Genomic DNA, 142117 nt, shown 5'->3' with positions numbered 1-142117 from the left:
TTTCATGGGTGTTGTGAGTACTGAAATTTCTAAGGGACTTGTGAAAGTCCTATGTACCTTGATCCAGTAAAACATGATTATGTAGCCCTTCCTTTGTAACATGAGTTCTTCCTCTTAAGGGAAGCCAGATAAATGAAGAAGAAGCTATTGTTTGTTGTTGTTACAAAAGGCTCTTGAGCTAAATGGGGCTCTGGCACCAACCTCTAACTGCGTAATTTCAGGAGTGTAACTGAAATGGCTGGAAATCTGTTTTTGCTGCTAATGAGTGCCATGAATAATTGCTGCTTTCAGTTCTTTTTCAAGGCAGTATTAGCTTGCTGGTTTAGACAATATAATAGAGAATGCATGTGTCAGTGACTGATTAAGTATAAGTATATGTGGATTAACTGATCCCCCCAAAACATGGTTACAGAAAATTCAGTGCAACATCAAATGCTAGCTGTTGCAGGTTGTTGATAGCAGAAGTCATCTGTGTGTATTATATGAGGGATGGGAAAAAAAATGGAAAATTTGGGGTGTAAAACGATGTCTTCACAATGTTTGTACAAAACCAGTGGTCTCCTTGAGACCAGTGTTATAAACGTGGCATATCAATGTCAGATGATAAGGTAGTGAAGCATGGCTGACCCTCCAGCCAGGTATCAAGCAGGCCATAGCAGCTTTCAGAATATGTCCCCTGTTATTAAAACACCCCTGAGCATCTCTGAGTGTCATTTTTCCTCTCTGTGTCTTAGACACAGAGTTGACTTCCCATGCTATCCCATGAGTAACCTGTTCATTTGTGCTGCTTCTGCTTGCAGGAGAACCTGCTGTTGCCTTCCCTGTGTGGAAGATATAGTTTGTGTAACTCCATCTGCAGCTGTACCTGATGCTCTGTGGCTGCATGTTCTTGCTGGAGAAAGAAATGTTATTTGGACTTTGGAAGGTGAGTTGGATCTGCTCCAATTGTCTTTGTCTCTGCTATTCTTGCTTTTTTTGAAGTTCTTGTTTCATTTTGCAAGTACCTACGTGGTACCAGTTGGGACCTGAGGGAGGCAGGATGTTTGGGATGGGAACTTCAGGGCTTGAGATCAATTTCAAAGGACAGATGAAAGCAACTTTAATGAATTTTAATGTCCACAATGTGGATTGCCAAAGAGGCACTTGAGACCCCAGAAGGGCCCTTATTCTGGGGCAGCAGGTCTTGGGCAAGAGGCAGAGGCAGAAAAGGTGTCAGCAAACACCAGACTCTCCCTGCCAGCTCAACCTCTTCCCTTTTTCTGTGGCAGTAGAAGATTGTCCCCATGTTTTCATCTTCTCAGCAGCACTTTCCAATGTTTCCTGTGCAGTTTGAAAACAAGAACCAGAGGTGTTTCCCAGCTGTAGAGAAGCTCTGGGCTGGTGGTCGTGTTCTGGAGAGATGTGCAAAGAGGATTCTACATGGAACTTCCCTCCTGCTGAGGTGACTCACTCTAGCAAGCAACTTTTGCCAGTTGCATTGCACAATCTGCAGCCCCTAATGGCCGTGAGTCATCAGCCATACAGCTGACCTGTGCCCTCACAGATCATATACATCTGGCTTTTTCATGTGGATGGAAAGACAGAAGACCCTTGGGCCTGAAGATGGGTTCCTAACATTCTTTGTAGTGGTTAATTTCTGGAAATTTAGGCTGTGGTTCATCTGTTTTGACATATATGTATCGGTGCCCCTGAGCTACTCATTCTGAATTCTTTGTGCTGCTGATGAAGAGAATGAGCCAGTGCTGGTGTGCTGCTTGACAGGTCTATTTTAGATATCTTCATTCACTTAAGAGGAAGGACACTGGCTACTCCTTTTTTCTGCATATGGAAACAATCTAGATTATCCACAGAGATGTGCACTTCTTCATACTGGCCATGCAGTTAGTGGAAGAACTCACCTCCTCAGAACTTGGATAGTCTGATGACTTAAGCACTGGACAAAAACTCTGGACTATCCAGATGGGCCAGGTGGAATCCAGGCAAGTAGACATCTGGAGTCAGTTGGACCTGGCTATAGGGCCCTCTCCCCTGGCTTGTTTGTCTGATGGATATCTATCAGGTTGTGATCACCAACCCGCTGAATAAAAAGCTAATGCAGGGTTTTGTTTTCTACTTGTTTTGTTTGTGCCAAGGAGGTAAGAAGAGCTCTCAGAAAATGAATTTGAATCTCTGGACAAGTTTTCTGTTCACTGAACTGGGCTCTCCTGCTGACTTTTTTCTGATTGCTGAGGTCTTGGGTATGCCCTTTCAGGAGTTATGAAGATATGCATTTTCTATTATCCATTCAACTCTGCCTGATTCCCCATCTCCCATAACCCTCAGCATCTTTTCTGCTCCATGTCCTCATCCCTCGTTACCTGTGTCACTATCTTGCTTTTTCATATTCTCTCTGTGCTCTTGTCTGGTTTCATTTGCTCTCTGCTGCCTGTGCTTTGTTTCACTGATTGCCAAGGCATGTGACCTGCAAGGTCTCTCAGTAGTCTGAATTTGCCTTTCAAAATGAGGCCCACAATCTCAGCAACCTACCCAAAGGGCTAAAAAAACAAACCACCCCAAACAAGACAGACAGGAAAATATACAGTGGATCTTTCTGTGTGCTCATAAATAAAAGTCAGACAATCACATGCTTTTCTAAAAATAACACCCATAGCAAGTGTTTTGGTAGGAATAATACTGACCTACTTTGCATGTTGCCCACATGCAAAAAAAAAAAAAAAAAAAGTTGGTGAGGAAAACCCATTGCCTGACAGAGTATTTGCATTTGCTGAACCAGATCTGAATTGAGAGGTGGTCAAACAACTCTTTCAGTCTTTTCTTTGGACAATACTCTTGGGCACATGGTATGACTCTTAGGGATGTCCAGTGCAGTGCCAGGAGCTGGATTCCTTGGAGGATGATCCTTGTGGGTCCTTCCCAACTCAGCATATTCCATGATTCTGTGATTCTTGGTGTCCCCTCTGGACATTTCAGAGGAGAAGGGCTGGGGAAAGCTCACTGGCTGCATGGCACACAGCAGTAACTTCTGAAGCAGCCTTCTGTGTGGGCTGGATGTGTAAGTTGCACCCCTGTGATACAGTCAGTGAGGGCCACATGAGCAGAAATCCTCTTTTGCAGCCTCAGTCTGGGATGTTCATGTCTGAAGAACAGGCAGGATATCCCTGTGATCTGTGGAACCTGAATTTATGTATGTTAGTTTAGCTTTCTGTCTTCATCTATGGCACAGATTGAAACATTTTGGTGTTGAAGGAAATGACCCTTGACTGCCCAGCTCCTACCCACCCCACAGACTCTGTCCTCCTGTCCTTGTCCCTGTGGCCAGGGCTGCAGTACAGCCCTAGGGCAGGATCTGTACCTTGGGGCATATGAGAGAATCACCCCTGTCTGCCAGCTCCTTCTCGTCCCTTCTGATGAATATTGTTCAGAACTGGACCTGAAACTGTTCTCTGTGGGCAGCTTATTTAGCATCAGTGACAACAGTGACAGGTGCCATCAAGGGCTGGTATCAAGTGGTGGACCCCTTGGATTTCCTGGAAATCACCCTTGGAGGTCACTGGTTGTTTGAGCATTATTGGTTAATATGAAAGATTATTGAGATGGACATATGGAGGGGCCTGATAGGAACTCAGGGGGATGAAGGCAAAGTGGATCAGCAGCAGAGGCTGGGTGAAAAAGTTCTTTCCCCAGGGCTGACACATCTTTCTGCTCCCTCGAGCCTACCAATATCTTTACACTATTGAGTGCCACAGGGTGTGCTCACCATGTGCTGGAGAGCTGGCAGAAGGAGCAGTGCTCTGCATGGCTCACCAGCAGGACATGGCATTGCCTTATTGATCTTCCCAGGGGTGATGGATGTGCTGAGCCTGCAGCTGGATCCCAGCAGGACAGTGTAGGGCTCAGCAGCCCTCCCTGGCTGCTTTCCTCGTGGCAGGATGTGAAGCAGCAGCCCTTGGTCCAGCCCAGCCTCGCTGCCTCCGAGCTCTGGAAAGCTGCAGGTGGCTCTGGAGCAGCAGGCTGCCCACCCTGCTGTGCAGCCCTGTCTTCCACAGCCTTGGCACAGCTCAGCCTCTCCACACAGCCCTGCCTGCCCTGCCACGTGTGCTGCAAGGAGGGCTGCAGCCCTTGCCAGAGTCCCAAAATAGAGCAGCAGTGTGTGGGGAACGCTCTGTGGGAATATGGATAAAGTTTTTATGCAAATGGATGCCATAACTTTCCCTTAAGATTATATCCTCTTCCTTATTTTTCCTGTCTCTCATGATGAGCTATACATGAATTTCTGACTCTGAGCAGCCTTGCTCTCATTCAAGCAGAGAATCTAGGTCAGCTGCTCATAAGAATAGAGCAAGCCTTCATTGAATGCACTGGACAGACCTTCAGTGGGATGGGTTTTTCCCTGGCTTGTTTTGTTCATAGTGAGCTCCAGAAGTTGACAGGCCTTTTGTGGACAGCAGCTATGACATCCTGCCAGCAGGTTTGATGCAAGCATTACTGAATTAGGGCATCACAGGGGAAAATCAATATGATGAGGTACTAATTGTGATTTTTAATTTTTTTAACCTAAGATAGGGCGCTCAGTAATGAAGTATCTATGGTCAAAAGAATCTGATTTGTGAGAATATTGTATTATATTATGTTACATTATATTATAAAAATGGAGTTTGAACTTTTCCTCTGATTTCGCACCTATAAATAACTGCTCTTACATATGGCATCTAATTATTTAATTGTATATGCAGATTAGATAGTCATTTACATGCTGTCATCAATGAAGCAACTAATAGCACTGGCAATTATTTCCAGGAACATATGGTAATGCCAAAGGGTTTAAATATTAGTCAGTACTTGCCGTACATATCAATATCTCTCCCCATCTCTTCCTTTCAAAAATGTTAGAGTAGATTAATAATCACAAGGTACATCTGCTTCTTCTTGGAACTAGTTGCACCACAGAAGACCTTTCATATTTTATATAAAAGTACTGTGCAGCTTGGAGTTCCTGATTTATCTGGGTGTGATGGCTCTTAAGACTGGGAAGGAAGAGGAAAGAAAATGTTAATCTACATTTTCTCCATTTTATTTACATATGCAGAAGGTGGGGGAAGGCAGTTGCAGACATGAAGGACTCAGTTCCCTCTAGTACAAAGTGTGATCCATAGACATTTTTATCCAGAGGATATTTTACAGCTCTTTGGCCTCACTTTTGTGTAGACTAAATTGTTACATGTGGTAAGGTTAATAGGAACCAGGGATAGGGAGTGCCCAATTCATCTTCCTGTCCTCATCAACAAAGTCAGTGCAGTCATATTTTTCCTGATGTAAAACAGGCTTTGAGCATGAAAGCTCATTTTTGCTGCCATTTTACATGTTTTGCCCACATGTGTAAGGCATATTGAACTGTGAAGAGTGGGGTAACAGCCAATGAGATCTCAGTGAACATAAAACCATTATCAAGCTTGGACGCTGCATATTAAAACCTTGTTCAGAAAATACCAATATTGACCCATTTATTGAAACAGACAAGCTCCAAGGCAGCTGCCTGAAAATCCAGCAATTCTGTGCTGTGTCAAGATCAGCTGTGTTAACTTGGTTTGCAGTTTGTGTGATTTTCAGAGGTTATTGACTCCAAGGCATTTGTTGTCATGTAGTCATGGAGCACACAAACACCACTCTGCACCACTACTTCCTGCTCACTGAGCAGATGTGTACTGTTAAGAGGCTGAATATTCTCTTTGAAATAAAAGGAAATTATCAGTTACTGAAATTCTTCACTGCAATGTGGCCTTAATGCTCTTTTTAAATTAATTTTCAGGAGTCTAGGCTCTTGACAGCCAGTAAATAATATGTGCAGGAAATCTAAGGTCATAACAGTGCAGATAACGTGCTTGTTCATGATGGGAAAAAAAATAGCAATTCCTTTTAAAATTCACTTGATAATTTAAAAACATCTTTACAAGCCACCTAATTTTGGTTCCTCGAGGACCACATCTTCCTCCTTTGCAGGGAGAATCTTTCTGTGAGCAATGAGGGTGGCACAGTGGCTGTGAAGGAGGCGGCAGGGGAACGCTGCCAGCGTGCTGGCATTTGGTGCTGTGCAGCTCCCAGGAGCTGGGGAAGTGTCTCTGGATCTTTATATAGCACTCCCTCCACTCTGCTGAGATGTGGGAAGTGATGGAAAGATGAGATACATCCTGATACTGACAGCAGATGCATGCATTACAGATACTCTTCCCTTTCCTTTACCTTGCCTGTTCCCCATTTTTTGCCCAGGTTTTGCCCACCCCAGGTTTTTCCCATCTCTTGTTTCCTCAATGTTTCTTTCATTCCTGCAAGACAGGAACAGGTCTGAAAATGCTGAAGACCCTCGGGCAGCTTCCACATGAAACAGTGCTGAATTTTCTAAGTGCCATTTCTCTTCTAAATGCTTTTCTGCCTTTGGAAGATAACCCAGTGATGTAGTGTAAATGTTTTATCACCATGTCTTTGGGAAGCCTGCTTTATTCAGCCTGAACTGATGCTAATAAAAATTTAATGCTTCTCTTTGTGTTCATGAAGAGTTCCTCCCCAGGGTATTTTTCTGAAGTAGTTTCAGAGGACGATTGTCTCTCTCCTAGGACCCTTTTGGGTGCCTCTTGCTGCAGCAAACCTCTCACTGTAGCAAGCTCCAGTACTGACATTGCAAAAATCTTTCAAAATGGACCTTTTAACAGTGTGATTTGGCATCTTGGATATTCTGAGCTTTACCAGGGCTAGTGGCTAACCCAGGTTGCTGCTCACTGTGGGGTGGGAGTGGAGTTCTTGCTCAGGTTGTCCAGAAGTGACAACAGGAGGAACTTGGTGCTGAGCATTTCTGAAGATCAAGTGTCTGTACAAAAGCTGATCTCTTTTCTTCTACCTCCTCTCCCAAATAACCTGTTCAGCCACAAGGATGAGGGCCCTGAGTCGTGTTGTTGATATATCCCATCCCCTACTAATAAATATATCAATATATTGATATATTAATACATTATATGTTATAATGTTGATGTGATAATACAAGAATATATATTTATTTAAATGTATTAATATATCAATATGACCCATCCAATAGCTCCTTTGGCAGTGCAGGTGCATGGGGCATTCCTGCCTTAGTTCATAGTCAGACACTTGCAGTGAATGTTGAGGGGAGAAACAGTTGAGTTTTGATGTTTTGTTGATATTGAAAGGTGCCTGGTTCCCATCAGAAGTCTCGGGGTGTCCTGGCAGCTGATCTGTAGTTATAATTTTTAGCCTCCAGATGGTGTCTGGCAGATATGGCTCTGGAGCCATGTCAGTGAGGGTGAAACACTGAAGACTGGGATTTACACAATCACTGGCCTCTTGTGGCAGCAGAAAAAGCATGTAAATGATGTCATGTGGATTTTCAGTCCCAAATCTCTGCATGTGTGCTCTGTGTTGGGCTGTGTTTTCAGATGTGTGCAGGAAGTTTCCTCTGAAGTTGAACCTGAAGTTTTTGCTACTGGAAAGAATTGATGTAAAAACATACAGAGGAATCCTATTGATCTAAGGCAAATGAAGGGACTCAAAATTTTAGGCTCGTCTGTCCAAATGTAGATAGAATATTCATAATACAAACTTTCCCAAAAAGCCCCCTCTGGATCAAATAATGGATCATCTTGAAACGAGACATGGTAGTGGTTGAGGTAATGCATTCTTCACCATACTTGCAAACAATATCCATGATTAATTTTTTTTAAAAGCTCTTTTTATTCCTAGGAGACCAAGCAGCATTCAAGTTGTAGATTTCCTCTGGCAAAGCTGCCCTTGGAACCTTACTTGGATAACTTTAGATAACTCATAAGATTAGAAACCAAGCTGCTGGTGACTGCTCTGTGACATGACCAGACTGGCATCCTGCAGTGCTATGGTGTTTTATGTGGCAGAAAATTTCACTGAAGACTGAGTTGCTACTCCATAAAGTATTGTTTCAGTCTTCTCTGTGGATTAAAAAATTCTCAATGCAATGATTTTTAGGGCCACTTCAGACACCTCTATTGCTTGATTCTCCAAAGTTCATGTTCAAAATTCTGGGGATTGTGTATTTAATTTATTATTACTACTATTGTCATTTTTGTCAAAAGAGGAAGCGTCTTCCTTAAAGCAATGCTTGTTTCATTCTGAAAAGAAAAAACAGAATTAGGCAAAATCCCCAGGAATTAGCTAAAAATATTTTAAAGGAACAGCAAAGTAGGTTACTAATTAAGTGAAAATTGAGGTCAGTTCAAAACAGGGTCCTCACAATCAGAGAGAAAATAGAGGCAGTGCAAAATTTTATATCACATCCAATGTTTTGTTTCAGAGTTCAGGGCAGGGGAAGGAACAGCATCCAACTCTTTGGGGGACTTGTCCTTAGGACTTCAGTGTAGCTGCTGAAAGTGCTGGGACCACGTAGCACCTCTGACAATCCATCTGCCTGTTCTCTCCTCATAAACTCATACAAATCCTGAGAAGAAGTCTCAGATTAACTCTTTCAAAATGAGATAAAAATCAGTGGCTGAGGTCAAGCAAATACAGTCAGCAAGAGAAAAGAAGAAGGTTTCTTCTTTCCCTTTTGCTCCAAAACCTGTGGTACATTCAGGGTAGTACAGACCTTAGGCAGAGAGAGATTGCAGCCTGGTGCCAGGAGTCACTGTAGGAAAGCAATTTTGTTTTATCTGTTGCTATAGGAGAGGCTGCCTGTATTAAATATTTGTGCTGCTTTATTTGCTCTTGCACACACACATGGGTAATCTGGAGAGTACAGGGGGATTTGGTGAGCACCAGAGGCAGGGAAACCGTGTTTGTGTACCTTCAGACTGAGCTGCTGGGCAGCAGTTTCTGCTGGTAAATACAGGCTGAGCTCATGCTGTGTTCCCTTCCTCAGCAGGAAATACTATTTTGTGTGAACCATGTTCTGTCTGTTTGGTTGAAACTGGCTTTAAAATTGATTAAAACTGACTTAAAATCCACTCTTGTGCATTAGGGCAGGGGATCACATGAACACAGAGATACACTCTACCTCTGGCTGTGTTGTCTTATTTCCTTAGGAAATGGACTTATCCTTAGGAAATAAGAATTAATGTATGTTTTCCTCAGTATAATAAAAATCTGACTGTGCACAATAGACAAAGTCACCTCTTGCATGTGACTATGATGGTAATGCCAGCTGCAATGACAAATGTGATGGGAGGGTGCTTTTCTTTTGTTTCTTTGTGGGTTTCTTTGTTTCGTCTCTCTCCACAAAAAAAAAAACAAAACCTACCTGGTTTGGAATAGAGACTTGCTCTTCTTTGATTGCTGATGAAATCAAGGGTGCTGTGTGTGTGGAGGAACACAGTCAGATTGCAGCATGGCTTCACAGAGTGGTTTTGGATGGATTTATAACCCAGGAAGCCAAGATCTTTCTGTGCCATACCCTGTGTGTTTAATCACCATAATTGATATTCCTTTCTGCTATGTTTTATGCCTTTGGTTCAAAGGGGTGGAAGGTACCAGCATGTTCTGGAAACAAAAGAGGGAGGTGAAAAACCTCTCTCTCTCCAGATACTGCAATCAGCCTGCCTTAGGACCAAGTGTATTTCATACAACAGATGCTACTGAACACAAAGTTTCCATTGTCTGTGCCTGACTGTGTTCATGTAGTGTCCCTGCAAAGCAAGCAGGGGCATCACTGCTTAGCTGGAATTGGAATATTAATGTAATTGGACTCCTGCAAAGTCATTTAATTTGTAGTGCTAATAGTCTGACTTCATCCGATTAGCATCAAGACCAAGCAGCTATTGTTTAAGTCAGGCACACAATCCACTTGTTATGAAGAGATTTTATCTATACAGGGAGAAGAATTAGGAAACAGCAAGATAAAGAGTTAAGTCAACAGAGCAACAATATAAAAAATTATCCAAGGTATTCACTTTTTTAATGGAAAGTCCCAAAGACAAAGGAGTTACAGTTTTTCTGAGATAGGAAGAAAGAGTCTCAGTGATGTGGGAAGGCTGTGGACTTTTCCAGGAGCTCCAGGAGATGAGGGAAAGTCCTGAATGCTGGGGATGTTCCTAGGAGACAAATTACTTCTTTTTCACAGTAAGCATAGCAAGGGTCATGGCAGGGAGAATGACCCTGCTAGAGAAATCCCACTGTGAATAAATGGAGGCATTGAAACACCAGGAAGAGGGAGAGGGCTGGCATCCAAAAAGTGGCTTTGGAGGAAGAAGGAAGTCATTTGCTACACCTGACAAAGGAGTTTGTTCAGAAGCACAACTGTCCTTGTTCTTGGTCCTGTGCCCTTGTGGTTTCCTATTGCCCTTCTTTCCTTGGAATGGCTCCCCTTGGGTGAGCACCCCAGGAGCCCATGGAAAGAGCAGATAAAACATGGCTGTGCCCTAGTTCCTTTGCCCAAAACAACGGATTTGGACAGCAAACCATCACCTTTGCATTATTTAAACTCTTAGTGAAAAACCTCTGTTGTAGTTTGGTCTCAACACTTTTATGTAAAGGTGTAGCTTCCCTGTGAGATTTGCCTGTTTCAGCATAACATCATCCATGGGAGCACTTGGCACATGATGTTCCTAGAAACTCAAATCATCCCCATGTTTTACCTGCAGAATTTTAGCCTGAGCAGTAACATAGCATTAGTAACAGAGGGGAGAGACCTGTACTCCCTGCACGTGCTGTTAAGGCACACAGGCCCAGAAAAGCAGGCTGCTGCTGGCCTCTGGGCAGCTCCTCTGTGCCATGTCCCCTCCTGCAAGAGTGCATGCCCCTTGGACACAGCATCCTTCAACCCACAGCAATTGTGGGCAGGGGGTGCAGAGTGGGTGACAAGGGGTTGCTGGGCTCAGCATCCTGGTCAGACTGACCATCCCCCTCCTGTCCTGTGCTGGGTGCTCCTGGCTGCCTGCTGCCAGAGGCCTGGCCTGCTCTGCCTCTGCTTGTCCTGGTTTGTGAGCCAGGGGAAGGCAGCACACAGGAGCCATGGTGCTGGTGCTGCAGTGCTGGGCTGGACTGTGCCCTGAGGACACTCTCATCTTGGGGACTGTCTGACATTCTCTTGGTTGAGTGGGTCAAGTGGTCCATGGAGTAAGAGCTGATCCTAACCTCAGGATGTCAGTCCATCTCTGCTGTCACACCCTGCTTTCCACAGGCTTCTATTGTATTCCCTTGAAAGAAGCTTTCTGGGAAAACACAGCAATTCCCACACATCATGCTGCCACAGTTCAGGGCATGATCTGCAATTATGTGTTCAAAATCTGTGTACTGCAGAGAGTCTTGCCTTCAGGACTGGCACTTTGACATCTAATTTTCTTCCACAGAGAAGTCTAGGGAAATGGTTTTTGTTAGAGACAGGCTTGTTGGAAAAATGCTGATGAAGTGAAACATAAACATATTGTGTTGGAGTTTTCATGGGAAAATGTTGTTAAAGGGTTTCAGCAAGCCTGGAATGCTTCTCTCAGTACTGACCGTCTTACATCTTGTATTCATATACTGTGCAGCTGTAACATTCCAAATGAAGCATTTTAACTTTAACTTATTTAAAATTAAGGTAAAAATGGAATGTGTATAAAGCCTCTCAATTTTCAACTTTATTCACAAGCTGGGAAAACACCGTGTTTTGCAACCTCAGTATTTCCTACTGGCAGCAGCTCAAATGTGTGACCACTGCTGGAATTTCTGTTTCTCTTTCCAAATGAAATGTGTTTATTTCCTCCTCCCTATTGTTACTAATGAATCAAACAGCTTTGTGATAACATGCTGGTGGAATTAAGCACCTAAAAGAGCCAGAACAACATAACATTTACTTGGTTTCCAAGTAGGAAATTAGTGGAATTTTACTATCATGAAAATGTAGAAAATCTTGGAAGAAACTGCAGGCATTAAACCCAGAAATATGAATTAACATATTTGAAACAATCTAAATGATATGTGGAAAAATCACCCCTTAAATTCATACCCCCAAAATAATTGTTGCATAGTGTATGGTTACGAAACAGTACAGCTTGTAATGATTAATACAAACTGTCTTCAGCTGATAAAAATCCTCAGATTTTTGATTTAATATTTATAATAATGGAATGGAGAATTAAACACAGTTTGTAATTCTCTTGCAACAAGGGTGTGGTAAGGGCAGCATTTCAACTCCTCTCCAAGTTCTCAAAGCAGTGTAGAGATTTAAGAAAAAAAGATCTATTTTAAATGCAAGCTCCTGGATTTAAAGGATACTTTCAGTGGAGGATTTTTTTCTGTGGTTTGTGGTCAGAACCTTTAGCAGCCCAATACAGACATACTCCTCTTTTTATTTCACTATTGGATATTGGTTGGTGAACTGATCCATGTGTGTGCATACGTGTCTGGACACACACACACATACACACACACATATATATGGTGGATTGCTGCAATGTTATGCCATTTATATCCCTGTGTGTATATAAATTTAAAATAATACATAATAGCATACATAGTTGCTGGAATATTGCACATTCCAGAAGGCTGAGATCACTCTTATCTCCTCTGGGTGGTGTTGCTAAAACATGGAAACCAACACCCATTCTCTGGGCCTGTACATCCCTGTGGCTAGCACTAGGCTTGCTGGGAGGTGAGGCAAAACTTGGCTCCAAACCCAGATGTGATTTCCCTGCCAAAGAAAAACTCAGGTGCAGCCTGGGCATGCGGAGTGGGTGGAAAAGGATGTGTGCTTCATAGAAATTGTTACTAATCAACTCCATTAAACTGATAGGACTGTCATCAAAATAACCAGCAGTGCAGGGATATTTTAATCATTTAGAAAACGCCCAAAATGCTCCTGGCTTTCCCCGAGTGGTTGTGGTTAGATTATGTATGAGGTTTTTGACATTATTTACCCAGAAGAGGGAAGGATTACATAAGAGGGCTGGAAGCCTATAAAAGTGTCCTCACTTGGCACAGCCAGGAACCAGGTTAGACTTTTTCAAAGGCAGCTGAAGCCTGTAGCTGCACAGAAAAAAAAAAAAAATTAGAAGAAGAGAGAACTTCCCTGGGAGATAGACACTAAAATCACTTTGCATAGAAGTGTTTCTCATGTTTTATTCTGATATTATTCCCAGTTGGACAGAAAGCATCTGAATCTGCTTGGATCATGAAGAAGACAAAGCCCTCCTGGGCAGCCTTTGTGGGAGAAGGAAACAAGAGGAGAGAGAAAATGATTGAGGAAAATGAAAGAATACTGCCCAAGGCCACACATGAGGAGAGAAAGAAGCAGGAGGTGAAGAGGAAAGGGAAATTGAAAACCTTGGCAGGCAAATTGCTGAAGACTGTGGTTGGTGGGAAGCAGACAGTGGAGAAGGCTGGTACTGAAGATGTGGCAGGGAATTTGCTGAAGAGGCCAACCAGTAGGAAAGGAGTGGAGAGAGAGACGCCTGCAGGTAACCTTGAAGTTATCTCTGGGTCCAGACCTGGATCTTCTCTGCCCCTCCCATCCTGCAGGCTTCTGTTTTTCATCAGCTTCTGGATTAGGTGTTTTGCACTCTCCTCCTCCCCATCCTTCACCTGAATTCTTGTCCCTTCTGAACCCTACACTTGCTACTCTGGACAGTTCTGTATTTCTATTTGCCTCACAAATGTTTCTCTTCACTTTTCTTATTTTTATCTCTGCAAAGACTCCTGATGTGTCTTGTGAGAAAGATGATGTACTTGTGACTGACACCCATCCATGTGACTGTGCTGTTCCTCCACAGATGGGAGGGGGAGGTGGGGTGCCTGGTTGTGCCAATTAAACATTTCCCATGTGTTCCATGTATTGAGGCAGCATAGGTGCAGCTTGTAGACCCCTCCTGAATAACTTGCCAATTGCTTTGCTGAACATCCTTGCATCAACCCTTTTCTATTTCATGTCATGTTCCTCCTTCCAGTCCTGTTTGATTTAATTCTTACTTCATGTATGAGATCATTTCATAGAGAAAAGTAGGAAGGATATAGGCAAAACATAGTGGAAGTTCATACTCCTTTCATTCTTCACTCTACATCCAAAGTTGTATCCTGAATTATTTAAGTCCCACTGCTTCTGACTTTACTTAACTTTCCCTGCATTCTCATCAAGCTCTATTTGTCCTCTGGGCTCTGCTCCAGATACCTTTGGACAAACCTTAACACTTCATTGCTCAACCTTGTAATCTATAAAACACACGGAAAAACTCTGCAGCTCTTGTGCATCTGTTGTGAGAGTACATTAACTCTGTTGGTTGCTGGATGTGCTAGGTAAGATACACTGGACACAAGCAGCACTGAAAATCTTCCTTCCAATGGAGCTTGCAGTGCTTTAGTCTTGCCAGGGTTTCTGTAGAGGAGCAGAGAATTCCTTCCAGGCTTGACTTTCAGCTAGTGGCTTGTTCATTAATGTCCTTCCTTTAATACTTTTCTTCTGGACAGAGGGCACATTTCTTAAGGAAAGATTGTAATTAATGAACCTTCATTGCTCACATGAGGTGGTCTCTGGAACGATGACAGAAAGCTGCAGACTAATCTGCAGGCTTGGTTAACCTAGAGGAGAAAGGATGAAAGAAATTTAGCAACAAAAAAGGAAACATGCTTGCCCTGAGGAAATGGAGAGATGCTAGTGGTAGACTTTAAGTGGGATGATCTTGAGTAGATTCTGAGGAATTTTGGAATACTTACAAACTAGATACTTCATTACTTGAATATTAATGTGATGGTTCTGTAGACAAGTGAACAAACAGCAAGTTGTGTTCTTATCCTGTTGCAGAGGAAACCATTCGCAGATTCATTGAGCAAGGAAAATTTTTGGAAGCCTGTGATCAAATCCATCATCTGGAGCATTCTGGAAATGATAGTTTGGGAAAGTCTGAATCACTTTATGCACTGCTGGCTGAACGAATGTGGACTATAGTGGGAGAAGCACTCAGTGGAAGTGATAGGAGGCTCCTGGAGCCATTGCAGTCAGTGGGGGAATCACTGAAGTGGGAGAAGCAGAAGGAAGCAGAGTGGCTTGGCAACAGCCTAGAGACAGAGTCTGTTTCCACCTGGAGCCCAAACTTCTGGAGAAAAGATCTGGAGGAAAAGCTAATGCAGTACATGACTGCCCAGATTCCCCTGTTTGGTTCCTCTACTAACACAGATGAGACTGCACTAAAACAGCACCTGAGTCACCTGGAAACAGCATTTCTCCCCAGCCTGGAGCACAGAAGTGATGTCTTCAAGGAAGCAGGATTGCTTGTCACCTATGCCCGCTGCTGTCATGCCTCTCTGTGCTCCCACCTTGCCTCACTTTGTGACAGTAATTGTTTCAGCTTCAGCCAAACTCTTTTAATTTATGAATGGATCATTAAAATGTACAAAAGGTATGTCTGAAGGACCTTTTTCCTACATTTTTTCTGTATCTCTGTTTTTTGTTTCTGAGAATAGTCCCTGTTTCCTGATAACACAGTGATGATCAGGACCCTTGCTGAGTATAGGTTTGCTCATTGCCTCTTTTATCTTCTGTGCTATCAGAACAAGAGCCTTTTTTCATTGCAGTACTGTCTCTTTCTAAACCCTTAATACCAGATTCAGGGGTTTACCTGAGGTGGGCAGGTATTTTTCTGCTGGCCTCCTGTTGGACATGCACAATTCTCTGCTTTATTGATCAATATCTTTCCTCTCATCAAGCCTTTTTTAACAAGGTCCATAATATTCCAATTACCCCATAGTAATTTTCCCTGACCTTTATGTCAGCATGGTGCTCTATGGATTTCTCTTGTTCTGCCCTTGGTTCTCCTGCTGCTTTATCTGGCTTGTAGTTTTCCCACTTGTTTCTGTATTTTCTTCATTAGTGTTCAGATCACAGGAAAAATATGCTACAGATCATTAAATTCCTGCCTAAATTTGGGGAAACAGATATGGCTTTCCCTCTGAAGAGTGGCACATCTGGGACCCTTTCACCCAATGTGAATTCAAAGCCTATGGGTGTCATCAAAGACTGGAACTTTGTTGTGATTTCTTTTTTTATTGTGGATGAGGCATTTGATTCTGTGTGTCCATGGTTTAATGCTGCTTGGGAACTCCAATCTACTTATGCCCTAATAGTTCTCAGATTTTTTGGATTATTTGATTGCTTTCATCCGAGCCTAAAGCTTCTCTGTTCCCTGTATTAATTACTCTTATAAACCCTTGATTAGCTCATTAGCAGTTCATCAGGTGGGCTCTTCCCCCAGCCAGTTCCTGAAGGAGGGAAGCAGTGTGGTGGGTGCACACTGGCCATCATCAGGCACATGGCAGATGTGGTCAGGAGGAATCCCTTTTACTGCTGCTTTTGAAATGGTAAAACTTTGGAGTAATAGATTGATGAAATACTGAAAACTTCAATAAAATTGGAGGTGAAAAATTAAGTAATTTAATTATATAAAGAAAGGTCAAATATAGGAAAAAATGTATTATATGAATGCAGAATTCCTTGAAGAAAAAAACCCAAACAACTAAGACTAGTGACTGTATTAGTAGATGATAGTGGAAATGAGAAGAGCAGAGATGCCATACTTCAGCATTTGATTTTTCCTCTCTAAATACAGTTGCAACCTCTGTGAAAGTTCATGCATAGATGCAGTTGTCTTGGTATGTAGCTGCTTCCCATTTCATTCAGAAAGAATATGTGACACTTGCAAAATTGTGCATTCATGCAAGTGAGCTTGGGAGACTCTCCCCAGGCTTAAGAAGGAATTGAGCAGCAGCAATGAGGGGAGAGGGGAACAACAAGCCAAAACCTTAACTTGGGCAGCAAGTGTAGGAAGAAGGAAAAGAAACAGCACAAAAGACAAGCTGGCAAAAGGCCATTGAATAGATCATCTGCTGTGCTGTGGCTGCCCAAGCATGGCAAGCGCTGCTGGGTTCTTGCAGGGCACCCTGTCTCTGAGTGTGAGGCTGTGGGCTCCCCTCTGGCTGAGCTCTTGTTTCTGCTCACAGTGGCAGCCAGGCGTGTGTGAGAGCCGGGCACAGCCCCCAGCACAGCCTTTCCCTTGGTGCACAGTGCCTCGTGTGGATTCTTTTGAGGACTGAGGAAAAGCTCCTTGCAATCGCACGGGTAAGAACTCAGGAGTTTTACCCCGATCTGCCGGTTTTACTCCCGTGGTTTTAAATTAAGGGGTGCCCTTGTTAAACAGCCAGCTCTGCTCATGCATGTGTGAGTCCCAAGATCTCCATCTTGACCGAGTTTCATTGCAGAGCCCAGGTGTGAAGACCCAGGATTGTCTGCTGCCAAAGGGAGGCTGCCCTGTCCTTGTTCCTTAGCAAGGAAATGCTGGAACATCTGCAAATCTCTCTTCATTCCACTGTATATTCAGAGAGCTGCAATCTGCTCTGCTCAAAAGCCCATTTATCTGGAGGAAAGGGACACCATGGGTGAAACCCACTTCCTTATTGAAGGGGTTTTTTTACAGCCCCTTTGCCTCAGCTGTGCAGGATATTGAGGCTGCTACATTTGTTTGCGTGTGGACCCCTCACAATCCTCTTCAGCCTGTCAGATTGACACTGCTGATGTTAGAGCAAAGATTATTTCCAGAGCTCAGCACAAGAAAATGTGCAGCTGGTGCCCACCCAGCAGCTCTCCACAGAGAATCCTGCCTTATGATCCCACAGGTGACCCCAGCCCTGCAGCTGCAGCATCTCTTCCTTTTCTCAGCAAAGCTCCCCCTTTGAAGAACTCTGTTGAGACATGTGGAATACAAATGAAGCAAGGAAGATGTGCTGTAGCTACAGGGAGTTCCAGAGGAAACCACGTTATTTGGAAACCTCAGTGGGGCTTCTTTTATTCAGCTAAAGCTGAAATGCAACAGCAGGAGTTACCACACTCAGCTCTCTTTCTTTCCATTTCCACCAGCCCCTGGGGTGCAGAGGAGGGGAAATTCCATGGCAAACTGCTGAATCATCCCAGGGAAAGTACTCTAAATTGCAGGGATTTTCCTCAAGAAGTACTCCCTGAAGGAGAACACAAAGGTAGTCACAAGCATGGGAGTAGAAGTGCCAGCTGGTGACAATATGCTTAAAGCCTACTGGTTTCAGTATCTTTATGGGCTGTTTTTAATCATTACACTGGGGAAGACCATGTGCTCTTAAGCTTCTTTTTTAGCATTTGTTTCAATGAAGGAGGTGACTTTACCCAGGGAAGTGCCACTGAGATTATCCTAGAGCAAGTCACTGAGTCATTGACAAGCCTTTAAAGATGCTGACTAACACTGATGGGAAATTGAACTCTTTTTTTAGCTCCCTCTAATGTAATAGCTGAAGAATGTTTTTGCTTAACCATGGGCTTTCTGTTTTCCTGATATACCATGTGCTGAGCAGGCTCACCTCAATCTGGCAGTGGTTATGAGCTTTTATGCCATGCTGCCCTGAGTTTTCATGCCACCTTGGATCCTGAAGCATCACAGCTCTATGTGGTGCTGAGTTGTACAGAAAGAACAGAGCTGGAAGTACTGGACAGTGTAGCACAGCATTGCTCCAGCTTGCTTCAAACCTGCCAGCTTGGGAACAGCTCCAGATTCAAGCTAATGAGCTTAAGTGGACATAAGCTGGCTCCATATGGAAAAATTATGGATGTCTCTTCAGCTCAGTGGCACAGCTTATGAAACCTGCTTTATCCCTCTATTTCTGCTTCTAGGTTAATTCAGCCCTTCATTATGCTAATACACAGGAAGTTGTTATTGAGCAAATATCTTACTGTTATCTCTTAACTATTGTCATATATTATTGTGACTAAATCACATGGTGTGTTATTTGCCACTTCAATGGATGACTAAATTTTTCAGAATGAGAAGATCCTGCCCGGAATAAGCCATGGCCTACTTTGCTTATCAGTACCTGGCTTATCATTGAGTTTGGCAGCCTGATACCTGTGCAAACCAAAAGTTCTTTAAACAGAAATGAGTGGTGAGAACTGAGAGCATATCTGAAAGTGCTGAGAGCCCAGATACCACGTGGAGTTCAAAACCACTTCAAAACTCCAACATGGGGAACTTGTTCAGCTTTGCATGCAGGCAGTATTCCCCTTAGTCTGGGTTGAGGGAGCTTTGTGCCTTTGAGGTTATGGAGTTGGTGAACTGGAAATGCTGATGCCACCGATTGGGTTGCCAGTCTGTCACTTCTGCCCTTGCTGTACTGGGGGGTTTGACAAAAGTGCAAGGCAGACCTTCCATCATGATGCCAGGGCTCATTCTCATACTCACACTGACTTGCAAAGGATCACTTGGGTCTGTATCTTCTCTCCACCACCCCTTTATTTTTTCAAATGGATAAAAAGAGGGACTGAGAATTCATGTTCTGCAGTCAGAACAGGTGTACTGACCATCCACAGATCTGAAGCCTTGCAACATTTTGATCAGACAGGAAGAAACAAGAAGTAAACTGGGCCTGTTTATTCCAGTAGAAGTTTTGGTCCTTTCCACATTGGAGTTTTGGTGCCTGATGTGCTGGTATCAATACGGGCTACAGACAAGCTGTTTCTAATTCAGACACATCATCTGATCCAAAACAACTAAGTGCTGTCCTCAACAAGTTATTAATTGCTTTCCAGTTCCTCACTAAGCCATGCTTTGTCCCACTGTGGGGGGCAGGCTTGAAGTGTTTGTGCAGCTCTGCTGGGATGTGCTATCTCAGCACATAGTGTTCACACATTTGCTCACAGTCAGGTGATGGCTCTTGTGAGGAATGAAATTTTTCTGGGTTGTTTACAACTGCTTATTTGTCTTTGATTAACACTTTTCAGTGAATGTGGGAGAGCAGTTGTTTTGAATATACTTTTGATGAAATTCTTCAGCTGACAGCCACAAATTTCCTAATTCATCAGCCAGAAAAGAACAAACACCAAAATGGGAGATCAGACTTTACATTCCTTGGAGGAAGATTCAGTAATGAAAGAATAAATAAGCAAACCAGACTTTTGAGTTTAAAGCTTCTATAAAGGTCACATCATGTTTTAAGCAACAAGCCCTTTCTCTGCAGTGCTAGTTTTGTGCTAGTTTTTGTTTTTTCAAACTAGCATAAGCCAGCCAAGTCTTGGGAAATTTCCCATCGTGCAGCCTCATGGGGCCCATCTCACCATGACAGTAGCTCTAAACACTAACCCAGCTCCTCTTTGCACTCACCCTGGCTCAAGCAAGGGAATGGTTTTAATTAATGCTGGCTGGTTTCTGCTGGTTGGAGAGAGGAAGGGTGGAAAATCTCGGCTGCAGTAGCTGGCAGCATGGAGATGTGTCTAAGCATTGTTTTGCTGTGTGGGCGCCTTCATTTGAGCTAAGCTAACTAGGGAAGACTGTAGATAACCCAAGCTGACACTGGGATGAAAGAAAGCTGCAAATCATTTAAACTCAAACAAACAATGTAGAACAAAACAGAACAATGTTATTAGGTCAGCTGGAAAGTAGCCAGGCTTTGGGCTAAATGAGACAGTCAAAAAGATGGAGGTAGAAATTCATCTAGTCCAAATGGATAATGAAAGGCTCATTATGAATGCCATTGTGTCTTAACTGTATTTTTAAATTTTCTTTTATCATTTAGAAGGAAGTAGGGAAAGCACTGAAAGAAGCCTTTGATATTGGGAAACCACCTCGTGCAGATGCTGCAGTCATTGAGGTAAATGGTGGGGAACTGAAAATCTCCCTTTGGGGCAGCCCTGTTTGTGCACACAAGTATGTGGAGATTTGGCAAGACTCAGTTTTGCATGTCTCAGTCTAAGCTCAATGTGTTAAAAGCCTGCAAGCTGGCTGCCATACTTAAGCTATGCCTGTTTGCTCCCAAACCTGTTTTTGTCCTGGGCATACATAAAGAAAGAAAGAAAAAAATCCCGTACTAAGCTGCATTTTCATGCATGCTCCTGGATCTTTATGTAACCATTTGGAAAGTTGTGGTGTGTGTTACCCAGTCTGCTCTGTGTGAGCTCTGCAGAGCACTTTTACAAAAGCAGGGAGAGCTGCTGAGCTGTGGCAGGGCAGTGTCTGGCAGTGCAAACTGCAGGCAGGCTCTCCCTGCTCGTCCCTGCTCATCCCTGCTGCCCTGGAGGGTCAGACAGTGTGGGGGTTCTGCAGAGCCCAGCACAGCTCCAAGGGCACTGCAGGAGCACACCCTGCTGACTTGGGAGCAGCACGTACTGTGGGCAGAGGGTGCTTGGATCAAGACCTGCAGAAGGATTAAAATAAATCCTGGGCTCAAGTGAGGCTGGAGATCAGGGGTAGGCTGTGGGCTGTCATGACTGTATCTTTCTTCTCTGCCTTCCACCACCCCAATGGCAGTCTCATTTCAGGTCATGAGGGAGGGAAGTAGCTCCATGGTCCTTTGGGATGGCAGACAACCTCAGGCATTGGAAGCATTGCAGATCAACAGCAGCTGGTTTTCTGTGTGAGGACAAACTCTGAGAGAGCCAGGCAAACTCTGGCTTTTCTGGCTCATCTCAGACCCAGGCACCAAATGCAGAGCTCACAACAGGGACTGTTTTCTCCTTGCCTTGCCCTGCACCTGCTGAAGCAATGGAATATACCCAGTGATATGCCCAGTGGTGTATCTGTGCTAGGGTGACTTTTAGATACCAAGATGGTTTTTTTCCCTGCTCCTGGCTCACAGTGGAAAGTTTTCTAACAGGAACTAGGACAAAGCATGGTTTGAATCCCATAGTCCTCATATCTGTAACATCTGGCCATGCTTCAGCATGAGTGGATTCACTCTGTTGTGTATGCAACTGACAGGTTTGAATGCTCTGGGGTGGGTGATGGATTAATAGGAAAGCCTTATGAAATTACCACCTCCTCAATTTTCTCAGGCTGACACTTAAACTTCAGATGGAAAATGAACAAGGTGTCATGGAAACTCATCAGCTGTGGTTTTCTGACACTTTGGGGTGGCGTATTTTATCCTGTCCCTTTGGGTGAGCTTTTGCATCTGTTATGAGCAGTGGAAAAACCCATTCATGATGTGAGTCACCCTTTGTCTCTGGCTGACGAGCACTGTGAGGGCACAGCATATGGGTCCATCTGTCTCCTTTTATCCATCTGGCTCTCCTCCCCTAGCAAGCTTTTGTTTCCACAGAGCAACTAATGGGCAGCATTAAGTTGCCACCTGCTCAAGCCTGCCCGATATGGGGTGAATTTTGAGCTGTCTGGCACAGCCCACCTCCTGCAGACACCTGGGCTCGGTGGGGCAGGACATGTGCTGTAGGGTTTGACACACAGAGAGGTGTCAGGTGTGAGTGGTGGTGGTTGGAAGGTGCCACTTGCCCTCTTTGGGCATCCATAGAGACCCTGACAGAAGGGCTGTGCACACAGGTCTGCATAACCTTCCTTTCAGTGGCTGCACCCAAATTCATCTGTGAGGGTGAGTCAGGTAGAAGCACAGGTGCTCCTGCAGATGGCAGGTCTGTGTATGAGCTGATCTGTCAGGCTGGATGTGGCCAGCAGAGAAGCAGGGATAAGCTTTTACCCTAGCACAGGCCTGCTGACCACAAACAATGGTAGCAAAGGTGTAGGTCAGGCATTTCAATCAGGCTGATGAAAAATACATTTATTTCCACAAGGTCTCTGAAAACTGAGCAGAAGTTGGTGCTTAGAGGGCAGAGGGATTTGCTGCAGGGTGAGCAGTGGGATGTATTCCTGTTCACTGCATAGGGCACAAATGGCTTTGGCCATTCTCTTCTCACACATTGAAATCCACAGATACTAACAGAGAAGACAGAGGCTGCCAGGCGAGTCAGCGAGAGCCTGAGCGAGAAGGTGGAAGCTGAGTGCCTGGAGGAGTGCCTGAGGTTCCTGGAGAGGTAGGAAGGATGTTGTTTTCCTCTTTGGTAATGTTCTTAATGCTCAGAAGTAAGAAATCCTGGTGAAGCAGCTGGTAATGCTGTGTTCACCTGGATCTTGATGGCTGTTTCTCATCAAGCTGTTATTGGACAGACAGCACTTCACTGCTGTTTGTGTGCTTAGTATTTGTTGTTGGGCTAAAGCTGAGGGAACAAAGTGCATCTGGAGTAGCTGGGACAGGATAAAGCCTTGGGGGGAGTTCTGGAGAGGCTCAGATTTTAAACACACCTGGGAAAAGGGGCAGCCACTGTCCAGTGCCCAGGCCTGGCCCTTCCTGCCCTGGCTGTGCATCCCAGGCACAGTGCTTTCTGCTGGCTCTGTGGGAGGGTGGGGAGCTCTGCCCTGTCCTGGTTCTCATGGGAGAATGAATGTCTTCTCATCTGGCCTCTCATCACTTCCTCTGACTCTCTTTATCTGTTTTTTGTTCTTGGGTATTTCTCTCCCCATATATCCCCCACAGCAGAAAATGTCAGGACTACTTGGTAGTATTTGGTAGTATTGTACTTGGTAGTATTTTGGATGGAGATTTGATTTAAGATCATTGGCCCTCCACATGACGAGAGGAAAGAAATCCCTATAAAATGGAGTTGTGCAGAAGCCCTTTGTGAGACTGAGACTGACAAAGCAGTTCAGAGACCTTGTGGGTTGTTAATTCACACTGAGACACTGCTCTGCAGCTTTATCAGCTAAGCCTGAGTTACTTCCCAGAAGGAAGTGTAGCAAATCAACCTCCTGCCTCCTGGTCCCTGGCAGAGGTCCCCAGGCAGCTCAAGGGCTCTCCCTGCTGTTCCTGTGTTTTTCTTCCTCAGCAGCTGGGCAGGACAGAGACTATCTTTGTCATGCTGTAAATCCCACCTGGGGAATTGAAACAGTGAGATAAAAAGACAAATAATCACTGAATATTTCTTCAGTTTGCTATTGCTGTTAGATGTGTTATGGAGCACACCAGATTAAAGGTATTTTTCCTGTTTTAATTTAGCTATGAAGATGAAATAAGAAGCTTTCTCCAGCTTGATGATGGCCCGCAGATCTGCAGCAGCTTACAAATCCTGGAGAACTGCTGCATTCTCAGGTTAGAAAACAGAGCCTCATGACATGAGGAGCAAAATGAGTTTTCTGCTGGTCTGATCTCCTTCTGACTCTGGTAGAGGCCAACTTCGCCTCCAGCTGGATATGGTCATCCAACCCTGTGCACACCAGCCTTTAAGCGTGGGGGAAGCCAGCTGCTGTCAGCAAGACCCTTCCAGAGCTGCCCTGGCAGATGGGGGCTGTGACCAGGGCCACAGGGCTGTACTGCCACTTTTTGCCAGCTCCCAGGCCTGCAGGTGCAGGGGCTGTAGCCATCTCCCCCTTCCTGCCCTGAGCAGGAGGCAGGCAGCAGTGCTATGTGTGGGGACACTGTCTCAGCTAACCCCTCCCTGGCTTGTGATGTTGCTCCTTTCCCTGGCCTGATCATCCTCCAGCAGGAAAGCCTCATGAAGGTTATGATGAGATGTGTGTGCTAGTGCTCTTGGGAGGTGGAATCTTAAATGCTCTGCTGAATGAAACCCCATGGAATATGCCAGGCTCTCCCTGGGGTTGCTAGGAAGGAGGGAAGCAATAAAGCACAGAAGGGTGGAGGAGGATGTTTGCACCTACGAGCTAATTTCAGAAGCATTTGCAGCAACGAAGAAAACAAGGTTGCTTCTCTTCTTCCTGTGTAAAGTTATCCAGGGATCTCTGGAGTCAGCAAAATGCCAAAATCCAACATATACACAGTGATTACTTGACATCAGAACCTTGTGTTGAGCCTAGGTAGCTGCTTTGTTGGTTGTATTTGCATGTTGCTGATGTTGGATCCTAGACTGAATACTTATGAGTCTCTTTTATGTAATCCTTTACAGCTTTGCTGAGAATGAAGTTGCACACTGAGCCTTTCCAGAATGTAAAATGTCTAGTTTCAAGCTGGTGATAATTTTAACCAGGATTTGCTGACTGGAAGACTATTCTGATGGAAGACAATTGTTTGTCTTGTATTTGTAGGTTGTCAAAGGCACATAGGAGGCTCACCCAGACTCTGTTTGTTGAGTCTGCTTCATGCTTACTCATTTTTGAGAATACTAGAACTTTTTTACTGATCTGATCTCACTAGTGATGGGTACAAGTGGAAAGTGCACGGGGCTTTCATGCCCTTGTGGCAGTGGGCACAAATGTGGGTCACTGAGCTAGTTTTGGACCTCAGCATGTGTCCATTCAATTACCCAGGCAGCTGTGTGGGTACAATAGAAAGAGTTTTGATCTGAGAGAATAGCATGACTTGATCTGATCAATACTTTCCATATTTATTTTTTTTAACAGAACTGTCTGGCGTAAGTTAACATACATTTGTAGTGTCAGCACTGAGCAGAATGTTAAGGTAAATGGATTCCTACACAGGATGGAAGATGACATTATGGAGCATTTTCTGCAGACCACCACTTCTAAAGTCAAGGTATGGAAGGCCCATTTAAATCTCACTATTTGCAGACCATACAGATGGCATGCACTTCCCTCTCATGTCCTGATTTGGAAAAGCTGAAACCATAGTTTGGCCTTCAAGCCTAGCACTCTCCACTGCCTTGGCAGAATCTGTATATGGACAGCTTCACCTTTTCCAGTTTTGGGACCCCAGTTTCACTCTTTGTAGTGTTTGCTGAAGTGCTGCCCAGGCTCCAAAAGTTGAATTTCACCTGGTACCTCCTCATTCCCAGCAGCTGAGCATCTTCCCAGGACAGTGATACCTCACATAACCCAGGGCTGTGCTGGGGAGTCAGGATGAAGAGAAGGCTGACCAGAACTGTGTCCCTCCCTTGAGATAAGGTCCACTCCCTTCACACTTCCTCATATCTTCCTATTGGCCCAGACACCCTTCATCCTTGTGTCTGGAAAACAGAATTCAAGGCTCCTAACAGTGTGTGATACTATTAATTTCCCTGGGAATCTCCCTTGGACATCTTCAGCCTCATTGCTCAGGCTCCCTTGGGCAAGCTGGAGGCAGAAAAAGGAAAATGACAAGAGAACCTCTGGCTGCACTGTGCAGTTTTGGTCTCCAGAGCTTATTGCCAGCCTGTCCCATGGGCCTACATGGGAACTGGGGGTGGCTCTGACAGAGCACAGGCAACCCTGGGGGGGAACAGGAGGCCTAGGGCTCAGGTTTTATTCTTCTAGGTTTGGGCTTGAGAAATTAGTACATCCTTCCTGAGTTGGAATTATTTTTCTTTCATGTTTTGATTTTCTTTGAAATGAAGGCACAGGATACTGCAGTTTGTGGAGAAGTCTGTTTCTAAGAGCAAAAAGAGCAAAGGCATAATAATCTGTGTCTGTTGTTTGTGTGGTGTCCCTACATGTGCACCCTTTGACCCTGTCTGTATCTTTTCTTCAGGGAACACTGAATGCCTACTTCAAAAAGTTTGACAGTGATTTTGGCCACATCCTTGAATCCTTAAAGCAAAGCTTTTTGACCTTTAGGAAGAAAAAAACAGCTATATATGAGGTAAGAAATAAGTAAGAAAGTGAGAACAAGATGTTATTCAGGAAATCATCTGACAAGAAAGATGGAGAGGGATTTTTTTCAAGGGCATGTAGTGACAGGACAAGGGGTAATGGATTCAAACTAAAAGACAGTAGGTTTAGATTAGATTTTTGAAGGCAGTTCTTTGGTGTGAGAGTGGTGAGATGCTGGGAGAAGTTGCCCAGAGAAGCTGTGGATGCCCCATCTCTTGAAGTGTTCAAGACCATGTTGGATGGGGTACTGAGCAATCTGTTCTGGTGGAAAGTGTTCCTGCCCATGGCAGGGGAGTTTGAACTAGATGATCTTTAAAGTCTCTTCCAATCCAAACCATTCTATTCCATGAAGCCACTAAAACTAGAAATTGAACCTTTGGATGGCACAGGATTAGAATGTTAATCCAAACTGCAGTATTCTCTGTTGTCAAATGGGATTTAAATGTCTAGTGATCTCAGTCTAGTACCTCTATCCACCAGGGTTGGGTAGTGACAGCTGGGACCTTTCTGAATTTCAGCAGAGAAAACAACAAGTGAAGAAATGTGGAAACTGAATGTGTCTCTAAAATACAAAGGGGAATGTTGAACTCCCTCCTCTCCTACCATTATATGGTACCAATACCATTATATTGGAAATCTCAGCTTCTAACGTGCTTCAACCTTATTTTTAAGGATTATTGATCCCTTTGATGTAGAGTGGACACAGAAGAGTAAAAAAGTCCAGATTCTTAAAGGGCATAGTGTCTCATTCAGAATATTGGCAAACAACCTTACAAAGTACCCACATTTTTTCACCTTTACAGTAGCCTAAACAACTTGTCTAGGATCTTACAGCACCCTTGAGTTTATCTCTTCAGCAAAGAGGTTGGAACCTGGGGAGCCCTCTTTGATGCAGGCTGGATTTACCTCTGCTACATGTGCCACATGTTCTCCTAAGCACGGGACTCCCAGGTCTGCAGTCTGTCAGTGATGATTTTAATTAACATTTTGCAATTTGGAAAAAGGTAATGGAAGAGAAAAAAGTAGGATTTATTCTGTTGTTGTTCAAAGCCTGTCACCGGGCATTATGTCATATTAGTGCTGGGGCAAGCAGCAGTTCAGTGGTGAAATGCTGTGGCAGAGCTCTCTGTCTCTTGCTTTGTCTGTTTTGGACATAGCTAGGGATTTCCTGTACCTTTGGACTGCAGCCTAACCCTGCTCTGATTTCAATTGCTAACAAAATGTAGTTTCTGTTCAGCAACCCACCCCCTGTTAGAAACACTTACTGTCCCTGTTGAGCACTGCACAGCCTCTGCACTGGGGTTCTCAGCAGATAGTGGGAGCTAAGAGGGAGCTGCCCAGGTACAACTGTGTGCCCAAGGGCCCTGTGGCAAGTGTGGATGCTTGAGGGAGGCTGCATCTGGCTTTGTCTGTAGCCCAAGATCTCCCCAGGTGATATATTTGTTAGCTAAGCAAATGTCACTGCAGCTCTGGAGTGTGAGTGACCTCTGGCTCACCTAACTGGTCCCATTGCTTTTGATTTGATATCTCCTCTTATCATCAAGGTTTATGTCATCCACATGCAGCTTAGAGGTAGTCCAAGTGTTAGATCAAACATTTTAAATTAAACTTAAACAAAGAAATTGGACAGCCATCTGCATGGGCAGCATATCTGCTGTCTGCCCTGGTATAGGTGTGGTCTGAACCTTGATCAGTGCAGGGAAGTTAATCTGGGTATCTTTGCTCTGCAACAGGCCCTGGTCGAGGCTGTCAATGCCATCATCATTACAGAATATATGCAGGCCCTCCTGACCACTCCCAGGAAACCATCTGCTATGCAGAGGAGGAGGATTGTCAACAAAATAGAAGAAGATCATCGGATGATGCAAACCATCTTTAAAGAGTGCTTAGTAAGTCTTTGATATGGTTACAGCTTTATGCTCTGTCATCAAGAACAATACCAGCAGAGGAAAAGCTCTGAAAGCTACAGAAAAGCTAAAGAGTTTTTACCACAGGGGTATCAAGCTTCACCAAAATGACAGTCAGATGTGCTGACAGCCCTTCTGATCTGTCAGAAGCTGTTAGTTCATGGTTTTGAAATGTGTGACTGGAGGAGGCAAGTTTTGCACAGTTGCCACTGACACAAGAACGAGGTGTGCTCCTCTGAGCTGGTGAGAGCTCCAAAGCTGCCAGCTCCCCCATCAGACCTCAGGTACATGGCAGGGGTGGCACTGCTTTCCCCTGAGCCTCTGGAGTGATGAAGCAAACAGGCTGCTCCACAGCTCCACCTGCTCCGGATTGCCCTGTAAGGCTGCTCCTCCCCGGGTGCATTGCTCCCCCTCTGTCCAGCCTCCTCCCTCCCCACAGCCCCTTCCAGCCCCTCAGAGCTGGGGTGAGGGCTGCCTGAGCCATTTCCCTGTGCTCTGGCGTTTCCTCATGACAAAACTGTGCTGATGCTGTTGTGCTTGCTGACGGCTGTGGGGAGGAACGAGTCTTCCTGCAGGGGTGAACACCTCACACCATCAGGAGGTGAAGGCATGTTGCTGAAGGCTGGGTGGAAGAGCCACACCTCTGAAGAAAACTTGTGCGGGAGTGCTGGCTCTGATTCGCAGAATCAATTTCCGAAGTTTTAAAAAGCCTGAACTCATAATATGGTGTAATTGGCAGTGCTGCACACAGCAGCTTCAGATGGCACCAGGCTGTCACATAATTGCCCAAGGGCAAGGGCTGTCCTGGCAGCAGTGTCCCCTCCTTCAGCTGGTCCAGTTGGAGAGTCACTGCCGTGCAATGTCCCTGACATGGCTCATTAGCAGATGCAGGCTGAGAGTGGTGCTTCATAAGGGGCTGGACTGAGCAGCACAGCAGTGCTTGCAAAGTCAATCTGGTAACAGGACTCAGATGTGACAGCATATAAACTCCCTTGGCTACGCTGGTTTTAATAATTTCACAAATGCTGAGTCATTCTCACAACTTGCCTATTTAAATGGTAGGCACTGAAATTCTATTTTCTCACAGATGAGTCTCTTGCAAGACATATGTCAGCAATTCTTACCTTGTCCAATGAATAAAATGAAATAAAAACCGTCATCTGTAGGCCTCTTTAAAGTCCTCTCAGACCCATTATAATTAATGCATTAGTTTCATGGTGGAAAGCTGGAAGTTGTCAATGCTTTTAGCTGAAGACCCACCTCTCTTGGTGTGATCAGTCACAGATGAATTAATGCTTTCAGCAATTGAGACACAGGGAATAGCAGGAAGGTTCTCTAATCTTAACTCTGAAGTTTACCAGTAGTGCTGTGCTCTGCATTGGCTTTGGATGTAAAGTGCATGGAAGTGTGCAAAGGAGATACAGGAAATCTAATCATCTATTAAAACCCTACATTAAGCTTGGGTGGAAAAGGGCTGCATCTGGTTAGAACTGTTTCCCCAGTGTCCCCAGTGTGTGCATGTTCTTACTTGATGTGAGAGCACTGAAAGCCTTGGAGGTGAAATGCACAAGTGATTTGCAGGGGACAGCCTGCTCCTTAGTCATGAGGCTCATGGTTATGCATGTGAAATATGAACTCTGCTGCAGACTGAATTTATCATGCAGTTGCTGCACAGGCTACACCTGCTCCTTGCCCTGTTCTGCCCTCTTTTTGGGCTCTTCCTTCCCCTCTGTTCTTAAAACACATTAGGAAATACCTTGCTTCTCTCCTAAGAGCAGTACATGTCAAAGGCACTTAAACACTGACAAAACACCTCTTTTTTTCCCCCTTTAGACTGCAGGCTGTTTACCTCTGACCTTGCCTGCCTATGTAGTGCTTAACTAAATCTGACACCTTCAAATTAATTAGCATTTTGTAATAGTGAGCTTGCCAAGTATGAAGCTGTATAGTACCAGTGCCCCAGGAGCTGAGTACAGCTTGTACACTGAGCAGAGCTAGATGTGCTGTGTGCCTGCAGTGCAGGGGGAGAGGGGTAAGGCTGTCTTCAACTATTTTATTATTATTATTATTATTGTTACTATTATTATGTTCAATGCAGAGGTACCACATGGAGAGTGTGACCTGCTGTTTCTAATGCCCCCTGGAGATCAGGGGGATCTGGGCTTCTGCCCCAGTTTGGCAGCCCGTTCTCCAGGTTTGCTTTGTCACAGAGTCTCTGTTGATGTGGTGGCATCAATAATTCAGGGAAGCAATTTAATTGCATTACTGCACTGATGAAATATGTGAGCAAGACCTGAAGCTTTCTCTCACTGGTTTATCTGCATTCTACTTCTCCAGCTCTGCTAAAAATGCTGGGTTTTTTAATGACACTTTTTTCTCCTGTGTGCTCCATATTAGAGGGAGTTGATCATATGCAGCATCCACCAATTATTCATGTTTTTCACTGTCCCTGTTTCCCACTTTTTTTTCTATTAGAGGATCTGTGTCCCCTCATCCTCTCCCTAAGGTTGCTTTTCTGTCCCTGGGCTTGCTTCGGGGCAGCAGAAATGCCAGCTTGTTTTCACATAGGTCAAGTACAGGGCTGTGCTTACCTCCAGAAGCAAACCACCTCCCACATGGTGAAATGGACAGGCAATTTAGGGAAAAATGAGGTACATTTGTCAGCTTTGCCAAATTAAGTGCAGGAGGGTATTGTGCATTTCTGAAGATGGTTGCCCAGCCACTCTGGAAGCAGTCTGTGACTACTCCCCAGGCCCTTTTTTTGCTACCCTGGGGGGAAATCAGACTTCTAGACATGCACAGAGACTCATGGAAAGCTCCTAACTCATCCAGAGAGATCCCCAGTCTGGCACAAGTCCAGCTCTTAACACGCTGTGCTGTTTCCCCTGCCCTGAACACAACACTGCTTCTCTCCCCAGGGTCCTGCAGCTGCTTCTCTCAAGGATCCCATAAAAGCAATTTTAGAACTTATTCAAACTTCTGATCCTGAGGGGATGAAAATAGCACTTCTGCCCATTCTAAAAGAATTTCCTGACCTCAGGTAATGTCTTTATTGGTTTGACTTCTGTACTTTCTTACGTGATTATTTGACACCAGAAGACCCACAGCAATATTAGTCCTGTGATACTTTTGCAGTGTGTTGGGCCAGGCACAGAGACCCTTTGAGTACTCACTGGTGCCTGGTTTATATCTTTGCCAGACATGAACTGGTGAAGTTGAGATGTCCTTCTGTAAAGGTAGAGGATGGATGAAATTGCTGTCAACAAAGAATAAATGCTGTGGAAAAGTACTACCTTAATGCAGAATTTACAGGCACAAATGTGTCAAATGTAGGTTTCAAGAACCTCCTTAACTTGGGCATTTTATAACCTCCAAACACTTGTCTTTGGGCTTTGACACTTCAACAAACCTTGTATAACTATTTTCACAAGTTTCTAAGTGAATTCAGCAAGAATATACACTTATATTTCTTACAGAAAACTGAACTGAATTAAAACACAGCTTTTACTAGGAAGGATAGATTTAGCTAACTGCATTTTTTCCAAAGCCTGTGGTTTACTGCATCTATCTTTTGTTCTGATGTGCTATGCCTGTGTTTTCCCAACTTAACACAATTGCAGTGTAGAGCTCTCTGTCACAGGATGCTGTGAGGGCCAAAAGTGTGAATACCTTCAAATGTGGGACAGAACATTGATAATTACTTCAGTTGATAATTACTTCAGTGCCTATTCAACATGACAGTCATGATATAAACCTGCAGCAAGAGAAGTCTCTAGACTTCTTAGGAAGGACTGCCGCGAATAAAGAAAAAAAATAAAAAGAAAGACAAAGAGATTATGTTATGCTTCATCTAGTTTCTTACTTCTTTTTGATTTTACTGCTTTTGAAGGTGCTATTGAGCTAAAAAGATGCTTATCTGATACAGCAGAGCAATTATATATATCTGTATGTATGTATATATATATAGTATGGGAAGTGGGCATAGAAAGTTCTCAGAGGAGGTTATCCTGGTGTGAGTGGATGCACTGTTCTTGATTGCAACAGATTTTTCTGTTTCAAACCTTGGCTTGGATACATTTGCCTTATATTCAACATGATATTTCCTCACTCAGCAGAACAATACTCTGTATTGTAACCTTCCAGAAAAACAAGAATTAGCTCAATTTGAGAAAAGATATGAAAAATGCTTCCAAATGGTTAAATGTAGAGTTATCTGAAACTTATTATGATAGATATAGGTCTGTTTGTAGGAATAACCTGAGCTGAACATTTTCAATATTCACAGGGATGCTGTGTGCCCTGGGCTTGGGACCTGTGAGCTCAGCCCTGTCCCACACAGCTCTTGGGACATGGCCTTCCCCTTAGGTAGCCAGAGGGTGTCAAAAATCAGCTGCCAATCTTTGGTCTGGTCCAGCAAAACGGAGGGATAGGAAACAAGTTTTTTGTTTGTTTCTTTTCTTTTCTTTTCTCATTCAATTACCTGTCCTCTTGTCCTTTTGGAAAGGAAGGAACATCTGAGTGCAGTGCTGGACATCAAAGATTCACTCAGCCGAGAAGACAGAGCTGCTCTCTTGAAGGTATTTCAGGATAATTGCAGGGAATCGGAAACAGAAGCAAACTTGCTCTTTGCAGATATAGAAGTAAAACCTAGGAAATATGGACTCTGTGGGTGCCTCTGCTGTTAGCAAAGGTGGGTGTGTGTGATGTGTACCTGCACAGTAGGAACCCAGCTTACAGGGAGATGGAACTGTAGTTTCACCTCCCCAGAGTCCTCACTGCTCTATACACTGGCTCTACTTCCCTCTCTCTGCCTGCAGACTTCTACACCCTGGAGGATTGTGTTGTAGGCAGCGTAGAGTGCTGAATGCTTAGATGAGTGATTCAGATTACAGCAGGCACAAAGGAGAAGACAGGGCTCTTCCCCGCCATCTTTCACTCCCTGTGTGTCCCTGCAGCAAGGTCTCTCTGCAGCATCTCCTCCCTCCCTGCTCTTACCCTCTGCATGGGCACAGTCTCCCAGACAAGTTGCTGTTGCCTCCTAGCAGGACAAGCCAAGGAGGATCCTCTCAGTGATCTTCCTGCTTCTCTGGTGCCAAGGGAAGGGATATGTGAGCCCCACCACTGCCTCCTCCATGACAGCTGCATTAATTAAACCAGGTTCGGCCCCATTTAGGTGACTGTGCTGTGCTGTGAGGCAAGTGTGCCCACTGTGTACTGGCAGCAGCTGAAGGCAGAAGGGAGGAGGGTTTAAATCAGAGGGATGACTGTCACTGCAAGGAGTTAAATCCAATGGTGAGAATTGCCAAGGCTCATGTGGGGAGCTTGCAATCACCTTTCAGTCTCCCAAGGGACTCCTTTGTAGTTGCAAATGGGCATTTTTATTTTTGGGGGGACTAAGTTGCAGCAAATTTCAAAGTTAAGCAGTTCCTCCTGGTTTTAAAATACTGCTTAGTGGAGAACATGACGCTATTTTCTTCATCTTAAATAATTGACAATTTCTTGTTAGTCCAAAGTTATCCAGCTCCAGCTCAGAGGCAGAGCATTTTGTTTTATGTTGGCCAGGTCAGAGCCCTCAGCTATCAGGAATAGTCCCTCAGTTAATAACTGCAGATTGTCAGCAGTTACCTTCTGTTGCATAAGCCGACTAGTCTGAGGTTGAGAAGCACAGTCCCTTTCCTCCTCCACTCTCAGGTGTCACCATTTATTTATAGTTACCCGTGTTAGCAGATCAGGGATGAGGTATGCAGGACTCTGCCCTCCAGGCATAGGCAGACAGGAGGCTGCCCTGGTAGCAGGGAAAGAAAGCAATTAGAGAAACAGTAAGAACAAAAGCCTCCCCTCCTAATGAAAACTGATTCTGAAATAATGAACTGGCTGTCAGCCACCCATGTTTATATCCTGCTTTAAAGAAATTACCCATAATGTCACCTTTGCTTTACTAAAGATATCGAGGAATGTGTTTTTAGAGCATTGCAAGTCACTTAGTCTCCTATTTGGTGAAATTCCCTGGGTAAATAGGTTCCCAAATCCCAGCAGACCCACTGCACTGAGTCTGCAGTGTGGTGGGCGAACATTCCTAGCAAGGTTTGATCACCTCATCTGAGTTCAGGGGTATCAGTAAAGGTGAAATCAGTTATGGGATGTGCCACTTTCCTCCTTCCACCGCAGCCCTGTGATTTTGCTGCCATGCTCTGGGGTGTGACCTGCAGGCTCTCTGGGAAACAGCTGCTTCCTCCTGGCCAGGAGCACATTTATCCCTCCTGTACATGGCAGTGGCAGGACTTTAGAAAAGCACTGAGTTTAGTTGTTTCATGTTAGCACAAAATGTCCTTCCAGAAGAGGAGTGAGAAGGTTTGGCTGGGGAGGGAAGGCAGCAGTGGGGGTGCTGCCCATGGCTGTGGGCCCATGGATTGTGTATCCCAGGAAGTGGAGGATTTCAGCAGCTAAGTGTAGATACAGCTTCATGCAAGAGTGTGCACAGGAGGGATGTTTCAGCTGTTTGACTCTCTCACATGTTCTGACGAGTGCTATTTAATTACCCAGCTTTTTTCTTGCCTTCCCTCAGGCCTGCTGCAAAAAACATGAGGCCTTGCTCCCCTGTGCCAGCGTCTGCAAACACAACTCCTTGAAAGCTTCACATGCAGCTGGATACGTGGAGAAGCCTGTCAGCCATGGAAGAAAACATTCCTGCACTTTTGCAGGAAACCCATGTGGCTCAAATCCTAATCTTATATGTAAAGTCCAGGAGGAAGATGAATGGGATATGGTAGAAAGACATTTCTTCAAAATTTCCTAGTCAGCTGAATCCTGGTGGTTATTCCCAGGATGTGGCAAGTGTAGAGGAAGAAGGTTTCCCCTCACTGAATTCCTCTCTGTATAGATCCCTTGTTTTGTGAAGTCTCTAATGAAACCAGGGACTGCTGCACCACATGGTGTCCAAGCATTGCAAGCTCCTGAGGGATCCAAGACCTCTGTTAGGGAATACTGCCTGGCTGATTGTGCTGGCAATTCCTGCAGGTCTGGGCACCTCCACTGACCCCTCAAAGCCTGACCTCCACCAGGAGGGTGCAGACAGGGCTGCCTCTTCCCTCTCTCATGAAGGCTGTGACCTACTTTGGGGGCAGCCTGCCATAATGAGGTGTGGGATGGGGAGCTCTTCCTGTATGAGTTTTACAGCTGGCTCAGGAGCATAGTCTTGCATTAATTTTTATACCTCAGTTACTGGAAACTTCCTCTTGGACAGGGAGGGGAAGCCTCATGGGAAGCAGGCAGTAAAAGGAGCTGTTTGTCCCAGACTCTGGGCAAGAACTCTGCTAGTTTTTAGATGTAAATAGGCAGTTCCAAAGGAAAACCACTGACTTTTCTTCCTGGTTATCTAGGGACTGGTCACAGCACCCAAGCTGGATGTGATTCAAGGCCCTCCTTTGCTATTGTGTGAATATAGGCCATTACTGCTCCTCTCTGATACCAAAAACAAGCAAAAAATTCTACTTCAGATGTGCCAATGCTTTTCTGAGCAGCCACTCCCCCCTCAAGTCTACTTCCCTAGCAAGAAGAGGAAAAATTTGTGCATAACCTGTCAATGAGTGTAGCAGTGGACATGTCATGCCCTGGTATCCTGAGAAATGCTGACCCAGTTGGGTGCTGCCACATTCTGTAGTGCTGTGTCATCACCCTAGGGACACAGGTGCCCCATCCCAGAGCCCTGTGTGCAGATGGGGTCCTGTGAGTTGGGAAGGAGCCAGGGCAGGCTTGTAATTGTCATTAGCTTTGTTCCTGGTGCAGTGCTGAGCATGGGATGAGTGTCAGAGGAGAAGGAAGAAACAGGTTGCTCCATCTCCTGGGCGTCCTCTGTGTGCTTTTAGGGCATCAGGAGACCTTGGCACTGTTATACTTCATCCCTCATGTCACTGAAAGGCAGTGAGAGCATCCCATGGCCTGCCTGCCCTTCCTGAATGCATGGCTGCTCAAAAGGCCAGTGCTGGTGTCCCTAACATTTCACAGCTGTCCATTGTAGCTTCAGCGAGACCTTCCCTGGGAGGTGGGAAGGCTGGGGAATCTGGGGGAGCTGCAGCCTGGCTGGGTGGGCACAGGTTGGGCTGTGGGGCTGGAGGAGTACCTGCCTTCTGAAGGCTGTCACCCCTGCCAGGCACTCTGGGCCAGTCACCCTCCCCTCCTGCTGAATTGCACATTTTTTTCAAGGGTGGGAAGGGATGTCAGACCTGGGTGGCAGATCCTATTGTGGCAGCAGGGTCAGGGTCAGCATCTGCCAATGGGGATTTCAAGCAACAAGCCTTCCAGAGAAAATAAATAAAACCCTCTCTGACATTTCCATCACTGTCAGGCAAAAAATAATCCTTCAGCATGCAGACAGCTCTGGCCATGCACACATCCATGTCTGTGTGTGTCTGTGCTGTTTGACATCTGCAGCCAGACAAGGGTGGGTTCTGCTTGGAAACAGCATCTGGGAGCCCTGAGGGACACCAGGCTTGCCATTGCTGCATGCAGATTTTGTAGCAGCAAGTTTTTGTACCATGTGTGAAGCACTCACTCATGGAGAGACCAAATAAAGACTTGAGTTTTTCCATGAGGTTTAGTGAAGTTTTCCAGAGCCAGAGAGCCCAAGTGTGTTGGCTGGGGGTGATGGGGAGAGGCAGCCTGGTATGGAGGAAGATGGTGTGGGAGGGATGTCCTCAGGCACCCACAGGTCACCTGCAGAGAGCAGATGGTGTGTGGGGACACTCCTGGCAGCTCCCCGGGGGGGAGGCAGTGGCAGGGGAATGTTGGGTCACTCCCTAGGATTGTCTGAGGTCATCAGGGAGGGGAGAGGAGGCTGCAGGGAAGGAGGATGAGGGATTTTCCCCGTTTGATGGAATGGATGAGGGATTTTAACCCACTCTGTTATGTGACCTGAACTTCCCAAGTGATCCAGCCTCCTCCTTTCTAGCTTTCACCCTAACCTGAGGTTAAAGCGCTTGTGTGGGATTTGTGACACTCTGCAGAGGGCTGGGAAGCAGGGTCACACTCAGGATCCTCCTACAGGATTACCTTGTGGACTTAGGATGTGGTCAGGGACAGCCCTACTGTTGCCACCAGGAATCTGTGCTATGCAGCATCTCCCATTTGGCCTTTCTTCCAGTGACTCCACCGCTGTGAGCAGGACAGGATCACTCAGAAGCTCCCTGCTCAAAATCCCTCTCCCACTCCCACACCCCAGGTTTCACAGGGTTCCCCTTGGCACAAAGGCTGTGCCACTGCCATGCACACCCATCACCCAGACACACCAGAATTGGGATGTGGGCAGGAAGGAGTGACAAGCTGCTCTGGCTCTTCTGAAAGCTGTTCTCCATCACCTCTCCATCTCTGCTCTGGGCAGAAGGGTGGTGTGGTGAGCAATGATTTGTCACCTGAGTCCCCCACACTGCTCGGGGCCAGGGTTTGGCTGGCTGCTTTGAAGTGTTGCTGCAGGGGCTTGCCTGTCAGCCCACTCATTTGAGCTGCTGTCTCTGAGGGTCACCTTCAGGGTGGTCAGTGGAAAGCAGATGCTCCTTAATTATGCTGCAAGGTCTGAGGAAAGACCTGACATTTGCTGAGATGCTCCCTATGCTTCCCTGGTTTATTTAGTGGCTTTGCCAAGAATGTGACAGGGAATGGAAGATTTGATAGGGAAAAACACAGGTAATACTCTGAGACATGCTGAGCTCTGTTGGATATCAAATGTGCATGAGGAGAATCAATCCCTACAACTGTGAGACCTCAGAGAAGGCAAACCTTCTGATTGTAAAATTATATAGTAAATTGTGTTTTATTCCTGTCCCTCCCAAGAGGAGCCTGTCGATGATGGGAAACACATACATTAATCCCAATATTAATCAGAATAACTTGCACCCACCTTTGAGGCTTTCCTCTCCAGCACCCAGCTGGAGACATCCACAGGTGGGGAAAGGGAGGTGTATGTGACAGACAACACGGCAAAAGCCACCACAGGCTGTTCCCCCAGCACATCACTGAAGGTTGGATTTAAAGGCTGAAATGCACTGGCGTGTGCCGGGGTCTCTGGCTCTGTGGCAAGGAAGGGCTGGGCTGGGTTCCCCCAGTTCCCCCAGTGGCCCCGGGAACACCCGGGCTGGAAGGGTACACTCCTGGTGCCATCTAGTGGCACTGTGACATGGAAAGGGCCGTGCCTCTTCCACGTTTGTTATTTGCGTTATTATTATAGGGCATTACAGGGAAATGCGTCTACATTGCGTATCAATTGTGTGGGCTGTGAGTGGCCCCTTAGCAATGTGAGACTTGCAGAACAACAAAACTCTGTATCTCAACTCTGGTGTATAGGATGCACAGAGCACTTAAATGTGCCTGCCTGCCAAATAAGCAGCAGGTTTATGGGAAGATTGTGAAAGACAGTGATGAGCAGGATAGGTGGGATGTGCTTTAGAGAAAGAGCTGGAGCTTGTGAGTGCGGAGAGGAGAAGTTGAGAGGCAGTGCTGCAGATCCACAATCCATGGAACTGATTTCTTCCCATTCCACAGCAACTGGGCTTCCTGCTGTGGTAAAGGGCTTTGGGATATGGTTTTAGTCGGCTTAATCTGACCTAAAGCCATATGGCACCTGAAGATGGGTTTCTGCCCTCACCCCTGGGTGCCTCCCCACCACCTCATCATATGGCTCCACTGATAGCAAATTAGCAGCCAAAATGAATAATCCTGCATGAGTTTGCCTCTCCTATTTGCTTTTCAGGAGCCCTGGTTCCATCTCTCTGAGCTCCAGCTGCCAGTTTCACACCTGCTAACTCTCCTGTTCCTACTGCTATCCTGTTTTTCAGCTGGTCCCAGCTGTCCTGCCCAAGCTGCCCCCTTGCATGCTCCAGGGGCTGTGGCTGCCTGTCCTGTCCAACCTGGCTCACACAGCCTGTATGGGATTATGGCATGCTGCCTCAATGGGCAGTCCTAAAAGGGGTGCCAGTCTGCCAGCAGTTAAAAGAAATGGTCTGAGTTTAAAGCAGCTGCTGGGAAAACCCCGGTATTTCAGTTTCTGCAAGAGTAGACTGTCTGGAGCTGTTTGTTATATACCCTTGCAGGGTTTTGGAAAAATTGTTAAGCCAGTCTTAGTTCACAGATGAGTATTAGATTTCTTTCTTCACTGGATTCTACCCTCTGAACTTCTCCACAGTGATCTTTTGTGCCTAACAAAATGAGCTTGTGCTGTGAGGAATGATGTAATTTTATTCCCTTCCAGGCTGCCCAGTGCTGAGAAAGTTTCACATTTTCATTCCCGGATGCATTTTCATTCCTTTGCTGCAGCTCCTGCTGATGGTGCCGTGATCCATGGCCCATTTTGCCCGTGTCTGCTGGGGTTTCACCCAGCATGATCCAAACTTTGGAGAGAGAGGAGGGTCTGGCAAAGGGAAGGAGAAACCCAAACGGAGGTGTCGCAGCCCGGGAAGAAGCTGGGGTAGATGTTAAACAGGAGTTTTTCACGGAGGGAGCCCTGCAGAGCACAGGCTGAGGGTGACCCCCGGCCGTGCAGGTCCCTGGCAGAGGGCCGCGCTCAGGGCAGCGCCAGCCCTGCCCTGCCTGTGTCACCTCGTCCCTGCACTGCGAGGGTCTGAGCGCCCCGGCCCCGCCGAGCTGCGGACCCCGCGGTGCCGTGTCCTGGCTGCCGAGCCCCGTGCGGAGCCGGGATCCGCCACTAGATGGGAGCAAAACCTGCGGGAACAGCCGGGCCCGCGCGTGGGCCGCGGGCGGGGATGCCCCGGCTGAGGGCCGGCACCGAGCGCTTCTCCTGCCGACACGGGCACCTGGTGTCCTGAGCCTGTCCCACCGACTTCCAGCTTAACAACTCGGCACAGCGGGGCTGGGCTGACTTGCAGAGACAAATCTGCCTCCTCTTAGACCATCGTGAGTCCTGTCCTGACACCCAGCTGGGCCCTGGGGTGGCTCCCCGGCCCCTCAGCCTGGGCGGGTTCCTTCTCCTATCGTGTTTACACTTTCCTACCAATTTACCTGTCTTTCCTCCCGGCATGTCAGCCCCGGCAAAAGTGCTGTGCCCATCCCTGCTTTGCCTCCATCCCTGCCACGGGGAGAGCCGTGCCCTGAGCCAGCTCCCCTGCCCCAAAGGGGTTTGCTCGCCCCGGGTGCTGCAGCTGTCCAGGCTGTCCCTGGCTCAGCCCTGTGCCCGGAGCACAGCTGGAGTCCTGGGGAGCCCTGTGGCAGGAGTTTGTGCTGCAAGGGGAGAATGCCATGAGGAACAGCGTGCACTGTGTCATAGCTCAGGCCTGGGGTGGTTTCTTTATAAAGGTTGCCCTGGGCTAGTGGGATGAGCCTCTTGCTGTTTCATGTCCTGCATGGTTGTTGATAACTGCCCTGTTGGCAGCACTTTCTTGGCTCCTTCTTAAACCAAACAAGCCCAGACTGGTGGAGCTGAGGCCACAGGACCATAATCAAAAATAGTCATGCCTGAAATGTTTTCCCCAAGAGTGCCTGATAGCCACACGGACAGGGATTACTGTGGCACAGTGGGAAATGTCTCTGCACACCCAACACTTGCTGCAGGGAGGGAGGAGCATCGACTGCAGGAGCCAAGGGCCCATGTCCTGTGAGGTAGAGTGAGGCTCAAAAAGCAGAGCTCTGGCATCAACTTCCCTACAGCTTACCTAGAAACCAGGACCCTGGAGGAATGTGGAGTTGCCAGCAAGCCTTGGGCATTCCCAGCCTATGGGGAAGAGTTGAGTGAGTGGTTTCCTGAGGCTGATTAGGGAAGAATTGCAATCACATGATGAGGGCCTGGTATCAAAACCATGTGGAGCTGAATTTCCCTGAAGACTGCTTTGCCTTCCCTACTTTGTCTACCCTGCTCTGCTTTGCCTTCTCACTACTGCATTTCTTTATAGAAACAATTTTTATTTCTTTGAGGGCCAACATCTTGTTTAGGCCTTCTTTCTTTTCTAAATTAAACTGTTGCTTACTTCAGTGCTTTCTCAGACTTCACATTTCTAGTCTGTCAGTATTCTACCTTTTGCCTTTTGGACTCTGGAATGCCAAGAGTGGACACTGCACACTAGCCAAGCTCTGGCAATAATGGCTGGAGCAGGGATGTTTCTTTCTGTGTTGTACTGGTATCACTCCTTTTTGCATTTCCCAGCTGGAGGCTTCCCTTTTCACAGCAATGTGCTGACACAACCCATTCATGACCTGTCATTACTTTGGAGTGTTTGAATTTTTAGCAGAGTTATTACTGAATGGGCAATTTCCTCCCTGTGTTTGTACAGTTGTTTACTTCTGTTGCATTGCTATATGCTGTTCTTGTGTTTGAACTGCATCTGATTGTTTTTTTTAATGTTCCTGCGTAATTCTGAGACCAGATTCTGTCCCCTATTCCTGGTGACTGTGCTTGTGGTTCTCTTGTAAGCATTCTCTGCATTTCAGCATTCAAATCATTAATGAGTCTGGCTCAGAAGAGGCTTCTGTGGACTTGCACTCAATACCCCCTGCAGTTTTGCTCTCTTGGATCTCTATTTTGTGTCTTCTTCCCAGAAGCTTTGCAAGAGCAGGCCCCCAGCCCGAGTTCTGTGTGCCCAGAGGTGTGGTGCCTCCCAAACTGTGCCAAGCCACCATCAGCCCTCACTTATTTACATGAATGGTACTTGTGACAGTGTTAAAAATCTTATTAAAGTCAACAGTCCCAATCATCCCACCTGACCATGAGCAAGAACTTCTTTACTCTGAGGGTGACTAAGCAGTTTTCAAAGGGAGCTTGGACACAATCCTGATTAAGGTGGCCCAGGGGATCCTGCTTGAACAGGCAGATTGGACTGGATGATCTTCATGGTACCCTCCAATATTACCCATTCCATAATTCTGCAATCCACAGCTGCTGTGCTTTCAGGGAAATGAAACTCCTGCCCTGGAGGGAAAGCAAATAGATTTAGGCAGAACAAATTTGATATAAAACAGACTTGGTGTATTATCTTGGTATGATTCTTATGCTGAAAACTCTTTAATTGTACTGCTTTTTTCTAGGAAATTTCTTTTAAGATCAGCACTGCTTGCTCTTGCCCAGGGAACCACCTCCCTCTTGGCCATTGAGGATAGCTGCAGGAGGGTTTTTCCAAATATACTATGCTGGGATGAGTTGGGTGGATGAAATCCACCTCTGGAAACCTCTGGTTTATTTAGGCTGCAATGGGTGCACATTTTGTTAGTGTTATCTTATTTCATTTATTTTTGGCAGCATCATAGGCATAAGCAGCTCCCTCTGCATATGTGACCTCCCCTGTGCTAGTGCAGCTCCTGGGGGCTGGGCAAGTGTGAGGGGGATGACAGAGGTTGCTTAAGCCAAGGCTGCTGCTGGAGCAGATGCACCTATGAGCACTTGAAATTGTGTTCCTGGGGTGTTTCTCATGCCTCAGTACTGACATCTGTGCTTCAGATCTCCAGTTGCTCCCCAGATGCTTGTGCTATGGTTTTACATTAATCTCTTGGAATTTGAATAGCTTGCTTTCTTTATGTAATTCCTTCTTGAATTTCAAGGGATTAAGGAATTTATGATTCAGCTGAATTCCCAACATGCTGCACATCCTCCTACTGCACTGGGAGGTTTCTTCATGCCTTTAATATTACATCCTGAGGAGCTGCCTGCTCCTCTAAATTCCTCTTTCCTCTTAGACCAACCTGCCCCAAGGTCTTCCCTGTTTTATCTGTGTCTGTAATCTGCTCTCAATTACTTAATTTTTTCAGTTTCTTCTGTCCTGGGAATTGACATTTCTCTGGTCTTCCCGTACCTGGTCCTGTCTTCCTCTGCCCAGAGTTGGATCCTTTCTCCCACCATGAAGAGGGGGATCAGAAAAGCAGTACTGAGCCTTGTGTACTCAGTGCAGGGGTGGGGAGCACTTCCCAGGGTATCCTGGAGGCTCAGGCTCACAAGGGGCATCCTTAGAGTTGAAGCAGGGCAGCCCCCAGGTACAGCTAAACTGAGTTTCTCTGGAAGGAGTAGGGGGAACAACAGCAGAGCAGGGGACTCTGGCAGGGAAGTGTGGTCTCTCCAAGGGATAGAAGAGGTCTGAGGAGGAGGATAGCACAGAGGCTGAGGGCAGCCATGCCTCACCCACACGGGTCCCTCCAGTGCTGACAGGCTTTGCCCAGCACAGGAATGTTTTGGGAATGGGAACTATCCTGAATGGGTGAATTCCAGATAAACCACATCTGCAGCTGAGCTTCAGGCTGAAAGCTCTTCAGGATCCCTGGAGACACTAAGGCACATGGGCCTGGGCATAGCTGTCACACATCAATGCTGTGCCTCAGTTTCCATTCTAAAGCTGCAGTGCTGCTGCTGCATGTCCTGCCATGTTTTGTCAGGTGTCCCCACAGTGGGAAAGTGCAGGGGTTTGTCTGTCCTGTCTCACTGCAAGGCCCTGCTGGCACACCTGAGCTGGTGTCTGGCTCATTTGTGTCCTGGCCTTCAGCAGTCTGAGCTGCCAAATCCCTGGGGCTAGGGTGTTTGTTTTGAGCTGTCCCTCTCCAATACCAGCAGAATGCTGGGGCTTTACTGCAGGGCTGTAAGGATGCAGGAAAAGAAGCAATTCTGGTAAATCACGTGTCTCAAGGATTTTGAAACTGTCCAGGCTGCCAGACATGACACAAGCTCAGATTTCAGCATGCTTTAAGCACCATGCCAAAGCAGGGCTGTAGCTACCAACAAGGGCAGAGCATGGCCTGAGTCATTTAGTCGGAAAATCCAGATCCCAGTTCTTTCATTTGTGGACAAATGACAGAACACTGCACTGGAGGAACAGCACTCTGGGTTCATTTAGTTGCCATCTGATTTCTATTTTCATGAAAGCAAAGATGTTTATGTTTTGCACAATGCTGGGCTGCTAAGGTTTCAGCACTGATGAAATTTCCATTTCACCTTAGGCAGGATACAGATGGGTGCCTCTCTCCTGGCCATAAGTGGGGGCTGGGGGCAATTGCTGTGCTGGCCAGGTTCTCCTGGGACTGCCAGGCTCTGCCAGCAGGCAGGGTAGCACTGCTGAGCCACTGAGGTGCTGAGACTGATACCAAGAGTATCTGTTCCCCAGCCTGGGCTGACACCTCCAGCATCTCCCTCAGGGCTGTGCTTGGAGCTGATGTCAGGGGGCTTGGCCACAAGGCCTGTCCTCTGATAGCCACTGGTTTTGGAAAGACACTGTTGTTGGCCAGGAGCATCTCCACTGAAGTCTCCACTCCATGCCTGCATGCAGGAGAGACATGTCCCAGTATTGGGTATGTGGTTAGTAGAGGGTTCAGTGGATGGGCCAGGACCATGAATAGAGGTTTCAGAAGCTGGAATTGCTTAACCTGGCAAAAGGGAAGATAAAGGACTGTTTGACAGCAACCCACATGAAGGATGGTTATGATGGTGACAGAATCAAAATTTTCTCAGTATCACCAGGGAAAATGGGCACAGGTTGTAGTTTGGAAAGTTCAGGTTCAACAGCAAGGAAAACTTCTTCCCTAGGAGAGGATTCAGCCCAGAGAGGCGGCAGACTTTCTGCCTGAAGGTTGTTCAAGACTTCTCCAGGCAAAACCACAGGATGACCTGAGCTAGTACTGGCAATGGTCCTGCTTTGAATGGGAAGAGTGATTGGAGCCTTCAGAGCCCCCTTCCAGCAATGCTATCATCCTGTGAGTCCCATGGCCAGGCCAAACTGACTTACAGCTTGTATGAGTGCTTATGTGTAATGGACCATCACTTCTCACCTGCCTGGAAATAAACAGCAGGTGAGGCTGTGTGGGCTGTGGCAAGTTTCTTTCCAAGCACTGTGCAACAAGGAGGGTTGGGGTGAAGGATACATCTGTATTTTTGTAACATTGACCTCTTGTACTAAGAGAAAGAGAAAACAAGGAGAGGGAAAACATAATAGACTAGAGGGGTTTGCATTTCCTTAAAGGCAGGAATCTTTCTCTTCACTCCACACCATGTGACACAAAGTCCCTACCAGGGACCAGGTAAGAGCAGAATAGAAGGACAGGAATTTCCTTGAGTCACTGAATGGTCCTTCCCAGTCTGAAGCATGCTAGCATCAAGGACCTACATTTTTGTATTGCTTCCTGGAAAGCAAGGCCTCTCAAGAGGCTGTGGCAAGGCTGGAATTTCCCACAAGGCCCTGTTTCCTCAAGTCATTGAACCAAGAAGTGGTGCTTGCTTGGGATGTTTGTTCTTGTTGACATGACTGAAGAATAAACACATGTCCCAGCTGCATGCAAGGATATTAGGCAGAGCTCCAGGCTTCCATTAGTCCAGGGTGAAAAGATTTGGGAGGGTTTTATGAAGCAAAGTTGACTGGAATTAATAAATGCAATTTATGGAATTTATAAAGGGTCTCTTGTAAAGACATTTTCTCTATTTAATATAGTATCATCTGTGTTTTGTTTTTCTACTGGGTGGCAAGAAGAAGAGAACAGAAGACCATTTTTGTGAATAAATATGAGAAGACAGATTTACTAATGTGACTTCTAATACTGCTTATGGAATTGAAAATGAGATTTGGCAATGAGGGTGACCTTTCTCAATGTCACTCACTGTTTCTCTTGAATCTCTGGGCACTACACCAAAATTATTAAAGTAAACACAAATTTGAGGTAGTATGGAGCCAAATGACCCCATCTGCAAATCTCAAACATCTGGGGCATCTGGGAGGGGGTGCAGGATGGCAGCATGGCTCAAGTCAAGCATCTCTCCAGCCCAGCATCCTCTCCATGCCAGTGTCAGGAATAGATGCCCAGAGGTAGCTGGAGAGGTGGGACAGGCACAATCTACCCTCTTATATTCTCCCATACCCCAACATTTTCCAGCTTACACATTTCCTGAGCCAGAGCAGGCTGTCTTGAGAACCCTCAATGGTATTTTATTCCTCCTGTCCTTTCTTCATCCCTGGCTGTTTCCTGTTTCCAACTGAGCTTTTAGTAACCACAGCATCCTGCAGCAGGAGCTGCTGCAGCCTAATTACACCTTGTGCAAAAAAAAAAGCTTCAGTTTTATGTTTTTGGGTTATGAATGTACTATCTTCATCTGATACCTCTTGTGTGGGAAGTGAGAGTTTTCCTCTTTCCATCCTGTTTAGTCTTCCACTATTCAGCAGACTCCCATCCTCAGCCGGCCCATTTCCAGCCTGAAGACCCCTGTCCTGCTCATCCAGAAGCTCTGCCATGTCTCTGCTCTTGATCTTCTTTGCTATCACCTCTATCTCTCTCACTCTGCTATCTTCAAGGTGGAGGGACCCAAAGAGCACAGTTTTTGAGCTGGGGCTGCCATGAGTTTTTGTTATGACATGATTTCCTGCTCCAGATTTGGTCACTTCACCCCCTCCCCACCCTTCCCTTAGTTACTCCTCACATTTCATTTGATGTTTCTTCTCTCTTCCTTGCATTAGGTAACATTACAGAGCTAGAATTGTTACCTAATGCCCAGGGTCTCATTTGGCTCCTCTGTTTTGTATGTAAAACAAGAATTTGCTTCCTTTTACATATTTTCCTCTGCCAGTTGAACACCTGTTTGCTAAGCATTATAAGGTCACCTTTACTGCCATGAGCCATTTGGTGTCATCTGCAACAGCTGTCACCTGCCTGTCTACCTTGCCCAGGTTTCTGCAGACATCCCTACACAACTGTTTGGAAGAACAGCCCTCCAATATGAAAATTGTGCCTTATTTCCCGTTTTTGCTCTGCTACTTGTCCTTCTGAGAGCCTCTTACTCACCTATTGCTTGCCAGTTTCTCTCTGAGCCTGTGGTTAAGAGAGAACTTTCCAAATGCCTCTGGGAACCCTCAGTAGGCTGCAGCCTCTTCCCTGTGCTCCCTTGCTGCCCCCACAGAACCCCTGGGGGTTGCTGAGGTGCCAAACTGGGCTGGTTCTTCCCTGGTGAATCACCATGAGACAGGCCAGAAAGGTATCTGCCAGGTGCTGGTGACACCTGACACAGGGCCCCAGACTCTGGGGGTGTCTTCCAGGTTATTTGAAAGCATCCAAGGGCTGCCCTTGCTGAGGGGTCTGTGCCCTGCAGACTCTGATCTGGAGGGAGCTTGCTGGTCCCTGCTCCAGTGAAGGACACTTCCTGGGCATGGAGGCACACTGCAAAGGGATACTGATGCTTTGTGCTTCTCCAAGGCTCACCCAACAGGTTAATGCCCTTCCCACTTGAATCTGCTGCAAAAGGAGATAGATCTGCCAAGCTTCCTAAGTCTTTGACACCTGTCTGTCCAAGCATATTACAGCCCTGCTCTTTCTCCTTGCACACATTACATTTGAGCTTTGCATTTCAGACCTCTTTGTCATCCCCAGTGTTTTGAATTTTGTTTCATGAGAATCACACAGTGGCAGATGGGGGCTTGCTGGTGAGTCTGCTGCCTTACATCAGGGATTTCCCAGATGTGGTCTGGAGGACAGCCCACGGGGAGAACCCACAACACTCATGACAATGGCATTCTTCCTTCCTTCTGATGGTCCTGGAGGTTTTTCACTCAGTTTCAAGCAGATAGGCTTTGAAGCTAAAGCTGTGAATACAGAGAGGGCCCCCAGCTTTAGATCCTGTATATGGGTTTTTTTTTCAAATTCAGAAATCAATATATGAGGGGAACATCGTGGCAGAGAGTAAGTGTGCCTGTGGAAATGACACACGGATGATAGCTGAGAAAACAGATGGTTTTCTGGGGTTACTTAATGGTTAAAACAGTAATTTTTATTATGGTGGGGAAATGACCCATTTGTGAGTGGGAGGGATGTTTGGGGCTGCTGTTCATGTGACAGTCACCCTCTCTTGATGTGCCCTGTGTGGGGCTGGCCCCTGCTGTTGGTTTACAACAGTGCAAAGCCCACAGGCTCCAGGGAGGCCTTCCAGAGTGACATGCAGACAACTTTGAGTATAGGAATGTGATTTAAATTGCCAGATTTCAAGGAGCCCCCAGAAACAAAATTGTTCCAAAGCTGTAGAGTTTCTTTATGTGGGTCCTGAGGCCCTGAGCCAGAATGGAGGTGGCCAGCTGACTGGGGCATGAGGTGGAATTTGGGTTATTTTGTCCAGCCTGGCTTGGCTGGGTTGTTCTCCTTGGCCAAGGACACAATGACCTTTCTACATCCCTTCCTTTCTGTAAGGTAGTTAAAAACTTGCTTGTTGCAGTCTGCAAAAGCTAATTTAGAAATGAAGTAAAATCTCTAGGGCTGGGACAACCAGCCTTCAGCAAGACCAACCCCTTTCTGGAATACACCAAGGAGCTCTGGGAAGAAAATTCTACCTCAAAGCATTGACTTCCTGGACCTAACCTTCTGTAGAAAAACACAGTGTTTCAAAACCTAATGGCCTTCCATATCCTGGTATTTTCCCAGCACAAATAGTTGCCCCTTGTTTTCTGGCCAATTTACCTGTGTCAATTGAGATTCAGCTTCAGCTAGTCTCTGGCAGCCCAGGGAGTACCATAACCATCCTGGCTCAACATGAACAGACACGGTCAGGGAGAATGGAAAATTTGATGTTAAATCCTGTAAGAATTCACTGACTTTGTTGGAGGTTGAAAACTTTCAGATAGAGAAATTAAACTGGACTGAATGAAACTTATTTCAGTGAAACCGAAGCAAAGAGAAAAATTGGAGTTATCCACTGAGCAACAGGGAAAGTATGGGGAAAGAAACTTGTTGTGGAAAACTTGTAGTCTTGCTGCACCAACAAGATATTACAGGGTCTTCACATCTTCTCTGATTCCTGTGACCATAACTTCTGTTATTCCCTGGATATGATTTTTTTAAAGGTGAAAATTGACACCAGGTAGGCAGCAGAGACATGTGGGGCAGGAAGAGCAGAAGGCAAATATTATCTCTAGGTCCTTCTACAAGAGTGGTGAGGTGTGTTTCATCATGCTGGAGCAAGAATGGCTCTTCCAGGTTGACTGTTCATTTTTCACACAGATTCCATCATGCATCTGGTCAGGGATGATGATAGAGGTGCTGAGAGGAGAGGAGCTGAGCAAGAATGGTGGCAATGTATGGTGACAGCATTGTCTGATGAGAGTCCTGGAGTGGCTGTGGTCCAGAACAACTGAAACCATCCTTGAAATGTGATTAGAGTGGTTTGCACTCATGAGCTGTCCATTCCTCATGTGCACTGCTGTCCCTGCCACATCAGTTCTGCAAGGGTTGAAGAAAAAAAGCAAACAAAACCCAGCCATTTATAGTGGTCCAGGAAGGAATGTGTGACCCAGAATTCCTGCAGGGATGCTCTCTGCCATGCTCCAGCAACATGCAACACTGGGATTTTCCAAGTCACATCTTGCATTTCCTCGCTGGTGCCTTTTGTATCACAATGCCCCAAGTGTTGCTCAGCAGATGTCAGAAGGGAGGGAGGTGGGAGAGTTTGCTCCATTTCCAAACTTGTTGCTTTAGTCTGATTGAAAATCTAAGCTGGTCTGGTGGCCAAAGAGTGTCCAGGAACCTTTGGGCCTGGGCTTAAAAACCAGCTGTGGCACCACAACATGTTCTAGGGCTGGCCATCTGTGTTTCATGTCCTGGTCTGTGAAATGCAGAACAGCCCCTTTTCCCAGCTCAGAGAGAGAATAAGCACTCATCACTGAGCTCTGATCAGGGCACAAGGGGCCATCTAAATTAAATAGATGGTTGGTCCAAGGAGGGATGAGGTCAAGAACCTCTTCTCCCACTGTGGGGCCTGAGTTGGTAGGAACAGAGTGTGATTTCTGCAGGGCTATTACTGTGCATCTGTTCTGAAAAAAATGTGTAGTCCACTTCTTGAAGAATTTTTTGGCTTGGCTTGATTCCATTTATGTTGGAGCTGAAGCATGTTTTAGTGGTACCAGGCAAATGCTTTGCACTGGAGTTACAAAGCAGGCAGTACCTTTTAGCAAAGATTTTTAAGGCCAGTCCTGTCCAGATTATCTATGTGCTTAAATCTATGCAGAAAAAAAGTGACTCAAAATCACTTGTGTAGCTAAAACCAAGTATAGATATAGAAATATGGACTATATTATATTGAGCCAGCTTGCAGGTTTTAGACTGAACTATATAAGCTTTTGCATCTGATTTCTCCCAGCCATTGTTAAGGAGACTTGAGATTGCTCAGAGTCCTCTTGCCAATGTTTTCTTGTAATGAGAGCTAAGTTAAAGCAAACAAACTCACAGTGAAGCAAACACAATTCAACTGTGTGGAGGAAAGCCAATAAAAATAATGCTTATGTCGTTAATTTTGGCTTGATGTGGGCTGACCCACTGGACACACATTGTGATGTCAGCTGGACTGGGACACAATGGTATATGTGTGCATTGCTCTGCCAGACACACTGGACAGCTCTGCTTGTGCTAAGAAAGGTAGCTTGGCTGGGGACCAAAATGGCCTCTTCCCCACAGAGATACAGGCTAGAGAGAGTGTTGGACAGGAAAGGAAAGTGAGAGAGCACAGGAAACATGAGACCAAGGGCTGAGAGGGCATGTGCATTCCTGGGCTGATGAAATTGCCATCTGTCTTGGTTCTCTGCAGGGTAAACACAGCGCCCACAATGCCAAGGAGGCTGAGGACAGCAATTGTGCAGCTGCTGGTCTGGGGGATGTTCAGCTGCCATGGGCTCCCTGTGCACCTCTGAACTCTGTTTGGCTATCATCATCTCTCTGGGTAGCTCTTGGGAGGAGTTTTTAGACAAATGTGTAATTGCTACCTGGGCTCCTCCTCTTCACAGCTGAACAGCCACAACAAGGATTTCTAAACTTCACACCACTGATGAATTATCTGTTTCCTCCATGTGAAAAATGCTTTGTTTGCTTTCCTGAACTACCAAGCCCTCTCTAGGACCAACATTGTGTCCCTGTCACTGGCTTCAAGAGGCAGCTTGGTGCTCACATCTTTTTGTAGTGAGCCCTAGACCTCAAGAGGGCAGTTTCCAAGGTTCCCATGACCAGCTCTCCACTCTGCACAAACACAATTAATTCCTCTGTTTCTTTTCCTTCTTGACTTAGGTGGGTTGTTGTCAGAGTTAAGCAAGGTAGAAACATCTGTCAGGACCCTGTGGAGATGGAGGCTGCTGATCCCCATGATCTCCAGTCCATCTGCTGATCCTGTGCCAGCAGGACCAGTGCCCCCTAGGAGTGTTTTCTTGAGCAGACACAGCTCAGCATATTTCTGGCTTGGTGTAAATCTGGACGTTTTTCCCAGGCATTGTGCAGTGCATGTGAACCCTCTCTGGTTCTGTGGTCATCTCATTCCTGCTCCCCCCTCAACTGATTTTCATAATGTGCAGCATTTAGACTGTTTAGTCTGGCTATAAGAGGCAATAAGTGATGCTTGATGACCTTCATTAGTGGCATTCTTTCAACTGCATGAAGGACAGATGGGAGAGCAGTACTATGCTGAGAAACACATGTCTCTGCTTTAAAGAAATTGCTTTGATCTGGGTTGATGGCAGCTAAAATCAGGGCTAGGAAAGAGTTCTGGCCAAGCAGGTCAAGAAGGGCCTGTGTTTTCTGTATGCTATGACTAAAGGCAGGCCTGAGTTTAGGACAAGATGCTGTTTGTGGGACTGATCACTTACAGATTGGTGAAGGTGTATCTGCAGAGCAGTTCCTGTGGCAGAGGAGGACAGGGCAGGGCACTCCTTACTCCATGTTCTCCTGCTATGTAGCTCAATTTTGGCTTGTCACACACTGTTACCTGAATCTTCACCCTCAGTAGAATTCTGGCCCCAGACTCGCTTCTGTGTGCAGCACAGCTGTGGCTGACAGCACTGAAGCTTTGCAGGTTGATGAAGAAATCCTTTCTGGAAAAACAAACCTCTGCCTCACATTGTGGATACACCACACCATTCCCTGCCATGCTTGGTACTATATAGGGGGAGGAAATAACCCATTCTCCACTTGTGTTTTTCCAAGAGAAACAAAAAATGCATTAAAGAGAACAGAAACACACGAGAGTCAGATGGTCTGAACATTGACAACATCTCATCTGTCACTGACGTGCTCGTGAGCTCTGGCAGCCGTTGCCTTGCCTACGGTTCAAGGGAAAATGAGTTTATGCTTCCAGTGATTGCATCACTGCCAAATATAGACCCACATGTCCAAGGCTGGTCATCATCTGACCTTGAAGACTGTGTCTCCCTGGCTTTCACTCACAGTTCTGATGTCCCTCCTGTGGCTCTGCCTGTGTCCAGACATGGAGCCCACATCCAGGCCCCTAGGAGACACATTTGCTGACCTCATGCGTCATGCCCTTTGCTAGGAGTATCTGGGGGAGCTGGGCCACTGTTACAGTGCTTCAGCCCCTGAGTGTGGTTTTGTTGTGTCTTTGGACATGGAATGTAATCTGTTTGGGATAGCCCATTGCTACCCAGTCACCTCATGCTGTAGTCACCCAAGCCAGGTGAAAGTCAGAACACAAGCACAGCCAGGTGTTCATAATCTGTAGTTGCACCTGAGAATTCCATGGCTTGTACTCATAAGAGATGGAACTGAAGCTTCAAAAGGGATGCCAGAGTCACAATCTGCATGAATACTCCACCAGAGACTTCCTGCCTCTTCCTGATCCTGTGCTGTGATTTGTGTCCATTGGGAACCTCTGAGAGAGGCAGAGCTTTGCTCAGATACCAGTTTTGGGTTCCCTTCCTGGTGCTGGTGCTAGGTCACCCTTCCCTTCCACAGCACAGCCATCCTCCCTGATGTCCTCCCAGGATGTCCAGACATGCGTCACCTTTCTCCTGGGAATTCTTCCTGTTCCCTCCTTATCGAGGAGATGGACAAACCTTGATTGCAGTGCTGGTTGTTTCCCATTTTACACAAGTAGGCAGAGACTTCCCTCCTGCAGCATGTCTGACAAACAGCTCTGCTGCAAGGAGAGGTGACATTGCCCCTGGCCCTGGTGACTTCTCAGCCTGTCCTAAAGAAGAACACCTCTTGCACCAGACCTCACAGGCTGCCCCAATGACACACAGGTGAAACACCTGAAAAACTGACCACGTAGCTCATCACTGGCTCAAGAGAGCAGCCACCTCAGCCTCTGAGTGACCAACATCCACCTTGCCCATTTGGGCATACTCTGCATATATTTGTACAGCAAAAGCTTCAGAATGCAGAGAATTCTGAATTTCAGGATGCCCATTTGACAGTCCTGAATATTGGAAGTAGTGATAGTAGAGATTGTAAGACAGTAGATTGTTTTCTGTTTTTTGAGTAATTTTTAACATTAGGCAGGAGCTGCACATCAGGAACACTGAGGTTGTTGATGGCTCATGGACCTGGACAAGACAGAAAAGTCTTCTGCATGTTGTTTGCATTTCTGTCATAGTAAGTTAAAACTCCTACAACACTGTGAGCTCTATGGCCTGAATTTTCTGTTATTTTCCTTGCAGAGAAAGTTAGCAGAAGGAATATGACCAAAACCCATGCTGGGACTCATCTAAGCCCACGTTGTGTCAGAGCATGGGAAGAGAAAGGGGATTTCACACATCAGCACAACCAGCTCTTGGGTCCCAGACTTCACAGTTTGAGTTGCCAAATAAAATATCCTGATTTGCCCATTTTCTGTGGAGGAAAAGTGTTGAATTTCCAGAAAACTCTTCTTTGAAGGGCTGAAACTGGGCAGAAGGCTGGATAGAGTGTCTGCAAGAAAAACAGTTGTTATGGCAGTAGTATCTGTGTGGGGGGCACTGTGTGCATGTGTGATGCACAAGCCTTTGACTAAGATATCATTTATGTATTCATCACAACTACAGTTATCTGCTCTCAAAAACATATAGACTGTATTGCTTTCATTTCTGACTGGAAAGTACCCCTACAGAGGATATTTCTGTGTCTGGAGAGGTAAACAGATTGCAGAAATCTGCAGTGTGTTGATTCTCTTCATGATAATTTGCACACATTAACATGGAAGCATTGCTCATGTACTACCGAAAGCAGAAATTTGCTTTTCAATTCAAGCTATATTGAAATGTATGAAAATGGGCAATTTATAATTTTGAATAATAAGCTGAAGCTTGCACTATAGAGTTGTTCATATGAGATAGTAGAAAATTACACTGGAAAGAATAACATCATATCTGCATAGATGCAGTGTTATTTTGTACAGAAATAGGCTTTTATACAAAGATAATGTTACATGGGGAGATGGGGTTCTGCCTTTGGTCTACAGGGAACACTGAGGAGAGGGTTTTTGAGGTAGGTGGAAGGAAGGTAGAACTTGTCCTTTTCTTAAGTGTGGTTTCCACCCAAGAAAAGTTGGCTGAAAAGGTTGTTCTGGACAATGTATGAATCTGGTCTTTCTTCAAAAGCTGCTATTGATTTCATGCTGTACGTGCTGATCTGACAAAATATTCCCCAAGTAAACGCAATCTGAGCCCTTTGAGAGAAGCTTCGTAGAGAAATCAAATCAAACAAAAATGGGAGCTTGGGCAGTTCATGCATTCCACAGTAATACTTTAGTCTTGGTGATATTTTTAATGGATCTGAATGGGATGCTGAGCTGGACAGTTAAACAAAGACCTACAGAAGATTTTTGAACATAGCCAGAGGCGTGGCAGATACTTGAAGGCTGCTCTCCCACCTCAGTCTCTGCTTTCCACTGCCTCCTATGTTTCCCTCACTGACATACAACTAAGGTTATCTGGATTACTACTCGTGCTGGGTTGGTTTTTTTTTGCCAGCTCCAGGACTAACCTGAGGATCTTACCTGTGATATCTTCATACACTGCCAAAGCTGCTCCAGCAGCAAGTTTACTCACACACCATTGCCAAGAGTTTCCTCCCCACTTTTCAGTAACCCTTTTCCAGTAAATATTGCATCCTGGAGAAGAGACACGCTGCTGCTCAGAGCTGCTTTCTGCAAACCACCCATGTCCAGGCAGGACAGCAGTGACACCTCTGAATGCAGCATGACCTCTTCAGGTGACATTCCCCTCACACCCACTTGCCTCAAAGCTGGTGTGGTCCAGGAGTGTCTGCACAAGTTTGTCACAAGCAGGTGGCTGCCAAAATCCTGCTGGGCTGGATGCCTCTCTAGGGGCATTGGAAATACCTCTGGCACTCCCCACATGTCGAACAGGGGGAGTGGGTACCTTCAGCCAAGGTTTTTGGTTCTGTATAGCCCCATGCAGTGAAGGGGCTGTGTCACAATTAGTGAAGTTGAGGATGGGACCTTGGCTAAGACAAGGGGTCTGATGTGCAGCAGTATGAAGATGGCCAGCCCTGTCCCACAGCTCAGATGGCTTTCACCCCTTCTTACAGCTTTGGTGTAAGAAATCAGAGAACAGAAACAGCCCTCTCTTAACTAGGACATAGCACTGTTAACTTTATCCTGCTATTTCCTCTAGACTGTGCACTTGGTTGAGCTCTCTGCTACACAGCTCTTGCCAGTGGGACTTGGGGATTGGCCTCATGCCTTTGGGATAGGGCTCAAAATCTCTTGAAGACTCCAGGACCAATATTGTTCTACCTAAGGGCTTGTTATAACCTCCTCCCATTTGAGAGGAGTACTTTTGAGAGCTCAGCTTTTCTGCTAAATAATGAGTTTTCTTCTTTTGTTAGTCCATTATGAGAGTTATTACAGCTCAAGTGCTCTGTCCTATTTGGATAAAAACTATTGGATAAATAGCACTGAATTCCTCGACCTCAAATGATGGTTTTTCTGGGCACTGGTACATGATTTGCCCTGGTGTGTCCCATTTGCTGGAAGGTTGAGAGAATTGGGAGAGTGTGGTCCCAGGGCCTCACTGGGTAGTGCTGAGACACATCAGGAGACTTGTGGAGAGGTGAAAGAAGGAACTGAATACCTGACGAAACAATCTAAAGAAGAGATGAAAAATGTCTCTGTAGGGAAGCTTACAAGCTGGTCAGTTCAAAAGAGGTTTTTAAAACCTTATTTCTGGAGGAGAAGGCCCCTGGTAGAAAGGAGAAGTGGTGTCCAGCAGGTGTGAACGTTCACTTCACAGTGACTTTAAAAACTTCATACTGCTTTAAAAAAATAGTTAACTTTTCTTCTGTAACAAGCCCCTGAACAGCCTAATGTGTGTGCCTGCTCCATTCCATTTCCTCTGGTTTCCCCCTGGGAAGTGGGATTCACCTCTCTTCCCATCACCATGGATTTGTTTCTTTGCTAGGGTGGAAATCCATGTTTCCTGCATTGATGAGTAATTCTTGAAATCCCCCAACATTAGTTGCCATCTCTATTATTGTCTACAGGAAAGCTATTTTGTGTTTTAAGGATATCAGTGTAGTGGTGTGGCCACATCCTCTTCTAAGTCATGCAGGAAGACAGCAATTATCTTTGTGGGCTTCAATCTACAGCACAGGAAAGCATGATTTTGCTAGAGCCACACTCAAACTCACTTACCTCTAGCCCATTCCCAAAACATCCTTCCTTCCTGGTCCTCCTGCCTGTTTGGTCCCCAGTACTGGCTTTTGACCCAAGCAGGAGGCAGGTGATGGAGCAGCAAGTGAAACCATCCTGGGAGATGCAGAACTTGCAGCCTGTGTGCCCTAATTCCTGTTGGGAAGGAGGCTCTGCTGTCTCACTTACTCCAGGTGCATTTCTTCTGGGATGCTCCATGCCCTGCCAGGCTTTAGGTCTCTTCCCTTGGATCAGGGTTTCCAGGTTTTCTTCTATTAAAGTTCATATTAGCTATGCTAAATGCAGGATTTCAAAATGGATGTTGGCAAATTGTTGCCACATCCTTGGTGAAGATGTAGCTGCAGACACATTTCCTGCTTTACAGCAGTTAGTAGGTGAGGAATGTGTCACCCAGGCACATCACTGAGACCAGAACTGTCCACATGGAAAAGCCCACCTACCAAACCTCTTTGCTCTAGTGTGTCTCTCTCTTAAAATCAGCACATCAGTAAATCCTGTGGCATTTAGTCCAGTGCTGTCATTTCTCTGTGGATTTTAAAGAGAGGATCGAGGCTCAAAGGGAAGGAATTACTGGCATTCTGGCTTCTTAACCCTTCATTTCCAGGTCAGCAGTTCCCAAAGTTTTTAAGCAGGCTCTAACAAAACATTCCTGTTTTTTTTTTTTATTTTTTTTATTTTTTCTCTATCACACTCACACTTACAGAGTCTATGAGCTCTCTGGAGGTTTTGGCTTCTACTGCAGAAAGGGCAGAGGCTCCCCAGGTGTCCCTGAGGACTTGGCACACCACAGGGGCAGAAGAGGGAGTAATGCCTCAGACCACCTCCTGCTATGTGGTTTTGTCCATGCAGCTTTTGCACTGCAAATTGCAAGTCTTCTGTCAAATGATGGAAATGCCAGGTGGGATGGATGGGTAGGGAGCCAGGAGTGTGTGTGAGTGGATGCCTGAGCTCAGCCTGTGCCCAGTGTGGTGGCTGTTGTGTGCTGATGTGCTGGGGACACTGATGATAGCAAACAGGGAAAGCTCCTAATGCCACAGCAGCTGTGCTCAGGAACCAGCTTTCCTAATTGTTCTGTAAAATTGATCTTATTAAATCTTGGTATCTGCTCTGCCTCCAAGGAGGGGCAGGCATCAGCATCAGCAGAGGTTGCATGATAAAGAAAGTTGAACCACACTGACCTCAGAAAATTTTATTTACTTAGTTTTTAGAAGAGCTATTTATCATATTGAACTAACACTGTTATTAGAAGACATTTGTGCAACCTCCTGAAACTACCTGGCTATGTGTAATATGCCACCTATAAATAAATGCCATTGTAAATGTCGAGTCATACGGGAAGATAAATAAATTAGTTTCCTGGGCTCATTAGAGATGAAAGCTGGGGTTTTATAGCAGGATGAAGAGAATTGCACAATGCACTTCCATATGGCTTATGAAATGTGTATGAAAACGATTTTCTCCTACCCATGCTAATTATGATATATAAATAGATACTGCTTCCCTTTGGGCACTTACTTTGCTGGATTTTTTTTTTTAAAGATCAGTGCAATCACTTGTATGATGCATTTCCGTAGGCCTTTAACAGATCTCTAAATCAAAATACGTATTTTTATAGCAATAAAATGACCTTTCACTAATTGGGAAAGAAAATGTTACCCAATAGGTGACAGTTGTCATGAGTACTCAGCACAGTCAGAAGTCATTTTGGCATTTAGCTTTAAACTGTAGCTGAGTGTTTAAATAATAATTTTTAACCCATGTGTCTATATGAGTTTTGTGTGAGTGTGCTCAAGGAAGGACAGGGTGATTTGTGCTGCCTGTGGCCAGGCAGCAGACTAAAACCAAAGCCCTGTTTTTCACTTAGGGCACAATTTTACCACAGGATCTGTTGGTAGAAGACCCCTCTGAGCGTGTGCCACTGGCCACTGCTAGTGAGCAGCCCACTGTGCTCAGTGAATGTCTTACAGGGGCAGCAGCAATGCTCTTCCAACCCGTCTATAGTCCAGCAAAACCCCCTACTTGGAACCAGTAGGTGATGTTCATCAGAGCAGGTTGGGAGAAATGGCCCTTTGGAGGAGGACATAGCTGTGGCAACACAGTAAACAACAGCCAGAGACAGAATAAATGAGTTACTTCTCTAACATATTTGAATACTGTTTATTATAAACATTGCAAATTAGTATCTCTAACTGAGAAAAAATAAGATTGGGTGCAAAAATACACCGGTGATATACTGCATATACATATAAATACATCATAGAGTTTGCACAATCATCAGGCATCTTCCTTCCCAACTGACTTTTCACAGACTGAATGCAAAAGTAGACATAGAGGAAAACAGAAGGGAAAAATCTCCAAATATACACAGTGCTGTTTTGGTAACTGATTAGGTTCCCAAAAAAACTGTGCTGTAAGAAACAAAACACAGTTTCACAAGAGACCCATTTTTATTTTCACATCCTATCTACCTCACAGCAAGAGGGGAAAGAGCGAGCAAGAGAATGGTGACACATACAGGGTACTCAGTATCTACTGATGATATTTGAGACCTGTTCCACACCCCATTCAAAGCCTGTGCTGTTAATGGGGTCTGGGGTCCTCTCTTTGATAAGGAGGACCTTGGTAATATCCCAAGTGCTTTACCAGATGCTGGCTTAGCCCACACAATCATTGTAATAGGCAGCTTGCTCCCAGCCTCTGTTTGAGGGGTCCCTCTGTGCAGATGCCCTGGATGGGGTCACTGCAGAGGGGCTGCCAGGGGCCCAGGTGCTCCCACCTCACAGAGGTGAAGGAAGCACATGTTCTCCAGGGCCAGTTCTCCATGGGAAACCCCAAGGCCCTGGGCAGTGCTGGGCAGTGCTGCCCTGGGTCAGAGCCTGAAGCTTCTGCCACAGCTGAGCTCCTCACCACAAACCTTGTGCCTCTCCCACCAGCCCAACACAGCTGCCCTGCCTGACTCTGAGGAAGGCAGATGGATTGCAAGCATGCTCACATGGGATTTCTCCAGTATATCTGAATGTTGGTTTCAGTCTTTGTTTCCCTTCCTTTCCTTAGAAGACAAAACGCTACACAGGTGGTGCCTCTTGGTCTGTGATGTGGCTTCTGTGGCACCCTGAGAGGCAGAAGGAGTTCAGAGCACCAGGACAGTGTCCAGGCTGAGAATGTGGTGGCACCAAGGAGACCTCAGGGGGAATCCATGACTGGTGTGAGGAGCAGCCCCAGCCCTTGCAGGCACTGCACCTCTCATGGGTGCACCCTGTGCCCAGCCCCGCATGGAGGATGATTCCCACAGAGATGCTGAGCACCAGACTGGGACAAAGCACTTTCCACAGGAAAAGGTGGCAGTGTGTGCTGTGCATTGCTCCAGGAGATGGTCTCCATCCCCAGCTCACCCCACAGTCCAGCACTGGGCAGTGCCAAGGCATGCCTTGGTCTAGGACACGTTTATATTGGAGAAGAGCGGGGCCCTGGGCTGTGTGGATGCTGTGCTGTCCGCCAAGTAGCCCAGGATGCTTTTGACTTCATGACGTGACAAATTGCCTTTGATGTGCAGGAATGCTTCCAGGTGCTTTTTGCTGTGGAAGAGAAAGGGGCAGGTGTTATTTCTGCCCACACACCTCCACATGGCAGGGCCATTGCAGCAGGATGTGGCTCCTGCCCTGTGGCTTGTGCTGATGTGCCCTGTGGGTGCCAGCTCAGCATCTGGCAGTCCTACACAAGACCCTGCACTGTCCTGGGGTGTTTGGGGTAGGCAAGGGAATCTCCAAGGTAAAGGAGAAGATCAGGCCAGAATTTGGAATATACCAGCAGGCTTTTATTCATATCTTCCTTTGCTTTTTGATAGCACTGGGATTGCCACAGCCTGGAAGGCTGCCCCCACCCAGGTTTATAGGCTCAGGCTATATGAACCTCACCTATACTCATATTTGACTGCTCTCTGGCTCAATTAAAATTCCATATGAGTATTAGCAAATCTGTTTCAGCATCTCTTACCGGATGTCTGGGTATGTTTTGGCAAGTGTTGCAACTTCAATTTTAATAGCACCTAAATCCTGAAGTCGGATTATTTCAGCCATTTTGGGCAGTGCTGAATTCAGCCACATGGCTTGAGATCCCTGTGGGAAGAGAAAGTGGTTAGAAGGACATTATGGGGGTGCAAACCTCCCTCACCCTGGGAGCTGGCTCCTGAGGCTGTTTCCTGGCAAGGGGAAAAGATACATCAGTGATTTTAGGTGCTTTGTGGTTTTCACCTGAGGCAGTCTTGGAAAAATCTGAGTAGTTTTGTGATGGTTTTTAATCCTCTTACACAAGCAGTGTGTGGTTTGCCATAACACTGAGACTTCCACATCCACCTCAGCAGATTCTCTTGGCTCATTTCCCTTTTTCTGAGTTTCTGAACTGCCTGGTGTGTGTAAAGTCTGATGGGCCAGGTAAGTCACTACCACGTGCTGCTCTGCCCCAGCTCCAAACACAACCCTGCCTTTAGAATCTCCAGGTATTGCCAAAACTGGATAGATGCCCCAGACAGAGCTTTTTACTGATTATTGGAATTTCCAAGGTGCAGCTGCCTGACCTCCCACCCACACTGTGTGAAACCCAGGCTTGCTCCTTCTCCAGTCAAACATGCATGGGGTGATGGAGGACAGGTTTTGTCTTAGCTGTTAGCTTTTTTTGAAGGCAAAATTAGAGGCATGGAAGGAGGGAGACAATCTCAAAGCACAGAGAGGGGTGTTCCAGCTGTGGGTCTCATGGAGAAATTCCTTGCATACCACAGACCCCACAATGCCTGCTTTAGCCCCTGGCTGACCTAAAAGCTGCAGCATGGAGGAAATCAAGGGTGAAAGGAAACCCAGACTCCATGGATGCTGTACTGAAACCGGAAAAGATTATCTAAGTCTTCTGGCCCTATTCATATAAACCTTCAAAAGGAAACTGCCTGTGGGACAAAGGAGGATGAAATCATGTCTCTCTAAACAAGGAGGGGCAGACTGCTGATAGGGGAGCCTTTCTGCCTATGAGTACTTAGAGACCTCTTTCTGCCTAAGGTCCTGCCTTCCAGGAAATTAGGCTGAGTTGCAAAGGTTAACAAAAGTTCCCAGAATTATTTTCCTGTTTTTCAGTCTGTGCACTCACGTACATTGCTGGTGCAGAAGGCTTCCAGGTCAGCAGCATTCTTGGAGATGTGTTGGGCCAGAGCTTGCTGCTGTGCTGGAGTTTTCAGGCTGACTTTCCTCTTCAGCAGCCTCACAATGTATTCTTTAACCAAACGAGCATGGATCTTCTCAACAATAGCCTGGTGGGATGGAAAGGAGGGAATCATCATCCATCTCTCTTTTTCTTGGGGACAGAACAAACTGTGTGTGTGGATGGAGGACAAAACCATCGTGGTTGCTGTAAGACTTGCCCCACCAATACCTTCTGTTGATTACACAGCAGCAACAGCCCTGGTTGCCAACTGCCCAAGTCTGGTTACGACACATCCTAGCTGCTGAGAATTTCTTTGTGCTCTAATAAGTATGGGAATTTCCAAATGTTGTTTCCTTCTGGGAAGAGTTAAAAGTGCAGAAAATATCTCCATGGGCTAGAGGAGTAACACTATTCCAGAGAAACAGGAATTCATGCTGCTCTTCCTGTTCTTCTCTTAACACATAAAACATTATTATTTGTCTCAGCTACTAAAAAGACAAAGACAGGAATCAAATATTATTTTATCTGATGATATTTCATATATAGTCCAGCACCACTGAGGATGTGGCTCTGGCTCAGTTCTCTGGGATTTGTCCCAGTTGCATCCACCTCCTCCAGTCCTTAGGGCAATCAAAGCAGCAATGAGACTAAACCATGCAACTGCATCTGTGTTTCAAAATTGCTAAACCAAATCTGTAAATAAAGCCATGTGTTGGGTGGTCTCTAAAGCACTTTCTCTACATCAGGGGTGGTTTGCTCTGTAAACAGTGCAGCAGAGCTGCAGGAGTCTGCTTCTGTCAGAGGAGGGTAAGATTTATGTGCCTAATCTGGGTAAACTGCATGATGGTGGAAACCCTGCCCGAGAGGCTTCCTGATGTCAGGCCAGCTCACCAGCTTACCCAGAGGTCAAGGCAACTCAGGCCACAGAGGGTCAGAGCTGAAAATGCAACCTCAGCACCCCAGAATCCCTCCAATATTTCTCTTGGACTTACATGGTAAAATGGGTCCTTTAAGGTCCGGAAGTCTGAAATATGTTTGCTGGTGGTTTTAATGATTTCATTCATAATTTCACTGCTGGAATCCCACTTATTCTCTGTAAACTTCTTGTACATTGGCTGAAAAAAAAAAAAATCTGCTAAGTTTCGCCAAACAAATTTTATGCACGTGCATATTTGTCATTTCTACACGTAGAGTATCTCATGTAGTGAGAGCATGGCGTGTACTCCTGTGCAGGGGTGTGTGGTGATGCCTTACAGGAACAGGGGAAGAAGGGCTATGTCTCCTTCTTGGTTCCTCATGGTGAAGAAGACCAATGACTTGAAAGGTTCATATTGCAGGTGTTTCTATTATTTCTGCTTTTTTTTTTTTTCTCACTGTCTTGTCTGGTTGAAGAATTATGGAACCATCAGGGGAAAAATATAATCCTTATGAGATGTTTTCAATCAAATTTTTTCTCAGCCACAGCAAATAAATACAAAAATGAAAAAAAAAAAATGCACCCCCGTTCTATTGTGCCTTCCAAAAGGCTCTACGGAGAAAGCAGGAGAGATTTGTGGCTGAACATTCCTGACTCCTACGCTTCCTTTCCCTCCACCAAAATTGCTTAACTTGAAAAGACTGTGTTATATATATATATAAACAAACTAAAACAACAAAAAAAAAAATTTAAAAAGTAAGCCAAAAGTACAAAAATAATGCCCTTCAGGTCACCTTTATGGGAAAGCCAAAAGTTGCATAATTGCAGTTTATGCCATTAGTGATGGCTTCCTACAGTGTGGAGAGCAAACAGCTGCTGGCTGAGACTCTCCCTGCTGAAGCTATTGTCTCAGATGCAATCAGCAGATTTTATGTTCACCTGCACAGTCATGCCTATGTCACTGCACCCACTTTGCCTGCAGGCTTGAGCAGCAGCTCAAGGACACCTTAGAGAGAGTTTTCCGGCAGCAGTGTGGGTTAGGACCGATCCTGTCCCTTCTGAGCTTGGCTGATTTGAATCAGAGATCTGAGCAACAGATAGCACAGCAGGAGAACATGCCCTGCCCTGGTATCAGCTGAGCCATGGGGCAGGAGGGTGTGGGGCACAGATATGGTACCTTCAGCTTGGCAAAGAGCTGTTGAAGCAGCACATCAAAGCCACTGTTTTCAATATCAGAGAGAGTGCTGAGGATATCAGCTTTACTGTCGTCCTTCTCTGCCATGTATTTCTCCGTGTATTCTCTGCAAGAAAATACCAGCCAGGTCAGAATAGTCTATCCCCAGAGGAGAGACAGAGAGAAATTCAGAGGTCTCCAAAGCTTCTGCAGGCAGATAGACCTACCTCTGCTCACCCTGGAGTACCTCCCTTCTATCTCACTATTATATGTTGCCTGCAGAGGAAGGAGCAAAACCTTTTCTTTTGAACCCTTACCTAAAATTCCAGCAGTTGTTAATATTTGCAATCAGAATAGGCTTGTAGTATGTGTGCTTCTTGCTTTTCTCCTTGAAGTCTTCAAAGGCATCCCTGTAGCTGGAGGGGAGATGGGCAGAGGAGAAGGTGGGTGAGTGATTGCCCAGGTGCTGTGCTGGCCCTGCTGCCAGAGCCCTTCCCCACCTCACCTCCTCAGGAAGGCTGGCAGCTCCTTCAGCAGCCGGCGGGACAGCTCCTCACCCACGGCCTTGCTGATGTCCTCAGCTCGCTTCTGGCTGCTGTAGATACTCTAATAAACAAGAGAGATCCATTTCAAATGTCACCTGCTCCAAAAAGGCCGGGTTTGCTGGTAAAGATGCTGCAGATCCTTTACTGAGGTAACTGCACCCAGCTCTCCTGTATCCCCCCTCCAAATGAGCCAGGGACCATGTAAAGCAGTTATACTTAGTTGAGAGGTGCAAAAGGAGCATGAAGAGAATCTAGAAAACAGCTGAGAAAGTAGGCAATTTGACACTTGGTTTCTATTTTTTTCTTTTTTTTTTCTTTTTAAAAAAATGTTATTAGATTGCATTTAAATAACAATCACAACAACCTCAACATATGAGGAGTTTGTTTGTTAAAAAATCCACTCAACTAATCTTCTGCAGCCAAAGGAGGGACAGGGGCAGCTCTGCCTGTGGCACTCTCCCTGGGAGGAAGAAAGAGACTCCCCATTTCTCAATCAGCTGTGCCTGTCTCCTGTCTCTCTGCTGCTGGGGATGCAGAAGAAATTGCACAGTGAGAATGAAGGCAGTTTTAACTCTTGTTTTGCTTATAGAGGCATTTGCCTCCATCACATGGTACACCAGGCCCAAGACAGACCATGGTTTTGAGCCTCCCTGTACCACTCACCTTTGCTACTACTCTATACAATGACTTGGCTTTTTCTGCATTGAGCATTTCAAATCCTAAGCAGGTAAAGAATGCAATTGTTTATTTTTAATATAGCTCTGTATTACCTGGATAACAAATATTCCTAGTAGTTCACTCTGATAATGCCCATTTAGCTTCTCTGGTTCCTTGTCTTCTTTCCATCTTTGGATTTCTTTATCTAAACATCTGCTCAGTGAATTTTTGACAGTGACCTTTAGGGAAGGAAGAACAAAAGTATTTACTGTAACATGGATGCAACAGCTCCTGCCTTAGGCAGGTTTTACTTGCCCACCCACCTTTTGCCCAGCTCAGCAGACTTTTTCCTCAGCCCCAGCTGGGAAATAAAGGCTCCTTGTTAGGGCATGCTTGACCCATGACTTCACAGCAACAAGGACAACCCCATCATGATATCCAGCTATGCAATAGTGAGTTGAATATCTTGAGGTAGAAGTGAAGATCCCCTCACACCTCCAGGGGGATCAGGAGAGCAGGGAGGGGAGCAGTGGGTAGGAAGGTTGCAGCAGCCACATGTGCCAGAGCCCAAATTCCCCCAGCCACACACTGTGCACATGTCACACTCAGAGCTACCTGCCTTTGCAATCTTTTTTTTCATGAGCCCTTCTGACAACACACAAGTGCTGGAGAGGGAAACAAAGTGCTCTCAGGCTTTCTCTGCTCTGACCCCTCTGTGCTGCAGTGAGGCTTTGGAAATGGTCTGTGCAGTGTCTGGCACATATTGCTGATCCCCCAGTGCCCTGTTCATGAGCTTTGCAGACCTCACACCAGATCTCCCATATGCAAACCATCACGGACTACATCTAAACTTGGAACTCATCCTCTCATTTTCTGGGAATTCCAGCCCCAAATGCCAAAAGCACTAAGCTATGGGAGTACTGTAAAAGTGGCTTCTTGTTTCCATTAAGGGAAGGGTGATACAAAAACCAGAGCAACTTTTATTTTCTGTAGACCAGGCGCTTCTGCATCAAAGAAACAGATTAGTCAAAACCAGATCTCCACACTTTATGCTTACCCAAGTCTGGCACCTCTGCAGTGACCAGAAGTAATCCAAGACCCTTCAGAGATTCCTGTGAGAGGGATCATAAATCCCTCTGGGTATTTATCAGACAATTGGAAAGTTGCCCATAAAGATCTGTTGCTGGATTTTCCCCCTGTTGCTACCACATGATTTACAAGAACAGAGCAGCTCTTTTCTCATGGCTCCCAGGGCTAAGCAGTTTACTCTGCAAGTCCCATCTAGCAGAAAGGTGACCTGTTCCCCAAAAACAAACAAAAGCCTTTGCTTCTCCCTGGAAGGGTGTGTGGTTTACTGGTGAAGAAGTGTGTGTGCAGGACAAGTCACAGCTTCTCTGAGGAGTCATATGGGAGCAGTGAAGGGAAGGAGGGACTGAACCTTTCTTACCTCTTCACTGTCAAGGTATTTATTTTCAAGCTCTTTGCTCAGACTTGAAGGCAAAAGGCTTCCAAGCTTAACTTTATCCAACTCCATGGCTAAAGTATGATCTTTTCTCATGTCTCTGGAATGAAAAAAGCCAAACAATTCTATTTTCCAAGGGCAGTGTAATTCAAGACAGTTGTTGATGCAAATCACTAACACTTTTTGAGGATATCAGTGAAAAAACAGATGGAAATGTACATTGTCCATAGTCCAGGCAGGAACTGGAGAAGTTGAATGAGTATGTGCCAGGGGTGAGACCTGTGAGGGTGGGACCACAAGCAACCCTTGGGGATTGTGTCATGGTTTGTCAAACTCCTGAGTACCAGCCACTATGTTCTGGTGGGGATGGGGGACCTGAAGCAAGAAGGGGAGTCCAGCCCCTGGACACGACCTCTCTCCACCAATATAGAGAGGTAAGCAGATGAAAAGCTGGTGTTTGATGGCTGAGAGGTGGTCACTCAGCAGACACCTGGATGTGGCCTCTGGGAACCCTCTCAAAGCTGCTGCCACCCTGGCCAACATTGTCCCCAATGCTGGGCTGAGCTGCTCTGGCTGAGCCCTGCCCCTCATAACTGCCCACTTCCAAACTCAGGCTGGTTCAGGCCTGCATATCCTGACCTGGAGCACAACACTGGCTATGGAAAACTTCCAGGATCACCACTGAATCATTACACTCATCAGTGAAACATTAAAAGGAAAAGTGGAGCTGAATGACTTTAGAACAGAAGAAACATTGCTGGTGTCTTTACTGGTTTCCACCTAAGAAGTGAAAGCCCTCAATTCTCCACCAAGTACTGTTAGCCACAATAAGCAATATTTTCAGTTCAATAACATACAGGGTTTATGGGGACCCTTGGCTGATGGTGCCCTCTCACAAGGGCACACCCCTGGCTCTTCTAAAGACAAAGAAAAGACTGTGGGTAACACCTCAGCAACATCCTCCACACCCAGGACAATTGCAAGGATGTTCTATTTATTGTCTGCCCTCTGGTACAAAGGGATGAATTTTCCAAATGTTCCAAGAGTGAGCCCAGTTCTGCAACTGGAATACATATCAAGGCAATGAACCTGACCAATTTACCCCACAAATGAAGCCCTAAACATCTGTGTGTCTGTTGCCCAGAAGCCAGAATGGTGGAACAGCCTTTCATTTACAGACTGGCTGCCTTGAGTGTGTCCTTTCTGGCTGTTCTGGCCAGGAGTATAAATCAGCACATCATCAGTAACACCAGAACTTAGCCAGGTCTGGACTGCACTGCAGTAATACTAATTCATACATCAAGCAAATGCCTGGGTTTGCAGCCAATGAGCCTGTTTTGATTGCCAGGGGTAAACTTGTATAAAAGCCCACTTACTTTGGATAAAAGTTGTGCACCCATGAGAGAAGAAGGTAAATATCCTTGTCTTCCAGATGAGACTCAGCATCTTTCTTTGCCTGGGTGGCAAAATAACTGTGGTAGAGTTCTGCATATATGCTGAACACATTAAACTCAGGAGGATAAAGCTTGTTAATGTACTTGGCAACCACTGTCAAATCTTCTTTCATTGTCTTTCCCATGTGCAGGAGGTTCTGGCCAACTGCAGAGAGGTTCTCAGTTCTGGGAGTGCGGCTTGTGTCTTTCATTCGAGCTTCCACCGACTCCTTCACTGTAGCCATCCAAAGCTCTTTCCATTTTCTAGGTCTAAATTGCATATTTTGATCAGGTGGATTCTCTGACATGTAGTTCTGATCTTCTTTCTCCTGTTCTTTCAGAGCCTCCACAGCCTGCTGCAGCAGGTCTGGGTTTGTTTTTGCAAGCAGCACAGAATCTTTCAAGGTGCTGAAGACTTTGTGCTTCAGAACTTCATAGACAGACTCAATGTCTTTCTGACTGGTGTTCAGTCCCTCCTCACTTTTGCTAGACAAGCTCTTCTCCAGGACAAGCAAATGTTGAATGGCATCACAAAGCTTTTGCTCTCCAAGGAGATCCATGACTTGTTTAACTGGTGAAAAAAGAACAGCCTTTCTTTAACCAAAAGCAAAGTTTTAGATTTCTGTTTTATAAAAATATGATGGCTCTGGAATATTTAAAAAAAAATGCTTATACTTCCAAAATGCTAGCTCTTGGCCTCCTACACCATACAGAAAATCTATTATGTTTATTTAAAGATCAGGTTACTTCTAACTTGCCTTTAACTGGGCTGATGGGAATTTGAAAACCCATCACCAGTGTGTTGCATATGGATAGCTATTCACAAACCACCTATAATTTTTTCCAAAATCTAACCTTGTGGAGTTAGTTATTTCTCATTCCCTTTCCCATTAATATGATCTCAAGTCAGAAGCATGGCTTTAGAAATAATGTAGATAGAAAGATGTAACTAAAGATGTGCTAAAGGAAATACCACATGGGTTTTCCAGAAATAGATTTGGCATAACCTGACCCGTGAAATTGTTTGGGAGGACACATTTAGCAAGCAAGACAAATACAACTGAACTGTCTTATCTAAATTACAGGCAGTCACCTGAGACAGGGCAACCTGGGAAATTATTAGTTAAATGGCAAAGTTGTATCCCAAAATAAGATTTGTTAGGTATGTAATGTTTGCATGGAGGACCCTGGATGGAGTAAGCTTAAACTATTCATCAAACTCATCTTACTTCATTTGTCCTTAGAGATTGTGGCACAAAAAGCTGGGAGTGCCCTTTTGGCATCTGCTGATTGCACAAAGTTCAGAGACATTATCGAAACTGAGGGCTTGGTGCAATTTTACAGGAACAATGGGATAACTTGAATAGTAAATGGGCTGAAATTTAATAGTACAATACACAAGATGCAAATTCAATAGAACAAAAGTTACTTAGCAACAAATAGGATTTTCTGCTGCAAGCTGGATATGAATCAGCTTGAGATGGAGGAAGAAGAGAGATTTAGTAAATCCTTACTGGGAGATGAGCGTGAACATGTCAGTTATGATCCCAGGATGTACTCAGTGAGAAATATCCAGCTGACATGGGAAAATAGGAATATATTCTACCACACATTGGTGGTCTCTCATCTGGAATATTTTCTGCAATTCTGGTTGTTTTAAAAAATCTGATTACTTTAAAAAAAAATACATTGGGGATGAGGCAATGCAGTGGTAAGAACAAAAGTACAAAAGACCTGTTCTCAGCAGTAAATGCAAGGCCAAGAAGGAAAACCACCAGTTAGGGAAAGCATTTGACACATGAAGAAAGAGATGGCAATTAGACAGATAAAGGCTTGTCTGGAAATGAAATAATTTGTACTAAAATGAGACTTTGTAGGATGAGATGGAGGAACAGAGCTGAGAGTTACACCTTGGCTTCTCACCTACCCTCAGTTCTCTGTGCCCTCATGAGAGGTAGAAATAAGTTTTGTTTTAGACAGAAAACCTGCAAATGGACAGTTCCTCAAGGACTGTGCTCTTGGTACTAATGGACTGGGACTTGAGGTCACATCTCCCTCAGCCAATTTTCCCCAGGCTTCTTGGAAAAGTCACTTCAATCTATTGGTAGGTTTGTTTCCCTAGGGGACAATTCCCTTCCTCATACAGCCCCTCTAGAGGTAACTATGGCCCATGAAGTGGTGCAAGGAAGAGGAGGAGCACTTACCACTGGGTGGCTTGGTCTTTTTAACTATTTTAAATGCACTTTTAAGCATTCCCTTTATTCCTTTGTTTCCCTTCTCAGGACTGTCCCCGGCAGAGATGCAGCTCTCATTGCTCGTGGTTGAAGAGGCACGTGAAGCTCTGCAGGCTGCCCCCGGCCTTTCTCTCATCTTCTCCTGGTCCCTGGACCAGATTTCATCTGCAGAAGGTTCAGGACAGGCAGGAGCTTCCTCAGCCACTGATGCTGCAGTGTTTTCAAATGGCCTGTTTGCATCAATGCAACCCTCTGATCCACTGCGGATCCCAAAAGGACCATTTTGGAAAAAAGGTAACATTTTCATCATTTTCCTTCTAGCCTGTAAATTTCAAGGAAAAAAAAAAGGATCAGATTATAACAGGAAAGAAAATACTATGGAGAAAGTGTGGCAAGACATATGTGTGGGCAATAGGGAGACTGCTACGTGTCTGGTGTGAGCACAGGAGAATTCCTGAGCAACACCATCCCAGGTAATGCAGAGAATGGAAGCAGCCCTGTGGTCTAACTTAGAGAAAATCAAAGAGCCATCTTGAAGGTGATTCAGCTGTCCTGATTTAAGACCTTGAGCTTGTCAGGCTCTCTCATAGGATGCTGTGCTCCCATAGGATCCTGAGCATGGATGGACACATGAATGATGTGGGTGGGGTAAGTGTCCTGTGCCTTCAGAGCAGCCAAAAAACTCTCATACTCTTACATGGCATTGGGATCAAGGCCCTTACTCAGGGCCTTTTTTTTCCTGATCTGTGCTCAAGATAAGTGGGAACAAGGCACAAGGATCAGGTAGTTTAGCCTTGTTTAAACAGACATGATCCTGCCAGAGTCCTGCCTTACCACCAACACTCCTACACTACAAATAATTAACAACATACATTTGTTACAACTTCTTTTCAGAATTCATATTTAGAATTATGTTCCTCTACAATTCAATATACTCAAAAATATTTATTTGCATAACTATAACCATTTGTAGAATGATTATAATTATGCAATCATTGTAAATAAATTATGTGGCTCATAGTTTCCAATCCTTATTATAGTAATGCTTTACTTAAAGTGACTTTCTAGGTGACTGAAGCACATCTGTACGAAGAACTCTCAGAAAAGTTTTGGTTTACTTGTACTGAGTAATGGCAGAAAAATTAGACTTCAAATAAATGAAGAATTTGGCTTCAGTTCTAAGGCCACGATGTGGTGATCTTCAAATACTCTTGTTAAGTTTATAATGTTGGTATGTGTCATGCTGATACAAAATATGGTACTTATTTCTGCAAAAACTGCTTGGAAGACTGTGGCTTTTCATTCTAATTGTGTTTCCTCCTGTTGGCTCCTGGCAGCTTGGAAAGCTTTGAAGCATCGTCAGTGGTAGCAGCTGAGTGGTACAGAGAGCAGTGAGAGCCTGGCTTTGCTGAGAGCTTTCCTTCTCCCTGCTTTGGATGCCAGGCCCTGCTCAGGATTAGTAATGCTTCTACTTTCTAAATGGAACAAATATAAAAACTCACTTGGGAAGGAATTCTGCTTGTATGAGCAAGCAAAGGGGTCCTGAGCACCAGAGCTCAGCTGACAGGAATTACAAACAGTCTGAGCTGGAAAAGACCCACAAGGACTCCAACTCTGAGGTAAATGGCCCACACAGGGATTGAACCCACAACCAAAGCATTATTAGCACCATACTCTTAAATAACTGAGCTAATCCCAGGTTAGCCAGCAGCTGTGCCATGGCTGAATCTGTGCACCTACATCTCCCTAGAACATGTACAGAGGAGGGGAGGGGGAAGGAAACTCCCTGCAGTTCACTCCAGATATGCTAGTCAGGTTGCCCCACTAGAATCCTGAAAGCAGTGGCAAAGAACTCCTGGGTTTTTTTTTCCCACTACAAAAATACCCAGAAAAACAACCAACCAAAGCAAACAAAAAAAATCATGGCAACAGGCATGCTCTGGAAGTAATTTGAACTTACTTAATTTTTGTAGGGCTCTTTCCGTAACCTGCATTTCCCAATACAATGCTGTGTTTAGATTAATTCTGCCAAATCCCTTCCTTCCTGTTTGTTCAAGCACAGACTCAGACTCAGCTGAGTCCTTTCTCTCTCTCCTATTATTTCAAACAAAGCATTATTGGGTTTTTGTTTGTTTTCTAACCAAAGGAAGTATCTCCCTTTTTCCAAAAGGCTAAGGTCTTTCATTTTGATGAATGATGATCACAAAGGTGGACTTCAAACAGTTTTGGTTCTTCTTCAATGCCAAGATGAATGCAATGTATCTTTGAAAAGCATCAAAGTGACACTACACACACAAGAGTCCATAGGGGAATTATTAAGCTGGTTAAAAGCTGAGTTTTTAACGTCTGTCAGAACTTTGTCCTGGTAGTGCTCAAAAAAAGCCAGCCTCAAGCACCTAGGTAAGGCTGTCAATGCAAAAACTGCCATGCTCTCTCACATTTGGCCAACTTAAACTCTTGCCCAGTGATTATCATGTGCTACTGCTGGCTGGCCTGTGTTTGTATCAGCAGCAGGAAATACCAGGAAACCTCAGTTCTCACTTCTGCCTTGAAATGCAGCCCCAGTCTTAATGTCCAGAGGTACCAAACACTCCCTGTCCATCTCTTATCATTATTGTTAGCCAAGTTCTTAATGTAAGAAATGCTTTTAAGAAACTTACAGAAAAAAAGGCCAACACTTTCTACAGGCAGAAAGGAGGTGGTCCTGGTTACATCTGGGGGGCCCAGGCAGGAGTTGTTGTGCTAGCACTGCACCTCCTGCCTCTGTTAGCACATGCTCCTGCCCAATGCAGCAGGCAGGGCATGCCAGGAGCTTGGCTCTGGCTTGGATGGCCACAAGCTGCTCCTCTAATCCTGTGCTCTTCTCCCAAATCAAAGCTTGCTAAAATTCTGGCAAGCTCCTAATTTTTTTAGCAGGGGAAATGCTAAATAATTTCCTAGGCACAGAACACAAATTCAAGTCTTGGGAAATGTAATGATTTGAGGTCAAGAGTTGACACTGTTCCCAACTCAGTATTATTACTAATTTACTGTTATCATCGTCATCATTATTGTTATGTGGCAACATGGTTTGTGCCAGGGGAGCCTTTAGCTCCAATTATTTGTGACATAGCATATTCAGCTTCTGGTTTCAAACCAGAAGAGCAGCTCAGCTCCCAGAGCACTGTCTGCCACCCTGTCCAGACACCCACAGCACTGGGACTGTGGTGCTGTGGCTGCTGGTGTAGCTATAGTGGGAGACAGTGAGCTCTCTGCTGATCACAGCACCCACCTCCGAGTTGGAGCTTTTCTGGGGTGGGCAGCAAGAGCAAAGAAAACACTTGGAGCAGAGTCAAGACACAGCAGGACCCAGCTGTACACTGGGCACAGTGCTTCCCATTTTTTTCATTTTCCTCCTCAAAGGAAACAGCTTTCATGAATAATGATCTCATTGGTGAGGGGCAGCTCATGGTGTGCCAGAGAGCACTCAGGGGAAGAGAATTATTAATTATCCCTATTCTGAATTTTTTTTTTTCTGAACTTTTTCTTGACTTCTTTTTCCTGAGCTGCTGCCAGTATTAACAAGCATTTGTTTGGATTTTTGGTCCTCTCCAGCCTGCTGACATCCTAGGTCATGAAGATTTATATCTCATTTTAGAGGATATCTCCTACTCTCCCATAGTTTCCCATAAATCCAGAGTTATCTAGCTAAGTTAATTCTCTGCATTTGCATTAGCCATGTCTCTCCCCATCCATTCCCTGTGGAAAAGTGGTAATCCCTGCCCACACAAGAAAATTGCACTGGGTCAAACCATCTTTGAAGAAGAGCAGTGCAGACAGTTTGAGTTTAGTGTACCATGATGCTGTCACCTAAACAAACTGCTAATTCATCAAAGCAAAGAGTCCACAGAGATGCCAGACACAATCTCTGCAAGTTGGGAGCCCTCTTAGGAGGTGGGGGATTTTTTCCTACCATTTTTGTTATCTGGGTTAAGTACTGAATGGAGACACTACAAATCTGGGAGCTTCTTCTTGGCTCTGCCTGGGAAATTACAGTCCATAGGAGAGCTGGGCCACCCAGAACTCCACCTTGACCCTTCACTGTTCTGCTGTCATTCACTGTCCTACCTGCTGACCCCTGTGGGACACCCACCACACAATATGTGGCTCAGCAGCATCCTGATGGTGGCCAAGTTCTACTCCTAGTGGGGGAGCTGAGGGAAAACAAAACTTGTCTGTGGTAAAGAAGCCAAGGCAGGAGCAGAATGTCCCCAGAGGACTCAATCCAGGTGCCTCAGCATCACCAGGCACCCCTATAGGGCTGGGGGTGACAGGGAACCCAAGGAACTCAGGGAAATGGCAGTGGCAGAGGAGGCAGAGGGCCCCAGGGCATCTCACCTGGCATGAGAGAGATGCTTTAAATCAGCATAAAACCATGTGTACATACTGCTGTGCAGTGCAGCAGTCATTTCCAAATGAGAATTTTATTTCCCCAAACTAGACACACACCTGAAAACTGTCTGGCAAACCATCATTTCCTTTTGTCAGTGAGAATCTTTCAAAAAGAGAAAATTTTATATATACAATATTATTGGGAAAAAGCAGAGAAAATGCACTGTAATACCCTAAGTTTTTCTTCTTGCTTTATTTTGAACTGTTGCTACTGAAAAAGCAACCAGCTGCTGCTGTCTATAATTTTGTTTTCATAATACAGTTCCAAAGCCAAATTCTTCTTTAAGGCCTGAAGTTTGCAAAGTTCACTGCTACAGCTAACAGTGACTGAGAAGATAAACAAATTCCCTGGGAGCTTCTCTTGGCACTTTCAAATTCTTTGGCTTTCCAGGCATCTTTTTACAAAGAAGATGAATGAAGCAAACCCAAACCTGAGCTCTCTGCTCCCTTGTGATTTGCTTTATCAGAGCTGAAAAGCCTCAAAGTCCCTTGATGGGGGCAGGCAGCTAATACTTTGGAGAATGAGTGTTTCTTCAGGTTTTCTGCTCTGAGCTTGGAATGTCAAAGCAAGGCACTACGGCTTCTAGATCAGCCATGTGCTCCAGTCACAGAAAGTCTCTTCCTCACTTTGCAGCAGCCTCAAAAAGAAATTCTACTTTGAACACACCAAGGATTCTATCTCCGGGGCTGAATTTTTCAATTTGTGCTGAGGAGTGGATGCAGTGGATATGCTGCTGCTGCACAAAGACCGAAGGGAATTTCTACAGGCTTTTTAGTACCCCGGGAAAAGGAAAAGTCCTAGGAGCTGTGGGACATCCCTGGTTAGGAAAAAGCAGTCACAAAAGGGCAAGCATGGCAATGCAGAAATGTGCCAGCTTGGCCCTGGCATGGTACAGGTCACAGGGGCTTCCCCGGGGCCATCCAGGGCCCAGGTTCTGAAATTGTGTTTTTTCAGCATAGCCACGCTGAGTGAATCACAATCCAATTACCTTCCTGTGGTTTGGGGGAAAAACACTTCCTTTAAATAGAGATAAAGAGGAGAGAGCAGAAGTGCCACGCTGGATCTGAAGCCCAATGCCAGGGTTTAGGGTGCTTTGCTGCCAATACCTAAAATACCTAAATTTTGTGAAAGGTGTTGGAAGGCAGAGGGGTAGGAAGGAGGGGACTGGTTTGCAGTAGCCACTTCTCGAACTTGTGCCCTGAAATTTAGGAGAAAAGCAGCAGAAATCAGACCCAGCTGTCAAAATGGAATTCCCAGGCACATATCCTTGCGGTGCCCAGCCCTGGGATACGCCTGGAGCTGCTGTCCTGGCAGCGGTCCGATTTCTTCCCCATAGGGAACAACGGTGGGGCTGAAACCTGTCCCTGTGTTCGGAACCCACCCTTCAGCATCTGCCCAGTCTCGGACCCGGCAGACTCCCCAGCGAGGGAGCGCAGGGGCTCGGGAGAAGCGGGAGAGCCGGGAGAGGGGAAGGGGAGGGAGCCGAGGGGCGGCACGGAGCTCTGGCGGACTTACTGTGCGGCGGCTCCGGGCGGCGGGGCTGGAGGGACAGCGGCCCTGGCACCGGCACTGTCACCGGCAATGTCACAGGGTCTGCGGCCGGGGCGGGGGCAGCCCGGCTATAAGGGGAGGAGGGCGGGGCGGGACCCGGCTGCTGGGAAACTCCAGTTGCACCTCCTCCCTGGCGAGGGGAACCGAGAAATCCCCTCCGGCGGCGGAGTGCCGGCTCCCGGGGGTCGGTGCCTGCACGGAGGCTGAACCCCAGCGCCCTGTGCCGGCAGAGCGGTGAATGCGGCAGCCTGGGCTCGCTGCCCCAGCGCTTGGCTGTGTCATGTGTGACACCACGGCAGGCTTGGAAACGCGCGACAGGGATAGAGCAGGTGCCCCCAAAAATGCCCCCGTTCTGCACCCGGGGCGGTCATCTCTGGGTGTGCGAACAGCCTGGGGAATAATGGCAAGTTGAACACGAACCAGCGGTGCCCTGCCAGCCAGGAGGCACATCCCAGTCCTGGTGGGCGTCAGGCACACAGCATCACCAGCCAGGCAAGGGAGGGATTGTCCAGCTCTGGCTCTGCACTGGGACAGCCTCACCTCCAGTCCTGGGGGCGGTTTTGGGCACCATAATATAAGAAAGACATAAAGCTATTAGAGAATGTCCAAAGGAGGGCAACAAAGATGCTGAAGGATCTGGAGGGGAAGCCATAGGAGGAGCAGTTGAGGTCACTTGACTTGTTCAGCCTGGAGAAGACAAGACTTACAGGGACCTCATCAAAGCCTTCCTCACAAAGGGGATGAGATGAGGCAGGCACTGATATCTTCCCAATGGTCACCAGTGACAGGACTCAAGGGAATGGCCTGAAGCTGTGTCAGAGGAGGTTTAGGTTAGATATCACAAAAAAGTTCTTCACCCAGAGGGTGGTTGGGCACTGGAACAGGCTCCCCAGGGAAGTGATCATGGCATCAAGCCTGCCAGAGTTCAAGAAGCATTTGGACAACGCTCTCAGACACATGGTGTGACTTTTGAGGTTGTCCAGAAATGGGTGTTGGGACTTCATAATTCCTGTAGGTCCTTTCCAGTTCAGGATATTCCATGATTCTTGAAACCTTTGCTTTCCCATCAGGGCACTGCCACCAGCAGGCTGTCAGGGGCAAGGTGCATGCCTGAAAGCACAGCTGCCTCTGTCTGGGTCCTGCACTGCCTTCCCCAGAGCAGGGCTCACAGCACTCCCAGGAGACATGAATGCCCTCCAACACCTTCAGAGTGGGGATTGACTCCCTGCCTAGAGGCTGGAAGAGACAGACTTCCTTCCTTACTCCAAAGCCTCCAAAACTCTGTGTTCCATTTGTAGGTGGGAGACCTTGAGCCTTTCAGTGCTTGAAGGGAGCCTATAAGAAAGATGGAGACAAAGGTTTTAGCAGGGCCTGTTGCATTAGGACAAGGGGTGATGGTTTGGAACTGAAGAAGGGTCGATTTAGATTATAGAAAATGAATGTTTTATGATGAGGGTGGTAAAAGAGTGGAACAGGTTGCCCAGAGAGGTGAGAATTGCTCCCTCCCTAGGTACATTCAAGGTCAAGGTGGACAGGACCCTGAGCAACCTGATGTAGCTGAAAATCTCCTGTGTGGGGACATCCCCCAGCAGCAGACATGGTCTGGGGCCATGGCTTGTGTTGGAAGGAGGTGCCCAGCTGAGCTGGCACAGTGCTGGAGAACAGATGCCTCTCCTGGTCTGTGCTTATTTTGGCAGGCATACTATCTTGTTGGCACTGCCACTTTCCTCTCTGGCACTCTTTTCCAGGAGTTCCATGGTAGCAGGGGAAAACCTCACCCTCAGCAATGTCTGCCAAGACAGGAAGCAGGAGCAGAGGGGCCGCCCTCATGGGCAAGCCCGTGGTCTCTGGTCTCTTGAAAACACTGATTCATGTCATGCCAGCCTTTGGCTGTGCTGGGTGGAGGGCTCCCCTCTGGGATTGCCCCAGGGTTGAGTCCCCTTACTCTGTGACAACCAGTGACCAGAAATAACCATGGTCATGGGATGAAAATGCTGGGTGCCACGTGAGCCTGAAAATCATTGGAAAGATGCAAGTGCAAGATTTGGGCCTGGAGTGATGAAACTTCCTCTGTATTTCATCACCTCCTCCAATGCCAGTGTGAAAGGGAGAGCAGGCAAGGTTTGAAATCTGCAGTTAGAGCTGGTTTGGGGACAGCTGGAGGTGAGGCTGATGCTGCATCCATTTCATGCAGGAGGTGTAGGGATATGGCTCCTGGGAGAAAGCAGGTTGGCTATTGTGGTCCAAGGGTTGCACACAGACACACACAGACACACACACTCTGCTCTGGGCATGACTGGGAAGGCAATATTTGTGACTGTCTGAAAGCAGAGGATGCTGTTCTGGATGCATGGGGAACCTGGGCCACGTTCCTCACATCCTTAATTATGTGATCCCTGAAGGATGCAGGAGTGTCTGTCACAGATGTGATGGGAATCTGCACTGGGAAGTGGCTCAGTGGCACATCTCAGACCCACTGAAACATCTCTTCAAATGTTCAGAGAGTCTTTGCTCCTGGCTCAGACAAATGTCTCATGCCCAACTTAGCACTGGGGGTCCTGACTGTAGGAAACTCTTGCAGTTAGGGATGGGGCAAGTCCAAGGGAGTCTGATGCTTAGCTGGTGTACATCTGCAGCAAATGTAGCTGCAGATCTGTGGGCATCCTGGGCTGTTTTCTTCAATAAATGTTTGTGTAGAGTGATTCATGTGGGATCCAATTAGATTAATGTAATGGGATCTGTTGCTGAGCCTCACCTTTATATGTTTTAAGTTAACTTCAGTGGGGTCAGGGCATTTCTGCCAGCAGAGAGGGGAAGCAGCAGCATCTTGTAATTAGGTTTTAAATGAAAAACTTAGATCTTGGGTGTCATCCCCTGGCTTGCCCTTTGGTTTACCCAAACCAAATGTACCACAGCCCTTTGACCTTCTGCTGTTGTACCAGCATGATATTGCATGTCTGTGTAACCTGATTCCTCAGACAGGTATCTTGTACTTACTTAAAAAAAATGCTGGGTGGTGAGTGACCAAGTTAAACCAGGCTGCACATCTTCCAGTGCTGCACAGAAACTTTTCTGTGCTCTGTAACTACCCAGTGGACTGCATAGGAGTGCACTGATACTTTGTGTTTAATAGTTTGTGGTATTTTAGAAATGAACTGAAGTCTGCAATCCCTGGAATCCAGAGGTTCACACCTGATTTCTCTAATACACAGGATATATTTCTCACCTGAAATTTACACATAAAAGCAAGATGTGCTTCAGAGATTTGTGACTTTATTTTGCAGCTGCTTCCTTAAATTTGAACTGTGACTTGCATATGATTGTTTCCCCCTTCTCTGTTAAGCAGCAAAGTCAATTTTATTGCCAGTCATAATATCCAAATTTAGCTGAGCAAGAACCTGCAAATGGGGTGTGTCTCTACTAGAAAAAGTTGTGAATTCTTTGCATTAGACAATGAAAGGTCTACCTGTAAAAATGAAGATAATATAAAAAAAAAAAAAGCATTTACAAGGAGATTATTTTTGCAGTGCGGTTTGAATTTCCTCTTTCAGGGTGCTGAAAAGCTGTTATCATTGCCAGCTAAAGGTGTGTCAAGAAGCAGATTGTCATGAGGGTAAAGCTGTTCTTCCAGGAGTCCATTAATTCAATATGCTTATTCATTGCATGGTATTTGAGATTTTTGTTCAAACTTGTTTCCATTACCTTTACTACCAGACAGAGAAGATAGTAATACCTGTGGGATTTTCTATGAGTTGAACTCATTTGCACTAAGCAATTCCAGTTGTGCATGTTTCAGAGTAGAAAAGCAGCAGGTGTGGGTGCAGATGGCTGGCAGCAGCTTTCTGAGTAAGGCACTCCTTGCCACATTCTGCTGGGAATATGTGGCTATCTCCTGGAGCTGGTGGGGCACACAAAGCCCAAATAGAGGTGCCTGAGTTGGTGCTTGGGAGAGTCAGAAAATACTCCTGCTGTGGGGTTGGACTGGAAAATCAGGGTCAGGTCATATCCTGTAATAAAGCAGCTTTTCCATGTGGGATGGGGTGTGCAGCAGCTTGGGGAGGGGAATAAGGAAAGATCTAGGGTGGGTGACCTCCCTGTAGTGCTGGGGGAGGCATGTGAAGCAGCCTGTGGTGGGGATTGGATGTGCTGTGACCTGAGCTGCTTGTAGCTGTTTGCTTTTCATCCTCCTGTGCTGGGAAATAGCTCTTTTACTTCTGTTCACTGTGGGATAATTTTACAGAAGTGGGATCATGTGCAAAAATGGGTAGCAGAAGAGGATTTGGGATCCTCATTAAAATGTGAGGTAAAAGACCAAGAAATCACACCTGCCACATTTCTCTGTCTTTTTCCAAAACTTAATAAAGTTTAAGGTCAGCAAAAGAATGAAAGTTTGTGTTCTGAAGGCTGGCTCAGCTCTGCAGAGCAATGTCAGGTAGGTCATTTGGGGGCCCAGTTCTTCTCCCTGAGTGCAGGGACATGGCAGGGCAGTGAGCTGTGGAGGAACTTGCTGGCTCCAAAGGCACTGTCACTGCTCAGAGGCTGAGGCAGAGCAGCCACAAGCAGTTGAAGGTCTACAGGAGGTGGATCCAACTTTCAAGACTATTGTGCATTTTAACTCTGATCAGTTGATTCAGCTTACAACTGTATTATTTCCAACTGATTGAGGAGTCCTCTTCTCCCATGTTTATGATAACTACAAGTAATAAAAGAGATTTCTTTTCCTCCATCAGCAGCCAGGCTGAGAAGATCTATGTGTATATACCCGAATGTTGGCCTTGCAGCATAGGAACAGGGGGGTGTGAGGGACAGGAGCAGAGCCTGGGCAATGGGCCACTGAGTTCACCAGCAGATTGTGTCACACAGTGCTTACCACTGGGGGAGAAGTTCCCATGAAAGTCATTCTTTGTGTAGAAGACATAACCAAGGAGTGGTGGGCAAAGATTGGATACTCAGAACTTTTCCCAGACAACAGCAGAAATCGCTAGGGTGAAGTTTCACTTTCTCTTCCAGTTTCTGTTTGTGTCAGTGAAGTCAAAACTTCCTAGGCTGCTGCTAACTGGACTTCTTCTAGATGCCCTAGGGCCCACAAGTGAATGGAGAGTACCTTTTGGGGTCCAAGTCCAAAACCTTTCAGCCTGAGGGGACTGTTGTTTCTAGCTAGTCTGAGACATCTGCGAGACCACAGGATACAACCTCTCATTTTTCCTCTTATTTAATTAATTACTTCCCTGCTCCAGCTTTGTTTTCATTTGTGCTTCACATCCCTTGATAATGCATATGCTAACTTATATGCTTTTAAGTACAACATCCTTTGGCTTTCAAAATTATCAGAGAAACATACCAAGGGATGGATCTCTGCTGTCTTTGAAGGCTGCTTGTGGCCTTCTCCAAAGAATTCCATGTGCAGGCTATGTTTTATGGTAGGTGGGTAGCAGACTTTTTACTCTCACCTGTGGAAGGTGAGTCTGAAGTTAAAAGGAACCATCAAGTTGGCTAATTCTATATTACATTACTGCTTGAAAGCAACATATAAACCCAAGATCTTGAAGCCAACCAATATGGAATATTTTTTGATATACCAAAGCACTTACCTAACCTAATCTTCTCAGATCCAAAAAGTTTCCTTCCTCCTGCAAAATACTTTGTCCTATCCAACATGGATCCCATTGCCACAGGTAGAATCCTGTCCTTGTGCTAAGATTGACCTGCTCATGATTTTTTTAATCCAGGTGTGAAAGCCAAGCAGAGCCATGTTCAGCAGAAACATCTGCAACAGCAGTTTGTCTTCATCCTCTTGTCATAGTTCTGCCTCTGGTGTCTTCCTCTCCAAGTGGTGGATGGTCTGTTTGAAGAAGATTGGTGTTGGAAGTCTGACTCACAGCAAAACTGTGATTTGATTACTTCAACAGTGTGAACTCCTCTGGGAAACTTCTCTACCAGTGGTACCAGCCTCACATGATGATAGTTTTGTCCTGTCTGGTCATAACTGGACCAAGCTAACCCCAGAGAGCTTTCCTGATTTTGATTTCTTCTGCCATTAGAGATACCACATGCCTGAGTAATGAGCCAGGAGTTCAAACCTGACAGGAATATCCTAAATCTTTATTAAAGGAGAGGCTTGTATTCAAGCATGGTCTGCATCCCCATCCTGGTATTTCTGCTTGAGGAGTGGTCACAGCTGAGGTTGCTGACACCTTTGCTGTGATATTCTGGTGGAGGAGGCATCCATCCCTGAGGCTGCCCTGGCACCCTCCCCTGGCATTTGAATGAGGGAGGTGTGCATTTCTGTGGTTGCTCTGACATGGAGAGGGAGGAGGGATTCATGTCCCAGATTTCTGGCTGGGGGCAGCTGTCCCTGACACGCTCACAGTGGGCAGGAGACGTGCTGCAAGGGAAGTCCCCTTGACCTGGCAGTCAGCTCTTCCCAGTTTGCTATCCCTGGACCTTCAGTGAGGCATCTTCATAGAGTGGGAAAATTCACCCTCCCTCATGAACTGGAGGGAGTTATATTGTCCCTGTGTCTGGTGCTGCTTGCACTCTGATGGGCATCCTCAACATCTGGCACAGGATGACTTGGGGAGGAATAACAGGTGCTGAGGGAAGAGTGTAGCTTTTTCCTTTTCACCTGAAGGAAACAGAAGTTGTTCTTCCTGTGTAGAAGTTCAGTCATCTAAACACAATTCACCCCAGAGGAGTTGGAACTCACACTTCCTGCTATCCCACTCTTGCTGGGAAATGGAGGGCATGTTGTGGGGTCACAGCAGTGAACTTGGGGTTCAGAGCAGATCTGGAAGAGCTCTTGGCTGGGGTCATTGTGAGGGATGCATAACTGCCTGTAGCACAGATGTTCTGAAAAACAGGGCTGCTTTGGAGATGGTTCAAGGATCCTCTGACAGAAAAGCAGCATTATTTAGCAACCCATTTTTAAGGTACTCCAGCATCCCATAGTCCTTTCTTTATACCAGCTTACTCTTGTTGCTTTCTATAACACTTCTCTGTTTACAGCTTCCTAATGTCTTTGAGGTTCAGTGTGAGGGATAACTCTCTGTGAAGTTAGAAAAAATTTTGTGTGTTCTTTCATAATGCAAGTTGCTTTTCTTACAGTGCCCATGCATTAAATAGGCACTGTAAAGTGTCTAAGTTGGGAACACTTGTTTGCTTGTATGTCCTCAGAGGCCAGCATAGCCATGGACAGAGGGAAGGCAGATGGGGACTGCCTCATCAGCTGAGCTCCAAGAAATGGTGCAAGGAGCCACATCCTGAGCAGCATCAGACACATTGCTCTCTGCAATGTGGGTCGGTGCTCCAGATGTGACAGCACAGCTGTGCTGCACAGCAGAGGGCTGGGTGACAGACCTGCTCTGTCAGTTCTCAGGAGCTGCCAAAACCCTCCTGTGGCAGCCCTGTCAGCAGCTCCCTGGTGGAGGAGGAATGTGCTCATCATATTTAAGAGCTGGGGCTGGGCCCTGCCTGTCCTCAGCAGTGCTCAGCTGGTGGATCCTCTCCTGCCACCCAGGGCTGGATCCGGGCTGGCACAGGGCTTGTGTGCAAGGGATGAGGTCTAATTTTAGATCAGGGAATGCAGCACTGGAAAGGTCACTGGAAGGGACCAAATCCCAACTGGCCCTCATGATGGCCGCAGCATCGTGTTTAGGCCTGGTGGAACTAATCATGAGCTCTTTTCACTGCAGTTGTTTCACCCCAACCCAGGTACCTCCCCTGCCCCAGGGCTCTCTCCCTTGGGGCCTCTCTTTTTGCCCAGCAGGAAAAGCTCCCCATAAACTCCCCATCACAGGGTGGTGGAAAGTACTGGAGGAAAGCACCTGGGAAACTGCAAAAGCAGTACTTCTGTTTGAGGTCTTGAAAGCGAAACACCAAAAAGTTCTTCTGTTTTGAACTTCCCTCTGAGTCCTCAAGGTTTGCCCCTTCCTATTCCTGCCTCTCTCATGTGGCATTATGCTCATGTTCCCAAGCAAACTTAGTCTTGATAAGTGGCACAGAGGGAAGTTTCCAGGGGAAATCCAAGTAGCCATGAGGGCAAGCCTGTGTTTCAAGCCCTTTGACTCAGTAAGGAGCTTGTTGCTTATATTTCACTGTTGAAATCAACTGAGTTGTTGCTGCCAAATTTACTGGCAGTAGAGAACAGCCCTTCATTTCTTTGTAAACAAGGACATATTTCTGAATAAGATTTACAGTTCTCCTGAGGACTGAAGTTCCCACTGATCATGGAATGAAATATTTCTTTTCTCAAAAAAAAAAAACCATCTGAGGAATCTTGTTGGATCTTCCGGGCAATAACCTTTTCTTTTGCCTTCCCTGCCTTGGCACAACCTTCACCATAGGACTGGGTAAGGTGCTTTGCTCCTAGAATTTTTCCCAGTAACACAGTGGTAGGGTATGGATCCTTCTTAAACCACTTCCTAAATGGATGGGGTTATTATAATTATTTTGAACATCACCTTTAGAGAAAAGAAGAAAATATCTAAAGTAAATAAATATGAGTGCTGGATATGAAATCCAATGCTGTGATGTAAACTCAATAATTTGGATGCTGTGTGTAAAGATAAGTCCTGTGTACATTTTTAACTCCTTCATGCTTCTCTCTACCTGCATCAGGAAGAAGTTGCATCACTCATCAGAGGTTGAAAGGGCAGTTATATTTTTATTTTTTTTAACTGAGGAAAATATTATTCATCTGAGGGTTCTGTTTGGTACACCCCATGCAAGCATTTTCCCAGAAATACAGCTGGAACAGCAACAATGCAATTCATTTTTCTTGCTGTGACTAAAACAATGGCATCTAAATCCACACACCAAGGCTGAAGGTCGACTGATTGTGGAGACATAGCAGTTCTTGTTTGCAATGGATTGTGAATAACTTTGGGCAACAGAATATTACTGCTGTGAGTTGTTGTGCCTGCCTACAGGCAGATTTTTAACTCAAGATTTTTTTGCTTTGGATGTTTAACAGAACAAAATTAGACATCCATTCAAGTATTCCTGCCCTGCTGCAAGGCAAAGAAATTCTCTTTTTTTAAAATTAATTCACTTAGGAGACACAACCTTGAGCTTTCTCAGTATTTAATCACTTGCAAAAGACATTTTGGTAGAAGTGAGAAATCCCAGATCCAAGAGCCAGGGCTAAAAGCGGAGGAAATGATGCATTCAGGTTCAGCCTCCTCCCTGCAGGCAGTATTGAAATGTCACATGTGGAATTCCATGTGGTGCTTCCAAATAACAGCTCCTTCCCAAGCTTGCTGGGAGAACATCTTACCACAGGCAACCCAGCCTGGCCCTTGGGCTGTCATTTCTCTCCACGTCTGCTCGAGACAGCGCTCCCGTCATCCTGGAGAATGCTCTTTGTTCCAGAGGGTGACTAACAGCTGCTCAGCAAGGCACAGAATGGATTCAGCCTTGAGATCACTGAGGGAAAGAGGCACCGTGGGCTTTGACTGGTGCTTTGGAGGCTCAAGGCTGTTTGTTTGAAGAGCTCTCAAGATGAAAGTATGAGCAATTCATTCCTGTGCTCTAGCTGGGGCTGTGAGGGGAAGGTGACGGTCCACGAGTGTGTGACGTGCTTTTGGAGACAAAAGCCACCAGACTTTTGGCCTTGTGCCTCCTCATGAATCCCTGGTGATTAATTCCATGACTGCCTCTTGTCCACTCAATGAGCTTCTATTCATAGTTCTTTCAGGAAATATTTTTCCCCCAAGTTTTGGAAAAACGCATTGAAAAGTTGTGATCTCCGTCACTCGGGAAATGATCCCCAGCTCTTTGTGCCTTGCTCAAGGTGCCAGACTTCTGTGATTAGTTTGGTTTTCCCTTCATTTCAGTTCTGGGATTACCCATGATGTGCTTCTTCAGGAAGTGCTGTTGGATATGAGCCACCTGGTCTAGTGGAAGGTGTCCCTGTTCATGGCAGGTGGGTTGGACTGGGTTGATCTCTGGCATCCCTTCCAATTCTAACCATTCTGTGATTCTGTAAAAGCCCCTGGTGGTAGGAGTGACATGCTGTCCTCAGCAGTAGTGATGGTTTTGCTGATAGTTTGGATCTACTTATTTTGGTAGAAGCTTCTCTGTGCCTGACCCCCACAGAACATGGAGAGGAGCACATTCCTTTCCTTTTGCAGCCATTTTTTTAACCAACAGAAAGACAATTATCACATCTGTGTTCTGTGCCTCCCCTGGAAGTGCTTCCCTTAGTCCATAGAGAGAAAGATGCTGAAGGCCACTGCTCTGCACTAGCCAATATTAAGCAAAGCTCTCTTTCTCTGTGAATGCAGTTTGTGAAATCATTCCTGTTTTCTGGGCTTTCTTCTGATTCTCAGCCTCTCTCACAGCTACAGTTTGCTGTCCCCTTCCCAGGGGCTGAGTGCAGCCTTTCTGCCTCCTGGCTTGGTTTGCTTTTTCTGCACTTGTGTAGCACTGTTCCCACAAAAGCATTTCTGTCTCATTTGATGCCAGTCTCCTGCAGTCCTGGGAACTGAGGCATAATCCTGCATCCCCTAATGAAGCCATGGCATGTCCTCAGTCCCACACTCATTATGGAGCTCAGGCTTTGGGCCTAGTTGTGCTGCCAGGCACAATTTCATGCCTGGCCAAACATAAACTATGCCTGGTCAAATGTCTTGGGACTTAGATGCTCACCTTTAATCTGCCATTTACTCTTTCTGCCTCATTTAGCAAGAGCTACAATCTCTGTGCAGCTTGTAGGAAAGCCTTACACTGACAATTCAAGACTTTCAGGTATATGAAGATGGCAGAAATACTTCAACAACCTTTTTCCAGAGTTTTCTCTGCCTTATGTATTCTTTTCTGGGAAAAATGCATTCTGATGGCATTGTATGAATTTACAAATGCAAATTAAGAGTACTACATTGGAAGAGTATTAGAGGCTATTTGCAGTGCTCTGTGTGACAGGGATGAAGGCAGGTAGGCAAAGTTCATGTGCTCAGTGTCCTCAAGCTGGAACTGGAGAAAGTTGTAGTAATTTTTAAAAAGTTAATCCACTTTTGCTCCCCATCAATGTACATCAGCCTTTACTTTTTCCCAGTACTGTCTTTTTGCTGTGACAGTGATAGCAAATAGTTTAAATCAATGCTCCAGCAACCTGACTGCTCTCCTGCTCAGGTTTTATGGGGGAGGTGGGCCAATCCCAGCAGTAATGTCATGGTGTCATTAGCAGTATTACATAAAATTGTCCTCATGGGATGGAAATGAAGTACCAAAGAACCAAAATGACTGGCTTTGGAGCAGTAAATTCAACCAAAACAAGATTTCATGGAGAAAGATGCAAAATATCGAAGATAAATGTTTGCTAAACACTGGTACTTGGGAGAAGCATGATCTATAACTGCTAAAGCAGTGAAGCCTAAAACTAATGTAACTTTACTTTTCAGCCATCCCTGAGATAATAATGCCCTGGCACCTCTTGTCATCCCAGCTGTATGTGCTGGAATGGTGTCAGACCACATCACCCAGACTGTAAAGTGGATGCAATACATCATTCCTCTTCTTATTGATGATCCTTAATATTTTAAACCAACTGAGAAATCATTTCTGAAAGATACCACATAACAATGAACTAAACATTCTAGTGGTGCTGCTCTAAAAGGCTCTTTTCAGGAATATTTTGACTGATTGATTCTGATCCCCAGGTGAATGACAGCCTCCTGGGCATTCATTGCAATGTCTTGGTACCCTTCCTTTCTTACTTCAAGTGAGTCTGTTTCCCATATCTTCCTTCCAGGAAAGAACAACTTCAAAGAGCAAAATTAGTGAAATGGTGGCACCTGATGGCTGGTCTCGGATGGCAAATGCCAGCTCATGCACTGTGGCTGCTGTCACCGGCCTTTGCTTTTCACCCCAAACCAGAAACAAACATTAGAGACCTCTGAAACAAAAAAAACCCCAATATTTCACCACCCACACAGCACTGTCTGCTGTGCCAGATCTGCCTCCCCCCCACCTCCCAAATGCAACATTCACTCCTGAGAAGCAAAGTCTGGAGAGAGTTTGGCTTTTTCATTTAGTTTGACACTTTTGAGACAGTGTTATTCACCAGAGATGCATCTGCATGTAACAACAAATTTGGGATAAAAATGAGAAGTGTGTCCTGGAGGGACACACTGTAACTCTGTGCTAGGATAGGAATAGGGATGATGGTGTTTTTCTTCACAGATAAACAACAAGCAGAAGGAATTAACAGGGTAATAATTGAGCCCTTTCTTACAAGAGCTGCATATTCCACATTTCAAAACCCTGGGAGGCCTTCTCTTTTTTCTTGGAATGTGAAATATGGCTGTAATGAACACTGGGGTCTTCCACAGAAGACAGCTGGTCAGCAGCAGCTCATTTTGGAAAGCATATCCCTTTTTCCTTGTTCAGCTGGCTCCATGGTCTGCTCTGCAGCCCAGACCAAGCATCCCCCTGCCCAGAGGCACCCCTGCTCCTCACCTATCCTGGAGCCCCCTCTTCACTTGCACCACTGTTGGGGCATGGCCTTACCATAATGGGGTTAACCTTAAACTGGTTTGCTCAAGAGCAAGCAGCCAGGGAGCAGCAGCTCCCAGAGGAAGCTGGCTGTGTGCCTGCCCCTCACTCACAGGATGCCAGGCTGCAGGATCTGAGTGTCCCAGGAGAGGCTGTGACAAAAGGCAGACCATTGTGCCCAGCTTTCCTCCATGACTTCAGGGGAGCAACTTGCTTTTATTAGGAAAGGGAAACAGAGCACCTTATCTAATCCCAGAGACAGGCAGCTGGAGCCTGAGGAAAGGCAGCTGCTTTGTGGAGGGTCAGTAAAAGAATGAGATTGAAAAACCCCAGTATACATTTAAATAATGCACTTGGGAAAATGCCACAGCTGCCTTGCATGAGGTGTTCAAATGAGAGATGCATATGCAGTAGAGGGAAATTTGTGATGCACAGAATCTCTCACTGAGGCTTTAGTGCCTCAAATCCTGCACTCCAGGACTGCAGTTTTAGAAGTTTCAGACCTAGCTTGCAAAAGTCAAAATCCTCTTTGTACCTCTCCCATTCAGTCAATCTAACAGTCAATCCTAACAATAAATGTAAGTCTCTCAGCATTGATGCACTTCCCTGCTGCTGGGAGGGGAAATGTAGCTCACAGACCCATGAGGGGTGTAATCACAGGGCTGCCTGCTTGCACAATGTCCCCAGGACAGGGGAGAGGAGCTCCAAAGTGTTCATGTGTTCTGCACACCTAATGGGAGTTTCAGATGGTATTTTACTTCTCCACAGCAAATAGAGTGAGTCACCAAGCTGAGGGTTTGTGGGAATTGTCATGAGATGTATTGAGGAATGATATAGGGTAGAAATTCCTTCCAGTATTTCCTGCTTTGAGCTCTCAATTTATATCTGGTATTTCAAAGCCATCTTTAGAAAAAATGCCTTATCTTGACTGTGGAGGTAACAAGTCTACCTTAGAAAAATTTCCGTACAATGATTGTGAATTAGAAGTGCACTCTGTGCTTCTTTATCCATCAGAACATTTCCCTTGACCTGTCACCAGCACCTGCTGCTTACCCAGGCTGAAATTCATACTGATGCAACCCAAAGCAAAGAAAACAAAAGAGACTCACTGCTGATGCTGTAAGCATGCTGTTGCCAGAAAAAAAGTAGTGTTCAAGGCTATGCCTTATCCACATTTATCATTTTAATAGATAATAAACATATCTTTGTAAAGTCTTAGATTAAATCATGTGGAAGGCAACCTAAATGATAAATTTAATAATATAAAATCAGATTTATTCAGCTTTAGGCTGCTGAATGTCTCTTTCAGTCTCCCCTGCAGATGCAGGATGTAATGCTTTGGATCCTTTGTGGAGTTAAACCTATGGTGATCCATGCCCATCATTGGGATGAAGCTGGTTTACACCAGATGAAGATCTCATATGTCTGTCCACCTCACATTTGGTTTCATACTACAGTCAGATTGTGATAGATTTGTAAAAGTGCATTTAAACACACACGAGAATGGACTAGAGGCATTTTCTTGGGTGGCACTTTCCTCGGGATGAGAAGAACTTGGAGCCTCCCTCCACATGGTATATCCAATCCAGTCGTGTCTCTACATGTGATGGCTTGAACAGATCTTCAGTCCAACAGGAGTTTTGCAATGCAGCCCTTGACTGAGGAAAATCTGCTGAAATGCCAGAGTGGCCATGGGGGTCATCCTGGAGGGAAGAGTGTTCCATGTGCTGTGTGTCCTGGCCATAGAGTTTGGTTACCCAGTGTTTTCCTCCCCAGGCAGGTAGTGGTTTGTGGCCTCAGGTCACAACATCATGACCCTGTGTCATGCCATCTCAGCCAGCTGGTTTGTGGGGAGGAAATAAAACTTGGGTGCTACCACATCCCTGCCCAAGATCTGCCCCTCAGTTGCTCATGGGCACTAATTATGAGGGAGGCTCTTGCTCTGCTGCTGTATAATTATGCAGAGCACAGTCCAAGCCTTAATATAGCACTGAGGCCTTAATATAGCTCTGAGTGAACTGCTTTTGGTTTTCTCCTGTTCTTTGAAAATACATTAAATCTTGTACCAAACAGTGGAGCAGCCTCCTAACAGTAGAATCCATATGGAACATGAGGTGGACACTGTGCCCAGGCTGGAGCTGCTGTCCAGGAGCTCTAACAGGATAGTGGTGTCTTGGTGCATCTGTTGGCTTTGGGGTAGCAAGTTCAGGAAACTACTCCTTTCTCCACAACAGTCAGAAATTTGGGTTTGCAGAGGAGTAGGAAGGTTAGCAGATTTTGGATCACGTGTGGAGGCAGTGCAGGAGGAGGCAGGATGCTGCCTTTGGTGCTGCGTTAGAAGCAGCTGATGATTACTGGAGCATCGATCTCAGCGAAGAGCGCGCTGCCCGGCCCGCCGCCGGCGCTCTCCCGTGCGCGGCGCACCTGCCGCAAGATCGCCGCTCGCCGGGCGCGCCCCAGCCCCCGCAGCGCCAGGATGGCCAGCAAGTGCTCCTTCCTGCAGAAAACAAACAGCAAAACCCGGCCACAGCTGAGAACCGACAGCAGAAACAGCAAGGCTGTAGCAAAGCGCCAGGGACTGAGCCCTCCAGGAGCCTCCAGGATGGGAATCTGCAGCCCCTGGAGGTACCAAACCAGCGAGCAGCAGCTCCTGCCACACCACACTGTGGGACACCCTCCTGCTGCTGCTGCTGCTTCAGGGAATTCCCTCCCCTCTCTCCACACCCCGATGCACTTTGCATGTTTTCCAGAGAGGCTGTGGACCTTTTGTGTAATGATTATTTTGAGATGAGTAATGGAAGTGCTAATATTGAGGAAGCTGATAGGCACTAATTAGGTTAGAGCTGGAAAGCCAACTTGGAAACATACCCTGTTCCAGTAATCTCAGTGTATACAAATTCAGCCACGTCTCTGAGATCTCAGGGGAAAAATTAACAGAGACCTGAACAGGAAGCAATGCAGGTCCAGCAGGTTCCGCCTCATTTTCCAAACTTCATTGTTAAAAATGATGTGACTCAATAATGGAAAATCAGAAATTAAATAAACCAAGAGGACAAGCATTAAAATCTGGCTTGGGTCTGAGGCTAATGATGAAAAAGTACCACAAAAAGCCTTGTAAATGGCTTTTCTGACTGGAAAATGGTTTTCAAATAGCCATCTTTGATGACTAGCCATCATTTACCTCCCCCATCCTTTCCAGAACAAGCACTGCTTCTTTTTCAGCTTAGTCTGGTCACTGGGATTAAATCCTTATTGGGTTTTATTTATTTGGTTGGTTTTGTTTGGTTTTATTGTTTGCAGGAATATTTTTTGGTAAGATAGATACGTTCACCTAAGAAATTACTTTTGTTTCTTTACATGTCCATGTCTTGAATTGCCCCGCACAGATAAGCCTGAAGAATATCTGAATCACTCAAGTAAAATCTAGTTATGAAAAATTTTGACCCTCAGCTTTGGGGAGAGGTGAATATATATAGAGCGATCTTTTTTCTCAGTATTTGAGGGTCCACTTCAGTATTCTAGCAATTAGTTGAATCTTATGGATTATTTTGGTTGCATAAATGTCATCCAGTGCTGAAACTTTTGTTTTTGTTTTTCTTCTGAAAATTCTCTGATAAAATAGAATTTTTTGCAATCTGTCCCACTGATATTTATTCTCAGTGGTTGAAAGAAGAGCTGTAGAAGAGAAGGTAACTTCTGATTTGCAGCTGCTTAGCCATGCACAGAGCTAGTCACTTTCTTTACTTTTCCAGGAATTTTAAATTTTTCAGAATGCAGCCTTGGAACAGCAAATAGAAAGTACAAAAGAAAGAATTTGTAATTTATTCCAAAATTTAATGACTCTGTTGAGGCCATTTCAGAAACTGCAGCTGAACTGTGTCAATGGCTGCTACACTTTGAGGTCTGAGCCTGGGAACAGAAGAAAAACTCTTTGCTCCAAATCCGGAGCCTACAAATTGGCAAACAGGGCTGATACTGGTGATGCAGTGGAAAGCAGACTGGAGCTTTACTATGAAATAAGGTTCATTCAGAGCAATAAAATGGAATTCAGTGATAGAATGCATGGGAATGGTTCCAAACTCTGACAGGGGAGCTCTAGACTTGACATTAGGAAGCATGTTTTTTAATGAGGTGCTGGAGCTGGCTTCCTGGGGAGGTAGTTGATGTCCCAAGTCTGTCAGTGCTCAAGAGGCCTTTGGACAATGCCCTCAGTAATTTACATTAACTTTTGGTCAGGCCTGAAGTGATCAGAAGCTGGACTGGATTATCAGTGTACATCCCTTCCTAACAGACTGAAATAGTTCCATTCCATTCCATTCCATTCCATTCCATTCCATTCCATTCCATTCCATTCCATTCCATTCCATTCCATTCCATTCTCTAATGAAAAGGCTTTGAAGGTAATTTGTGTGCATTATAAGATGCAGCACACGGGGGAAAAAATAAAAAGTATGCAACCATAAGGAGAGGAAAAAAAAAAGTTGAGATTCCCACTGTTTCTGGCATCCTAATCTCTAATGTGTGGCCACCAGCAAAGAGAAGCTGAAGAGCTTGGCCCAGGCACAGGACAAGCTGGGATGGAGCCCAACAGCTCTGGGATCTGTTGCTTCACGTACCTGATATCTGGATAGTCCTGGCACAGCTCCTTGACATATGCCTTGATCTTGTCTTTTCTCTTCTCCCCAATGATACTGGCAATGTGATCGATGGCAGGGAGGAGCCAGTCAGCATCAGAGCCCTGTGAACAAAGAATCACATCAGGGACAGCAGCACCTGCTGAATGCCTTTTCCCCTGCAGCTAGAGCCTGGCAGCAGGGTGCACTTGCTGGTGTGAGCCAGGACTGGTGCAGGCAGGACAGGCTGCCTCGGGCAGGCAGCAGGGTGCAGGGTGGCAATGGCAAAGCAGCTCAGGAGCTCTCCCAGGCCTGACCCTGCACTTCCCAATGCCCATGAGCACCCAAGCAAGCCAGACCCTGAGCAGGGTATTGTGGCAGCAGATGCCAGAGACTTCACCTCCTGCTGCCTGATAGTTTCATGTGCTTCATCTATGAGATGGGGTTTAGTGCCCTAGATGCCTGACTTTCCACAAAATCCAATTAATTCAACTTTGACTTCCCTGAAAATCCCAGACTGATGTTGCTGTGAGAGACAGAAATGTTAAAGGTTGATGACTCAGCCAACTGCAACCATTATTTTGACCAACAGACCCCTAAAATGCAGCAATCAAGTCTTGTTGCTGGATCCACAGGTGGTGATACATTTCCTGTCTGCTACCTGCTATTATCCTTTCTTTCTTTTCCTTATATATTTTCTTAAGTGATGTTTTTATACTTTTATATTGTTATATTGCTATAAGTAATAATCAAAATGGCTAGATATCCCCTTTCTATTGCAATTAAATTGTTTTAAAATAAACCAGCCATACACATACACTCATACACATCCATCTATCTATCTATCTATCTATCTATCTATCTATCTATCTATCTATCTATCTATCTAATCTCTCTGTCTCTCTATCTCTCTATCTCTCAACATCTGTATATCTCAAACCAGTCACTCAGTGTTGTGTTACTCTTATCTGGCCCAAGAGATTTATTTACAGGAACCTCAGTTACCCCCACAAGGGGGTGGGTTGTAACAGTTGTCCAGTCAGAAAAAACTCAGATGCCACCACTTTCTCCCCATACCCTGCTGTATACACACTGTGTACCCACATGGGACTTCTCATGGGACTCAGCTCCATGAATTGTACCCAGGGCAGAGATCCTTTGGTGGCAAAATACATCCCATGGCCCATGGAAGAAACAGGCCCAGGAAGGAGCTGCCACATGATGAGTGTGAATCTACAGCACATGAACCACCCTATGCAAAACCCCCTGGGAACATGTTAAAACACCAGGTACTGCCATCAGAGAGCTGCTGGTTGAACATGCACAAGGTGCCAATGCAGAGAGGCTGGAAATCCACACCTGCAGTAACCACCTTGCTCACTCTCTTTTCAGCATTTTTATATTTCCTGAGGTTTGTCCTCCTCAAGATCCTGCCGCCGGGTCTCTGTGAAGCCAAGTGGGAAAATTGCACCTCTGGGAGTGGGGCAGCCAGGGGATAGCAGGAGAGACAATTCACATACCTGATCAATGAGTGTATTGTGAATGATTGAAGCTTCCAAGCTCATCTTTCTGCTCACTTGCTGACGTGTCTCCCTGTTCATTTTCCATCTGGGTTTGATGACTTGTGTGACATATTCCTTCACCACATATTTATGAACTTCATGTAGAAGCTCCTGGTTAAAAAGAAGCAAATCTTACGGGGTTTTTTTGTCCATTGAAGGCCAAGGCACTGAGATAGGGCAGGGAATGCCCTCAGGTCTTTGGCAGTACCTGAGGGCATAGATAAGGTACAGGAAGGCAGCACACCATCAGAGCACACTCACTCATATCTGCAGCTCATATCTGCAGCTTTATCCACAGTTATAAAGAGCAACCACTCTTACAGAGGAATCTGCAGGTCTTACACAGCCTGAAAATGATGGTGTGGTCCCTCAACATCCCTGAGCCAGGTGTGGGACCAGCTGCCTACCTGCCCCAGGGGCTCCCTCATGTGCTGCAGGTGCTCAGAGAACTGTGACACTGCCAAGGCCAGCGAGTCCGGCCTTTCCGTCGCCAAAATCCAGTTCTTGGTCAGGATTTTCTTTAGGAGTGGCTGAAAAAAGACCAACTCACTGAGGGAACAGATATATTCAGAGTAGCTGATGATGCCCTAGCTGAAGGAACCCAGCTCTACACCTGATCTCAGGCTTGAACTGAAAGCACAGAGCTTTCACCCCCAGGCTGGGTTTTTCTCTCTGCCCCAGGCAATTCACACCCATGTCTCCCCTTCCTAGGTAGGCATCCCAGTGAAGAGAGGAGAAGCCTCATGCCCTGAGCGGGAGATGTTTTGCTATTAAAGGCTTATTTGGGATACCTCATTTCCTTGCTCTGTGACACCTTCTGATCCACCAACTCTATTTCTTTAGGTAAATAAATTTGTTTCTCTAATGTGCTGGGGAAGAGAGACGAGAATGTTAATCATAAGCAACTCAGGCATGACTAGAACAGGCTGTGGTGGGCAATGTATGCCAGTGTTACAGTGTTACAGGGTTTGCACCAGCTGTGGAAACAAGAAGTCACTTGGTAGTGAATCTGTTGGAAATTAGCCCAGTAATCCATCACCTCGACAGCCTTCCCCATAAGGAAATCAAGCTCTTTGTGTTCACAGCCCTTCCAGGAGGCTGTCTGTACTCCTGCAGACCTGTATGAAGTCTTGCTGGGATTTTCCTCCTGCTCTTTGCTCTGATGTGGTGGGGGGGTAGGAATGGCAGCTGGGAGCATCTGCAGCTTTTCACCTCATGGTTAGTGATGAAATGGGAGTTTGGCACGTTTCCCATCTGTCCTGGGTACAAACTAACTCTGACCAAGTGTCCTTAACAGGTTATTTTCCTTTGCTGGGTCCCTGGAGCTAATGTTCCTTTGTATAAAAATAGCAATAACTGCTAAAGACTCCTGGCACCTGGAGGACACTTCCCTAAAGGCCAAATGCAAAATATCCTTCCTCTGGTATGTCCCCTTTTTATTTCCTAGCTCTCATGATCTCTGCCTTTAGACTCCTGGCAATCTCCTTCCCAATTATCTCCCCCTTGCTGTGCTCCCAGCCTGCTGGAGAGCTGTTTAGAAATGCTTTCAGTCGGCCTCTCTCAGTTCTCATGACATTTCGGCTCTCTTGCTCAATGCCTTGGCTCGGGGCCTTTCCTTGCCTGCTGCTTAGGCTCCAAGACAAGATCTGCAGTCCCTGGAAAGTCCCCTTGGCCAGGAGGGCTTGCCTTAGGTTGGAGAAGTTCCATGACTGTCTTGGTTTCTGGAAGTTATGTTTGGGGATTTAGAAAGTGAATTAGGAATGGGACCAAAGGCTTGATTGCCCCCATCTCTTCTATAATACCAGCTGCAGCTAGCAGCCCCAGCTGCCTGAGAACAGAAAGGTTCATCTACAGCACCTGAGATGCACAAACTCCATTGCAGCCCATTGCCTTTTAGACCTCTAAGTCAAATTTTATCAGAGTTTTAGCAGTTGATACAAGACCTTTAGCATCCTCATTCTGGAACAGTATTTTGTCACCCTGGGAACAGCCTGGAAAAATCACCCCTACCAGAATTAATTCTGTCCTATCTGAAGAGGTTTCTGAAAGACTGTGATGGTAGGCCTATGAATCAATAAGTCAAAGTCCTGAAAAATCCAAATTATTTGATAGAAGGAGAAGTGTCCCATTAGTGGTGTTCTGCTGGCCTCTCTAGTGCTTCACTTTAGATAAGATTTTCCCCACTGCTTTGCCCGAGAGACTGGAAGCTGCTAAATATCCTTTTATTTTGATTAACAGCTTGAAAAATGTATCATTGCTCATAGCTAAAAATTCCCAGGATGCTGGAAATGTTGCTTTTTAAGGGGGATTTCCACCAGTGTTAAATGCATTTTGGAGGGGCTATAAGGTCATGTGCTGCAAAATGAGGTTTAGTTGGTGAGACAAGGGAAGGGCAATGACCCCCAGCTGCTGCACATAACCCTTATGTTGAGGAAATAATGTAGCCAAGATCCTCTTACCTGTGCTTTTGTTCTTAATTTTGTTAAAAAAATGTTTGTGAAGTTCCTTGTCAGAGCTGCCAAAATCTTCTGCAGTTCTTCAGTATTGACTTTAAATGCTGTTTCTAACCCTGACCTACAGAGAGACAGAGATCACCAATGAGTTAATGTTAAAATGTAAACTATTACACAGCTCTAAGCGTGTTATCTGGATTGGCATGTTAGATATTATTTTTAAATAAACTTGCATTTCTACTACTTCCTCTTGGAAACACTTACTGAGTCAAAGTAATGGCTCATTTTGCACAATCCTGTACACTGAAAATTAATCACAGATGAGTAACTGTGGTTAAAACCCCCCTCAGATTTCCTCATCAGGTGGGACAGTGCAGCCATGCGGAGCAGTTGCGTAGGAGCAACACCTCTGCTAAATGATTTCCAGGTGCCTGGGAGAGAGCTGAGGGCTGTGGGGAAAAAGTAAATAATAAAGTCAGAGAAGGGAAAGCTCCTGTGTCCCCCAGAGCCTTCTGATTCACTCCACACAATGTCTGTCAGCAGCAGCTGGGATGGTAACGATGGGGAAGGAAACCTGTGGAATTTCCTAAGGACAGTGCATACTTGTGCAGTGTTTTACCTTATGAGAAAGAAAAGTTCTGAGATGTCAGTGAAATTCCCAGTGTGTGTGTCTGCTTTAGGGGCATTGTGACCTCCTGGCTTTCTTCTCACTTTCCATCCCTGTCCCACTGGAACATGCTCAGTGTTGGTAAAGGGGGGAAACTGAGACAGCAGCAGCACCACCAAAAAAAGGCATCACCAGCAATACCTGAGCATCACTGGATGTACCACATCCACTGCTGTAAACACAGAGAACAGCAGGTTCCTGTCACTGCCCAGATTGATATGTCTGAGGCTGCCCTGGCAGGACTATAAAGCCCCCAACACCATCCCTGTCATCTCAGGCTGGAACTCAGGACTGTTACTCCAGTTGAACACCTGAAGTCTGGGTCCAACATCCAAACCATCGTGCTGTTAGGACACCTACCTCTGCCCCACATCTCATCATCCCAGCTGATGAATGTTTAACTTGACTCAGGAATAAACCCATCACCCAAACACTGCCAGCTCCCTGCCTGGGGCTGGCGTGTCCCTTCACCCCCTCTCCACTGCCCAGAGGGAGGGGGCAGCAGGAGGCAGGGAAAGCCATTTCCTCGGCGGGGTGAGCATTGCTGGAGAGACCGTGCCATCTAGAGCCTCCCTGGCGGTAATGCTCGCTGCGGCTGGAGCCGCCCGCCCCTGCGAGGCGCAGCGCGAATCCGCTCCATCCCCTGAACTGCACTCGGCATTCGCATCCCTGCCGGAGAGGAGCAGCACAGGGGCTGGAAATCACAACCCAACCTTGCCGGTGGCCAGAACCCACGCTCTAGTCCTCTGGTGTTTGGAGGGTTGACGAACAAAAGCACCACATCTGCATGGCAAAGATGTCCCCAGATGCTGATGAGCCCCTGAGCCTCAGCACAGGGCTGATGGACCAGACCCTGGGACACGCTCTCATTGCACCATCCTACTTATGGGGTGAGGGATAGATCTTTGACAGGCAGCCTCATGATACCTGTTCATCAGAGGCACTTTCCAATGGCTTGAAGCAGATAAATCATGCAAAGCCCTGGAAGTTCCAGATGCTAGCAGCAATTGCAGGCATTTATTTTTGGGTTGAGAGCTTTCATCGAGTTTCCTCCAGCCCAGTGCCAATTGCAGCCTTGAGGCCATGTTTCTGAGTTTATTCTGCTAACCTCCAGAACACAAAAAAAAAAAGAATTAAAAAAAACCTCCCCTGAGGATGAAAAAGATGCTCTGAAAATGAGTTCAAAACTCTCATGCAAGCACTACATCCATCTGCATTTCTCTGTCTTCACCCATGTGGCTTTTATTGGCATCCCTTGGGGAAAATCCTCCTGCGAGATTAGAAGGGCTGGAGGCTGAGCACCCACAGAGGCACCTCAAGGAAAGTTTGGTCTTTCCTTTCCAGATCCTGCCACTCTCCCAGACTCCAGAAATGAGGCAGTTCAACACAGGGGGAGCAGACTTACACCAGGTCATGGAGGCTGTTGATGTAGGCAACAAGATAGGGCACGAAGATGGGGCTGTCCTGGGCAGTGCTCCACGCCATGAACTCCTGCTCAAACCTGGGGGAAAATACACTCAGGTAACACTAATGCTGGGGGCACTGAGGATGCCCCATCTTCTGTGTACATGATGCTGTCAGGAAACACCTGTGGCTGGCCCAACCTGTCCCCTCTGTATGCAGACAAGTTTTTTCCAGCTGTCATAACATGTGTGTGCAGTGGAGGGGAATAGATGGCAGATAATTGTGGGTTTAGGATGCGCTCGCCTGAGCAGGTACGAGCACTTTTGGAGACATGCCAGGGATGTTGGGAGGCCAAATCTCTGACTTTTCCTCATGCTGAAGGTTTAATTGCAGGTGTGGTACACAGGCTTATAAGTCTGAGCCTCCATTTCTCTGGCTTCTGGGGCAATACATTATGTGCCTTTTAAGCACACAGGGCTGATTTTATAACAGAAGATGTATAGGAACAGGGCAGCACACCTACCTTCCCTCCCACCCAAAACCTCAGTGTGGTTGTTAGGTATTTCAGCAATTTCCTTTGCACACTGGGTAAATTTTAAGGGACTCAGGAGGCAGCCCAGCTGTGTGTTTTGCCAGGGTATAGCAGAGTCTCATCAGCCCTTTTTTATGCCCATAGCCATGGGATGCCAGAGAAAACCACTCAGCAGGACTCATCCCAGGATACCTAAATGATGTTTTGGGCAAACAGGCTTTTGGTCCGAGGGGTCCATAGCCACTGCTTGCTCATGACTGAAGCTGCAAGTGGCCAGTATCCAATGTAAAAAAGTCATGGATGGATGGGACTGCAGTGGTCCCATCGCTTGCCAGGTAGCAGCTACTTCCCAGAGCTCTGGCATTAGATTTTTGGACTCACAGAATCCCATCTGAATCTGTTCATGACTCCCCCCAAGTTGTTTTGCAGCCTTCTTGGTACTGGGGTCATTGTGATCTCTGATTCTCCCAGGAGCAGCCTTGTGCCTGCTCAGTGCCAATATCTGGTCCAATGCCTGGACCTTTTCCATGTTTTTTTACCAGTGTGGGACTCATTTATAAAGATAGTGCTGTTCAGAGCAGTGATGACCTTGGTATGAATTCAAGCAGCTCTGCCATGCACAACTCAAGCATTTTTGTTTCCAGGCTTCTGCTGATAGCTCCAGATAACTTCACATGCTGCCCAATGATCTAGAAAAGGGAATTAAGAAACTCCAGTGAGTGGGACAAGCACTGGTGAAACATCCTTCTCAAGGATCTCATGCAGCTTCGGTTGTTAAGAATGGCTCACCTAGCAAAGGGGCAAACAGCCAACTTGTTGCCAGGAGATTTTCATTAATCTCTGGCAGTACTAAAAATTACAATGCAGGAATTATAATGGGCCAAGAAGCACCAAATGATTTGTGATGTAATCATTCACCCCTAAAGGTCTCATGCCCTTCTGCTGTCTGAGTGTGCGTTAGAGGTGGTATTGGCTGGAGCTCTGAGGTGTCCTGGTGTTATCCTCCTCTTTTGGGGGAATTGCTGGAGGGAACCCAAAGCCCAAGGGGAGCAGAGTGTCTCGTGTATGGCCCCATGATAGGGGTGACTATGAGCCCCATCCCTTAGGGCCCACAAGCCCCCTTCTCAGGAGTGATACCAGGGCAGCACAGAGGGTCAGGCATCACCCTGAACTCTTGTTTGCACTGGAACTCCTTAGATTCCCATTCCCACAACCCCAGCTACACTTCCAGACTGAGGTGTGTTGCAGCCCTACTCTGATACTTCCCACGGCATCCTATCCATCTGCTAAATCAATTCAGACCTGCCTTCCCTGTGATCACATAATGTGTAATATTCCTCTATGGAAAAAGAGTCACATCAGCAGGCAAAACTCTTTGATTTTCTTTCTTTCTTTCTTTCTCTGTCCCTCTATTTTTCTGTTAGTTTTATTTAATTGAAGTGACTCAACCAATTGAGTGACGAGAATTAATCCAAACCCTTCCTGCCTTTATTACCCAGTAGTCTCTAAAGCTAGTAGGGGCTTTTGTTTTTTGTACTGTGTAAATTGGAGTGGCTGTCACTGCCTACAGCCTTTCCCCAGCTTTCATAGCCCTGGGACAAAGTTGCTCTTTAAGCCAAAGGTTTTTTTCAAATAAACCTTTTCTTTCCACCTTTTTTCCAGTTCTCTTTCTTCTTCCTAATCAAAGAGGTTTAGGGACTTTAAAATCAGTTGCCTATTATGTTGCTGACACAATTGACAGCAGGTTTAATTTGCAGCTAGAAGGCAAGCGGGAGAGCTAAAAGTTGTAATAAATGGCATTTTCTGCTCTAATGTATTCTGTCAGTGTGTGACTTACATAAATTATCGCAGGAGGCGGTACCTCCACCCCAGAAGGAAACAGTCCGGTTTCCCTGGAGCCACAGAGACCCTCCCTGTCCCTTCCCCCCCACCTTTTCCCCAGCTAATAAAATACCGTTTGAATATCAAAGGAGAGTGAATCGTGGTAGAGGTTTTCCTGCTCTTCTGAATGAACTTCCTTCTCCCACTTCTCCGTGACCTCTAGTCTCAGGATGTTTCCAAAATAACTTTTGATTTTCCCCTGTTAAATGTTAAACATAGGAAGGAAACGTGCAGCTCAGGATAATGAAGAAAACACGAGTGCAGCCCCTTGCTGCATTTTGCTCCATCAGCATGGAAAGGTGAGCAGGGTCACAGACCTTGCTCCAGACCTCAGGAGAAATCAGGTGCTGTGCTGTGTGTGTGCAAGGTACTCCCAAATCAAAGGAGAGTCATTCTCCTGGCAGGGAAACAGTGGGTCAGCTGTTTGTTTGATTGCAAAATCCTCCAGCATATGTACCAGGTGAGGATTAAAGATCAAACCAGTCCTTTCCGGGGTACAGCCAGCCAGGTAAACAGCAGCACTGCTCAGTCCTGGCTGATAAATCAATCTTGTTGCTGGTAAAACAAAGTGATCTTTCACCAGCACGATGGAGCAATACTGATTTCATTCAGCTGGGTACCTTGAGCTCACCTTGCGCTCTGCCCTGTTTCAGAAATGATTTACAAGAAAATGTCTGAGCCCAGCAAAGAGCCAGGAAAGTCTTACACAGGGTGCCAGACAAGGACTGAAGAAGGACAACTGGCAAGTGGCTTCATCAGAGACACAAACCATGAGTCTGTCCTCTGGTGGGGATGCCCAAAGTCTGCCAATAGCAAACCTCAGATGTGCTGGGGGAGATCCCACAGAGTGACAGTAGCCAACAAAATGCCTTTGCATTGTACACATTGCAACTAACTAGCTAAATTTGCAATGTGTGCAATCTGCTGAAGCCCAGCTATTACCTTCCAGTAAGTGTCTGCCATACTGAGTGGGTCTGGTACAGTCCTGTTGGCTCTGCTTGGGTCCCCAAGGTGATATTCAGGGATTTTTTGCTTTAGAGTACAGGCCACTCTGTGTAGAGCCAGTAGGGCTCAGCAGCTGGTGGGGCTGGAAACCACAATGCAGTCATCCAAGACCTCTGTCTGGGAGGCTGGGGCTCCTGTACCTTCCCTGGGGGCATGTGGGGACTAGGTCAAAACTCTCACCTTTGCAGAAGCAATGTAGTCGTTTTTCAGTTTATCCCAATCAGCTGGTGTTAACAGCAAGGACAGGTTTTCTGTCTTAACCTCTGGTTTGAGCTCAGGATGACCCAGAAAGAGTTCACTGGAAAGAATCAAATGAACAAATTATAATGCCTCAGAGTGTGAATAAACTGATGGAATATTCATGCAGCATGAGCTACATAATTATTAAGCCATGAGAAATATACTTAAAGCTTAAATTGTACTGCTTGTTTTCAAGGTTTAACAAGAAAATCTTTCCTTTCTATTCAAAATTGTAATTATTCAAACCCAAAATGATCTAAGGTTCCAGCCCACTTCAGAAATCATGAGACTTCTGAGTTGTTTGGACATGAAAAGTGCTATGAGAATTTACTTTTAAAATAAACAACGTGAAGCTGATTCATTCGACCAGAAGCTTGCAAAATGCCTTTCAGGGTAATTCCTGTAGTAGCGCGTTGCTTTGGAGTTAGCCCATCTCCCTGCCTCCTCTGCAGTGTCATGTCCCAGCTCCTGCCAGCCTGTGGTTTGTCTCTGTGCCTGCACTGGCCCAGGGGAGGTGGCAGAGCAGGACCTGGAAGGCACTGCCATGCCTGGGACACGAGCCGTGCTTCCTGCAGATGGAAGCGGTGGGTGGACGTGCAGTGACAGAGGAAAGAGCTCAGCTGACTCCAGCCTTTGCTGCTCACTTTCCTCCAGACTGACCTGCAATCAGGCCAGCTGATTAGCACAGAAGCAGGGGAAGGGAGGGAGTGCCTGTGTTCCTCTCTCTGGGGCAGGAAAATTGTTATTAGCCTGTCCAATTGAATGTGCTACTCCTGTGCAGGCACTGCATCTCACAGGGCAGTGAAGGTGGAAAAGAGAAAGAAGAAAATATTCATGCACTTGGTGAAGGTGGGGCCTAAGTTTTGAGCTGTTACCTTGTTAATGGGGGAACACAGCTGCTATGTCCTATACACAGCCTGCACATTTGCCACCAAAAAGGGTTCCCATTTCCACTCCAGCACTGCACCCACAGTTAGGTTCAGATACAAGTGAGGATTGTAGTGTACAAGGTCAGACTGCTGCAGAGTGACTGCTCAGCAGAAAACAAGTTCAAGCTGCTGATAGTGTCCTGGAATCAATGCTTCTGTGGTCATGGTACAGATTTCCCAGAGAGGAACATCTCTACACAGGGATCACTGCACAACCCAGCTGCTGCCAGAGCCTGCTTCTCATTCTAAAGGACAACACAGATTTAAATATGGACTCTCCACCATGACTGCAAGGACAATCTCAAATGTGTACTCCAGGGGCTTATTCCCACCTCATTCTTTTCTTTTTTTCATTTGTTTCAATTGTAACATCAATAATGAGTTTGGGCCTGTCTCTTCCTTTTTGATTATTTGTTCCAAGAGACAATGAAGTTTTTTGAATGGGAAAATCAAATGAAAACAGCACAGGACAGTCAGGTGATTGCAAGCAGTGCCCAAAATAACTTCAAACTCTCAATAAATCCCTTCACAGCAATTTGGATAAATATGGTGGGGGCACTTTTCTTTGGTACAGAACCTGGCTGCTGAAGGTCATTTATTTCCCTGCTCTCCTGCAATGCTGGGGAGGGGCCATGCAGGAATTTCCCTTCTGAGATCTGCAGGAATTTGTGATGATGGGGTGGTTACATACGTCATTATGATCACCACACTCTAGGGGGAGTTTTAGAGCAGAACTGGATAAGTTCACAGAAGAAACCTGTTCAGGGCTGTTCAAAACAAAGACCCCTGGAGTGTAAATGTTTGTTACCCAAAAGCCCCCCCAGGCTAGGGATGTTCTGGGCAACAGGGTGCTGCTGCTTGCCCTGCTGTGTCACTGTTCCCTTTCTGGCCATTCTAACCCACTGTTTGGCTCAGCGCTGATACTCCTGCCTTTGATCCTTCTTTGCTTTATTTGAGGGCTGCCAATGGGTTTGTGTTTGTCCCTTCCTTGAGCATCTGGTTTGGGCCATACCTGAAGATCAGCTACCAGGACAGACACAATTTTGCTTTGACATAACTGTTTCACATGCTTATTTTCCAGACCCCTGAGCTACAAGGAGCTATGTCTTAAACCCCTCCCATTCAACCAGTAGACACATCTGAGACAGAGCCTTTGTTTTCACGTGTCTAATTACCCTCAATGATGTCTTGACTCCTCTTTGAGACAACTCTGGCCCATGTATGGGGGTTCACATGGCCTATTTCCAAATGCATCACAATTTTAATTAAACAGGAATACCTCCCCCACAGGCCCCTGCCTGCACCTGGAAAAGTCACTGAATGGCTGTTGGATCTTGCAAAATATATTCAGAAAGGAGCAGGTTTATCAGAGCAGGTTTATCAAATGCAGGGAGTAGCTTCCTGGCATGTGGGAACAGCAAGTGAGAGAGGGAGGGGAAAATGGGGTAATGTAGATCTGTAAAAAAGCAGTAAGTGTTTTATCCACAGACCTTTGCCCCCACCTATTAATAGATTTGCTATCTGGCTCCAGTGTAGTCACTACATCTCACTTGTTTGCTTGGAAAACTGAGAATGGCTTGGTGCTTTTGGAGTACCCCACAGCCCCATGGCTCCCTGGACAAGACAGAGGCACTGTGGCAAACAGCAGCTCACCTGTGGTAGGTGTTGGCCACCCAGTCAAGCAAGGTGTAGATTTCCTGGAAGTCCAGTGGTCCCTGGGAGAGTTCTTGCAAATGCGAGGCAATGGCATTGTGAAAAGCTTCCACATATGTGTCACACACCTGGTACTCCTCTGGATAGCATTTTTTTACTGATGACTTGATTTTCAGTAAATCTTCCCTCAGCTGCTCCTGGAGGAAGTGTAAGTGGAGATCGAGCCAAGAAGTTCCTTCTTGCCTTGATGCCATGGGTGCCTTCAGGACTCTTTTTCTTGCACTCTCGTTGATAGCTTCCCTCCATTTCTCCCTCCACTTTCTGGGCCTGCCGAGCAAGTCTGACCCAGGATGAGCAGCACTGTCTGTGCTGGGATGAGCTGCTTCTTCATGGGCAATTAAAGTCACCATGGAGGTCAGCATGGTAGGCTGTAAAGTGGGATCCTCCAGTGTTTCCTCCACTATGGACTGGATTGCATTTGTGATGGAGTTATAAAGCAAATCCACATCCTTGGATTTCCGTACAAACTCCTGGGGGTTATCACTGTATTTCTCAGAATCCCATCCAGAGATAGTCTCATCTTCCATTAACTTGATACTTGCAAATGCTTCCAAAAGCTGTCTTTTCTGAATAAGTTCATTGATTTCCATTACTGCAGAAACAGGTGGGAAGGGGTTGGGACAAAGCAGGCATTAGGCCATTGGTGACAGGACAAGGTGCCCAACAGGGAGACCTGCAGGGGGCTGTTCAGAATAGCCAGGTCCCAGCAGTGGGACTGGCTGGGGTAGTGGGAGGGAGCACAGCAGGACAGACACCTTTGGATGACCTGAGCTCTTGGGTCAGATATCTCTCTCCATGGTTATGGCTGTCCCAGCCTACCCACAAGGATGTCCTCAGAGATACCAGGGTCCTGAGAGAGCCTCCTGCACGTGAGCCCACAGTCAGGTGCCCAGCACAGCCTTGCACCAGGGATGTTTTTTCCCAAGTGCTGAGCACTGTGGTCCTCAGAGTTTTGGGGAGGTGTGGGCATTGTAGGGGCATCTAAATCTGTGGGTTTGTGGTGCTTCTGGTGCTTAGGTCTCATGTGGGTTTTCTCCACCTCCTTTGCTTTTGGCACGCACTGCTAGAGCTGACTGGTGGTGGCTGGGGGGAGGTCACCCAATACTGCTACCCCCAAAGTGGCTGAGATATTCTGAGTTTCCCATTTTTTTTGCAAAATCTTGCTTGTGCAAGAACCACTGCCTATTTGCCAGTAAGGTAAGAAGTATTTGCCATATGTTGAGGAGATCCAAGAGCACTGTTAGCTATTGAGAGACCCCAGGAAGCTCTCACTGTCTCCAGCATTGTAACAGATGCTTTGAACAGGAAATCCCACTCTGACACTGGGCATAAGAAAAATATTGAAAAGAAGGGAAAGAGTATCCCTTAGGCATGGGTGTCCACTGCTTCTGGGGCACACACATACAAAATTATATGGAAAAATTGGAGAACACTCAAAGAAAGACTGATTCATAGCACATAATTGCTGCCCTTAGGCTTGTCTGCACACAGGTTTCATACCATATGTTCCAAGTAATCTTTGTAACATAAGAATATCTGTATGAAGACAGAAATATGCCAAATAACCAAACTATTGATGTATCACAGAACACATAGATCTTTGCATGCCTGTATGGTGCTATAGTTGCTTCTGCACTCAGAATGGTGGGAAATTCTACCAATTAACTTAGTCTCTTCTAGATAAATTAATATAAAACCTGTGTTTACACAAATGCTTGCAGTGAGAGACTAGAGGAATACATTCTGTTCTGTTTATCAAAGTGAGAAAACACCATTTAATCACCATCTATGATAATTATTCAGGGAGGTGATGTTGGGTGCTAAATGGATCTTTAATTCAGCAATACAAGATCAGCCAGCTGGTGGTTGAAGGAAGACAATTGAAAGGCAATTAACTATTATGCAGCTTAATGGTGCACATGGTGGAATCTCCATCACTTGCCATATTATCTCAGGATGGGATGTGTTTCCAGCAGAGCTGCTCTAGTCCAGGCCAAACACAAGCTATTGGGCAGAGAATGGACCTTATTCGTGCAATTTCTCAGCTGGTTTAGTTCAGATCAGAAAGCTTGTGCCAACATTTTCTGCCACTCCTCATCTCTGACCCTTGGAGATCAGACTAGCAAAGTTTATGAGATGGGCTCAGATCCAGCTTACCAAGCTCACAGTGTATCAATGTGAAGCAGTAAATCACTTCCCAGCAGGGTAGAGCACATTACAGCAGTGAGGCAGTGTCAGCCCATGCATCTGATCCCTGTGACACCCTATGCAGTACACCAATAATTTCTTTCAAGAAATTTAGACTGAAGAAAGGCCAACTTGTGTTGTTTCACCTCAGTCTATCTCCAGGTGAATGCATTGTAGCACCTCTGCCTAGAGAAGGTGGAGGACAGCAATGCTCAAACCATGATCAAAGTCATTGCAGCCTGCTTACACTTGGGGAAAGGGAATTGTTATAATTTGTCTGAGATCTATCTATGAAATGCTGACAAAACACATGAGAGTAACCAGCCTGAGGAAGACAAAAATCAAATACTTGCAGCACTGCTGTTGTGAGAACAGTCAGAAAGTCAAAGCAAGAGAGAAAAATATCTGTGGAAGTCTCTTTTCAAGGTGGTCTCTAAGATTAGGAACCAAAGTGGAGCTTCCAAACCAGACCATAGCCAAACCATCTTTCTTCCCCTCCAGGCCTTGCAGCACCCTACAGAGCACAGTTAGAGGACCACCAGTCTGAGAGCTGAAGAGCAAAAATTGTCCAGGATGGCAATGCAGGCAATAGCACACTGCACTTATAGTTATGTCAGAACAGCAGTTCCCAAAGTGTGCTCAGCAGGTTGGTGACTGCAATGTGATGGGCAATATCACACTGACAGGTAGGCTGCTATGGCTAGAGGAGGCCACAGAGCAGCATGTTCAATGGCAGAGTCTTGCCCAGGCTGGGCCAGGTAACACCCAACCAGTCCATGCAGAGGTGCAGCTGCCTGTCCCTTGTGAAGGGATGACGGTTCTTTAGCACCTCTGTTGGGACCAAGCCCTGCACACTGTAAATTACTGTTACATTTATCCTGCCAAGAAAATGGCACTGGTGGTCTTGTGTCTTACCTGAAAGAGGTTTTGCTTCAATGGGCTCACATATTTCAACAATCTTCTCCACGCTGTTACAGATTGTGGGTTTGTTCTCCTCGTAGCTCCTGAGTGTTCGCAGGAGTCTTTTCGCATTCCAAGTGCCACCATCTTCCCTCTCTCTCTCTTTTTTCAGACTTCGTATTGATTTCCGGATGCTAAACACTGTTTTAATGCCTCTTTCAAAGAAACCACTGTCCCTGCTCTGAGAATCTGGGCTGCTCAGTTCAGAAGAGACTTCCATCTTTTCCTTCTCTGGACTGTTCATTGGAGAGGCTGGTCCTGAGGTCACACTCCTTGTGTCTAACTCCATGTTTCTATTTATCTTATCTTGCAGCAGGAGGTTTACCAAACAGGTTGATGGCAATCACTAAAATGCATAAAACAGCAGAATTAGAGGTGTCCTTAACAGGGTATTACTGTGTCTCTAAAGTCAGTCCTGGACTGAAAATCTGGCCCATTCCTTTCCTGTGCCTAAATACAAGGACAGAGTAAGATGTAGCCTGTAGCTGCTGAAATCTCTCTATCCACAGACAGCAGGTGCTGGTCTCTACCTGGTGCTCTGGAAAGCTTCACTTAACTCCATAAAACAGGCAAGTGGCAACTATTTTTCCAGCACCAAAGAATCACGAGATGTCAGAGATATTGAATTCTGTGTAAACATACTGTTTCAGTGGATAACAAGATGTGATTTCACTTTCCATTCTTCTAGGTGGATTTCCTAAATCTCACTGGGTTATTTCCACTTTCTGATGTGAATATGGAAACTTTGGGTTTTGTTGCTGCTTCTGCCCTGCTCAAACCCTGAGCTGCTGCTGCTGCTGGAGGTGGCTCAGGAGGGGTGAGTGGTTCCCAGCAGGTGTCTGAGCTGTGCTCTAGCCCCTTCCACTAAAGCCACAGCTATCTCTGCACTCTGAATTGTCATGGTTACAGCACAGGAGGCAGTACACACCACTCATCTTGCCTCAGAGCACTGCATCCCAACATGCCAAGGACAGATATCTCCAAGGTCAAGTGAACTTCTCTGCACAAGGTGCAGGGGATGCTACAGGCAATTCCAGATTTTGGCAGAAGTGCTCCTGTCAGTGCTGCTGGGCTGCAGTCACAGCCCCTGCACTTGCTCAGCTCCTGCCCTGCTGCAGACAAACTCCCCTCTGCCCACCCTGAGGGCTGGCCCAGGTGTTTGGGAAAAGGGAAGAGAGAGGTTTTGCCTTTTCTCCCTTGCACCAGATACAGCCAGTTCACAGAGCCATTGTACATTGCAGTGCCCTGAGGATGGAAAATGCCATGTTTCCCCACAGTAGGCTTAAGGCAGCTGGGTGAACAGTTCAAATTATTAGAAACAGCTATTCATGAGGGGACACAGGGACTGCCTGTCTTGGGCCTGTCCAGCCCACAGAAGCCTGAGACTGAAAAATTATTGCAGTCAATAGACGTTTTAGGACTCTGGATATAGATCTCATCATTCCTCAGTCAGAGTTCTGCTCCCCTGTGCATGGTTATTTCACAGGCTGTGAACTGCAGGGACAGCATCTTCCCGTGGGTTTGCTGAGCTGCTCGCCCAGTGGGGCTCAGACTCTGCCTCACAGTCTCATGGGAGGAAGTGTTTAACCATTCTGCCTTGCTCAGCAGCTCACCCTTCACAGCCCATACAGAGGGTGGGAGGGAGAGGAGGGCACCCCACTGCCCAGGGATTTCAGTGAAAGGAGGCTGAGATCTCAGCTCAGACTTGCTTGGGGGTTCTGCAGGCAGAGCGGAGCAGCAGCAGTGGTCAAAGGAGTGACCTACATGGAGAGAGCCAGGGGAAAAGGAATAAGAGGTGTGAGCCCATGAGAAAGGAAAAGAATACATACCCCAGTAGTGACTGAAGTGATCCCCTATGCAGCAAGCTGGGATAGCCCAGTGTGATCCACAGAAAGTGAGAGCAGGTGCTCGCTGCAGGAAATCCAGTGCAGATGCAGGGGCAGGTGAGCAGCTCTGCAGGACAGAGGCTGGGCCAGCTCACACACCTCAGCAGACTGGAGCACCATCCCTCACAGGTGTGCTGGCCAAGGGGCTCCCTCTGGGCATGGTGCTGCTCTCCATTGTCCTTTTGCCTCTGAAAAGGGCTGTTAAAAGTAGAAAATAAGGCCTGTCCACACCTGCCCGAGAGCTCCAACACCTTCACCTGTTTGATCTCTGGAAAAGACTCAGCACTGTTTCACTTTCACTATGTCTGAGCATTTAAAAGAAGAGGTGGGGAAAGCATTCCCAGTTAATTATTACCTTACAAGTGGAGATGGGGCCTCGAACCAGAGGTTCTACAGTGGGGTGAGCTGCTGCCTTGAGATGGCTGGGACAATGAGGGGAAGGAGGATTTCAGGATGAGGTCCTGTCTTGATGGGCTGAAGCCCCAATTATCTGGGTAGGGGGTTCAAAATCAGCCCCAGAGCTGCTGTGTGGGATGGCTGCATTTCAGCCCCTTCTGCCCTGTTTCTGCAGGTCATGGGTGGCTTGGTTCCAGTAATGATTGCCAGACGTGGGTGAGGAATAGGGAGTAATGTGTTCCCTGGTTGAATATTTATATATTCACATCCTCACTTTGCCCTGTGGGCACTTATTTCCATAGAATTTCTAGCCCTGGATGCCTCCATTCTCAGAGCATTTGGGAACCTTGGAGGGAACTCAAAGCAAAAGAGCATGAAAAAAGGGGCCTTGAAGGTTTAAAAAACATTAAACACAGGCACTTGGTTTATCTTTGAGTTGTGTAAAATTATTTAACCCTGGGGCTCCTTTAATGCCAAGACAGAGGCAAATCAATCTGCCAGGTGTCCAAGCAAGCTGTCCTGGTGTAAAGCAAGAGGGTTAAATTGGAGGTCCCACCATACCATGGGCAGTGAGCACTTCTTTGCTTTAGGAGCTGCCAGCATGTCGCCTGTCTGTGTGATAAGGGACATCAGAGGGATTGGTGATGGATAGATGCAATAAATGACATTTGGACTTTATGCTGTGCAGAGGAGAACAGAGGGAAAGAACAGAAGATAACAGTCTACCTCTGGGAGAGACTGTGTGTCCAGGACATGGAAAGTGTGTGGGATGGGAATAATTATGATCATATTAAACAGAGAAGCATGGCAGCATGGACTTGGAGTGGGACTGGCCTGATGGAGAGATGGAAGCCTCCCTCAGCCAGGAAGTGCAGTGCTGAGCTTTCTGTCCTTGGGCTCTTCAAAGTCATGTAAGCCAGAGACTGCCCTGCTGCCCTGGGGAAAACCATTACTGATAATGCTTCTGCCACCTGGCAGGTTGACAGTGTGAACAATGGAATGAGCTGTTTATTCAGGCACAGGTTGAGGGGTGGAAAGCCCCTTTGGACACAAAGTCCAACTAAATCTCTTTCCATCCTGGTTTTAATTGCCTCATCCATAAATTATTTACATGGTGTGGTTTGTACAGACAGGCTCATTGTGATTGGGATGCTGCCAGGTCCAGCATGGATGAGGTCTGATCTGGGCCTCTCTGGGGGCTGTCAACTACCCCAAAAGCCAGCTAGCACCAGGACCTGCTGGGATGTTTATAAACACAATCCTGAGGGAGCTCTGAATCCCACAGTCTAGGTCACCTCTCTCCCTACAACCCTTGCTGGTTCTCTCTCCTAGCAGCAGCTCTCAAGGAACACTCCTGTTCCTGGAAATGCCATTAGGGCAAGGCTGTTTCTAGGTGTCTGTCCACAGAAGGTCATGGAAATTTAAAAATGTACTAGGTTTTACAGTTATTTACCATTTTTTCTTGAATTATGGCTTTTGAAAAGTGTTTTTTCTGGTTGTAGGTACATTAAAATCTGCAGGGATGTTGCTGTTGCTGTCTAGCAGCTCCCTAATGCCCTGCAGCCATTCACCTCTGTGAGCCTTTCAACTGCTGCTTTACCTCCTGACCCTCTGGAATATTTGGTTTGGCATTTATTTGATCTCTATGTTTTTTTATCATATTTGTTGTCTTTTTTCTTGTTTCTTTTTCTGCAATAACAGCCCTGGATCAGTGTAAGACTCCAGAGGTGCAGTACTCCTTGGCAGAGGTAAGGGACAGGGAAAGTGGTTTGGGGAGGTCCTGCAATTCCCTCCACAGCACCAAGGTTTTCATAAGTTCCAAAGAAAAGGAGAAAAACACATTGCTGAGGCTCCAGGGAGATACTGCTATGATGCATATTCAGAAAGCTGTGCCCCCTCACAGACTTGGCAACCCAACACCACCCTGGTGGGGTGTGCTGTGACCCACTCCCTTTCTGCAGGTTTCATTTGAAATCTCAGCCTGTGTGGGTGGAGGAGATCACAGAGCTGCAGTGATTTATTGCAGCAGAGAGGCTTGATATTTCTAACAGCCTCAATGGTGATGGATGAGGCACAGACATGCTCAGAGGCTGCACATGCTCATGCAGCCATTTCCCTCCTGAGGGGTAGTTTGCAGGGAAATGAGAGATATTGTTTCACCTGAAATAATTTTCTTTCTGCTTTTAGGTTGAGGGAGGTTTGAGCCTTAAGCTGAAAAGTGCATTTGCAGGAAAGAAGCAGGTTGTGATTTGGAGGCTGGCTTTTACAGAAGGGATGCTGGCCCCTAGGTTTGAGTGGAAGAATTTGGAAGGTACATTTCTGCAAAATACAATAGTTACCACATCTGGGAGAGGATGTGCTCCAGACCTAAGGATGGTGTCCTACACTGTTCCTGTGTAGCCATGGGAGGAGACCACTTGAACTAGTATATATCAGAGCAGGTAACAAAATCACAAGTACTTATTTTGTTGCAGAAAGGTGGCCCAGGATGATTTTCCATGAGAGCTGCCACTGCTGTGGAAGTCCATCCTAGGTGCTTTTGAAGAATAAGCACCAAGGCTTTCTTTTCTCTCCTCTCTGAAAAGGTCTGAAACAGGCCTGTTTGAGCAGGATCTCTCACACTGGTTTTCTTCTTTCGCAGTGAAATTGTTTTAACACTTTCAGCAAGCCACCAGCCCTGTGTCCTATGCCAGCTATGCTGAAGCATGCCAGGACTCATGGGAGCCCAACAGAGATGGCAGGGCTGGGAGACAGGCTTCCCCACTCTCCTGATTCTTGCTCCAACAGCCCCACAAGCACATTTTTCCAGCAGGCACAGACCAGCCCCCACTGGCCCCAGCTGCATAGTGCAGCCAGGGCTGGGGCAGAGCCTGTGTGCTCCCCCAGCCTGGCAGCAGCTCTGCTTTGGGGATGCTCAGCTGGAGCATCAGGGATGCACTGTGGGGGTGCCTGCTGAGCATTTCCTTCTGCTTGTTTGTGATTGTTGTGAGCTGATGAGTAAATGGAAAGTAATTGCAAAAAACCTGGCTGTGCAGGTTGTGTGCCCCATAGCCCATTAGTTTGCAGTGAGCATCAGCAAGGCCAGAGTGGAGTCCATCACCTCAGGCTCAAGATTGAAATGTCACAGCTCATTGGCTTCAGGAGGAAGCTGCTGTGTCCTGCTGAGCAGGGTGCCCTCATCCCTCTCATACAGGAGCTGCCAAACCAGAACTCAAAGAGCACAAGTTCTTTGTGCATGACACTGACAGTGGATTATCTATGTGATTGTTCTTCTGCTCTTAATTCACCCTGCTTTGCCAAAACACCAGCCTGCTGCCACAGCTTTTCACTGTGGTGTGACTCCACTGGCTTCAGTGGGAGGAGTCTGATGTCCAAAAAAGCAGGGGGTAGCTAGCCCCATCTCCTGGAGATGGGGCACCAAAATTAACAGTGAGAGTTTCCTTGGAGCTGGCTAGGACTGACTGTTCCCAGTGGATAGCAGCCTTTTGAGCAGGAATAAAGCCCTGCTGAGCAATTCAAGAAAAGTTAGACTACTCTGTCATGTAAATGAGGTGACTAAGAGCAGACCACTTCTGGAGCCAAGGCACCTGCCTGCACCACGCTAGGTGTCTGCTGTTGAAAATGTGTCATTGAGGCCAAGGATTGAGCTGGGAGCTCAGCACTGCTTCTGCTGCAGATGATGGGGTGATTGCATAAAGCAGGAGCTTGTGCTTCTCCTTAGCAAGATTTTGCTTTACTGCACCAAAATTTCCACTCCACAGGGCTCAAAAACTTTACCAAAGCCAGGTTAACATTTGTTTGCCACATTGCTGCAGGACATTCTAAAGCAAAAGGACCTTGAGAAAAACCAATGGAGCCTTGGGAAAAACCTCTTTGGCCTTTTCTTGGCTGAACTTTCTCCAGGTTAATCCCAGGCTTGGTTTAATACAGGGAGGAATGGTGTAGGCTGGGTCTTATCTGTGTAACACTTTGAGTCCCTGGTTTTCTTCCAGTGCTGAAGGGTTCTTGTATCACACCTTCTTATTGCCCACACCAGTGTGAGCTTTGGTGCCCATAGCAATGTCCCAGGGAATTGGGAAGCAACTTTTACTAAATATCTCCCTGGATGAAGCCTGACCTCTGGAAATCTGAATTTTCTTTACCTTTGGTGGATGAGAAAAACTGAGCACTAGTGTAGTGCTTTGTTTAAATATATACTTCTCTACCATTTTTTTAAATGAGTGTTTTTGAAGTTTCGTTGAAGATGTTGTCACTGTAATCATTATATTTCTATAGAGATTATAATGACTCTTTTTTAAGTGTTAGTCTCAGTCAGTCAGTACTTAATTCACATATCAATGACTCCATAAATCCTTAACCCATAAATCTGCTGAAACTGCTCAAATCTATTGTGCTAATGAATGCTTGCAGGAGCTCATCATTGCAGAGATAATTCACTTAAGGAGCTGCCCCTATGAGGGTGGGTGGTTGTGGATGGCAGAGGGGCCTCATCTCTGTGAGGCAGCTGAAGGTTTTATAACTGAGCCACACTCAGGACGAGCATTAGAGCCCTGTCACTCTTTTTGGTTAATATGCTCCAGACTATTTCATGTGCAGTCCAGCAACCTGACCCTCAGAATCTTTCCCATCATGTGGAGAGAGATGGGCACAATTTCCATGTGATGGTGGGGTGGGTGGAACCAGCTGGTGCAGAAATCATGATGTCATTTTGTTCAGAGTGAACTGGTTAAGCCATAGCTGGTTATTAAGCCAACAAAGGCAGTAGCTCCTAACCAGTTATTAGAATGTTTGCAAACCTTTGTTCCTGCTGATGCAAAACACTGGGCACCTCTTCCAGCTGACTGGAATCCGTCTAATGACGCTATTGCAAACCAGTCCTAGGAGCTTGTCCTTTATTTTCATAAATACATAATCCCTTTGGAAAATTGGAGACCAGTAGAAAACAGTGTCAGAATCTCCTGGAGCAGCAGGAGTGTGGGCAGCTGCCAAGGAGATAGGTGGGAAACTGTGTGTCATCGTGGCAGTCAAGGGATGCAGGTGTGTAATTTGAATAGCCCTAAAGCACTCTGCCCTGACAGGTGTCTGTCAATCCTGCTTGTCCTTTCAAGTGGACCATTCACTGGCAGTGTTTTTCTTCCCCAGTCCAAGGGGATTTATATAGCCATGTTTTGAAACATTTGGTGTGGGGGCCTATAATGGATCCCTAATTGCAGCAGCATAACAGGTGCTGCTGCAAAAACACCGTCTTCTTTTTTGCAGGGTCTTATTTGTTTTACAGCAGTGACAGGAGCGCTGAGCATTGCTCATATGCGCTGGCGGACCGTGTCCCGCTCCTTGTGGCTCCCGCTGAAATGGGTGCGAGGGCGGTGTACGGCAGCACATGTGCCACTGGAGAGGCTGCCAGTGCCAGCCTGATGCTGTGTCTCCGACGAGTTCCAGCGGCAGGGACACAGGGCAAGGCCAGTCGTGTGCAGGCACCCCCGTGGGAGCTGGCATTTTGGGGCCACAGGCCACCCTGCTGCCAAACAGGGCTGGCTGCTTGCGGGGATCGTGGCCGCTCGCACTGCCCTCCCCGGCCGTGCTTCAGGGCCACCTCTCGCCCACGGGCTCCCAGCCATCAGTTCCCGCTGGGCTGCAGCAGCCCGGATCCTGGGGCATCGCCTCCTTGGCCAGCGCCCTGCAGAGCGCTCAGCGCCCCTCTGCCCATCCTCTGCCCTTCCTGCGGCATCTCCTCCTTGGCCAGCGCCCTGCAGAGCGCTCAGCGCCCCTCTGCCCATCCCCGGCCGTGCCTGCCCCTCCTGCGGCAGCGATTCCCCCCGGTGAGCCCCGCAGTGTCGCAGCCTGTCACAAACCGGACTCTGGCACGCACCGCGGTGGGTTCCCGTGTGCAGTGTGGCCGTTCAAAAAAAGTCTATACATCGCATTTCCCCACGGGCAAAAACAAGAAGGCAAGTGGAGCAGATGTAATTCTGCAGTGCTGGGCTGACTGTGTGAGTATGTCAGCGAGAAGCTGGGGTTTGTGCAGGGTGAAACAAAGAGAAGCTGCCTGGGGGTGCGCTCCCTCTGCCGCGGGGTTCGTGCCGCTGGGAGGGCAGAGCTCCCACCGGGATGTGTGGGTGTCCCGGCTCCCCGGGTGCTCTTGCAAAAATCTCGCAATGCTGGAGCCAGAACCTGAACGTAAAAGATCTGCTTAATTGCCTCTATCTGCTCCAGCATCAAAAATCAGTGAGGCAGTGTTGGACCTGGGGAGACAAAACCGACATTGTTCCAGTTTGGGAAACAAAGGCTTCAGATTTACAGTGTTTCCCTACCTCCGCGTGCCACTGCATCACATATATGCATGCTGCAATTGTAACCTGTCTGCATGTGTTTGCAGAGAGATGGTTATGTTCACACACGTGTGTCTATGCAAGGGACAGCAAAGGATCCCAGGATATCCCATCTCCCTTCATTCCAACCCTTACAGTGAACATTCATCCTCCTGTAGTGTTTATCTCTGCTCCTTTCCTTCTGTGACGATGCAATGGCAGCAGGGTGAGGATTAAAGCACAAAATAATTTTTTATTTTACTCTCTGAATAGTGTTCATGAGACATCTTCTGCTTCTGAGTCTGAAAGTCAATGAAAGCCAGTTTGACTTTGCCCAACAAATCTTGCAGGAATGGAAGCAAACCATTACACAAACTTAAGATTCAACTTTTCTCTGTGGAAAAGGAATGAAATCCAGCACTTGTAGAGGCATGAGACTAAAAGGTAGAGATTGCAGAGACCCACATTCCTCAGGGACTTAACAGTCCAGACCCTACTGCTCTCCTAGTCCTCATTCCAACAGTGCCTTGGACCACTGTATCCCTCTGCTGAGGTGGGATCAAGCTTCAAGGCAATTCAGCTGTGGCTTTATCCCTGAGCCCACCAAAAATTCCTCCAAGCAATGTTTGTGAAGTTCCTGCAGCATCAAACACGCTATGGCATGAGATTGAGCAATTGGCATCATCTGTACCACCTCCTAGCTGGGCAAACCCTGCCAACCTCTCTCCTCTTTCACCATCAGATGTAGTTTAATTTGACCTAATGCTACTGACACTGTTTTGAGGACATGATATACCCTACAAGTCACAGCACAGCCTTGGTACGCAGAAAACTCTGGTTCACATCCCTCCTACGACTGAGTCAAACTCACCTCTGTAAAGCCAAGGGTGTGCTGAAAAGTCTGGTGTGAGTTGGGAAGCTGGAAGATGGATGGAGCTCCCAGTGCTGTGTCAGTGCAGCTCTCTCAGCTGTGGCAGCATGCAGCTGGGCTCTCCAGGGAGCTCTGTTCCCACTGCCTGGGCACTGTCCTGCAGCCAGCCCTGCAGCTGGCAGTGGTGCCTGTCTCCCTGCTGAGCATATTGCTGTGGGCACAACACCCATACCACCCCAGGGATGGGGTCCCCAGCCCAGAGCCTGGGACACTTGACTGCTTCTCAATGCTGCCAGTGTCACGTGGCTTTTCCACTGCCACTACAGGAAAGAAAGAACAATTTTAAAAATAATTTTCAGCTTGTCAGAGGGTAGTGAGTTCAGCTCTCTGTCTGTTTTTATGGAGCCCTACATGAGTTCCTGGCTCCTGGTGGCTGTCAACAGCATCCTTTCCCAGAGGGAGACTTTTTCCTTTCTCCCTGCAGGGAAGCAGCAGCTCCTTCCTGAGCACCCAGCTGCTTCAAACACTTGTCCCACGCACTGAGCAGCACTGCAGAGCTCTGCCTTGGCCATGCAGATGGACACCTTGGAGCTGGGCAGGCCCAGAGGGAGCTGCAGCACCCAGTGCAGCTGGTGCCATGCTGGGGGACATCCGTCTTGCCTGATTTCCCAGACCAGCAGCCACACTGAGGAATCTGAGGGGGGAAAGAGATAAATCAATTTATGATTCAACTAAATGTTAATTTTTTTAATGTTTTGTTTTGCTTTTTTGCTTTGTTTTTTTCCAAGTGTTTTACATGAAATCTTGCCTGATCTTTCCTGCTCCTCCCCAATTTTTACTTTCATTCTCTGGTTAGAACTGGCCAGCAGGAGGTGGCAGGTGATGCCTGGTGTCCTTTTTGGTGTCCCCCATCATGCAAGCACACCTTGGCAGCTAGACCCTCACCCAGATAGGTACAAAGTTGCCCAGCCAGAGGTGGCTGCCTGGCCTTGCACCAGGGACTGCTTTGTTGTCTCCAAAAGGGATACTGGCACCATCCTCCCAGGGCAGTGCCTGGCAGGCATGATGGAACCACAGAGCTTTGTTGTGAGTCAGGCTTCAGTTCTGTCTCATTCAGGAATTTGGATTTTAGTCCATATCTAGCAGTTCTCCAGAACAGCAAACATAGATGTGTTTAAATTAACCAGGCTCCAAGGGCACTGACTCTTCTGCATTGTTTCCTAATCAGCCTTTTGAGACACATTTTCTTGGAAGGTGTGAATGAGGATGAGAGAAGATGACACTAAGGTGTGTAAATCCTCCCTCTGTATGATTACAAAATAGCAACAGGAGCAGTAAATTACATTTTAAGTCACAGCACAAATATCTTCCCCAGCCTGCTGAAAAATCAAAGGATAAACAATGAAGCCAAATTTGTATTGCTTCTGTGACTATGGCACATTTTGTCTCCTGCATTTTAATTGCCTCTCTGGCCTCGTGTGCTAGGCTGATGTTTAGAAAATTTGGCCTCATGGTGATTATCTTTGTTCCACATTGCAGAGGAATGTCAGTCATCTCCTATTCTTTGACCTATTAAATGCTGGTCTCTAATATATTATTGACTTTTATCAGATTGAAAGAATATAACCAACAAACCTTTTTTGTTTTCCTTACTTAGTTTCTCTGTTCCTTCTCTGTTAGGCTTTTGTTATTTCTTTCACCATCATAATCTGGCACGCAATTCACACTCCACTCAAGCTGCAGTTGTGGGATCTGAGTTACTCAGTGCAAGAGCAGTTTGGTTTCAGATTTACTACATGCTGCATCACCTTGTACAACCCACAGTGCTACAGCACTGCACTGAGATGAAAACAATCTCCCCCACAAGCCATGACTCAGGTCATTATGTGCAAACCAGTAATTGCACTGGTGTAATTTATTGAATCCACAGCCTCCAATCTCTCCAAGCCTTGAGCAGCACTGATACATGAGTACAGTCCTCATCCCTGTGAGCAGCCTCTCCAAAGTCTAAGGACTGCTTCTGCTTCAGCTTGATACTTCCAAACTAATTTTTTTTCTATCTTTGAGGAGCAGGTGGCATGAAATTAGTATGGATTTGCCTCATGCCCAGCAGCTTTGGTGGGAGCACAGCTGCCAGACACTGGGCGCTTTTGGGAAGTCCTGTTACCGATCACTGAGTCAGGCTTCCATATGTTGTGGCAACAGAAAAAGTCAAATAGATATGTAAAACCTGATATTGAAAAGCCAAGCATCAGAATACATTGTAGAAAGTTAGACCTGGAGTAGTTATTCATATTTACCTGCTGTGTTGTCTGTCAACAACTGAGGAGCATCTCTGCATGGCCAGCACACCTTGACAGCATTTGAATACAATGGTCAATAGACAAGATCTCTCAGTAAGATAAAAAGAAGGACTTGGCAGTGGATGCTGACCAGGACAAATTAATGCATCCTGTTTGGTTCTGGTCACAAGCCAGCTGCTGAGTCACAGCCTATGTCACGTCCTTGAACTTTACTGACCCGGACTGTGGACAGATAAGCAGGATAAAGCCGTGCGAGTCATGAAAGACACATTACTTGGGACAAAGGTCTGTGCCCTGTTTTTCTGGTTCACACAGATATCTTAAAGAAGATAGGGTGTGAAACTTGTGCGGGTATAGCGCTGCTGCCTCTTAGGAGGTGGAGCTGATTCTTGGTGAAGGCGGACGCTGGGTTCAATGTCTTTTTACAACAAGGGATATAAGGTCAGCACCAAGATCTGACAGCGCTGTTTGGTGTCACCCTGCCCAGGTCTGCTGCAAGAACAGAGAGTTCCCAGACCCCTCCCACGTCCCCCCAGCAGCTGCACAGCCCCTGCCAGGAACCCTCCCCGTGGCGCGGCGTGCGGAGCAAACACACACGGAGTGGTGTTGGCACAAGGTGGGCACGAGTGGCTCCCGCGCCGATCCGGCGGAGCGCGGTGCCGAGAGAGGGCTCCCGGCCGTGCCGAGCGAGGGCTCCCGGCCGTGCCGAGGGCTCCCGGCCGTGCCGAGGGTTCCCGGCCGTGCCGAGGGTTCCCGGCCGTGCCGAGGGTTCCCGGCCGTGCCGAGGGCTCCCGGCCGTGCCGAGGGTTCCCGGCCGTGCCGAGCGAGGGCTCCCGGCCGTGCCGAGCGAGGGTTCCCGGCCGTGCCGAGGGTTCCCGGCCGTGCCGAGGGCTCCCGGCCGTGCCGAGGGCTCCCGGCCGTGCCGAGGGTTCCCGGCCGTGCCGAGGGTTCCCGGCCGTGCCAGCGGCACCGCCAGCACAGGCTGCGCTCCGCTGGATCCGCTCCTTTTGTAGGCACTCAAGAGTCTTGTTGTGCCTCAACACACCAGTCCCACGCAGGTTCCCAGAGAGCTGTAGGAAGTTGGCAGTCGCATTCTGCCCCCAACCAGTTCCCTGCAGCCCCCCTTCTTTCATACATCTTCCATTACCGGATTTTCCCTGGGAGAGGCTACAGCACCCGTGCTTTTTGGAGTTGAGTGGCTTTTAATCCCAAGACAGGAAGCAAAGTGCACTAAATTTAGGGAGAGTTTTCGTTCTACCTCCAGGAAGATCTTACACACCGGGTCTGTTAGGCAAAGCTTCAGGCTGAATTAGTGCATATTTGAAATTGTTACTGGTATGGACAGCTAATTCCCCGCTTCCCAGCATCCCAGTGGTGGCCCCCACATCTGCTCCCTGGAGGGTCCACACTCTGCAAGGGGGCCCTAGAGATGATGGAGAGCAGAAGAGGCAGCACTGAGTGGGGGGGGAAGAGACAGGAATATAATATATTTTGTGAAGGAAAACAAGTAAAGACAACAGAGGGGAAAAAAAAGAAAATAGCTGTCAGAAATAAAAATCCTTTTAGCAGAGGAATGAAGACAGATGGGAAGGCAATGAGAAACAGTGAACAAAGAAAGAAATGCAAAGAAGTCAAGGAGAGGTTGGGGGAAGGCTGTGCAATCATTTGGCACCAGCTCCTTGCATTAGTTCCCTGAAAATTGTGTGAAGCGGGGGTAGAGAACTGCGGATTACTGGAGTGTAGCACCACAATATCGTGGGCTGGCCACTAAATTACCATTCAGAGAGTCTCTTGGCTTAGGCTTGCTGCTGCCATGAGAAGGAGCAGGATGTAAGCTGAAAAACAGATCTATGGAAAATAGGGCTGAGGCTAGAAATTCCATTATATTCTTGGCACTTTGACATTTTTCCTCCCCTTTTGTGAAATCTCAAGGGAGTGCTGCCTACTCTTGCAATAATAATAATTAAAAAAAAAAAAAGGTAGCATATGAGTTGGCATGGTAACTTCATCTGCTAAGTAACTAACATGTAGGATTTGCTTCTTGATCTAGAATAATAATGTCAACCGATGCCTTAAGTTTTAGCTTTCATATTTTCCAGACTCTGTACTGCATTAGTATATAACTCTGAACTTCATATAAAGCCTTACTAAGTTCTCTTAATTAGACAAAACAATCCTTTTCCAGCTTGAGAACCAAGGACACTGTTGCAGTTTCAGGCCTGAAATTGCAAACAACAGCAAATTGAGGAGAGCAATCTGGGAGGGTAGGATACCATAACCTGGAGCTGTAATTGGACTGTTAACCCAAATATGTAAATGAACCAAAACTTATAAAAGTGTGAAAACTCATGACACACCATTCCTCTTGGGTCCATCTTGGGTGTAGCCACGGCCAGGATCTTGCACTGCCCAAGGTGTATCCTCTGAAGGCCTTTTTAATAAACACCTACTTCATTCCTTTAACACTGTCTAGCCTCTGTTCTAGGTAGCCTCTCTAGGCATCACAACAGCCCCCAGGAAGATTCTTCCTTGTGACTGACTGCCTGTTGTCACCTGGATTTCATGCTTCACTCATGCTCGGTGGCCTTGGTGAGACTCACTGTGATGCAGGGACAGGACTTGTGCTACTCTGACACACACATATGCTGGCTTCCTACGTTGCATTCTTCAGGCCAGCAGTATTTGGACATGTCCACTTGCTGTTTTACATTTAATCACTGTTATTCTTAATTCTATTTCCTGAAAGATCAAAATATTTCAAATGTGCCCATGCTGGGACAATTGGGCTGCTACCAAATGTGGCCACCAGTAATCCCCAGTAACTCCTGCTTCTGAGCCTTCCCTGCCCATGGGTACAGGTCAGGAGGTTCCAGTGTTCCTGCTGAGTCTCCCTGGGCAGGACAGACATCCTCAGAGCAATACTGGCCAAGCAATTCTCCCTTTAGTGCCTCCAAATGGGGCATGTGCTGCCCTGGAGAGCCGAGGTGTGAGACCTCAGTGGAATCAGCAGCAGAGCAGGGAACAGAAGAAGTGGAAAATACTGCTTGTTGACAGTTTCAAAAGATGAGGAGGAAAAAAAAAAAAAAAATAAAACAGCCTGGCACTTTATTTTGCCCGTATTTGTGGCTGAGGGTTAGCTGTATGGTTGTACTCCCCATTGTGGAGTTCCCTCTGCTCCTCCACCCAGGACAGGTTCTCCCAGACAAACACATACAAAATGCCCAGTGCAAAGAAAAAGAGTTGCCTGTGAGGAGCATGAGGGGTAAGATACTGGACCAAAATGGAATTGCTCCTTTTCTTTCTGTATTTTTATGTCCCTGCAGATGGCTTTCCTTTTGGGCTGGTGGCCATCCTGGTCCAGGAGTGGTGAGCTGCAGCTGTCCTCATCAGGGCCCAGGGAAGAAAGATAAGGGCCAGAGCATCACCTAGAGAAAACTTTGCATTCTGTGGCATGGCTGCTCCTGGGAGCTGGCTTCTCTTCTCACTACTTGTTTTAGATTCCTGCATCCTTCAGCTCTTCCTTTTCATGGGTCCCACATAGTTTATTTTTGTCCCAATGTGCAGACACTGTCATACTGGTGTAAAGATGACTTGGATCAGGATGGCTCACTTTAAAAGACCACAAATCTGGCAATACCAGTTCTGGCCATAGGCCCATCCAGCCCAGCACCTTGTCTCTGAAGGGCATCATAAATGGGAATGCAGAGAAAAGCAAGAAGAAAACATGGATACAAGATACATCAGATACATCTTCCAGCCTCCAACCATTTTCAGCTCAGGGCTTCCTGACCTAAACATGGTTTGCAGTGTGCATGTAGCAACATTCTGTAAGTTCCTTTCCCAGGAATGTCTCCAGCTTCCTCTGAATGCATGCAGACTCTTAGCATGCAAAACATTATAACCAAGGGGTCCCATAAGGCCATTTGCTCTGTGAAGAACAACTTGATTTTGCTGTTTAGAAGCTGGGCTTCACTATGAAGCAGGCTTCAATTTCTGCCCCGAATTTCTGTACTGGAAGAGACAAAGGATATTTCCTTCAATGTACAGGAGAAAATGGTTTCAAAAGACACCCATTAATTGCTGTGTGGCCTGAACAGTGAGCTGTACTGCCCCAGTGACACTGATTTCAGTTCAGTGCAGCTAAGCAGCACCAAGGAGGTCACATGCCAGCCCTGTGTGTGCTCCACATCCTCTGCAGGCTCCATCCCTGATGATAAATTAACACAACTGCAAAAAAAGACAATTTGCAGGGTATCCAAACCCTTGCTGGGCCGGAGTTTGTCCAGTTCTTCCAACATACAAGCTGTTATAAGATATCACCTTCCTTCACTCCTTACCTCCCTTGCAGCCTGAGTCTGCCACTGCCTTAGCACAGCTGCATGTTACCAACAGTGTGCTGGCTTTGCAGTTCCAAAGAGAGCATGGTGAGTGCACAGATACCTGCATGAGTTTTAAACAAATGAGCTCTGTTCCTGTTTTCAGTGGCCAGCAGCTAAGTCCACCAGGCTGCAGTATCCTTGAGCCCCTTTGTTTCTGCCTGGCACAGCACCCAGTGCATCTGGGCTGGGGAGCTGCTTCCCCCAGGAGATTCCACTGATGTCCAGCTCTTCTCTGCCCTTCCAGGGTTGCAGCAGACCCAGTGGATCCTCGTCCACACACCATCACTGGGAGTCTGCTGCAGGGTAATTCAGCCTCAGCCTCCTGTTGGGGAGAGTGGCTTCATCCATGAGGATGTGTGGTGTTTTCCAAACACAGGCCCGTGCCTCTCTGCAGGCATCTTTTAAATGTGAGGGATGTCTGGTTTAAAGATTTTCTTAGCACACAAAGCTATTTAAAACAGCTGAGTGCTAACCTCCTCAAAGGAAGATTTATAAATATTTGCATCCAGCTCCCAGTGGTACAATAAAAATATATTGTACTTTAGGTAAATGCTCTGCCTAGAGGAGTCCCAATAAAATCAACAACCTTTTTTTGTTTGTTTGTTTGCTTTAAGTGAGCAACAAGCTCTAAGGCCCTTTATTTCCCTTACTGATCAGTGATTTAGAAATATTACTCAGTGCACTCTCTTCCCTGTAGAGCTCCCTTTATTTTTTCTATCTGTGCAGGAGAAACAGGCTGTCAAAAGCTGAAAGCAGAAACAACATAAACATTTTACTTATTTTTTTGTAGCATCTAAAGAAAGCGTGAGGCACACAGGTTTTTCTGAGCTTTGTTTCAGGGCTCCCAGATGAGTTTGTGAAGGCAGGATGGTGAGGCTGTGTTTGTCACCCAGGGTGGTGACAAACCCTCTGGTCTCTGCGAGGTGGTCCTGCCCTGTGAGCCCCCGGCATCACCGTGCTGGGGAGCAGAGACACAGCACAGCAGAGCACTGGTCCAGCAGCATCCCTGCGGAAAGTGCTGGGCAGAAGTGGGGAATGGCCTTGGGACACTGCTGACAGCCTGCGTGATGCCATGGATTCGGTAACCTGGAGAAAAACGTGGGCTGGGAGCAGAGAGGTGGAGAGCGTGCTTTGTGTTACTTTCGTGAGGATCACGCTGTAATTCGCGGATTCACGTTGTAATTCAAGGAGAACAATCACGCCTTGTTTGTCCGGGCTGCTCCCGCCGCTGTGCTCTGTGCGGGGCTGGGCTCGGTGTGTCACCGCGGGCACACCACCCTCCGTGACTCAGGGCTGCCGGGGAGGCAAACAAAAGGAAGCTCGACTCTATTCCGTGTTTTTTTCCCCTTCCACAAGGTAGGAAAGAGGCTGCAGGCAACGAGGCTGTGCCCAAAGCCCCCCACTGCTGAGGGAGGTGTCACCTCCTTGGGGATGGAGATGGGCTGATGGGGAGTTCGGGCAGGGACTTCTGCTGTGCAGATAACCTGTGAAACAGCTCTGCCCAGGGCTTTACAACTCGTTTTGTCTGAGCAAGAAATCACCCTTCTCTTTTCACAAGGCATCTGTAAAAAACAGAGTGTAACTGGCAGTGGGCAGCAAAGAGCCCCACTGAGGAGTCGTTAAAGCCACATTATTTTTGGAAGGTGAGAAGTGATATAGAGCAGGTGAAATCCCTTCACTTTTTTTTGTGTGTGTGTGTGTGTGTGACTCCTGATCAGCTGATGCTTTACAGCTGAAATATGTCAGCCAACAAAACTCCTTAACTGTGGTGGATTTCTCCACAGCTGTGTGCAGTAATTAGTAAAGCAAACCAACAAACAGGCATCTCTGATGACTTTATTTTGTGCTTTGTGATAGTGTTAGAATGAGGTGAGTTGTGATGTTGTTTGTTTTCTTTTGAGTAATGCTCAACTCTCCACTACTGGAGACCAGAGTGGTTCCTCTCTGACCCTCTGTAAGAGCAGGAGGAGCCAGAGGGATGGAGAACTGAAGCTAAATTCTAGGTTGGGGGATGTGTGTGCATAAAGATGCTGAAAGCTCTGGTGTGAAAGGGCATCTGGAACAGAGGACCTTGGGGTGTGAAAACAAGATTATTTTGCTTTGTGTTAGGGGCATGAGGATGTTGAAATGTCAGGTTGTGGACATTTTGGTGCTGATTCATCCTCATGAAAATGAATTTGCCATAGAATTTTGCTTACTGCTGCCTAGATATTTATTTTGGAGTTTATTTCAGAGTGACTACTTCTTCTCTTCCTTAAGCCAAATGTTTTGCCAAAGATGCTCAGAATGTTCTGTGAATGAGCCCAAGGAACAGATTTCCTGGCTGATAGAAACTGGCAAGGCTCCTCCAAAATCAGGCAATATTGGGAGACAATAATTTTGGACTGCTACTAAAAAGCTTACAAATCTGTAAACTATCACACAGAGTTGTCTAGCAATATTATTTTGTGAAGTTATATAAGTTTGCAATAGAAAATGTTTTAAAAATTGGCTCTCTTTGCTTTCCTAATGCTATACCAGGAGAAAGAACTCAAAGTAACATCAGTGTTCCAACTGAAAGGCAAAAAGGTGGATGTTTTTAGGATTATCTTTAACACTTTACATATAGATAACATGAGGCCTTTTCTTTGGTCATATGAACAACTGAGACCCTTTTTATTGCAATATCATTAACACTGAGTGTCATGAGATTGGACACAGGATTGAGGCATCTCAAAGCTCAAAGCTGTAATAAGGGGGCTCTAGCAACACAGAAAGGTCTGACAGCATGTAAGAGTCTTGCTGATACTGAAGGGATTCTCTTCCTTGAGATCAGTTTGGTTCTGCTGCTGCTGAGCTCCAGCCCACCCCTCTGGTCATCCTGACACATATCTCACCTGCCAGATGTAGGATGCAGAGCAGTCCTAAAATGGACAAATGCTTTTTATTTTCTTAACCTGTTCCAGTATAAAATCATTGATGTCTTTGCTTTTATATTAGAGGGATGACATTAGACTGGTTTTCACTTGGGGTTTGCCTGTAACAGGGTTTGTTCAGAGACCCTTTTGCTCAAGTTTGGTAGGACACTCCCAAGGCAATTCTTCCCTCCCCCTTCTGCTCATACAGCTGCATGTGGACCTGTGCACTGTAAGATCTGAGCAGTTTTTGTCATGACTGACCACTTTATTCTGAACATCTGCAGCAGGCATTCATGATAAAAGCTATTTCACTGCTGTTGCCTGGATTTACCTTTCCTCTAACACTCTGACCTCTGCTTGGTGCACTACTGCTAAAGAGATGCAGCTTAGTGCTGTAATTCCACTATTGATAGTGGGAAAAAAAACCCCAAAAGTGCTATCTGCAGTGGATGAAGCTACCAGATTTAGGAAAACTGCTGAAAAGCTAAGTAAATGCATCAGAAAATCTCAAGAATCCTGTTTCTATGAGGTCCCTTGAGGACAAACTAACTTCTTTTCCCTCTGATTTTAAGACTTTGTTTGCTCCTGGCTCGTTCAAGCTAGGCTGTTGGTATGCTGTTGCATCCTATCTATCACTCAGGACATAAATGTTGTTAGATAAGACCAGATCACTGTTCCAAACCTGGAACTGCAGCTGCCATGAGAAAGGCCAATTCCTTCCAAGGAGTGACTATTGGTTCCAGCACAGGGAAAGAGAAGCATTTGGTCTTTTTACACAGTAGTAACACTGAACATTTCTAGGTGTCTGGATGGTTCCTCTAGATTTAGATAACTAAATATTTCTACTTATGACAAATCTTCAGCCTGAAAGAGAGAAACTGGGAGTATAGGAGAGGTCTATGAAATCACAGGAGGCAATGGGAGAGCTGAATGTCTGAAGGTCATACCGTTCTCTTGTCAGTGTGAGAACTGAAAACCATCAAGTGCAATTAACAGGAGGTTGCCTCAAAATCTAAAAAAGGTTAATTTTTTTCCACACAGTTGATGTGTGAATTGCGTTGCCAAGGGATGTAGATGACAATTTTACGAGGACTCACAAAGTGAGTAGGTAGTCAAGGAAAATTAAAATCCACTGATGGCAATTAAATGAGAGGGTGGTTTTCTGGCTCAGTGAAACCTTAAATCATAGGTGTTTGGGGTGGGAAGTGAGAGTAGGACACGTTGGTGGGGGAAATAAATCACTCTGTGCATGCTCCATACCTGTGCTCTTGCCCTAAGCATCTTTTATTGGCTGCTATTGGAGCCAGGACATTGGGCTGGACAGACCCTCCATGTGACCTGTTGTGATTGCTCTGGTGTTGCCATGTGAAATCTGCCCTGTCAAAGACTTTCTGAGAGCCAATATGAAATGGTCACACAGTAGCTGCTGCTCTTCCATTTGTTTAAAGGATGTGGAAAATATGGACAATGACAGAATAGGAAAAACCCAAGCTGCACTGGAAGCCTGTCCTTGACAGTGTTGTGGGCTTTGCATAGTGCTGGTTTGCTAGAAGGGCTGCCTTGGAACATCCAACATCATGCTTTCATTCTGATCATTGTTGTAGTTTAAACCTGCTGAGGAAATTTTGAATTTCCCCATCCTTGGGGTAGATTTTTTTCCCCGTGTTCAACTAAGGAGATATATCTTTGTTTTAAAGATGTCTTTACAGATCTGCTGAGAGAAAATGGCAGGGGTATAATGATGTGTGCTCTCTAAGTCTGTACTTTGTTGGCAGTCACTTCGAAATCCTCTAAGGTGATATTTGCTTATGATTAATATAAAATTCTACCTTTATGATGATAAAAAGGAATTTTGATTCAAGTAATATCTATTCAATATAACGAATCAAAAGGTCTGCCTAAAGTATTCTTTGTCGTTCATTTCTGTATCAGTGGTGCAACTGTGGTTGCAACTTGAGGTTTGGGAGGGATCTCACACTCTCCTTTGTGCTTGCCATCTCATGTTCCTGGGCAAAGCTGTCAATAACATTTAGCTTTTTCTCTAGCTGATCTTTTGCAGCTTCAATCTGGAGCATACTTTTCATCAGTCTTTTTCTTCTCTGTATTAATACTGATGGAATTCAGAGCAGCCTGTTTATTTTCATGAGGGCTTCTCCAATGGTATTTTGACATAATTTTGCCTTTTATCTCCTGTCCTCAGGAAATCACAAAACTCTGCAATATTCACATGCATGTGCCTGGCATACATTATTGACAACTGAATCCCATGTGGGTAAGTTGTCTAGGGCTGGAATTCAAGTTTTCTTGTGCATTTTAGAAGCTTTATTTATTTGCTTTTTCCACCATTACTTGGGGGGCAGGAGAAGTGTTTGGGTTCCTGGCAATACTGCCTGGTGCACTTAGGCAAGCTCTTTGCAAAGATGAGAAAAATTTTCTGGTAATACATATTTCACTTTTAATTTTTCTTGAGGAGAAAAGTGAGAAGTTGCCAGTGATTCACTGGCAAAGTTCCTGTCTTTATTTCTAATGTATGAAACAGTTCCCTGCTGTTGATGCCCATTAATGTTGCTTAGTTTGTTTTATCTCTCCTTACTTGTGCAGTCACCTTGTCTGTGGAAGGTTTGGAATTGGAACCTTGCTGTAACAGAGTCTTTGATGACAGGACAGCACTTGTCTCTGTTTTCTGTCTGCACCCTTCTTGTTTATGGATGCTGCTGGATGATTCCAGCAGCCTAGTCCATGTCAAGGTCTGGCACCTGTGACTGGTCTTTGTGTCTGGTGTCACTCAGAGGCAGGGCAGTGTCCCCCCTTCCTGCAGCTGGGGTGTCTCAGAGGTTCATCATTTCCTCCTTCCTCAATGTGGTTCAGCCTGTTCCTGGCTGTGCTCCCTGCTGCTGAGCAGATCACTGCTCCCTGCACCTTGCTGATGACCTGAGCTGGATTTCCAGCTGGTGCTCCTGAAGATTCATGGTGGAAACCAATCTGCAATCAGTCTGTTTTTCCAGGCTTGCTCTTCATGATATTGACTCCTGTTTAGGGTCAGTCAGTAGGGGATCACTAACTGGTTCAAGGATCATAAATAGCCATCAGAATGCTTTTTCTCCATCTCAGAGACACCTTCTGACAGGCTGACTTGTCAGTTTTGTCCTTCACCTATAGCCTCCAATCCTCATCTGCATTTCTGTTCCTGAGAAATCAGTTTTGCCCAGGCTGTATACTTGTACTTCCTGAACCCCTGTCATTGTCAGGACAGAAATCCCCCTGATCCTGTGCACTGTGAGCACACTGAGAATAGGGAGAGGCATCCTGTACTGCACTGGGTTCAAGTTTAAGTCCCACGTGCTCCTTTCTCTCATGTTTACAGCAAGAGAAGTAGCAAAGGATGTGCAAAGTTAAGGAGAAATGGGCACTCAGTCGTCTTCTTTTTGTGAAGATGATACAAAAATTATTTTGTTTCTTGTTTTTACATTAGCAATCCAGGCCTTGTCTACCCTGTTTGTTTTTTCTTTGCTGAAGAATTAATAGTATTATGACAGTGCAAGTAAAAGCTGATGAATTTCAACTCAAATTGCTTTTCCTACAAAATGTTTTAAGCAATCTGTATTTAGCTAACATTTATCTAACTCCACTCCCAACCAACAGTTGGAAGAAAAAAATCTTTGCAGTTCAACACCTCCTCCTCTCCCCATTTCACTAGAAGCTGCAAAACCTCCCACTCTACTTCTCTAGATCTTCTGAGGAGACCTCTGCCAAAATACAACTTGATGTTGGATTTTTTTTCTTTTAAGTATGAAAAGCAGAAAACAAAATACTTCCAGCTTCTCATACACAAAGAATCAGAACAGGGCATGAGTCCAACTTGCTTCCCTTCCTATATTTCCTGAATGTGTACTGTCTCAGAGGCAATCAAGGCTTTCTGCTGCAGCTCACTGTATCAAGCTAGCTCCAATGTGATCTTGTTCTTTAGGGTGGGCATCAAAATAGAGACTTTCCCAGGCTTCTGAATGTTTGACAGAAAGGAGATGCTGTCTTTGTGAGCCTGAGACAAACTTCTCAGTCATGACACCAGCCTATAGAGAAGACTGGTTCTTCCTTGTAGCCATTGTTTCTACAGGCATTGACCATTTCTCATGCAATTTGTGGGTATAGAGGTTTTTTTGAAGTAGAGCAGGGACAGGCTTCCCAAGGCTTTCCCAGGAGGTGGCAGGCAGGGAGCATCTGCCCCACAGTCTCCTGACAGGATGAGGGAGAGGCTGTGCTGGAGTGAAGTGGGCTGTGCCCAGGGCTTGGGAACAGCCTCCTGTTCCACTGTGGGTGAGTCTGTGTGAAGGAAATGGAGGAGCTCCCAGCCTGGGCTCCTGGCCAGCCTGTGGGTGAGCTCCCACAGGACAATTGGAGAGCCCTGTGTAATGTCCCTGGCTGCTGTGGGGCAATGCCTGTGCCAGGGTCACTGGACATTCTGCAGGGCAGCAGGAAACTGGAATAGTAAAAGAGATTTTTAAACCTCTTTTTAAAAGGTTTTTTTTTTCCCTGTGCAGAAACTCTTTTCCTTAAAACCTGCTGATCAGTTGGGAAACTTCACTACAGGCTCCTAACCCCTAACAGCAGCCAAGCTGTCTATTTTCCTACCACACATGAGAGTTAGCCAAGTCTGTTCCCATTGACATGTAGGCAGTGTCAGCTCCAAGAAGATGTTCAAAATGTTTTTTCATCCACAGTTTCTTTACCTATAAGACCACAGCTTCCAGGGAGGCTGATACCTCTTTCCAGATCTTACCTGCCACAAGTGAGCAGCAGCTCTGGTGTCTCACTCACATTGCACAACTTGTCTCTGCTCAGCAAAAGCTGCAGGTACAGTCTGGGACAACTCAAAGAAGATTTGCCTGGGAGGTGGGCTAACCCCCCCTACCTTGTTTCCAGTCTCTAGACATCCTGAAGGATGCCATAGGGTACCTTCTTGCATGAGAAATCTCTGATATCCTATTAATTGGCTTTACAAACTCATGGTCTTGCTACAGTTGCCCCACAGGGCAGCTGCAACCACAGTTTGACTGATGGTCCAAAAATACCAATATTTCCAGTTAACTCTTAACAAAGTGTTGTGAATTCATCAGTCTCTCATGAAATACTCATCAGGTGCTGCAAAGTAAAAGGAAATCTTCACGATCTGGTAAGCAGGGGCATGCAGAGTCCTGGTGCATATCTGAATTCACCTCATGTCCAATTCACTGGAAAATGAAATGTCAGCACCCCCTGCTCTTCCAATTTCTCCTCAAATACCCTTTGATCCCCCACTATGTGAAACCTGCTTAAAGCTTGACTTCTTTTGCAACCTTTCAACAAGCAATGGTGCAACCTAACATCCCAAATCACCCACACCTGTCCCAGGACAGCTCAGATGCCACTCTAATGCCTCCAGGGTAAACACACAAATCTGTACAGAGATTTCATTACTTTAGGAAGCATAGGTGGAAAATCCCTCCATCACTGATAGCTTACACCAGTGGTAGGACCTTTTTTCCCCATCACAAAGGCTGTACAAAGAGCCCCTCTCCAGAAATGCTTTCTGTGAGTTTGCAGGTTGGAGGTGGTGGCTGCTGCCTTCCTGAATTAATTGTTCTCAGGAAATCACATTGGTAACTATGTTAGAATGACAATCCTGAAAACCTGTCCTTTCTGAGTAGCTTGTAGAATAAATTGACAGCTTGAAAGTTAAATGTTGGGATTCCTGATCTATCCTGCCTGCTAGGAAATAGAGGAAGAGATAGGAGACTGAGCCTTGTGCATGGCCTGAGATCATCCTGCCTAATATTTTCATGCCTAATATTATAATAGGCACCAAACTGTGGTCTTGAAAGTAGGAGCAGGTTCCTTGTGGAGTTGGTTAAGAGAGATCCCCTTCTGCTCAGCCCTAAGGCATAACTGGCTGTGGTGCCCTGCTCACACCCATCCCAAAGCACTCAAATCAGTTAAGGGAAGACAGCATCTCTGCACCTCCACCTTCCCTGGGAGCAGGCTGGAGGTGATGGATGAGTGTGTGACTGCATTTCTGCACTGCCACTGTGCTGCCTGTGCTGTGAATGGAATTGCCATTAACCTCTGCACTGGTAACTGCTGCTCATTTATCATAATTACACACACAAGAGAGGAGAGTCAGCCTTACAGAGCTGTACACAGTGGTGACAGAGCACAGGGCTGATGTGCACTCCACCAGGCCTGAAACCACAGGGAAAAGGTGATTCCCTTCTGAAACAAAACTGAGCTCTTTAAAAGCAGAGGGGACTAGAAAGCTCTGAGAGTAACCAAGCTATCTGGCTTTGACAGAAAATTTTGTCCTGGCCCAAAGGAGAAACTTCATCAAGAATTTTAATAATCTCCACCAGCAGTGGAGCATTTGCTGAGAAGATTGTGTTCCATGAGCTCATTATGTGCTTTGTCAGTTCTTGGTTGTTTAGTTTTAACATTTTATTGGGTTACTCAGATTCTCCCCTCTTCTGCCTTTAGGGTGATGTACTGTGAAGGATGCACAATAGGGAGACAGATGGAAGGAAACTTCTGTTTGACTGTGTGGTTCTTCACCTTTTGACTTTCTCTTTTCAAGAAAAATAATCAGTTTAAACCAGAAAGTGCTGCTTAATTCTTTTGTCAGAAATACTAGTATAAAACCTTGCTCTTTTTAAAAATTTCTTGTCAGCTGGAATTATCATTGTGAACTTGCTACCTCATTTATGCTCCTGGAGTCAAATGGGTGTGTCCCAGGCTTTGCCTCAGGACAGGTTTGGGCACTGGTGAGCATCAGTGGAGGTGGATGATGTCTCCAGAAGTGACAGAGGACTATGCTGAGACCACCCCAGACTGAAATAAAAGGCAAGTGTGGAAAAGGCTCAGGACTGCACAGCACCAGGGCAGGCAATAGGTGTGTAATGCCAGGGGGTACAGAGGAAGCAGCTGAGGGGTAATTAACCTTATGGAATGAGGCTGAAATTAATGTACATAAAACTGCTGCAAGGGAAGAGTCTTTCCCTGGTGTATTGGTTGGGGAAATCATCATCTCAGCATTGTGGGGACCAGTCTGAGGGCTGAGCAGGTAGGCTGCTGCTCCTCATCCCTGCTATAGGGGGCAGGTTCAGGCTAGATGACATGGGAATCCACTTGAGAGCATTTTTATTTTCTCCCATATACTGGAGAATACAAAACTGATATTAAATTCTAAAAGTTTCCACACAAGTTGCTCTCACTTAGGCACAACTTTTGAGATTCAATTGCAGCTGCAGGAAGGCAGTTTCCTGGGATTTCTGGTGAGGTTATCACTGGAACAGTAGACCTAAGCAGGGCTGCTGTGTGGCTGACCTGGGACAGGCTGGGTAGCCACAGCTCCTGGCACAGTGCTGCACCACCCCTGGCTCAGCTCTGTCCCCATCCTGTGGCCTGGAGGAGTTTAAGGGCGATGCTCCTTTCCATGCTGACATTTCAGCTGGTGCAGATGGCATGAAGCTGTCCTCTGTTTAGTGGGGAAGGTCATGTCTGGGCACTGTTTCAGGCTCTCTGCAATTCCCTGTTGCTTTAGCAAATGGAACAGCTTGAGAATGATGTTTCCATTATAACTTGGGCTGCTAGAATAGCTGTCTCTTGTTGGCCAATGAAGGCAGGGCAGCAGGCTGGGGATTAACCCACTGTGTTTGAGAGGGTTGCATTTATTAATATTATTATATTTTATATTTTACTCTATTTATAAAGTTTGTTTCTTCAGTCTCCTGCCATTGTGTACTTGCTTTTACAGGAGTATGACAGAGCATTTAAATATTAATGGCAGACTTGAAATGGAGATGTATGACTGAGTATGGCTCATGCACAGGCAAAGCAGGTTCAAAAAACTCCAGAGGTAAATCCAGCATGTGAAATTCAACATTTTGTACAAAATTTGGCTGAGTTTGCAAACAGTATATCTAGCTGTATAAAGACTCAAGGGTTTTTTTGGTTGTCAAAATAGCACAACCAGATGGCAATAGGCTATTTTTGAACTTCAGTTACATAATTTTGCTAAATATTTTTCCTTTCTCCTCCAATTCAAAATTATCTGTAACTCAGACTGCACTGGTGCTGTGTATGGCAGTCTCCTGACAGAAAGGCATTCCCAGTGTGCTCCCTGTGCTGGGGAGCAGCCAGGGCCAGGCTGCCTGTGAGAGGAGAGGAGCCAGGAGCTGAGATGGCCCCAGGTGGGATGTGCCTTCCCCAGTGTGGTCCCCCAAGGACCAAAAATAGGGGCAGATGGTTGTGGCATCCATGGACAGTCCCAAACACAGCAACTCCAATGAGGCCAGGTTGGGCAGTGTGTGGATGTGGCTTCCAGGTGAAAAACTTAAGGGCCAGGAGGGAGTTTTGTTGCCCAGGGGGGAGGTGCATGAACCATTCAAGATATCTGAGGGGAGCAGCAATGCCTGGGAGAAGAGGAGGTGATGGATATGCAGATAAAAGGGCCCTGAGAGGGTGAATAAGTTTAACCAGAAGGACACTGCTTTAGGGGAAGGCATGAAGCTGTTTGTGCTCCCCACACCATTCTCCTGCACCAGAGTATGATGGGTTTTAGAAGAAAAATTATTTTGTTCCCCTAGTCCATTGCCACAACTGGAATGGTTAGAAGGAAAGAAACTGCCCTTTTTCAGTCTAGAAGTGACAGGACTGCAAAGCTCCAACTGGAGCAAGCCTTGCCTGAGAGCTTAAGGGCCTGCTGACAAAGGTAGATATCACACTTCTCTGAAAACAATGTAAATAGCTTTTAAAGAGCTTTTTTCCCTCTTTGAAAAACCTCAAATTGAAAACTCAACTTCATTTTAAAGGAGAAGCTTAAAACAAGTTTTAATGAATACCAGTTAAGGACTGCTTTCTGAATTTTGCTTTAATAATGTTAATATAAAATCATGTTGCCAGTATCCTATTACTCCATAAAAATAACCAGAACTCATGATAACTGTAACTGTTTTTCCCTTTTCCCTGTAATATTTTCCTGTGGACTTGCTCATATGCATGAATTTGTCATGGGTTCCCAATTCATCATAGATAACACCAAATAACTCCTCGCCCTAGACCAACTTGGAAAAAGTACTAATGGATGGTTTTCCACCAGAAGAATTTTTTTTTTTTGCAGGAACAGTTTTTTTTAAATTACTCTATTTTGATAATCTAACTGATATGACTTGAATGAAATTGCTGAGGATGGAGAAGAGGTCAGAAGGCTTCATTCTCAAATTTGGCTTTTATATCAAAACAAATGCCCTAAAATTCTTTCTTAGGAATTTGACTCAGAGTTTTGGTTGTCATCTGGTCTATTTTCAAGACTTTAAAATAGGATGTTTGCTATAAAGCAGAATTTTGGTTTGACAAGCTCTCCTCCTCAGGTGCCTCAGTGCTGACCTCTTCACAGCAGTGCTCCTGTATAATCACCTTGTGATGGCTCCTGGGCATGGCAGAACAAGCCCCATTGGTCTTTGGATGAGTGAGCAAGGGACTCCTTTAAGGGCTCAGTGTTGATTTCTCCCCCTCTCTGGATGCTCTACAGGGTTGCCATTACCTTCTGTGTACTTGTGAGTGTTCCTGACACTGCTCTGTCCTGTGGTAACATCTGGATAGGGCCAAGAGCTCCAGGACACCACCACTTGCTGTGAAGAGCTCAGGGAGAGAAGTCTCCCAAAGTTATTTGTAGCAGGGGGGAAGACAGCCCTCTCTTTTCTTTATTTCTTTTAATTTTTTTCCTTTTTCTTCAAGTGAGCCAAAATAAGTGCTTCTATACACAAATATTTCTGCAGTATCACCATACAGAAGGAGAGGGATGGGTGGCTCAAACCAGCCTACTTAGCCCAAAAGAATAACAATTTTTTTCAGGTTGTTCTGATTTCTTAAAATATTTTGATTTGGGATTAAAGCCAAAAAACCTCAGCTATTTTCACAGCCCTAATTTGAGCTCTCAGGAGTGGGGTGTTGCCTCTGTCTACTGGAAAGAGAGATGATTCATCAACCTACAGAAGTCTCATTGCTCAAATCTCCTCAAAACATGTCTGCTGTCACCCACGGTGTAACATTACCCTACAGCACACATCCTCTGTGGATCTGCCACTCTCTCAAGGTCTTCCTCCTATCTGTGGGACTGCTGCCCTCAGCACTGTGGGGCAGTGTTCATGTTTGCATCCTGAGCACCTCGTGGGAGCTGAGGGCAGGGCAAAGTGCCAGTGCAGCTGTGACAGACCTCTCTGGATCTCTGGCTCTGCATCTCTCCTTTTCCATCACTGTCTGTAGTTTCATGGCTGTGCTATCTGCTGGCACACATCTCTCAGGAACAAAAACACAGACCCTCTTGGCTCAAAAAGTTGCCCCAAATCAGTGGCAGCCACATGTGCAGGGATTTCCCACTAGAAAGGAGACAGGTACCCGTGGTCCCAGTGCTGGCACACCACAGCTGCAGAACCAGCTGAAGCAAAGTGGCTTTGCTGCTTTTCCAGCTCTCCTTGCTCCTTTGAACCAGCTGGAAGAGGAATAAGCTGTAGGAGTTGCCTGTAGACAATGTCCCTAGGCTGTAATTCAGAAGGGCCAGGATGTTAAAATAATTGAATACCTGGCTTGTCTGAGCCTTGGCACAGTGGGAATTGCTAATTACTGTGAGGAGAGTGCCTTCAGAAGTGCACTGGCTATGAGTTAAGAGGGTGCAGAACCTTTCTCCTCCAGGCCTATGAGGTTTCTTCAGTTTCATGGATGTGGGCTGGGTCTCCTGACACCTCACAAATGTGCCATTTTCCAAGGCCATTGGTATGCTCAGAGCTGGTCTGGAATTACCCAGGAATAGCTTTTTTCCATAGCAGTTACCTGTTTTTATGCATGACACATTTTATTCTGTGTTGAATGTCCTGCTCTGTTTTAACATAACACACTTGGAGATGAGTTGAGATATTTAAGAGTGGAGATTCCACTTACAAGTAACACCCTACTTGAATCTGATTTGTCTTTCAAGTATAGCCATAACCCAAAAATCAGGCCAGGAGTCAGTGGGGCTGGTTGCCCCAGAGGGAAGCCTTTGCTGTAGCAGACTGAGCTGTGCTGATGGAGTTGGATCAGTGGTGTTTGCTGCCAGAGAGAGAAACAGAGGTTTTCATTCACAGTGATGGTAAAGGAGAAGTCTTTCACCAGCTTCAGGGCCATGTAATTTTTTAGAACCCTTTTTGGTTTTTGGGGGTTTTTTTAGGTCTGTCAGGGCTTACTGATGAGGAGATGAGCTCAGTGCAGTGATTTACTGAAGCAGTTATGGGTAGAGCATGGCTGCTTGTTCCTGGTCTCAAAGTCCATCACCCAGGTGTCCCTGGGCAGTGACAAACTTGTGCTAGACCTGGCCTGAAAGTCCCTTAATTATTTTTTATGGGGGTGTTTAAACAACTGATGAGAGGGGAAGACTACTTTTTTTTTTTTTTTTTTTTTTTCAGCTGTAAGAAAGGGGGTACCTTCTCTCTGGTGAGGATGAGTGTGTGGCAGCAGCAATCTATATCTGTCTCTGTCAGGGCAGCAGCAAAACATGGAGAGACTGAGCTGTGCCATGAAGGTGATGGCTGGAAAGTGCTTAGACTGAATGTGATCCACACTCTGCCCCTTCCCAAACACAGGGGCAGTCAGTCAGTCAGTACTTTGTGGAGAAGTATGGCCAGAAAGCATCACAGGTTTGCAGTCCTGGCAAGGGACAGGGCAAAGGAGGGATCCAGGATTGATATTAATGATAGCCCCAGGGGGTTACTTACTGGGTCCTCATTAGAGCAAGTGCTGATAATATTCTCATCCTATGGTGATGGCTGCTCCTTCATTCCTCCATCAGCAACACCTCCCACACCACCTGAGCTCAGTGTCCTGGAGAAGGGAGTGCTTAAAGGTGAGGTCAAGGTAATTTCAAGAGATACTAAAAAAAAAAATAGTGAGGACAGGCTGGCAGCCAGGAAAAGAAAATTGGCCCCATTGTTAAAGGATGAAAAGAACATCAGAGAGCTTTTAAAATGTCAGGAGTGGAGTATTTCTGTGTGCTCTTTGCTTATTGAGTAGAGTTGGAAGGACATTTGTCTTAAATATACCTTCCATACAAATACACAGAAACATGCTTTTTAATGTACTTTAAACATAAGCCATAATAATCTCTGGATAAAAAGGCAGTCATTATTTCTTCGAGCACACTCTCTACTGACGACCAAACGTTCCAGTGTGGCAGGCTGGCAGCTTTAAAAATAGCTGTTCACTCCCAAGGCTCTGAGTGTGGCTGTGAGGTAAATTAAATGTTTGACTGTGAGCAGTCATTGATGTGGTCCAAGATCTGCAGCCAGCAAACCCTCATTTCACTGAAGCCAGTGGAAATACAAGGCAGTGGGAAAAGGTTGCAGAAAGAGAGAAGGTTTGGGCGTCTTCAGGAAGCTCCAAGTCTTTTGGGAGCTCTTTTAAAACTCATTACTTGCTGAACTGTTAAAAATCACAGAAAACTGGGTGGAAGGGCACTGACAAGATACCATAGCTGTGCCATTTCTTAAAGTACTTGTCCAATCTCTTGTTGAATACCCAGAGACAGAGACCCCAGCTGCTCAGCAGCTCCAGCTGCACCAACCCAAAGCTCTGCTGGGTTTTGTCTCCCCTGCTGTAACTTGAGCACATTATTTTTGTCCTACCCACAGCTGTAATGGGGAAAAATGCAATTTTTTCTTTTCTTTACTTCCTTTGAATTATTCCTCTCTTCTCCAGGAAGAACATACCCACCTCTTCTGACCTTCCCAAGGTCAAGTTGTGGTTTTGGGTCCTTGCTCACCCCAGCTGTTGTCTCCTCTGAACTCCCTCCAGTGAATTCAAGACCTTAAAATGCCTCCCAGCTGAATGCAGTAGTTGAAGCTAAAATTTTACTGATGTTAAACAGACTTGAATTACTTCATGTGTCTTATCAGCTGCAATCCTGTTTGTGTGTCACAGTACAGTATCTGACTTTTTACAACAGCAGTGTTGATTTGCAGTCAAGGTGTGACCCACTAAAACCTTCAGCTCCTTTCCTACCCAGCTGATACCAAAGTAGCTTCTTATCTCCCAAAAGCAGGAAAGCCTGTTCCTTCCTGTAGCTGAGAGTTCAAATTCTAATTAAATTTCATCCTACTTTTTTACAGAATATTTCTCTGATTTTTGGGGGGTAACTTTACACTCACTTATGATCCAGCATGGATTTGCCTTTCCCATGCTGGAGCTATTTGCAAAGATTATAAGCATCTTTTCTATCCCAGCTCCCCACTACTCCCACACTGTGCCCTGGACATGGCACTCCAGCATTAGTTTGTTCTTCATCCTGGATTTGACACACACGTATCATCCAATGGAAATATACTTAACTGTGACAAAAGGGAGGGGACTGACTGGAAAATTTCATTTTTGGCAAAACAGCAGTTTCATGAGAAATTTCAGGAAATGTGAAAATATTGATTTTGTCTCCACTTGTCAATTTTCAAAATAAAAAAGTCTTTTTCTTTTGGTCAAGTTTTTCTTTTCCACTCCCTACCCTCATCACCACCTCCTCTCAACTTTTCCTCCACATGCTTGCCAGGGAAAGTACAATATTCAGATATTTTTTCCAAATCTTCCTTTTTCCACTGTCTAACCTTTCAAAACTTCAATTTGGAAAAGTTAAAGAATGGAAAAAAAACTCTGTGTAAACAAAAATTGCTGATTTTCCAGGATATGTGGGGAGCCACTGTTGTGCAGGGACACAAGTAGGAGAGTCCTAGTTAAGAAAAATTCACATTAATGTCACTCAGTGGCCTGGAGTAAGAAACGGGGAAGAAGGGAAAGCACTGCAAAAGCAAAATGCATTTAAAGGCTGGAAAGGGGAGGTGTTCTGCTCTGAAATGACAATGCCTAAACACATTCACCGTTTGAAAGGGGGTGATAATCTCCCTTCTTCCTGCCTTCCTGTGCCCTGAGCAGGTTCTTCTGATGGGCTGTAACTCCTCAGTCTGCTCTGATTCTCATAGAGAATCTGTGACAGACAGGTCTGAGACCCTCTGTAGTTTCCTGTCCCATCTCTGTAGAACTAGGTACATCATTTTCATACCATAGCAGCAGTAAGAATTTTCAGTGACCATGTCACAGGATGAAAGTCAGTCCTTCTTTTTTTTTTTTTTCTTAACATTTCATGCAAAGAGCCAAGAAAGAACTGATTACAAAAGTACAATGGATAAACTCTTCCATAAATTTA

The 142117-nt window shown here is 46.1% G+C and overlaps 3 protein-coding genes and 1 long non-coding RNA gene across 4 annotated transcripts in view; 2 read left to right on the top strand and 2 right to left on the bottom strand.

The window, feature by feature from the left end:
• Nucleotides 1–36993, top strand: part of LOC306803461 (tumor necrosis factor alpha-induced protein 2-like) — a 38238-nt gene extending 1245 nt beyond the window's left edge. The window contains exons 2-14 of the mRNA XM_079308904.1: nucleotides 801–925; nucleotides 13092–13409; nucleotides 14747–15341; nucleotides 16939–17056; nucleotides 20527–20601; nucleotides 22671–22771; nucleotides 23791–23883; nucleotides 25149–25281; nucleotides 26212–26322; nucleotides 28067–28222; nucleotides 31159–31280; nucleotides 32745–32930; nucleotides 34806–36993. Of these exons, the coding sequence (XP_079165030.1) occupies nucleotides 13124–13409; nucleotides 14747–15341; nucleotides 16939–17056; nucleotides 20527–20601; nucleotides 22671–22771; nucleotides 23791–23883; nucleotides 25149–25281; nucleotides 26212–26322; nucleotides 28067–28222; nucleotides 31159–31280; nucleotides 32745–32925 (1971 nt within the window). The 5' untranslated portion in view covers nucleotides 801–925; nucleotides 13092–13123 and the 3' untranslated portion in view covers nucleotides 32926–32930; nucleotides 34806–36993. The remainder of the gene's footprint in view (nucleotides 1–800; nucleotides 926–13091; nucleotides 13410–14746; nucleotides 15342–16938; nucleotides 17057–20526; nucleotides 20602–22670; nucleotides 22772–23790; nucleotides 23884–25148; nucleotides 25282–26211; nucleotides 26323–28066; nucleotides 28223–31158; nucleotides 31281–32744; nucleotides 32931–34805) is intronic.
• A 21753-nt stretch (nucleotides 36994–58746) lies between these two features.
• On the bottom strand, nucleotides 58747–76456 carry TNFAIP2 (TNF alpha induced protein 2). Its single transcript, XM_079308905.1, has 12 exons — nucleotides 76159–76456; nucleotides 70182–70533; nucleotides 67921–68548; nucleotides 66530–66644; nucleotides 65196–65321; nucleotides 64386–64486; nucleotides 64198–64296; nucleotides 63884–64007; nucleotides 62783–62905; nucleotides 61741–61896; nucleotides 60597–60718; nucleotides 58747–60178 (listed from the first exon to the last, which is right to left on the bottom strand). The coding sequence occupies exons 2-12, from the start codon at nucleotides 70519–70521 to the stop codon at nucleotides 60037–60039; spliced, it is 2076 nt and encodes a 691-aa protein (XP_079165031.1). The 5' UTR covers nucleotides 70522–70533; nucleotides 76159–76456; the 3' UTR covers nucleotides 58747–60036.
• Nucleotides 76457–85230: 8774 nt separating this feature from the next.
• On the bottom strand, nucleotides 85231–111240 carry EXOC3L4 (exocyst complex component 3 like 4). The gene is made up of 12 exons (XM_079309762.1): nucleotides 110662–111240; nucleotides 108788–109178; nucleotides 105626–106277; nucleotides 102984–103101; nucleotides 101872–101997; nucleotides 100506–100606; nucleotides 99387–99482; nucleotides 97321–97435; nucleotides 95269–95391; nucleotides 94820–94972; nucleotides 93303–93424; nucleotides 85231–91183 (listed from the first exon to the last, which is right to left on the bottom strand). The coding sequence occupies exons 2-12, from the start codon at nucleotides 109119–109121 to the stop codon at nucleotides 91021–91023; spliced, it is 2103 nt and encodes a 700-aa protein (XP_079165888.1). The 5' UTR covers nucleotides 109122–109178; nucleotides 110662–111240; the 3' UTR covers nucleotides 85231–91020.
• A 15662-nt stretch (nucleotides 111241–126902) lies between these two features.
• Nucleotides 126903–135145, top strand: LOC306803472. The gene is made up of 4 exons (XR_013774628.1): nucleotides 126903–127051; nucleotides 130073–130144; nucleotides 130233–130309; nucleotides 134567–135145. It is a non-coding gene; the product is annotated as an uncharacterized lncRNA (long non-coding RNA).
• The last annotated feature ends 6972 nt before the right edge of the window (nucleotides 135146–142117 follow it).

This window comes from Erithacus rubecula (assembly GCF_903797595.1).
Source record: "Erithacus rubecula genome assembly, chromosome: 6".
NCBI lineage: Eukaryota > Metazoa > Chordata > Aves > Passeriformes > Muscicapidae > Erithacus > Erithacus rubecula.
Note: the sequence above shows the minus strand (reverse complement) of the source record. Positions and strands in the feature narration are given on the sequence as shown.

Bases quoted from the DNA above. Each gene is read 5' to 3' on its own strand.
- TNFAIP2 (XM_079308905.1), bottom strand. From the start codon at position 70,521: ATGATGAAAATGTTACCTTTTTTCCAAAATGGTCCTTTTGGGATCCGC. The intron at 65,322-66,529 runs GTAAGAAAGGTT...CCTTCCCTAAAG, and splicing joins AATACCTTGACAGTGAAGAG to GTCACTGTCAAAAATTCACT. The intron at 64,297-64,385 runs GTGAGGTGGGGA...TCTCCCCTCCAG, and splicing joins CTGCCAGCCTTCCTGAGGAG to CTACAGGGATGCCTTTGAAG.
- EXOC3L4 (XM_079309762.1), bottom strand. From the start codon at position 109,121: ATGGAGTTAGACACAAGGAGTGTGACCTCAGGACCAGCCTCTCCAATG. The intron at 100,607-101,871 runs GTATTTTATTAG...TCCCTTTTCTAG, and splicing joins TCTCCTTTGATATTCAAACG to ATCATTGGGCAGCATGTGAA. The intron at 93,425-94,819 runs GTATGTGAATTG...CTTTGTTCACAG, and splicing joins ACAATACACTCATTGATCAG to GGCTCTGATGCTGACTGGCT.